Source organism: Mercenaria mercenaria, chromosome 9 (genome assembly GCF_021730395.1).
Source record: "Mercenaria mercenaria strain notata chromosome 9, MADL_Memer_1, whole genome shotgun sequence".
Classification (NCBI taxonomy): Eukaryota; Metazoa; Mollusca; class Bivalvia; order Venerida; family Veneridae; genus Mercenaria; species Mercenaria mercenaria.
This window is the reverse complement of record NC_069369.1, coordinates 65,997,649-66,141,827: the sequence shown is the minus strand read 5'-3', so window position 1 is coordinate 66,141,827 and position 144,179 is coordinate 65,997,649. Positions and strand designations below refer to the sequence as shown.

Sequence of the window (144,179 nt, the reverse complement as noted above, 5' to 3'; positions counted from 1 at the left end):
ATCTCACAAACGATAATGTTTTAAACATTTGCCCTCGGTAGAATTTTAGATAATTAGATTCAAGCAATTATTATGTAGCCCCAACGTATTCTGTGATGCCCGGAGCTCATACACCAAGGTATATAAAATGTTCGCTTTCTTTCCCGATCGGGAAATTTTTCAATAAATATTTCCCGATCGGGAAAGTGAAAAGGGGAATCCCCAACTTTCCCGAACGGGAAAGTTCCCCCGACTGATACACAAAGGTCAAAATACCGTCTGTGAACTATAGTGTAAGTTTATTTGAATAAAAAGTCATGGAAATGGAACCTGCGTCTTTGTCTCATGTACATTTATAGTGAATTATGATTTTTTGTGAAAAGTATTAAAATATTTTCTTTTGTGTTTCCTTCTTAGCAGTAAATGCAATGGACCACACTCTGTCGATAAGCCAAATCTCTCTGGGAATTGTAATTATGGATCTAACAGGCAGGCTGTGTCCCTGGAATCCTTAGCTGACCTCTTTATTGCTAAGTTGAACTTTTTATAGCAGTTCGTTGGAGGACACTGCAGATAACCAAGGTCATCTCCTGAGCACAGTCCACGAGTCCAGCCCACGAGCCCAGCCCCAACAAGGTACATGGAAACCCGCAACTGTGTACACAAACACAATGATTGTTTGTACACAGTACAAACACCAGAAGGTGCTGAGTATTGTAGAAAACAGACGCCATTTGCTTAAAACCAATGAACCTCCATATCCCAAAACTCAAAGTCTCCCTGATTTTTCTCACTCCTGAAACACCAGCTATACCAGAACCTACAACAAACGAAACCCCATGTGAATCCCAGCCACTCCAAAATGGAAGAAGTTCACCCAATTCCCAGCTACAACTAGACTGGCTCCTGTCCCTATGTTTGTTCTTATTAGCCCACCATCATCAGATGGTGGGCTATTCAAATCGCTCTGCGTCCGTGGTCCGTCGTCCTTCCGTCCGTCCGTCCGTCCGTCCGTCCGTCATTCCGTCCGTCCTTCCGTTAACAATTTCTCGTTATCGCATCTCCTCAGAAACTACCAGGGGGATTTTGACCAAACTTTGTCAGAATGATGTATTGGTACCCTAGTTGTGTCCCCCTGAAAATCAGACTGGTTCAACAAATTTTTAGTAAGTTATGGCCCTTTGTTTATTTCTATAATTTACATAGATTTATATAGGGAAAAACTTTGAAAATCTTCTTGCCCCAAACCACAGAGCCTAGGGCTTTGATATTTGGTATGAAGCATCATCTAGTGGTCTTCTACCAATATGATTCAAATTATTTCCCTGGGGTGTAATATGGCCCCGCCCCGGGGGTCACATGGTTTATATAGACTTGTCTAGGGAAAAACTTTGAAAAACCTCTTGTCCAAAACCTCAGGGCCTAGGGCTTTGATATTTTGTATGTGACATCATCTAGTGGTCTTCAACTAAGATTGTTCAAATTATCCCCCTAGGGTCAAATATGGCCCCGCCCGGGGGTCACATGGTTTACATAGACTTATATAGGGAAAAACTTTGAAAATCTTCTTGTCCAAACCACAAAGCCTAGGGCTTTGATATTTGTAATGTAGCATCGTCTAGTGGTTCTCTACCAAGTTTGTTAAAATTATCCCCCTAGGGTCAAATATGGCCCCGCCCTTGGGGTCACATGGTTCATATAGACTTATATAGGGAAAAGCTTATAAAAACTTCTTGTCAATAACCTACAAAATTCAGATTTGGACCACATGTATGGTTTTAAGTGGCAAGATGAACCTCGACATGAGTTGACCTTGATTTTGACCTATTGACCTACTTTCACATTTCTGTAGCTACAACCTTCAAATTTGGACCACATGCATAGTTTTGTGCACTGAAATAAACTTTGACCTTGACATTGACCTAGTGACCTACTTTCACATTTTTGAAGGTACATGCTTCAAATTTTGGACCACATGCATGATGTCGTGTTCCGAAATGAAATTTGACCTTGATTTTGACCCAGTGACCTACTTTCACATTTCTCAAGCTACAGCCTTCAAATTTGGACGCCCCGGCATGGTAATTGTACTGAAACAAACTTTGACCTTTACATCGACCTAGTGACCTACTTTCACATTTTTGAAGGTACAGGCTTCAAATTTGGACCACATGCATAGTTCTGTATTCCGAAATAAAATTTGACCTTGATTTTGACCTAGTGACCTACTTTCACATTTCTCAAGCTACAGCCTTCAAATTTGGACCACATGCATGGTTTTGTGTACCGAAATGAACTTTGACCTTTACATTGACCTAGTGACCTACTTTCACATTTTTGAAGGTACAGGCTTCAAATTTGGACCACATGCATAGTTTTGTATTTCGAAATAAAATTTGACCTTGATTTTGACCTAGTGACCTACTTTCACATTTCTCAAGCTACAGCCTTCAAATTTGGACCACTTGCATAGTTTTGTGTACCGAAATGAACTTTAACCTTAAGATTGACCTAGTGACCTACTTTCAGATTTCTGTAGCTATAGGCTTCAAATTTAGACCACATGAATAGGATTGTGTACCGAAACAAACTTTGACCTTGATATTGTCCTAGTGACCTACTTTCACATTTTTGAAGGAACAGGCTTCAAATTTGGACCACATGCATAGATTTGTGTTGTGAAGAGAAATTTGACCTTGATTTTGACCTAGTGACCTACTTTCTCATTTCTCAAGCTACAGCCTTCAAATTTGGACCACTTGCATAGTTTTGTGTACCGAAATAAACTTTAACCTTAAGATTGACCTAGTGACCTACTTTCAAATTTCTCAAACTACAGTCTTCAAAATTGATGCACATGCATAGTTTTGTGTACAAAGAACTTTGTCCTTGAAATTGATCTAGTGACCTACTTTCACATTTCTCAAGTTACAGCTTTCGAATTTAGACCTTATGCACAGTGTTGTGTACGGAAATGAAATTTGACCTTGAGCTAGTCAGTAAGTCTTGAAATTTGGAACACACAAAAATGACACATTGTTGGGCGCCAAGATCACTCTGTGATCTCTTGTTTACATATATATGTTTATTAGCCCACCATCATCAGATGGTGGGCTATTAAAATCACTCTGCGTCCGTGGTCCGTCCGTCCGTCCGTCCGTCCGTCCATCCGTCCGTTAACAATTACTCGTTATCGCATCTCCTTAGAAACTACTGGGGGATTTTGACCAAACTTTGTCAGAATGATGTATTGGTACCCTAGTTGTGTCCCTCTGAAAATCAGACTGGTTCAACAATTTATGAGTGAGTTATGGCCCTTTTTTATTTCTATATTTTACATAGATTTATATAGGGAAAAACTTTGAAAACCTTCTTGTCCAAAACCACAGAGCCTAGGGCTTTGATATTTGGTTTGAAGCATCATCTAGTGGTCCTCTACCAAGATGATTCAAATTATTTCTCTGGGGTCAAATATGGCCCCGCCCTGGGGGTCACATGGTTTATATAGACTTATATAGGGAAAAACTTTGAATAACCTCTTGTCCAAAACCACAGGGCCTAGGGCTTTGATATTTTGTATGTGACATCATCTAGTGGTCTTCAACTAAGATTGTTCAAATTATACCCCTAGGGTCAAATATAACCCCGCCCTGGGGGTCATATGGTTTACATAGACTTATATAGGGAAAAACTTTGAAAATCTTCTTGTCCAAACCACAAAGCCTAAGGCTTTGATACTGGTAATGTAGCATCATCTAGTGGTTCTCTACCAAGTTGTTCAAATTATCCCCCTAGGGTCAAAACTGGCCCCGCCCCGGGGGTCACATGGTTCATTATAGACTTATATAGGGAAAAGCTTTTAAAATGTTCTTGTCAATAACTACAACATTCAAATTTGGACCACATATGTATTTTTGAGTGGCAAGATGAACCTTGACATGAGTTGACCTTGATTTTGACCTAGTGACCTACTTTCACATTTCTGTAGCTACAGCCTTCAAATTTGGACCACATGTATATTTTTGAGTGGCAAGATGAACCTTGACATGAGTTGACCTTGATTTTGACCAAGTGACCTACTTTCACATTTCTGTAGCTACAGCCTTCAAATTTGGACCACCTGCATAGTTTTGTGCACTGGAAAAAACTTTGACCTTGATTTTGACCTAGTGAACTACTTTCACATTTTTGAAGGTACAGGCGTCAGATTTGGACCATATGCATAGTTCCGTGTTTCAAAATGAAATTTGATATTGATTTTGACCTAGTGACCTACTTTCACATTTCTCAAGCTACAGCCTTCAAATTTGGACCACATGCATAGTTTTGTGTACCAAAAAAAACTTTGACCTTCACATTGACCTAGTGACCTACTATCACATTTTTGAAGGTACAGGCTTAAAATTTGGACCACATGTATAGTTTTGTATTCCGAAATAAAATTTGACCTTGATTTTTACCCAGTGACCTACTTTTACATTTCTCAAGCTACAGCCTTCAAATTTGGACCACATGCATATTTTTGTGTACTGAAATGAACTTTGACCTTTACATTGACCTAGTGACCTACTTTCACATTTTTAAGGTACAGGCTTCAAATTTGGACCAAATGCATAGTTTTGTATTCCGAAATAAAATTTGACCTTGATTTTGACCTAGTGACCTACTTTCACATTTCTCAAGCTATAGCCTTCAAATTTGGACCACATGCATAATTTTGTGTACCGAAATGAACTTTGACCTTTACATTGACCTAGTGACCTGCTTTCACATTTTTGAAGGTACAGGCTTCAAATTTGGACCACATGCATAGTTTTGTATTCTGAAATAAAATTTGACATTCATTTTGACCTAGTGACCTACTTTCACATTTCTCAAGCTACAGCTTTCGAATTCGGACCACATGCACAGTGTTGTGTACTGAAATGAAATTTGACCTTGAGCTAGTCAATAAGTCTTGAAATTTGGAACATTCAAAAATGGCACATTGGTGGGCGCCAAGATCACTCTGTGATCTCTTGTTTAACGAAACTACATTTCATTTTAAAACTTCAAGCACATTTTTATTCAATTCTGAAAGGCTTTTCAGAAAGTCACCTAATGCTTGTTTCCGGTCTGTAGTAGACCTTATTTCTTTTTGAAGGTGTAGAGATAACCGTTTCTGATAATCTCACGTATTGTTTGTGCTGATTGCTATCTCATTTTGAAGAAGAGTTTGTGTCTTTTTGACTTCTGATGTTAATATGTCTAGCTTTGTTTCTATTGAAATAAGTCTGTCTTCCAGAGAGAAGTTTTATTGGTAAGATCCTGCACCTTTTGCATTTTTGTTGGCTGCGGCAAGTCTTCATCATCACTCAAGTTTTCGTAAGGAATTATATCATTGCCTGGTTCTACTGATGAAGATAGAACTGGGTCCACACCACTTGATACAGGAATTATGTTCTCCGGTGCATATGGCGTAGTATATGCAATAACTGTACTAGGCGTAGTATTACACGTAGTTGATGTTGGTGAAGAATAACTGGATACAACAGTTTGACTTAGATGTTGATTAGATGGTGTGACAGCACTCACTTGGTTGAAGACAAATTCAGCTGCCTCATCGCGTAGACTGTTGAGAAGGCGGAATGCCTTTTCCCTGTCATCGCAGCGGCATGCACTAGCTAAAGGCGCAAACTGGCGAATAAATGCAACATAAGATGTTTTCCGATCAAACAAGGCTTGTTCTGGGAGTTGTACGTTATATTGCGGAGCTCGCCTTGGGTTGCATTCTTGCATAGTAATGTCCTGCAAACGCCTTAACTCAATGTCCCGTAATTCCAGATTATTTCGCAGTTCACGCACTTCAGCACTTAATTTATGAATATGTAACTCTTTTTGCCTGCGTCCTTTGAAACTCTCTTCTGATATTTTCTTTTTCCTGCTGATACTGTTCAGCCTCACTTTGAACAATTTCTTGCAGACCAGATTTTTCAATTTCCAAGATTTTGACAGTTTCTTGAAGTCTTTCAATGTTTTCTAAAGCCTCGGTCAAACTACCTTGTAAATACTCATTATCTCCCATTATTCTTTCCTAATTTTTTCCTAAGGTCAATATTTTCTGGTTTAAGTTCTTCTTCACGTGATGCTGATGCAGACCTTGCAGATTTTTTGGTCCCATATTACTGTCTTTCTTCTAAAACTTGTGTATCGTCATCTAAAATTGCTGCGCGTAATTTCGCATTGTATGATTTCAGTTTTCTTCTTGCATTATCATATGCTTAGATAAATTTGATATTTCTAAGCGAACTAATGATGAAGCATGCTGAAGTTGTTCCAAGTCCTTTTCCATTTTTGTGAAGTTACTTCGAAAACATGTTAAAGTTGTTATCCTGACGCAGCACAGTGTTGCATTATTTCTCTCGTATAACGTGAATTTTACTATGTTGGTCAAACAAAACTGAAACACAGAGTATAGTAGCAAAAGCAGTTATTTATTTTGCAGCACAGCATTTTTAGTTATACAAAATCATATTTGAAACTTCTCAATATCATTCAGTCAGAACATCTTTTCTATAAATCTGGCATTATTATTGTCCTTCAATTCCCTTCTCAACTAATTCATTCATTTTTCCATTACCTAAAATAAAACATTCTAAGCTTTTATAACCTTATTCTTGCGCATTAGGGTAGTGTGCAAAAATGTGATAGGATGGTGTGCAAAATAGTTGCGCTGCGCGACCTTTGTACTAGGCAACCATTGTGCGGCACGACCACTGCGCTGCGCAACATTTACAACAATAACTCTTGCGCGACCTCTGCGCAGCTAAAGCTCCCCAGTCTCTGCGCAACATTCATTCTAAACATATTTGCGCAAGAACCTAGTGTGCGCGACCCAGTTGCGCAAACAGTGTCTAAATTGCACTTAAAAGATTGAGTAAGCATATTCTATTGCATATTGACTAGAAAAACAACTAAAAGTATATGGTTTTATACTAATTAGTGCATTACACTAAATACAATAGACTAGTAGGTATATTTGCTATATACTTCAATATAAACCTAACATAGAATACATAAATGATATGCAGACTATATAAAATAATAAAGGGGTAAAAGAAATAGCTTTCTGACACTTGAACATTCTACTCTGGATGTAGAGGGCCAAACATAGACCAAACACTGAACCAAGTAACCTGAGGATATTTGAAAACAATCTTACGACTGATTACTATGGCATTTCATTCATGAAATCTGATAGCTTGTCCTAGTTTTTGCAGACCAAGCAATGCTGGATGCTGGAAAAAAAAATAGAACTAAGACCTCAAATGACTTGCGCGACATAACCCTGCGCGACCCTTCCCGCGCGACCTGTCCATATTTGGTTGTCTATTTTTAGTATACAAAACAATAACAAAAAGCTGAGTCAGTTAATTTCAACCCAGGGGCAATGGCTATTTATAAAATTGTATATAACTCATTAAAAATGATAGCCCAGTATATACCAGCTTAAAAATGCCCTATTTCTTGAAAACTTCCTTTGAATTCTGCAATACTATTGATGTGAAGGCCTCAGGGACAGTGAAGAAAAAAAACATTCTCAAATATGCAGTTGCACCTATATCATGTACTTTCCTTCAGCTACAAGGCCCTTCTTCACAAACAAAGCCGAAGGTTTGTTGTATAGTGTGTCTTTTGCATTTAATGTACCGGACTTGGCTCCAGAGCTGAAATATAAAATTAAAAACGTTTGATCAACCTTTAGAATTGCAGTCATTTCTTTCATTACTAAACCCGAGTATGATAATACAATTTGCATGTGTTTTTTTAGCCCACCATCATCAGATGGTGGGCTATTCAAATCACTCTGCGTCCGTGGTCCGTCGTCCTTCCGTCCGTCCGTCCGTCCTTCGTCCGTTAACAATTTCTCGCTTTCGCATCTACTCAGAAACTACCAGGGGGATTTTGACCAAACTTTGTCAGAATGATGTATTGGTACCCTAGTTGTGTCCCCCTGAAATTCAGACTGGTTCAACAATTTTTAGTAAGTTATGGCCCTTTGTTTATTTTTATAATTTACATAGATTTATATAGGGAAAAACTTTGAAAATCTTCTTGTCCAAAACTTGATATTTGGTATGAAGCATCATCTATTGGTCCTCTACCAAGATGATTCAAATTATTTCCCTGGGGTCTAATATGGCCCCGCCCCGGGGGTCACATGGTTTATATAGTCTTATATAGGGAAAAACTTTGAAAAACCTCTTGTCCAAAACCACAGGGCCTAGGGCTTTGATATTTTTGTATGTGACATCATCTAGTGGTCTTCTACTAAGATTATTCAAATTATCCCCATAGGGTCAAATATGGCCCCGCCCCGGGGTCACATGGTTTACACAGACTTATATAGGAAAAAACTTTGAGAATCTTCTTGTCCAAACCACAAAGCCTAGGGCTTTAATATTTTTAATGTAGCATCATCTAGTGGTTCTCTACCAAGTTTGTTAAAATTATCCCCCTAGGGTCAAATATGGTCCCCGCCCTGGGGGTCACATGGTTCATATAGACTTATATAGGGAAAAGCTTTTAAAAACCTCTTGTCAATAACCTACAGCATTCAAATTCGGGCCACATGTATGGTTTTAAGTGGCAAGATGAACCTTGACATGAGTTGACCTTGATTTTGACCTAGTGACCTACTTTCACATTTCTGTAGCTACAATCTTCAAATTTGGACCACATGCATAGTTTTGTGCAGTGAAAAAAACTTTGACCTTGACATTGACCTACTTTTACATTTTTTAAGGTACAGGCTTCAAATTTAGACCACATGCATAGTTTCGTGTTCCGAAATGAAATTTGACCTTGATTTTGACCCAGTGACCTACTTTCACATTTCTCAAGCTACAGCCTTCAAATTTGGACCACATGCATGGTTTTGTGTACCAAAACAAACTTTGCCCTTTACATTGACCTAGTTTCACATTTTTGAAGGTACAGGCTTCAAATTTGGACCACATGCATATTTCTGTATTCCGAAAGAAAATTTGACCTTGATTTTTACCTAGTGACCTACTTTCACATTTCTCAAGCTACAGCCTTCAAATTTGGACCACTTGCATAGTTTTGTGTACCGAAATGAACTTTGACCTTAAGATTGACCTAGTGACCTACTTTCACATTTCTGTATCTACAGGCTTCAAATTTAGACCTCATGCATAGGATTGTTTACGGAAACAAACTTTGACCTTGACATTGACCTAGTGACCTACTTTCACATTTTTGAAGGTACAGGCTTCAAATTTTGACCACATGCATAGATTTGTTTTCTGAAGTGAAATTTGACCTTGATTTTGACCTAGTGACCTACTTTCACATTTCTCAAGCTACAGCCTTCAAATTTGGACCACTTGCTTAGTTTTGTATACCGAAATAAACTTTGACTAAGATTGACCTAGTGACCTATTTTCAAATTTCTCAAAATACAGCCTTCAAACTTGATGCACTTTACCGAAATGAACTTTGACCTTAAGATTGACCTAGTGACCTACTTTCACATTTCTCAAGCTACAACCTTCAAATTTGGACCACTTGCTTAGTTTTGTATACCGCTATATCACTGGTAGGCTCAACAATATCATATTTATAGAGTTTTGTTTTTCCTTGGTGTAATTACTTGCTTTAGATATTCTTTATAAAACTTTCATGTGACTAAACCGTGTCTGGTTCTTTTACGTCATAAATTTCATGTTGTCGGAAAACTGAAGTATGTCCTATGTGCAATTCAATTTATCAGCAACTGCTAAACAGTCTGCTATGTTTGTATTCCAGTGAACACTTTGTGTACCATTTTTCACTTCTTCAACTAAGACATTATTTGAACATTTTACTCCCGACCCGTATATTACAAATGGTAAGTAATAGTCATTATTTTATACCATATAGAAACGATATACATTTCTAAGTTTATCTATGTCTTTCAAAGCAAAGTCCGCAGGACTCCCTGTACCAGCTGTTAAGTAACAATTTCCATGTGCAGTAACTTTAAAAGTTTCTGCTCATTATCTGAAAAGAGTTGGTCATCATGCAGTTTACAAAAGCCTTAAGTGGCTGCACTTACAGATTACTTTGGATCTTTCTTTAATTTTTGTCATTTTACGGACTTCTTGCATTGTTCTTTCCAAATTTCTTGACAAACTGAAAGCAATGTATTTATTGGCTTCTTATGTGGCTTCTTACTAACATAACAATGCACCTGAACTGCTACGCTAAATATTTCAACACTTGATATTTATAAAAGGGTTTATGTGTCACATGTTATCAAACTGCTTGGAGGAATATGTAAAATAGGATCTTTTACTTCACTACACTCACCTACTTTGTGGCCGTGCAAGGATTTTCTTGACAACGACATCGGCAAACACGGGAAGACCGTGCCATCTTGTAGAACTGATAAGGCTACCAACTTTCCTAGGAAATGAACGTTCGCCGGTGTAATAAAGTAGTTCGACCCCCATAGAATAACGACCCCCCGGTCATTATTCTATAGAAAATGTGACTCCTTTCCAGTAAAATATTGACTCCCCTTATAAAAAACTGACTCCTTTTGAAAACTCTATAGAATAACGACCCCCGGTCATTATTCTATAGAAAAACTGACCCCTCCAAGTAAAATACTGACTCCCTAAAGATGACTCCCTTCGAATCTCATAGAATAACGACCCCGGTTATTATTCTATAGAAAAAGTGACTCCTTCCATGTAAAATACTCACTGCCGAAATTACTACATTCGAACTCTTATACAATATCGATTCCCGGACATTATTCTATTTAAAAAAGTTACTCTTTCCATGTAAAACACCGGCTCCTAAAAAGACTTTCGACGATAATATCTATTAAAAAGTGATCCCCACTAAACCTAACGGACAATTTTACTAGATCTACAACTCTAATACCCTCCATTGCCAATAGTTAACATTTTGATTGTACTACTACTACTGGTGCCGCTACTTCTATTGCTATTACTATATGTACTTCTTCTTCTTCTACTACTACTACTACTACTACTACTTCTACTACTACTACAACTGCTACTACTGATACTACTTAACCTGCTTCCACTAATACGTCTTGTACATCTACCTCTTCTTCTCCTGCTGCTGTTGTTGCTGTCACTTATTCCTCTGCTGCTGCTGCTGCTGCTGCTGCTACTGTAACTGCCACTACCACTGCCACTACTACTACTACTACTACTACTACTTCTACTTTCTATTGTTGCCGCTACCGTACTTTACTGCCACTGCTAAGTATTGCAAACTCTATTAATACTAAGTTCCATGCTAGCAGTTTCTTGTGAAGTTTTCTTCTGAAGAATTACTTTATACCGAAGTTTGCAGGGATTATTGACACTGGTGTGTTTTGTGAACGTATTGTGAATTGTTATTTTCCTGAAAAAAATGTATACACCAAGGTACAGCGTCTAGAAATAGAATCCCTTTTCCCTTTGCGGAATGCTCTGATCTCTGTGTCAAGTGATGGTATCTGGGGCTAATGGTCAAACGGAAGGACGGACGGACAAGGGCAAATCTATATGCCCCCTCCCCCGAGTGGGGGCATAAAATGCAGCAATTATGCCTTAGATACATGAGTTATCACTAAATTTGACCAAATGACCGGGGGTCGTTTTTTATGGGAGTCAATATTCTTCGTGAGGTTCAGTTTACTTCACGTGGGGGAGTCATAGTACTATGATCTGGAGGTCATAATACTATGACCGGGGGTCACTTTTTCTATAGAATAATGACCGGGGGGTCATTATTCTATGGGGGTCGAAATACTTCATTACACCGGCCCCATTCAGCAAAATTCTTCTGGAACGTAAGTCGGTCGGGGTCACCTGAAATATTAAAATCTAAAACATTAAAGGGGAAAAATACTATATATAAACAGTATTCGCATATCAGTTTAAATCGTAGTGTATAAGGAAGACACAGTGATAATTAGTATTAGAAATAGCACAGTTTCCTATCGTATATACGTGTAAAATTAAAAATGATAAAGGTACCTGTAACTAATGAAAAATGACACCCTTGGCGAAGCAACAATGTCAAGTACTCGTGCCGAAAAATGTCTACACTGTCTTCTCCAAGAAAGCGAATGCGTAGTGTACTGTGAAGATCGTCTTAACAGATCAAAACAGACTGACTTTGTACTTGAACACATGACCTCGTCGACGTTCCATCAAAAACGAATCCTTGGACAGACTGGTTATGAAGAAGGTGGCATGCTCCTTGGGTCGCATCAGCGCCGTCTCTGATACAGTGCTTGAACTGAATGATAAAGTATTCAGCAAATGCATCAAGACATTGAAATAATTCTTTTTGTATTTTCTATTAGAAGAAATTAAAGTAATACCTCTACAATACTCTAACATTGGCAAGTGAAATGGTTTCTTTAGTGCGTGCGTGTGTGTGTGTATGTGTCAGAAAACATGTTCTTAAACAAGTACAGTATTGCACTTTTTCATTGTGGATCCCATTCATATTAAATCAGAGTACATTTATACTGTTGATCACAAAGTAATTATTATCCTGAAGTTTTGCCAACCGATCTTTTTACAGATTTTATTAGCCTACCATCATCAGATGGTGGGCTATTCAAATCACTCTGCGTCCGTGGTCCGTCCGTCCGTCATTCCGTCCGTTAACAATTTCTCGTTATCGCATCTTCTCAGAAACTACTGGGGGTATTTTGACCAAACTTTGTCAGAATGATGTATTGGTACCCTAGTTGTGTCCCCCTGAAAATCGGGACTGATTCAACAATTTTTGAGTGAGTTATGGCTCTTTGTTTATTTTTATAATTTACATAGATTTATATAGGGAAAAACTTTGAAAATCTTCTTGTCCAAAACCACAGGGTCTAGGGCTTTGATATTTGGAATGAAGCATCATCTAGTGGTCCTCTACTAAGATTTTTCAAATTATCTCCCTGGGGTCAAATATGGCTCCGCCCGGAGGGTTACATGGTTTATATAGACTTATATAGGGAAAAATTTGAAAATCTTTTTGTCCAAAACCACAGAGCCTAGGGCTTTTATATTTTGTATTTGACATCATCTAGTGATCCTCTACTAAGATTGTTCAAATTATTCCCCTATGGTCAAATATGGCACCCGCCCTTGGGGACACATGGTTTACATAGACTTATTTAGGGAAAAACTTTGAAAATCTTCTTGTCCAAAACAACAAAGACTCTAGGGCTTTGATATTTGTAATGTAGCATCTTCTGGTGGTCCTCTACCAAGTTTGTTCAAATTATCCTCCAGGGTCAAATATGGCCCCGCCCCGGGGGTCACATGGTTTATAAAGACTTATATAGGGAAAACCTTTAAAAATCTTCTTGCCCATTCAAATTCAAATTTGGACCACATGTATAGTTTTGAGTGGCTAGGTGAACCTTGACATGAGTTGACCTTGATCTTGATCTAGTGACCTACTTTCACATTTATCAAGCTACAGCCTTCAAGTTTGGACCACATGCATAGGTTGGTGTACCGAAGTAAACTTTGACCTTGACATTGACCTAGTGACCTTCTTTCATATTTTTGAAGGTACAGGCTTCAAACTCAGACCACTAGTATAGTTTTATGTTCCGAAATGAAATTGGACCTTGATTTTGACCTAATGACCTACTTTAAAATTTTTCTACAGTCTTCAAATTTGGTCTACATGCATAGTTTTGTGTTCTGAATTGAAATTTGACCTTGGATTTTAGCTAGTACCTACTTTCACATTTCTCAAGCTACATCCTTGAAATTTGAAGCACATGCAAAGTCTTGTGTACCGAAATGAACTTTGACCTTGAAATTGATCTAGTCACCTACTTTCACATTTCTCAAGCTACATCTTCTAAATTTGGACCACATGCATAGGCCATATGCACCACTAGTATAGTTTTATGTTCCGAAATGAAATTGGACCTTGATTTTGACCTAATGACCTACTTTAAAATTTTTCTACAGTCTTCAAATTTGGTCTACATGCATAGTTTTGTGTACCGAAATGAACTTTGACCTTGATTTTGACCTCGAGGTAGTCTTTAAATTTTTAACATTCAAAAATGGCTCAATGGAGGGCGCCTTGATCACTCTGTTTTTCTTCAAACAAACCTTGTTCTAGGAGTGGTGCATTATATTGCAGTACTCTCATTCCTTCATGGCAATGTCATGCAAACGCCTTAATTCAGTGTCCCTTAACTCTTAATTACTTTACAATTCAAGAACTTCATCACCTAAAATATGAATATGCAAGTCGTTCTTTACCAGAATCCTTGAAATTCCCTTTGTTTAGACTTGTCACGCTGTTTCAGCTTTACATTCAACGATTTCTTGTAGTAAAAAGATTTCAGTTTGGAAAATGCTCACAGTTTCTTAGAGTTTTTTTTTCAGTGTTTTAAAGCCTCTGTCAAACTGGCTTGTAAGTTCTAATAGTGATAGTGATGTGCAAAATTTGTTATATGAAGGAAACATATTTTTGTAACCCCCCCCCCCCCACACACTTCCCATGAGTGGTGGGGGCATATAGATTTGGTCTTGTCTGTGCGTGCGTGCATCCATCCGTCTTTATCATGATATGAACTTGCGCACCTTCTATTTTTCATCTGGCTCCACCCCCTATTTCCAGAGTTATGGCCCCTGAAATAATAAAAAAGCACATTTTCACCTTGTGACAGGCCTACCTCAAAACGTATTTGATATAGATTCATGAAACCTTGCCTGAGTCTTAGTCATGAGATGAAATTGCGTTCCCCCTATTTTTCATCTGGCTCCGTCCCTTATTTCCAGAGTTATGGCCCCTTAAATAGTAAAAAATACACATTTTCACCTTGTGACGCACCTAGCTCAAAAAGTATTCAATATAAATAGATTAAACCTTGCATGAGTCTTTATCATGATATGAACTTGCACACCTCCTATTTTTCATCTGGGTCCGCCCCCTATTTCCAAAGTTATGGCCTCCGAAATAGTCAAAAACGCACATTTTCACCTTGTGACGTGCCTAGCTCAAAAAGTATATGATATAAATTGATAATCCTTGCATGAGTCTTTATCATGATATGAACTTGCGCACCTCCTACTTTTTGACTGCCTCCGCCCCCTATTTCCAGAGTTATTGCCCCTGAAATGGTCAGAAATGCACAGTTTCACCTTGTGACGCAGCTAGCTCAAAAGTATACTATATAAATGGATGAAAACTTGCACGAGTCTTTACCATGATATAAACTTGCGCATCTTTTATTTTGTGGCTGGCTCCACCCCCTATTTTTAAAGTTATGGCCCCTGAAATAGTCAAAAATGCACATTTTCACCTAATAATGTGCCTAGCTCAAAAAGTATTTGATGTAAATTCATGAAACCTTGCTTGAGTCTTTATCATGATGTGACCTTGCAGACTTGGCATTCTTCTTGGGAATCTTAGCGCTTATTACAGAGTTTTGGCCCTTGAAATAGCCAAAATAGTGGATTTTTTGTTTGTGATGCAGATAGCTCAAAAAGTATATGACCTAGAATAATAGACCCTTCGTTTAAAATGTTTGTTGCGGCTATACCCCCTTAAGACTGCAAACATTTGAATTTTAGCCCCTTATTTGTGACAAATGTACCAGTGGAGGCACACCCTGTGTCCTACAGACACATTCTAGTTGTATTAGTAATCTAAAAGATATAGATACTTTATTAGTCCCCTACTGGTTGAAAACCAGTTTCGGGGACTATAGGAATGCACTTTTCCGTCATTCCGTCCGTCCGTCCGTCTGTCCGTCCGTCCGTCCGTCTGTCCGTCCGTCCGTCCTTCCGTCCGTCCGCAATTTCGTGTCCGGTCCATAACTCTGTCATCCATGAAGGGATTTTAATATTACTTGGCACAAATGTTCCCCATGATGAGACGACGTGTCATGCGCAAAACCCGGACCCCTAGCTCAAAGGTCAAGGTCACAATTGGAGGTCAAAGGTCAACAGAGTTTTTTTCCTGTCCCGTCCATAACTGTGCCATCCATGAAGGGATTTTAATATTACTTGGCACAAATGTTTCCCATGATGAGACGACGTGTCATGCGCAACACCCAGTACCCTAGCTTAAAGGTCAAGGTCACACTTTGAGATCAAAGGTCAAGAGGATTTTTTTCCTGTCCGGTCTATAACTTTGTCATGCAAAGCAGGATTTAGATATCAGTTGGCACAAATATTCCCCTGGATGAGACAACATGTCATGCGCAAGAACCAGGTCCCTAGGTCTAAGGTCAAGGTCATATTTAGAGGTCAAAGGTCAAATTCAAGAATGACTTTGTACGGAACATTTCTTCTTCATGCATGGAGGGATTTTGATGTAACTTGGAACAAATGTTCACCACCATGAGGCACCCTTGTTTTTAGAATTACGTCCCTTTGTTGTTACTATAAATAGATTTTATTGTAACTTTTTTATTACTGGCGGTAGAGAAAAATCGAGACCACTTTTCTGTGGTACAGCATGCATGTTACATCCAATTTTTAGGTGTATTTTGACCTATCTCTACCTGGTAAAGGGTTTCTTGTGGACTTATATTATATAGATTTTTTTTTTTTTTAAAGATTAATTTCCCTTTGTTGTTACTATAAATAACTTACATGATAACATTTGTATAATCAGCCAAAAAAAATCAATATGAAAACAACTGTGGGTTTTTATATATGCACATTTTAATCCAAGTGTGTTGTTATAACATATTGTATATGTAGTACAATATTGTTTATACATCATTGACAGATATCAGTTCATTATGTTAAACTGCAGTAGAGAAAATTAGGTGCCTTCCAGTAGGGGACTTTGTATTGCATGGCAATACTTCATTCACTTGTTTACTTTCATTTGCGAATGTATCTAAATGAGATGTCAAAATCAAGGTGACAGTATACTTAACTTAGTCTCCTGTGAGGGACCATCATGTGGGACATATGTGCTTTACAAACAGTTGTTGTTAAAACTGTGTTGATTAGTTATAGTTGCATAAAAGTTCTTACATAATTTTGGTCATTTCCCTTACTGTTTTCAAAATAAAATAAAACGAAATAAAATAAACGGAAAGAAACTTGTATTTAAATGTCTTTGTGATATGGATGGATATTGCATATGAATTACATATACCTTTCTGTTTAAAGGAAGTGATGTGGGGAGACATTTTACTATTTTACTTATCATAAAAACCACATTCGCTGTTTGGAGGTGTTGCTGCCTTCCATACAACCTGTCAGTTTAGCCGAAGTTTTAGAAATAGCTTGAGAGATTGAGTACGTACCAGCAGGGCAGTATGCTGTAGCAGACGATTCATAAAAAAAGAGGTGTGAATGATCTTACATTTCACGAGCAAACAGCGTTAATCCAATTCATCCATATTAAATCTTTATTATATTTTAGTTGTCCTCTTTTTCACATTAACTTTGTGTGTTTGCAAAGGGTTTTTTTGTGTGTGGAATTTCACCAGTTTTCGCATTTATAGGTGTTGGGGCATTCAGATTTGCGCTTGTTCGTACTTTCGTTCATCCATCCGTCCGTCCGTTTGTCCGTCTGAATTCTTGTCGCGAATATCTCATAATGTATTTTACCCAGAGACATCAAACCTCACAAGATTGTCATTCAGCATGTGAAGTTGTACACCTGATGTTTATTTTGGATTTCACTCAATCAGACCAGGGTCATGGCCCTTGACTTAGTCTAAGATATTCATAAAAGGACCTAAAATTCTGTCGCACGTATCTCAAAAAGTAATTGACCTAGGACTATGAAACATTACAGGAATATTATTCAGCATGTGAAATTGTACACCAGATGTTTTCTTAGAGATGTCGATGGTGGGCGCCAAAGTAATTGCCGTTGACTTCAAAATATTGCATGAAAGAGCAGTTCAATTTTTGTCGCATGTATCTTGAAACGTATTTACCATAGGGTCATGAAACATTGTAGGAATTTTATTCAGCATATAAAGTTGTGCACCTGGGGTATTGTTTGGGATTTCTGCTGGTCTGACTAGAGTTATGACCCTTGATTAAGTCCAAAATATGCATTGAGGGTATGCAAGTTGTGTCGCTTGTATCTCAATTATATATATATATATATATATATATATATATATATATATATATATATATTATATATATATATATATATATATATAATATATATATATATATATATATCTCTCAAATAAAACTTAGAGCCATAAAACTTTAAGGGATTGCTGTATAGCATAAATGATAAATTGTGCACCTATTAGGGATTTCACCAAGCCAGACCAGAGTAATGGTCCTTGACTTAGTGAAAAGTACATATAGGTTCTTAAAAGTTTGTGCTGCATATATCTCAAAACATATTTGACTTGGAGTCATGAAACCATGTATGAATATTATCCAGCATGTGAATTGAGTTTTTATTATGCCCCCACTTTGTGGGGTGTGGAGGGGGGGAGGGAGCATATAGATTTGCCCTTGTCCGTCCATCCGTCCGTCCTTCCGAGAATGTTGTGTCGCGCCTAGCTCCAAAGTATTTGACGTAGAGTCACAAAACTTTACAGGAATGTTAGTCAGCATGTGTAGTTGTGCACCTGGGGTTTCGCGTCCGGATTCATTCAGTCGTGTAGGAGTTAAGGCCCCTGACTGAGTAAAAAAATGGTCATTTTAATGTTGTGTGGCGCGTAGCTCCAAAAGTATTTAACCTAGAATCACCAAAGTTTACAGGAATGTTGGTCAGCATGTGCAGTTGTGCACTTAGGGTTTCACGTCCGGATTCCTTTCAGTCGTGTAGGAGTTATGGCCCCTGGCTTAGTTAAAAATTGGTCATTTTAATGTTACGTCGCGCGTAGCTCCAAAAGTATTTGACCTAGAGTCACTAAAGTTTACAGGAATGTTGGTCAGCAAGTGCAGTTGTGCACCTGGGGTTTCGCGTCCGGATTCATTTAGTCGTGTAGGTGTTTAAATAGCAACATATTGTTTTCCCAAAGTTGATCTGTGTCTTTTGTCATGTAGTGGAGGCATCTGTGTCCCATGGACACGCTTCTAGTTTGTCTCTGCAAGACCAGAGTTAAGGCCCTCGACTTAGTTAAAAATATGCATTAAGGGTATAAAAGTGTGTGTACGATGTATCTCAAAATGTACTTGACATAGACTCATAATACTTTAGAGGATTGTTATATAGCATGTGAAGTTGTGCACCTGATGGTATTCTCTTTGGCATTTCAGTCAGCTGAACCATTTTTATTGTCCTTTGCTTAGGGAAAAATACACATTGATAGCGATTGAGAATTTGTGTTGCATACTGTGAAATCATTTAAATTCGCTGGCATGTAATTTCGCGCAAACGTGAAAAAGGACTGTTTCGCGCGGGCTTAAATTCTCGCATTTTCAATTTTAGAAACGAAGAAATAAAATAAAAAAATAAAAATAGCGCGGAGTTAAATTCGCGCATCGGTCCTAGCGCGAGATACGCGAAAATTCGTCCTATGCGAATAGAAATGATTTCACAGTATGTATTTAACATGACGTGCTTTAAAGTTTTTGTTACATGCGTCTTAAAATACTTCACCTAGTGTCATGAAACCATGTACAGTGAAAGGAAGTGGAGGGACCTGTCTCCTTTCTGTGGAGATGTATCGGCTTTTCCGATATAATTTTCAGAAATTCGGTAACACCCCAAGCTCAAATTACTTTAAATACATCCAAAAATTAATTGAAATATACTAGGGTGTTTAATTTCAAAACCCTAGACGCTCTCGAAAACCTCCCTGACGTCTTTCAAAATCGACTACATACAACGATTTTTAACAAGGATGGTACTTTCATTATGTCTCCCACCACACAGTGGTGTGGGAGACATATTGATTTACTCCAGTCTGTATGTGTGTCTGTCTGTCACAAAGCTTGTCCGCACTCTAAGTCGAACATTTCTCATCCGATTTTCACCAAACTTAAACAAAATGTGTTTGACCATAAGACCTCAACCAAGTTTGATAACTAGCTAAATCGGCCAAGACACTTCGGAATTATGGCCCTTGACAATAATTTATGAATCACATAGATGCATAAATATGCTGAAGACTTCATTCTCAAACATGCACCAAAAACCATTCATCTTGTCCGCACTCTAAGTCGAACATTTCTCATCCGATTTTCACCAAACTTGAACAAAATGTGTTTGACCATAAGATCTCGGCCAAGTTCGATAACTAGCTAAATCGGCCAAAACACTTCGGAATTATTGCCCTTGACAATAATTTATGAATCACCTAGATGCATAAAAATGCTGAAGTCTTCATTCTCAAACATGCACCAAAAACCATTCATCTTGTCTGCACTCTAAGTCAAACATTTCGTATCCGATCTTCACCAAACTCGAACAAAATGTGTTTGCAAATAAGACCTTGGCCAAGTTCGATAACTAGCCAAATCGGTTAAGACACTTCGGAATTATGGCCCTTGACAATAACTAATGAATCACCTAGACTCATAAAAATGCTGAAGTCTTCATTCTCAAACATGCACCAAAAACCATTCATCTTGTCCGCACTCCAAGTCAAACATTTTTTATCCGATCTTCACCAAACTTAAAATGTGTATGACCATAATTCCTCTCCCAGGTTCGATAACTAGCAAAATTGGTATAGGCACTTCAGAATTATGGCCCTTGAATTACTGAAAATCAGGCATTTTACTCTTCAAAGGTATATTTGTTGTGACTAAACAGTATAAAAACACTAACTTAGTGTTTAGATGATTAGGCAGTTGTGGGAGACATGCGCTTTTCTCAAAAGAAGCTCTAGTTTTCTTTACTTCCGGTAAAAGCAACGATTTTTAACTAGACCAATACCATTTAACCACATACAATAGTCGGTAGTCTCAAACAACGATTTTCGAATTCCCCATAAAATGATGTTGGATAGCCTTCTCCGTCTTCTCAAACAAGTGTAAAAATTGTTTTGAGGGTAAAGCTGTAATCTTTCACAGTAGCAATGCACCTGAAGTCTGTGAAAACTATGTTCAAAACTGTGACATAATAATGTTGGCACTCTAAAGTAAAGTCTTTCTAACAGTTTCCAAACAGTTGTTACCTAGATGCATGGTTGGTGGTTGATGCATGGCTTTTAGATGAGGCTTCATGCCACCACCTGGAGTGAAGGGTAATATCATTTCAAGTAATGACTTACCCAGTAAAAGGTAACAAGTAATATTTACAACCTGATACAGATACTCTAAAGAGCATCTTTCGCCTTTTTCAAGACACAGAAATGTATATATATAAGTATAATCAAATAGGGCATTCAACAAAACACTTAATATTATGCTCAAAATGTCACTGAATACACAAACTATATTCAGTGTAGTAGCCATTGACTTGACATGATTAAATTCATTTTGTAAAACGTATGTCATGTCATTGTTTATATAGCACCTTTGAATACAGTAAATCAATTGTAAGCTCATGGTAGTGTCCATCACCATTGTCAAAACAACCCACATTTTGCACTGGGAGTATTTCTCGTTCTTGAAGAGCACTGACTAGAAGTTCCCAAATGTCTATTACAAATATATATGTCTTTTTCTTATGTCGTTTTTTCTCCAAATGGTGGTGGTATGCTTGTTCGGAGGAGTTTCTAGATGTAAAGGGTCTACCAACGTGTTCGTTCCAGGTCCGAACTGCTAAATTCATCCGCAAGGGATACATTAGGTCTTTATAGTGTATTCTATTTTGGGGATATATAAGTACTGAATTGTTAAAATGTATCAGGTACGCCAGTGTTTGGAAAGTTATGACAAACCTAGGAGCTTGGAAAGATTCAAGACATCTAGCGGTAAAGACTGCTCGAGCAAATGGATGTGAATGAGCAGCACAAACGCGAAGTAATGCCTAGCTGCTACCCGCATAAACTAAGAACGCTATATCCGAAGGACAGCCCCTATACGGAAGCTGATCCGAAGAACAGCCCCTATACGGACCACAAATGGTAGTGACTTGATAACGACATGGAAACAGTAATAAACCTACGTTGTTGTAATTTATTTTGTGTAACAAAAAGTTGCATTATTTCATTTTTAGCTCACCTGTATTACCCCTAGGCAGCAAAAAATTAAAGGCAAAAGCATGATTTCGGCGTGTCGCTGAAAAAGTAAAAAAAAAAACAAAAATAGGTTAGCGGTATGCGCAAGATGTCATGTAAGAAACAATTCCCATTCATTGTAAACCAATCAACCAATCAACCAATCAAGTAAATTTTATGTAACCCAGCCCACAATAACTTAAAACGTGTTAATAGTGATGGAACAACAGGAGCGTGACTGTTAGGGGTAGAGATAGAAAAGAAAAGATTTTTAAATGATATACTTAGGAATTAAATCCTGCAAGATCCATTTCTATGTAAGGGACAGGGTCGACCGTTGTCGAGTTCCACAGGCTAAGGTCTCTCTGCAGGAGGATCGGGGCTCGGAGGAATTCGGGGAGCCGGCTTATCTCACGTCTGAAAGTCAAAGGATCGACCCTAACCCCATAGGACTTGACATGATTAAATTCATTTTGTAAAACGTATGTCATGTCATTGTTTATATAGCACCTTTGAATACAGTAAATCAATTGTAAGCTCATGGTAGTGTCCATCACCATTGTCAAAACAACCCACATTTTGCACTGGGAGTATTTCTCGTTCTTGAAGAGCACTGACTAGAAGTTCCCAAATGTCTATTACAAATATATATGTCTTTTTCTTATGTCGTTTTTTTCTCCAAATAGTGTTGGTGTGCCTGTTCGGAGGAACTTCTGGATGTAAAGGGCCTACCAACGTGTTCGTTCCAGTTCCGAACTGCTAAATTCATCCGCAAGCGATACATTGGGTCTTTATAGTGTATTCTATTTTGGGGATATATAAGTACTGAATTGTTAAAATGTATCAGGTACGCCAGTGTTTGGAAAGTTATGACAAACCTAGGAGCTTGGAAAGATTCAAGACATCTAGCGGTAAAGACTGCTCGAGCAAATGGATGTGAATGAGCAGCACAAACGCGAAGTAATGCCTAGCTGCTACCCGCATAAACTAAGAACGCTATATCCGAAGGACAGCCCCTATACGGAAGCTGATCCGAAGAACAGCCCCTATACGGACCACAAATGACAGTGACTTGATAACGACATTGAAACAGTAATAAACTTACACTGTTGTAGTTTATTTTGTGTTATAAAATAGTTGCATTATTTCATTTTTAGCTCACCTGTATTACCCCTAGGCAGCAAAAAATTAAAGGCAAAAGCATGATTTCGGCGTGTCGCTGAAAAAGTAAAAAAAACAAAAATAGGTTAGCGGTATGCGCAAGATGTCATGTAAGAAACAATTCCCATTCATTGTAAACCAATCAACCAATCAACCAATCAAGTAAATTTTATGTAACCCAGCCCACAATAACTTAAAACGTGTTAATAGTGATGGAACAACAGGAGCGTGACTGTTAGGGGTAGAGATAGAAAAGAAAAGATTTTTAAATGATATACTTAGGAATTAAATCCTGCAAGATCCATTTCTATGTAAGGGACAGGGTCGACCGTTGTCGAGTTCCACAGGCTAAGGTCTCTCTGCAGGAGGATCGGGGCTCGGAGGAATTCGGGGAGCCGGCTTATCTCACGTCTGAAAGTCAAAGGATCGACCCTAACCCCATAGGACGTGACTCCGTGTGGCCAATCACGAAGGACGTCCTGCGCAATACTCAGTAGGGTAAGGCGATTCCCAGGGCGGATTGTATCCTCGACATAGCCGAAAACCCGAGCTGCAGCTGAAGCTCGTCCATGGCCTGAACAAGGTGGTGAGCAGAAACCCCGCGGAAGTTTCTACAAATAAGCCTGCCCAGACCATGTGCCAGTCCATCCTCCAAGATGTCGTAGGCCGTAGAATCTGGCAAGGTTACGTCTTGCAGGGCGACACGCCTTAGCAGAGAGAGAGCAGTTCTCACCCGTAACGGGCAGTTTCTTGTGAAATTGAGAAAGGCGGTCTCATCAAAATATTGTCGCAGCCATCATGAATTTAATCCTGAAGAATAAAATTAAACTACATAGTGAGAACATCTCTGAATGAAATATGGTTTCATTTATTTTATCTTATAATTTTATAAAAAAAAACAAATTATAACTTAATATCAATGATCATTTTCTCATCGTCATCTTCTGGCGCAGTTTGCATATCTGAATCGAAATCTGTGGAGGTGTTTAATTGAGTTAGGTGTGGCTGATTAACTGGATGTTGTTGTTCCTGGAGTTGTTTGTTCCTAAGATGTTTTTGTAGTTCTGATAGGGGAATGTCATCCTCACTATCAGCAGAATCTTCCGGTGCATGCGCACCCGTTTTGTTATAGGTGGTAACCCGGTAGCTGGAGCAGAGTTATCCTCTGAATCAGAGCTGCTGTTTTCAGGGTAGACAACATAGTTCGTTTTTCTTAAGGGTCGATCTGAGTTTGGTTTGGGGACAGGACATTCATCAATGTTGGCATGTCTAATTTGTTCGGCATGAACTTTCACAACAGTGTTATCTAATTGGTTTTTTATGATACAGGTTAGGGGGGATTTTTGTTCTATTATTCTGTAGTAGGGACGCCATTTTGGTTCAAGTTTGTTCTGGCGTTGGAAATTTTTATAATAAACAGGGTCGTTTTTACTGAACTTGACATCTTGTGCACTTTTATTTGCATATTTAGCATGTCTACGTTTAGACAATTTCAGTTCAAGGCGGGCTTTTAGGAAAGTCCGATGCTGTTCAAGTAAAATGATCTTATGAAAACATTCACCGTGGTACTTCCTTCTAGGGCGTAATAGGTTATCTATGGGTAAAATAGGGTCACGGTTAAAAAGGAGGAAGTAGGGCGTGGTTTTGGAACATTCAGAAGTGGAAAATCGCATCGCAGCCAGTGCCAGATTAAGGTACATATCAGAGGATTTGACATTTTCTTGAGCCTGTTTGGAAAGGATATTATTTGTAGTGGCATGTGACCTTTCATTCATACCATTTGCGGCCGGATGATAAGTAGTAGTTTTAATATGTTCAATGTTCAATTTATATAGGGCATCTTCGAAAGCCGAACTCGTACATTCACTGCCGTTGTCAGTGATGATTCTCAGGGGACAAGAGTAGCGAGGGTATATTTCATTAAGTAGCAAATGAATTAAAGTATCGGAGCTCTTGTCAGGCGCAGGAAAAGCTTTTATGAAACCAGAGTAATTTTCCATAAAGTAGAGATGGTACCTAAAAATTCAAATTGCATCTGGTATTATTTTCTGTTGAAAACGTAATACCGGAGTGCCTCAATTATATAATAGTTTAACTTTCATACTACATTTTTCATGCTGAAAGGCAATATTTAATCCGAAAAATTTGATCCTCCTTGAAAAAGTGAAGCCAGTGACAGATAACTCTTCTAGGACAATTTAGTTATGTGCACAGATTCGGATGTGTTTCCCAAAACTATAGTTTACTTCAAAATCTAAGAATAATCCTTCAAACAAAAACGTTGAGCATTATCTTTCATTTTTGAAAGAAATAATTCAAAGACAATGCTTTTTATTCATTACTGTCGATAATTTACAGCTACTGTATGATCATAGGAAAGAAAACATTATTCGTGAGAAAAAAAATATAAATAGGCTATAAGAATTTTACGACCTCGAATCCCTCAACATTTTACAAAATTCGTTTGCCAAGAATAATCAAGGCCTCAAAATGTATGAGTTAAAAACAGAGCGATATAAACATGTATATTCTATCCGATGGTCACACCAAAACCATACCAAAAACTGTGCCGAAAGAAGTTACTTCATTTTTTATGGCACGCAACTTGTGTTTACAAATGTACCTAATTTGTATATTGACCGAGGCGTGCGGAATCGCATTTACCTTGCTAAATTTGCCGTTACAGAAACTTCTGTTGATATAATGTAGACGGTCATTAGTATAAATAAAATGGTTGTGTTAGTTAAAAAGAATTGATAATCACCTTTCTTTAGCTAATCCATCAAAATAACAAAGCCGGTTTCGCTGTCAAAAGTTCCCGTATTTACTGAACGGTGCTATGGTAAAATATTGCTAGCGTGAGATAAGCGATATGCGCTTCAGTTTGCACTTGATTTGTTGTTGTTGTCGTTGAATACGTGACCTTAGGTACCATCTCTACATAAAGCAGATTATATACTTATTTCCCGACATTGTTTTTGGATAGAGTCCGCAAACGTCAAGTGATATAACCGAGAATGGAAAAGGCGGGCAGTCCGTTCCTGGATTTATGGGGGATATAATCTTTGACAGGTTTCTACTTTGACAAAGAACACATTTTGCAACATTGTTGTTGTTTAAACATGTTTGGCCAATAATATTTTTAGCCCACCATCATCAGCCTTCAAATTTGGACCACATGCATAGTTTTGTGCACTGAAAAAAAACTTTGATATTTGGTATGTGGCATCATCTAGTTGTCCTCTACTAAGATGATTCAAATTATTTCCCTGGGGTCTAATATGGCCCCGCCCCGGGGGTCACATGGTTTATATAGACTTATATAGTGAAAAACTTTGAAAAACCTCTTGTCCAAAACCATAGGGCCTAGGACTTTGATATTTTGTATGTGACGTCATCAGGTGGTCTAAGATTGTTCAAATTATCCCCCTAGGGTCAAATATGGCCCCGCCCCGGGGGTCACATGGTTTACATAGACTTATATAGGGAAAGTCTTTGAAAATCTTCTTTTGCAAACCACAAAGCCTAGGGCTTTGATATTTGTAATGTAGCATCATCTAGTGGTTCTCTACCAAGTTTGTTAAAATTATCCCCCTAGGGTCAAATATGGCCCCGCCCTGGGGGTCACATGGTTCATATAGACTTTTATAGGGAAAAGCTTTTAAAATCTTCTTGTCAATAACCTACAACATTCAAATTTGGACCACATGTATGGTTTTGAGTGGCAAGATGAACCTTGACATGAATTGACCTTGATTTTGACCTAGTGACCTACTTTCACATTTCTGTAGCTACAGCCTTCAAATTTGGACCACATGCATAGTTTTGTGCACTGAAAAAAACTTTGATATTTGTATGTGGCATCATGTAGTGGTCCTCTACCAATATGATTCAAATTATTTTCCTGGGGTGTAATATGGCCCAGCCCCGGGGGTCACACAAAACCACAGGGTTTAGGACTTTGATATTTGGTATGTAGCATCATCTAGCGGTCCTCTACCAAGACTTTCCAAATTATTTCCCTAGGGTCAAATGTGGCCCCGCCCCGGGGGTCACATGGTTTATATAAACTTATATAGGGAAAAACTTTAAAAATCTTCTTGTCATAACATACAACATTCAAATTTCGACCTTATGTATAGTTTTGAGTGGCTAGATGAACCTTGACATGAGTTGATATTGATCTTGACCTAGTGACCTACTTCAACATTTCTGTAGCTACAGCCTTCAAATTTGGACCACATGCATAGGTTTTTGTACCGAAATAAACTTTGACCTTGACATTGACATAGTGACTGACCTACTTTCACATTTAATTTGCACCACATGCATAGTTTTGTTTTCAGAAATAAAATTTGACCTTGATTTTGACCTAATGACCTACTTTCACATTTCTCAAGCTACAGCATTCAAATTTGGACCACGTGGATAGTTTTGTGTACCGAAATGAACTCTGACCTTGAGATTGACCTACTGACCTACTTTTGCATTTCTGTAGCTACAGCCTTCAAATTTGGACCACATGCATAGGTTTGTGTACAGAAATGAATTCTGACTTTGGGATTGACCTAGTGACCTACTTCCATATTTCTCAAGCTACAGCCTTCAAATTCGGACCACATGCATAGCTTTGTGTTTTGAAATGAAATTTGACCGTGAGTTTTACCTAGTGACCTACTTTCACATTTCTCAAGCTACAGGCTTCAGATTTGAAGCACATGCATAGTTTTGTGTTTTGAATTTAAATTTGACCTCGAGTTTTACCTGGTACCTACTTCTTAAGCTACAGCTTCAAATTTTGCATGGACCACATGCACCGTTTTGTGTATGTGTACCGAAATAAACTTTGACTTTGATTTTTACCTTGATTTAGTCTTGAAATTTGGAACATTTAAAAATGGCTCAATGGTGGGCGCCAAGATCTCTCTGTGATCTCTTGTTATACGTTTATGGGTTTCATTGCATGAGGAATAACAGATTGCTTCAAGACAAAGATACAATGGTTGTATTACTAAAAATGTATTTTGAATGAAATTCTTAGGAAATTTAACACACTTGGAATTCAAGTACAGCATATGAACCCTATATGAAAGTTAAACAGATGAATCTGTATTACTATTAGAAAGAAACAATTGGCAGTCCATATTGGAGTTACAGTAAGACATAGTTTAAAGGTCGGATGTAACAATTACAAGGAGCATTTATTTCACCAAGAAAGTTATCTTTCCGATGAAATTGGCCTTTATTGTACCCCCCGACAACAAAGTTTTAAGGGGGGTATACTGGTTTCAGGTTGTCTGTCTGTCTGTCTGTCCGTCTGTCTGTCTGTCCGTCTGGTCGTCTGTCCGTCTGTCCGTAGACGCAATCTTGTGCGCACCATCTCTCCTTATCCCCTTGACAGAATTTAATGAAACTTCACACAAGTGATCAGTACCAACAGTAGTTGTGCATGGGGCATGTTAGGTTCTTTTAGAAAAAGAATTTGCAGAGTTATGGGAATTTGTTTTTTTGTTACTATACTATATACATAGACACAATCTTGTGCGCACCATCTCTCCTCATTCCCTGGACACAATTTAATGAAACTTCACACAAGTGATCAGTACCAACAGTAGTTGTGCATGGGGCATGTTAGGTTCTTTTAGAAAAAAAAATTGCAGAGTTATGGAACTTTGTTTTTTTGTTACTATAATATATACATAGACACAATCTTGTGCGCACCATCTCTCCTCATCCCCTTGACACAATTCAATGAAACTTCACACAAGTGATCAGTAACAACAGTAGTTGTGCATGGGGCATGTTAGGTTCTTTCAGAAAAAAAAATTCCAGAGTTATGGGACTTTGTTTTTTTGTTACTATACTATAGACATAGACACAATCTTGTGCGCACCATCTCTCCTCATCCCCTTGACACAATTCAATGAAACTTCACACAACTGATCAATAACAACAGTAGTTGTGCATGGGGCATTTTAGGTTCTTTCAGCGACAAAAATTGCAGAGTTATGGGACTTTGTTTCTTGTTAACATACTATGTACATACAGTCTTCATATGCAATCTTGTGCGTGCCTAATCTACCAAACCCTTGCACACAATTTAATGAAACTTCAGACAAGTGATCAGTACCAACCCTAGTTGTGCATGGGGCATATTACATTCTTTTAGATAAATATTCTGCATAGTTATGGGACTTTGTTTTTTGTTACTATACTGTATACATACAGTCTATATACATACAGGCACATAATTATGCAGTCTCGTGTGTGTCAAATTGCAATGTACTGTGTCAGTGCATGCGGGGGGTACATTCATCACCTTTAGTGATAGCTCTAGTTTCCTCAGAAAATAATCCTAGTGTTGCTTTTTAAGTTGAAATTATACAACAGAAATATAGCACAGTATAGTTCCAGTGATATTGGCAAAAAGAGAGAAATGTCTTTTATTAACTGTTTTTCGTGAAGAAACGTCTAAAATGTCACAGAAAGATATTTGGTAACATGTTTAGAGTAAAATAAAACATAGATTTATAACTAAAATATCCCGCAGCACCTTGACCTTTGACCTAGTGACCCCAAAGTCAATAGGGGTCGTGTACTGAATAAGTACTATCAGCATGTGAAGTTTGAAGGTACTGGGTGCAGTGGTTCGCGAGTAAAGTGCCTTCATGCAAAAAGGTAACATTGGCCCCTGTGACCTTGACCTTTGACCTGGTGACCCTAAAGTCAGTAGGGGTCGTGTACTCAATAAGTACTATCGGCATGTGAAGTTTGAAGGTCCTGGGTGCAGTGGTTCGCGAGAAAAATGCCTTCATGCAAAAAGTTAACATTGGCCCCTGTGACCTTGACCTTTGACCTGGTGATCCCAAAGTCAGTAGTGGTCGTATACTCAATAAGTGCTATCAGCCTGTGAAGTTTTAAGGTCCTGGGTGCAGTGGTTCGCGAGTAAAATGCCTTTATGCAAAAAGTTAACGTTGTGACGAACTAACGAACGGATGGACAGTTGAAAACTAATATGCCTCCCTTTGGGGGCATAAAGAACATATTTGTACATAACAAACTAACAAATTGGTAGAATTTCATTAAACTACTTTCATTTTTTTTCCATGAACATTTACTAGTAGTTATCTTGTACGTCTACAAACCTGCCCTTTCAGAAACAATTGCATCTTCTTTTTGAATAGACAATAAGCCGTGGTACTGAAATAGAATATATAAAAGCCAAGTTAATTATTGAAAAAATGGCGGAGTTTTTATGAAAAGATAGTGAAGAAATTACTCTGAAACCTGTAACTGAGAACTAAACACTTAAGACTGGGAAAGATATATTTTTAATCAGCGTAGTTATTTAAACGTAAACTAGATCTTGGGAATTGGTCGTTGACACCGCGGCGAATATTTAATTTAGATACAATATGGATGTCAAATATTTATTTTGATGACTCCAAACATACTTTGGGTAAACCTTTTGCCAACGGACAACTGTAAAATTTAACTGTTAGTCACCAATAATAGCAAAACAATAAATCTGTTTAAGAGATATGCTACTACAAAATATAATCTGGCAATCGAAGGTTTATGGAACATCTGAATGATACACTTTTCGACAATTTACTGGTTATGTACTTTATCTCAGTTATCACTATTTACTTATTATGTGTTTTAACTGAGTTATACATTTTACATAAAAATTAATATAGTGCACCATGCTCTAGCTTGTTGCTGCTATTGTCCTGTGAAGCTTTGCCATATTACAAGTTGAACTGACTGACTTCCATCTGGTTAAATGCTTTGATACTGAGTCAGACGGATATGTAATTGTTTCCTTGACGGACATCAACCTGATCTCCAATCTCAGTATCATATAATACTTTGAGTGCCGACCGGTAGTCATCTGGTAGGAGTAAAGACGCCAACTTTCGGGATTTGCTCTGTTGATGAGCGCTATCTCTATCAGGTCTTCTATTTTGTGCTTCTGTCCTGTCCAGTTTTCATTATCGGCGTCATTCAACTGTTCTAGCAGAAGACAAGGTGGTCCCCCTCCTCTTCTGGCATTGCATAATGTTAGTCTAGAGACAACCAAGTTTCAAAGAAATCCATAATACATTTTAGTGCCGACCAGCAGTCATCGGGTAGGAGTAAAGACGCCAACTTTCGGGGTTTGCTCTGTTGATGAGCGCTATCTCTATCAGGTCTTTAATTTTGTGTTTCTGTCCTGTCCAATTTTCATTATCGGCGTCATTCAACTGTTCTAGCAGAAGACAAGTTGGTTCCCCTCCTCTTCTTGCATTGAATAATGTTAGTCTAGAGACAACCAAATCTCGAAGAAATCCAAAATACTTTTAAGTGCCGACCAGCAGTCATCGGGTAGGAGTAAAGACGCCAACTTTTTGGGTTTGATCTGTTGATGAGCGCTCTTTTATTTTGTGTGTTTGTCCTGTCCAGTTTTCATTATCGGCGTCATTCAACTTGAAAGACAGGATGGTTCCCCTCTTCCTATGGCATTGAATAATGTTAGTATAGAGACAACAAAATCACGAAGAAATCAATATACTTTTAAGTGCCGACCAGCAGTCATCGGGTAGGAGTAAAGACGCCAACTTTCGGGGTTTGCTCTCCCGATGAGCGCTATCTCTATCAGGTCATTTGTTTTGTGTTTCTCTCTGCTTTTGTTATATACGTCATTCCACTGTTTTTGCAGGAAGACAAGATGGTTCCCCTCCTCTTCTGGCATTGAATAATGTTAGTATAGAGACGACCAATGAATGAATGAATGAGTTGGGTTTTACGGCGAATCGACACAAAAAGGTCATATAACGCATAGAAAATGTTAAATGGATTACGTTAATTGCAAAGCATAAATAAAACCATTGAAGTAAAAGCGTAAATACAAAAATAGTGTAAAAAAATCAAATACAAACATTAAAAAGTTTTAAAGCGGTGAATAAAACTCAAATAAGTTTCAGATTTTATGATATATACCTATTTCTTTCAAAAACTGCAAAATTTTGTCAGCTGAGACTTGCTCGTACAGCTCTTTTAGAGATTCAACATTATAGTATGAGTTGCGCTGTGGATCGAAGTCTATACAGTCGATTAAAATATGTTTAATAGTAAGTGGTGTTTGACATGGTATACATTCAGGTTGATCTTCATTGTTCAGCAAATACGAATGAGTCAACCGTGTATGACCTATTCGACAACGAGAAAGAACAACTTCCTCCCTGCGAACAGATCTATTTCCTTGGTGCCATTCACCTTAAGTAGGTTTAATTTCACGAAGTTTATTGAACGAAGCATTGTTCCATGAGGACTGCCATTCAGTTAAAATGTATTTGTTGATATTTGACCTAAAATCAGTATATGGTAATTTCAATTTAGATTGATTTAATGAAAGTGATTTCTTTGCTGCAGTATCAGCATCTTCATTTCCATAAATACCAACATGACTAGGAATCCAACAGAATATGATGGACTTTTTAAAAGATAGTTCATGAACCCTGAGAAGAATGTTTTGAATGAGAGGATTTTCTGTATTACGGTTGTGTATTGATTGTAATACAGAAAGTGAGTCGGAAAAGATGATAATATTTTCTTCATTATATTCTGAAATAAAATTAAGGGCCAAATCAATAGCTTTTGCTTCTGCTGAAAAAATTGTAGCTTTATTTGGTAAACGTAATTTTGATTGATGCAGATGGCTAACGACGGCATATCCAACCTTTGAATCATCTTTTGAACCATCTGTATAAATAGGAAAATGATCTTTGTAAGCCGACTTGATTTCGTTATATTTGGACTTGAATATTTCAGGGTTTGTTTCAGCCTTTTTCAATGCGGTTTTCATATCAAAAAGAACTGTTGGAGAATTAAGAATCCATGGTGGTGTATTCAGAACTAAATTATCTTTTACATCATCAAATTCAAAATCTGTTTCCTTCATAGAATTATCAATGCGAAATCCAAAAGGTTTAATTTGTTTTGGTTTTCTGTCATACGAATCGTGGTATTTGGGTTTAAATATGATTTTATGAGCAGGGTTGGATTTGTTGGCAGCTACCCTCAGAGCATATTGCAATGACAGTTTTTCACGTCTCGTATAAAGGGAGGGTTCGTTTGCTTCAACATACAAGCTTTCAACAGGCGATGTTCTAAATGCGCCAAGAGCAATACGAAGACCTTGATTATGAATAGTATCCAGCATCTGTAAATACAATTTTCTGGCTGAACCATAAACAACACAACCGTAATCTAGAGACGACCAAGTCTCGAAGAAATCCATACTCGTTCAAAGCTACAAATTAGCTTTTATTGCCTGTCTGGTCATCTACTTTCGCTAATGCAACTACTTTAGCTTCCCGAAGAATAAGCATCCGTCCGTCCCACAATTCTTGTTATTAAGTAGAGCCTATTCTTAAATACACATTTTAGAACTGTGTCATGTGATATACCATGGAACATTTCCACCTGACAGGTAAAGGTCCATATAAGCCATCAGCTTTAAATCCTATCCTAAGCGTATTTCTTAATTTGTTAGATTGTATATAATTTGTAAACTATGTATTTCGCTAATAAAATATGTTTAAACCAACATTTCCACCTATGCACAGTGTTGTTGTCATCTCCATACACTGTTCCAAACAACGAGCATTGATGTAATGGTATAAATATCCATTTTTCCTTTTGCTTTCTGAAGAACGACATAAACTGCATTCTTAAATCTGTTTTCATCATTTCTTGTCCAGTACTTGCTTATAGCTAGTAAATCTATGTATATTGCATCTATATCTGCTGATGTCACGTAACAGACTGCATTATATCCACCATTTCTGACTGTAAGTGTACTAACCAGTCACATACCGCCATTTCAGTTTCACCTTTCTTCTGTTTCATTTATCCACTGTGGTTACTGCTTTACTTTCCTTGTCGTTAGATAAAACAAGGTCAGAATCAAATATCCGTGCTATTTAGGAGTCAGTTATAAAAATTGTATCATTTAAAACATGTGAAATAAAATTGCCATACCCTTTTACGTAGTTCAATTTTTTTTCCATTTTGTGAAATGGAATTCAACTAGTATTGATCTGTGAGATCTGCACAATTCGAATATTTGTCTATTTGTCTATTATATCGTCTTTCATTTTGTCCACCCTGTTTATCACACTATCCGTACAAGTTCAGTTCTCGTATCGCCAGTCCTATCATCCATGCTGTCTGCGATATCCTCCGTTCTATCGTCCACCCTGTCTATAATGACAAAAGATTATTTAAAGAACATTACCAGTGAATACAGATTCAACAGCTGCTATTTCGCTTTGGTCCATACCGCACATGAAAGATTTTGGTGTCCACAAAGCATTCCATTGACCAATGACAGCTAAAGCCTCTTTAATTTGGGCTTTTGTTTCTTTCTCCAAGATAAACGTAGCTACTACAAAGTAGCCAAGATTGCTAAGAACACATAAAAAACAGGGGGAAGGCTGTATTTCTAAGTTTTGTTCTTTAATCCCATTTGCAATTGTAACTGCAAATTGTTTTTCTGATTTAGCAGTGTGACATTTTCATCTGCCAACACCTAATTAAGATATTGCCATATAATTTAATTGTTCGTTTTCCCCGATTCTTCTGGAATGCGCTGATAATTGTTAACTTTGAAGAGAAAGACTGGACTATATAAACCACAAGATGGCGCTTGTGCAGGTTTTCAAATATTTTAAACATATTGCAGATCAGGGACTCCTTTTTGAAATTGTCAGAAAAATTCTCAACTGTTTCATTTGAAACTTTCCACAAAAGCAGATGCCCTATGAACAGTTTCATAAAATATCTTTTCTGCAAATTCCTTCATTAAGTGAGTTTCAGAAAATAATACATCTGTCAATTTGATTTGAATTTGAATTTCCCGGGAGGTTGGTCATTCGCTGATAAACTCTCGTAGCTATGATAAACATAGCTACGTGGTAATGTTTATATTTGAGAACAGCTACATGCTTTATAACAAGAGAAACAGTTCACTAACCTTGATAAATTTTAATTCCACATGATGAAAACCTTACTCACAATAGTAAGACAATTTATTATGTTCCATTTCCAGAAATTACTTTCCCAGAAATAAGTAGTTTAGTATAATAAATTTGTAAGTTATAAATCTGTACTAAATATGAACACTAAACACTTTAAAAATTCATAATGTAGTTACCAAAAATGACCCATATATGGAACACTTTTAGGATTTTGGTATAAATTCTTCACTTGTTCAAGTACACAACAAGGCATACGTCCTATATGTGCCTCTTGCATCAGACTATTTTTCCCTCAAGATATGTAATGTTACTCCAAAGCCCCCTTCTGTCTAACATAGTCCAGTACTTCCTATATGTTTTTTTTTCGGATGGTGTTACTTCCTGGTTGAGGCGGCCTTCCAGTTCCAAGCCAATCCTGTGGGTTTGCTTTTGCTTGCCATGAGTACCTCTAAATGAACAAGATTCGATCATTTAATAGTTTTAATTCTTTTCCGACAAAATGCGGTTGGATTGACTCTCACATCGCTTTGAGCCACATATCTTGCAAAACAAATAATCATCATCATTGTAGGCTTTGCACAATTCACAAATCTGAGTTCCTTTAATGGGAAGATTGGTACACTTGGTCATCTGTATACAATTCTGAAAGCAGAGAACATAATACCACTACCAAAATACACTCCCTGATATCGAATTATCATAAAGTAACAGAATTTCAATATCTGCAAAATACGTATAAATGCCTAAACATTAGACGGCTAACAGTACACGAGATCATGCACGTGAAAAAAATACTGGATACTATCAAATTTGATAATTGAAACAATATTTAGCGGAGCAACAAAAATTGTTGTCAACCTTAAAATTGGCGAATTATTCAATAGACTGCCCTAAAATAATTTCATAACGACAACTCTGAAATCAGGAGTGTACCTTTTATCGCATAACCGCTTTTTGTTTCAAGTCACGTGTACAAATAACGAAAAGGAAACTGTTCATTTCACTTCTGATTTTATTTATACGCTTAGCAGCCTGCAGAAAATCTGCCTAATAAACTAACTAAAACTAAACATGGTAAATAGAAATAAGATATACTAGATCGGCAAACATCATATTATTCAGGAACATCAAATAAATGTTGTTTGTTCAATAACAAATATATATAGAGAATGTTTTTTACTTCAAAACACTATTGACTATTTCTAATAATTTGTCCACAAACTTTGATTCACCCCTCACATTGAAATGTACCATGTCTCTGAGTTCACAGATACCAGAATCCGAATCCGAATTATCCATGTATGTCCAATTGTATCTGTCACAAAGCTGTCTTATATATGTAATTGCAACTCTTGCCCTGGCATTAATAAAACCATCCTTTGTGCGCACAATTGATGATAAAATAATATTAACCCCAGCACATTGTTCTCTCAAAAACGCTACTAATTCATCATATTCTTTATATGCCACATGCATTTGCATGTATTCATTTTGGTATAAGTGACACTTAGACATATTATTCACACCAACATGAATAAATAGAAAATTTTGCGGGTATTTGGCTAACATTTTTTTTCAAATCATGATGCACTTGTGAAACCAGACCCCCTGATATAGCATGTATATAAATCATTGGGTTCATAAAATGTTTACATTTCTGTAAAAACCTAATCATGGAATCTCCCAGGCAGATAAAATGAAAAACTGGGCCTATCATAGGATTCTTCATCAACGTGCCATACGGTACCTTGCCTTCGTGCTGAATATCTGAGGGACCAATTCTTATTACCCACAAATTTTTCGAAAGTCCCCTCTTATCGAGAACAAAAAACCCTTTGCCCTTTGTGACCCAGCAAGAAACTGTCCAGAATTTGAGAAAAAATGATGGGAGCCAAATGGGGGTAACGTTTAACATTGGTAAAATGACCGTGCATGTTAGGCCCAGCTCAATAATAAACTTTATAACTGGGGTCACAAGAGAAAATGCAGGGAAAACATAGGAATATTTCATCGGACTAACATCTTGTTCAAATATGTTGACCCCAGCTGATAACGGCGAGGGCCAAGGAGTATAATGTTCCATAATTTTCCCTTCATTTGTAAGCATACAATTTGAATCAAGAGCCATTAAATCAATGGAATGTCCATCTTTCCCACCAAATACTTTCTGAACTAGTTTCCAAGATTTTTGTGATAAACATAGTCAGTTTTCTTTAAGTCCCTCGAAGGCCCATCTGCGATATTATCTTTTGATGGCACATAGTGAAGATTCAGTATTATATCATAGTCTTATATAAATGAAAACATTTTCTTAATCAGTACATTCATGTCACTTGATTTACAACCCTCATTTTCCCAAGCGCTGATCAACACCATGTTATCTACGTAAGCATCGATTCTTTTCCCGACAATTCTTGAAGCAACAGAGTTTAAAACACTTAATAATGCATAACCTTCAAGAACCATTATATGATTTTCCCTTGCATTTTCATCCCAAAACTCAGAAATACTTTCCTGTCCCTCTGGCAAATAAACCACACCTCCAGATTTATAATTGGAACTATCAGTAAACAATTCAATGGTTATATGCTTCTCCTTTTTCCAAGATAATTTTTCCTGACCAATTAACGATAAATCGCCAGCTCAACAATTCAGCATATAGGTCAGCGTACATTTTTACAGATTTGTTAGAAACAGTTCCGTTTGTTATCGCTAGATTTATCTCCCTTGTATATCATTTTGCCGCCGGAATAGCAGTCATTAGAGAAATAACCTTTTCGGCATATTTTTGAAGCTCATGACAGAAAAGTGAAGATTTCTTTAACAACTTCTCATGAAAGCTAACAAACTTTTCCCTTTTATCTTCGGTAACTCGAAAACAGCCACCGACGGAATCTATAATAAAACGCAAGTGAATAAGCTTTTGCGTGACCTGGAAACATGACTTATCTAAATTGATAAAATAACCCAACCTTATCAAAACTTCACATGCCAAATAATTGGCTGACAACGTCCTTTTCTCGCCGGGCAAATTAACATTTCCAACTTCTTCAATCAGTCTGTCATCAGTATAAATAAAAACTACTACAGAAAAAGTATGTCTAATGTATGAAGCAACCTGCAGATTTACGTATGGTATATATAACTAGATAATTCAAATCCAAATGGGAGGGTTTTAAAACAGAAGTAGTATCCACTCCATTGAAAACCTACTAAATCATAAGAATCGGAGTGCAAAGTAACATTATCAAAACCCGACTTGTCATCAAGGGAAGTGACAAATGCACCATCTTTGATCAGTCCTGGGATATCCTTTTAATGTATCTAACGTAAAATGAATATCTTTCATCCAGTTGTTTAGATACATTAAATTTAAACATAGGCGCGGTTTTGATGGTTCTACGGTTAAAGGAGAAACTATTTGCAGCGGGTCACATTCACCTACTCTCCCTTTGCAATATATGGAACCATTTTGTACACGCTCCAGAATAGTTTTGTTAATAAAATCTATGTGATTTTTTACACTTGTTTGCATTCGGAAATTGCCGAGCTACAGGAAAACTCTTACATGATTGAACCCAGAATGACCCATCAAAATGTGTCATAAAATCTTGAATTCTTACACCCTGTTCAAGCCAGTTCATACACATATTCCCTTCTTCGTTACGCAAAATGTGTTTCCATTCCGACAACTTAGAATGAACGGATCCTGATATGAAGTCAGGGTTTTAAACTCGAAATATCAAACTGCAAATTATTGTCTGATGCTGCGCTGTTATATACTTCTTCTGCCGATATTAAAAGTGACAAAATTCACTTCCGGTAACAAATGGTTTTCCCTGTTATGATACGTAAGAAATATCCCTTTTTCTTATTGTTTTTGGCCTGAATGGTAACACAGATTGTCTCTCCAAATTACTCACTTTCAAATCGTTCTGAAATAAAGTTTATATACACCCTAGACACTAAGCTAACATATATAAAATAATGATGACAACATGCCTGAACTTAAGATATAAAAAAAGACTGTCGTTAGCTTACTTCAAATAAACGCTAAATTGCTCCAGTTACCGCCATGAACAATTCCGTGTAGGATAAACAAACCCAACCACTGCCTACTGTGACAAATTCCTAGACAAATAATGAATAGCAACTTCACTTTCATGGAAAATTAATGTTTTTGTCATATAGCTAAAATACCCTCGAATTACTGTGAAACATTAATTGTTTGATATTGGTCAAAGAATCCCTCATTTTTAGCCCACCATCATCATCAGATGGTGGGCTAGTCAAATCACTCTGCCTCCGTGGTTCGTCATTCCGTCCGTCCGTCCGTTAACAATTTCTCGTTATCGCATCTCCTCAGAAACTACTTGGCGGATTTTGACCAAACTTTGTCAGAATGATGTATTGGTACCCTAGTTGTGTCCCCCTAAAATCAGACTGGTTCAACAATTTTTTAATGAGTTGTGGCATTTGTTTATTTTGATTTCTAATATAATTAATATCCAGTGGCCCTCCAAGTAGTTAATTGTTTTTATGGCCTTACCTGTAGAAGGGTCATAAAGTCTGCAGACACTAATGAGATAAGTATTCAAGTTGCCCATTATTTTCCTATCACAACTCAGCAGTGAATGGACTACCTTAGTAGATTGATGATTAATTATACCCCCACCAAACATGTTTGGAGAGGGGTATAAAGGAGTCAGTTTTGTCGCGTCGCGTCCCGTCCCGTCCCGTCCCGAAATCTATTATCTCATTTATTACTAAATGGATTTGATTCAAACTTAAAATAGATGTTCCACCTTATCACCCACATCATGTGACACAAGGTGCATAACCATAACTCTGACACCAAGTTTTCATGAATTATGTCCCTTTTACTTAGAATTTTAAGGTTAATTTTGTTGTATTTGCACTATATCTCAGTTATTACTAAATGGATTTGATTCAAACTTAAAATAGTTGTTCCACCTCATCACCCACATCATGTGACATAAGGTGCTTAACTCTGACATCAATTTTTTATGAATTATGTCCCCTTTTTACTGATTTTGATGTATTTTCACTATATCTCAGTTATTACAGAATGGATTTGATTCAAACTTAAAATAGATGTTCCACCTCATCACCCACATCATGTGACACAAGATGCATAACTCTGACACCAATTTTTCATGAATTATGCCCCTTTTTACTTAGAATTTAAGTTTAATTTAGATGTATATTCACTGCATCTCAGTTACTACTAAATGGATTTGATTTAAACTTAAAATAGATGTTCCACCTCATCACCCACATCATGTGACACAAGGTGCATAACTCTGACACCAATTATTCTTGAATTATGTCCCCTTTTACTTAGAATTTAAGGTTAATTTTGATTGATGTATTTTCACTATATCTCATCTCATTCTGACTGGCTTAGAGCCAAAGGGAAGTAACATTTTTTTTAACTTTTGTACTGAGTTTCTTCCCCTTAAACTCCAACTTTTTTTATTATCAGTCCTATGTAAAAAGTAAATACATTTTTCTGTGGTTACATGGGTCGGTAAGACACTTTTTTGTATTCACTTTTAGTGTATCTCTAATATTATAGATTTTTTATATTTACCTCATCCCTCATCCAGGGCACATAATTATACTAGTATTACTTATATGTGGAAGCCCATGACGAAGTACCAAAGATGAGTAAACTTCTTTTTAAGTATTAAGCTTTTTTGACATTTTTATATTATTCTAAGTATTTTTAAGATTACTTATGGTTGCCATTCTTCTGTGACAAGACCGTATGGTGGGGGTATGAGTCACTCCTGTGACAGTTCTAGTTTGTTTAGTACTGAAATTTCTGGGTTTAATTATTATAATATAAGTAATTTTATGTGCATTCTTTGTTTCCATAATAAGAAAAAAATAATAATTGCATATAAGTCATTAATGATGTCATCTCTCTTGTTTATTTAGGGTATGGGTTTAATTATTAGTTATAAATTAAGTAATTATATGTGCATTTTCTGTTTCTGTCGTAAGAAAAAAATGCATATAACTCATTAATGGTGTCATCTCTCTTGTTAACTTGTACTGAGTTACGTCCTCTTAAATTCCAAGCATTAGTCTATTTATAAAATTTCTATTTTTAGATTTTCAATATTTTAGGTATTTTTCTAACTTTCTTATTATTAGTCCTATATAAAACGTAAATATATTTTTCTGTGGTAACATGTGTTGGTAAGACACATTTTCGTATTAATTTTAGTGTATCTCTAATATTAGAGATTTTTATATTAGTCTTGAAATTTGGAACATTAAAAAATGGCTCAATGGTGGGCGCCAGGATCACTCTGTGATCTCTTGTTTAAAATCACGGGATAGTGTAGGACAATCTCTCATCATGTGCCCTTCTTTACGAGAGTGGAAACAAATAATTACATTACGAGGAGGCCCCCTTGGTCTGGGTCTAACCATGGGTTCTCCTCTGGGGCTGTAGGGATATTGAGGCAAAAAACCAAATCCTCCATGTATGGTATAGGATTTCCGAAATTCCGGTCTAACCCCATGTATGGCACTAGACTTCCACATATTTTATCCCAACTAAACGAAGACTGATCCACCTTTTCCCCAATCATGCCAATTTTTTAGCATTTTTTGCTCATTTTCTAATATAGACTCCTCTATCTTGGTGCATAATGTTTTTAACACCAGGGCTGCCACAAAGGATGGCTTACTTTTGTGAATATGAAATCTTGATATCATCATTGTATATTTTTTAAGCTCTTTGTGATTGATTTTTCTCGCACATTTCTACAAAAGTACCAGCTTCTGGACAAGACATCAACATTTACCTTTTTCTGGACGCCTCTAATTTTGCCTCGGCCCTAGCCCAGTCCAAGTCTCCTTTAAACGATTCCGTTTCCTTCCCCTTCAGTTGTTTCTTCAACTCCCGCATTTCCTCTTTCAATGCCTCCATCTATAACGTTAACAAATTAAGACCTTAGCAACTCAACTGTAATACAGCAACTGATATATTTTGATTCCTGAATGCAATTAAGAATCCTGTTATTAGATATATAAAATGAACAATCAAGTTCTTGATCAATCCAATCCACCAAAACCTCATTACATTTAGTGCCAAATGTAGATAGCATAAATCGTATTAAACATCTGAAAAATCAATATTGCACGTTAAATATTAAAACATACTTTTCTTTTACACCCAACTTAGATAACTTAATAACTGTCCCAGTTATATACTTATGATATATACAGAAGGTTTGGAATCTTTTCAACCTTCCAGAATGCACACAGAACATTACATCGTGCTAACAAATAACCCTTGTCACACAATGGTTCCTTTCACCCCACGATTCCTGCCTCCGCTTATAATTGATATTGAAATCCAGCTGTCATTGCCTATTAACGAAAACACCATCACATTTTACCCTTGTATGGACGGTTAATTCCTTAATACTCTAATTAATGAAATGCATTCATGCCCTCAATTTTTTAATAAATCACCCATATATTCCTATTCTTATTAAATTTCTATTTATTGGAAGTCTATCTATAAATCAACTCGATATCCTAATCAATTAAAAACTTTTCCATACACTTCGTTCAAACTATTTTTATATTATATAAATTACCTTTCCACAACTCTAATTACTTATTGTAAAGAAACACATTATCATAATAGATATTTCATCAGTCGAAAAACAGGTCATCCCCGAGGTACCGAAAATGCTTTAGAACCGCATTTTTCACTCTGTCGGATCCCTGTTTACATTAAATATATATCTAATAAAAAATCTTTTATTCAGAAACAATCCATGTTCTCAATCATTCAACAATCTAACCGTTAAATCAACCTCTTTAAAACTCTTTACGCTTATTTTACTGTCCTTGTATTAATATGATAATAAGATCATTTTACCACTTTGCCCTTGCAACCAAATGTACAACTTCCCTAACAACGCAACGCATAAACCCTAAAACATATCTCTTGTACACACACTAACAAAATTGCCTTTAAATTAATCTGGAATGTAGCAAATTCCCGTAAGCTTATATTTTAATACCAAGTCCAAAGACAACATTCAGAACAGTGATACATGTACAAATACCCATGTGATTTAATTTATTCAACGCAGTATTGTAAACTTAAATAACCTATACGAGTATTACAAAACCATTTAAACCAAAATACTTTATCACACAACACTCTCACAAATATTACATAAATAAACATACCGAGCTATCCACCTGCTTCTTCTTTTTTTTGTCTGACCTCCCCCCTGTTCCTGGTCTGAATGACGTTTTGTCCCTTCCTTGGCAATTGATATGATATAACGCACTAAAGGCACTAAATTTTCTTGTTTTGGGTCTATGTTTCCCAATCTGCATAGCCCTAAAATGTCTACTTCCCGTCTTCTGGCCAACTCTATAAGTTCCTCCTTCTTGAATGTAGAGATGGGTTTCCCATCAGTTTTTATAATTTTCTCTGGCAGTTATTATCTCTAAACCTCTTTAATGTTTCTAACTCCATTGTATCTTACAGCTGAAATATTTTATGTTAAAACTTAAAACAAAAAACAGCGCCACAAAAACCTGTCTTCAAATTACTCTTAAAAAAATCTGTACAAGACTAAACACTTCACTTGCTTAGATATAAAATCCTCAATGATCAGGGCCAACCCTTTACTGCTGCATGTAAAAAAAAATAAACATTTCCATTGCCCTGCACCAGAAACCTGACCCTGGGATAATTTATCTCCTATTTCAAGGCACAACAACTTAGAGGCACCCAACAGGGGTTAAAGCCTTCCCGGAACACTCGGCCAGTGTATCAGATTTATTTATAAACATCCGCAATAACACTATAACTACCAAATAGACCATCCGATTGATAAACACTTATCATAATAATTGTACTAAACCCAAAACATAAAGTATGCTGCAAACAAAATTAACCATGCATCTTCAAATTATGCACTCTGTAAAACTAAAAACATGCATAATAATGTTTTCATACATATTCTTGAAAGGTTGTAAGGCTACCATCATCTATCTACGCCACATTATCCATTATACCATCCAAATCACAGAATCACAAAAAATGTTAATTTAAAAAAGCACACACAAAACATCAATACATAATTATACTTCATCAAAATAGCTTCTATTCGTTATGAATATATTACATGTCAAAACAAGTATAAACATTAAAATGAATTTGCTGCCCAACTTAAACATAAACTCCCACAGAACTCTGCTATGGTGTGCGTTCAGGAACAGACTGGTCACTTGCTTTCACACTGTATCTGATACATCGTGTCAAGAGAGATTACTGTTGATAGTTATTCTACAAAGCATGAGAAACAGTAATGTAAAACGATCATTTAATTAAAATAAAGATAAACGCCTGTCTCGCTCAACCTGCTTACATCGCTAAAACTATAAATATCTATTGAAAATTGTTTTAAATCGGAACAAAAATAACTGCAAGTGATTTATTTTCGTTTTTTGTTCAATGAATTGCATAACTTAGGACGGCCGGCACATATTTATGCAATCTCGCCAGGCATATGTATGTTTTTGACAACACAGAAAATGACGTCACTTGACATTCAGCTATTTCCGGAAGTAAATAAAATGAAAGTAGAAATGCTAAACTTTAAAACGAAAGCCGCATTTTGATTCGTAGATAGTCAGGGGTCACGCGCAGGGGTCACCCCGTCTAAATGTATGCGCGTGGATTTTTTTAGTCCCCTACTGGTTGAAAACCAGTTTTAGGGACTATAGGAATGCACTTTTCCGTCATTCCGTCCGTCCGTCCGTCCGTCCGTCCGCAATTTCGTGTCCGGTCCATAACTCTGTCATCCATGAAGGGATTTTAATATTACTTGGCACAAATGTTCCCCATGATGAGACGACGTGTCATGCGCAAAACCCGGACCCCTAGCTCAAAGGTCAAGGTCACTATTGGAGGTCAAAGGTCTACAGGGCTTTTTTCCTGTCCGGTCCACAACTCTCCCATCCTTGAAGGGATTTTAGTATTACTTGGCACAAATGTTCCCCATGATGAGATGACGTGTCGTGCGCAAATCCCGGACCCCTAGCTCAAAGGTCAAGGTCACAGTTGGAGGTCAAAGGTCAACAGGGCTTTTTTCCTGTCCGGTCCATAACTCTCCCATCCATGAAGAGATTTTAATATTACTTGGCACAAATGTTTCCAATGAGGAGACGACGTGTCATGCGCAAAACCTGGACCCCTAGCTTAAAGGTCAAGGTCACAATTGGAGGTCAAAGGTCAACAACGCTTTTTTCCTGTCCGGTCCATAACTCTCCCATCCATGAAGGGATTTTAATATTACTTGGCACAAATGTACCTCATAATAAGACGATGTGTCATGCACAATTTTCAGACCCCTAGCTCAAAGGTCAAGGTCACACTTAGCAGTCAAATGTTAACATAGCATGAACAGGGTCTGTTTCGTGTCCGGTCCATAACTCTGACATTCATTAAGGGATTTTAATATCACTTAGCACAAGTGTTCCCCATGATGAGACGACGTGTCATGCGCAAATCCCGGACCCCTAGCTCAAAGGTTAAGGTCACAATTGGGGGTCAAAGGTCAACAGAGTTTTTTCCTGTCCCGTCCATAACTCTGCCAGCCATGAAGGGATTTTAATATTGCTTGGCATAAATGTTCCCCATGATGAGATGACATGTCATGCGCAACACCCAGTACCCTAGCTTAGAGGTCAAGGTCACACTTTGAGATCAAAGGTCAAGAGGATTTTTTTCCTGTCCGGTCTATAACTTTGTCATGCAAAGCAGGATTTAGATATCAGTTGGCACAAATATTCCCCTGGATGAGACAACATGTCATGCGCAAGAACCAGGTCCCTAGGTCTAAGGTCAAGGTCATATTTAGAGGTCAAAGGTCAAATTCAAGAATGACTTTGTACGGAACATTTCTTCTTCATGCATGGAGGGATTTTGATGTAACTTGGATCAAATGTTCACCACCATAAGGCACCCTTGTTTTTGGAATTTTGTTACTATAAATAGATTTTATTGTAACTTTTTTGTTACTGGCGGTAGAGAAAAATCGAGACCACTTTTCTGTGGTACAGCATGCATGTTACATCCAATTTCTAGGTGTACAGTCGAGTCCACTTAATACGAACTCGTTTGATACGAATTTTCGGCAATAACGAACAAAATCCGGATTCCCCGGCCGAGTCCTTTTATTTTCTTTGTAAAATTATTTCGGTAATAGCGAACTTGCTTCTTACGAATTTTCGGGAGATACGAACACATTTTGGAAGTCCCAATGAGCTAAAATGTTATAAGTTTCCATTTTTTGATACGAACTAATTTTAGAAGTCGACGGCCATTTCGCCCTTGCTACGCTTGATTTTTTAATAGTTTGAATCTGTACAGTGCTTCGATATTTATTCGAAGTGATTATCACCTGTAATCGATAAATACATAATAAAGAGATTAACACTATGTTTGCAGTTATTTTATTTATTACAATCGAGTCCCAGTAAAAATGTTTTTAGCAGTTGAGCGATAATCACTTTCATTTGTATACCTGTCCATGAAAATATATTTTCATTGTACGTATGAGGGCCATGTAGTGTAGTTTATGTATCAAAAATGGCTATGCCTAAGTCTGGCATAAAAAAGCAATTTCTTTGGACAAAACTGAGATAATAAATGCTGTTGATGCTGGAATTTTAACAAAAGCTAGAATCGCTGAGAAATTTGACATTTCCTGAAAAACCAGTGTCTGATTTTTTTTATCAGTAGATAGCATTAGGAAGTTTCTGGAAGAAAAAGGCTCAAATGAAAAATTATTCAAATATTGTTCAGAACTCAAGGAATTTGGCATTCAAGAATTAAATAATAGTAAAATTCAGCCAAAAATTACAAGTTTCTTCAAGTAAAAGTTTGAAATGCCATGTGTAAGGTAGGCCTACCTGTTGCAAAAATGCATCGACGTATACCGTATACACGTTACTGTATTTCCATGTATCTATGCTATAAACACTTGATGGTTAATAAAGTTTAAATACATTTGCACATTAAAATTTATTTTTCATACATTTTTACGTGTTTTGCGTGTTTTAGTATGACTTTTGTTGAGTTATTTCATTGTAATCTAAATAAATAATTAACTTAATCAGTTTAAACTACCAATGAACATCTATTCACTACTGTATTTTCATTTAATGGAAGCTGTTCACCGGCGATACCGGTGATACTGCCAAACTTGCTCAGGCAAATTATCCAAAAGTCATACATTCGTTAATACGAATTTCGTTTGATAAGAACATATTTCTCAGGTCCCGAAGAGTTCGTATAAAGCGAGTTTGACTGTATTTTGACCTATCTCTACCTGGTAAAGAGTTTCTTGTGGACTTATATTATATAGATTTTTTTTTTTTTTTTTTAAGATTAATTTCCCTTTGTTGTTACTATAAATAACTTACATGATAACATTTTTATAATCAGCCAAAAAAAAAAAATCAATATGAAAACAACTGTGGGTTTTTATATATGCACATTTTAATCCAAGTGTGTTGTTATAACATATTGTATATGTAGTACAATATTGATTATACATCATTGACAGATATCAGTTCATTATGTTATACTGCAGTAGAGAAAATTAGGTGCCTTCCAGTAGGGGACTTTGTATTGCATGGCAATACTTCATTCACTTGTTTTTTTGTTTTTTTTTTTGCTATTGGGGAGCCATTTTCGGCACTTTATTACGAATTGAAATTACCTGGGCTTTAGTACATCATGTCAGCTTTTAATCTATGAAAAACTATTTGAGCTCTGGATAAAGGGTACAGGGAATAAAGGGATAATTTTGGAACTTCATCAAATCGCTCAAAATGTCATTTTTGATGTTGTCTGAGAGTGTCAGTATATGCCTCAGATGTAAGATATAACCGTCTTTGAGAGCTGCAGACCTAGACATTTCAGAAATATTTTCAAAATAAGTTTCGTGTAATTAATGTTGTTTCTACGGAAGCGCGAAAGGGCCATCAGACGCTAATACGTTTTAGTACGTTAAGGCTGCGGAAAGGATATCTTGAACAAAAGTAGCAAATTTCTTTTTTCTTCAAAGACTGTAATGATTCAGTAACGTTCAGTGCCTATAATGACATTCTAATAGAAACGCGTCACCGCTGTATTGGGAAATACAAATGTCTTTTTGTCCAAGACATGTGTTTTATCAATAATAATAATAATAATAATAATGAAATAAAAAGGTCTCCTCTAGATATTTTTGTTCGAACCAACTGGTGTATATTTTTACAATTTTGAGTTCAAGCGATGTAAACCGGTCTAGTGAGACATACTTTAGTAATAAACTACTGATAGAAACAGTTTATACTGCGAAATGAATTGTACATATCGTATATATGTAAGTGCAGTAAAGTTATTACATTCTAACGTGAGATATGAAAGGAGATCTGCACCATTGCTTTATGTTGAAAATAATACTTATTGCACTAGAATAATTCTAGCAGAAGGAAAAACCTATAAAACAAATTGATTATAGCAATCCTTTCCTTAACTGTTCGAAGATTTGAGACCTTGTAATAGTTAAAGATAACTATGTTCAGACATAGTAATAGATCTTTTGAGCGCCAGTCAAACTTTCATAGTTAAAGACTAAATGGATTATGAATCAATGAAACAAGTCTAATCCAAGTAATTGCACAAAATAGTTACGAATTATCTGTACATATTAATTACCCCACCCCCCACCCCCAATTTTAGCCCACCATCATCAGATGGTGGGCTATTCAAATCACTCTGCGTCCGTGGTCCGTCGTCCTTCCGTTAACAATTTCTCGTTATCGCATCTCCTCAGAAACTACCAGGGGGATTTTGACCAAACTTTGTCAGAATGATGTATTTGTACCCTAGTTATGTCCCTCTGAAAATCAGACTGGTTCAACAATTTTTAGTGAGTTATGGCCCTTCGTTTATTTCTATAATTTTATATAGGGAAAAACTTCAAAAATCTTCTTGTCCAAAACCACAGAGCCTAGGGCTTTGATATTTGGTATGAAGCATCATCTAGTGGTCCCCTACCAAGATGATTGAAATTATTCCCCTGGGGTCTAATATGGCCCCACCCCGGGGGTCACATGGTTTATATAGACTTATATAGGGAAAAACTTTGAAAAACCTCTTGTTCAAAACCACAGGGCCTAGGGCTTTGATATTTTGTATGTGACATCATCTAGTGGTCTTCAACTAAGGTTGTTCAAATTATCCCCTTAGGGTCAAATATGGCTCCGCCCCTGGGGTCACATGGTTTACATAGAGTTATTAGGGAAAAACTTTGAAAATCTTGTCCAAACCACAAAGCCTAGGGCTTTGGCATTTGTAATGGTGCATCATCTAGTGGTTCTCTACCAAGTTTGTTCAAATTATCCCCTTAGGGTCAAATATGGCCCCGCCCTAGGGGTCACATGGTTCATATAGACTTATATAGGGAAAAGCTTTTAAAATCTTCTTGTCAATAACCTACAACATTCAAATTTGGACCACATGTATGGTTTTGAGTGGCAAGATGAACCTTGACATGAGTTGACCTTGATTTTGACCTTGTGACCTACTTTCACATTTCTGTAGCTACAGCCTTCAAATTTGGACCACATGCATAGTTTTGAGCACTGAAAAAAACTTTGACCTTGACATCGTCCTAGTGACCTACTTTCACATTTTTGAAGGTACAGGCTTCAAAATGCATAGTTTCGTGTTCTGAAATGAAATTTGACCTTGATTTTGACATAGCGACCTACTTTCACATTTCTCAAGCTACAGTCTTCAAATTTGGACCACATGCATAGTTTTGTGTACCGAAACAAACTTTGACCTTTACATTGACCTAGTGATCTACTTTCACTTTTTAAAGGTACAGGCTTCAAATTTGGACCACACGCATAGTTCTGTGTTCCGAAATAAGATTTGACCTTGAGTTTGACCTAGTGACTTCTTCCACAATTCTCGAGCTACAACCTTCAAATTTGGACCACTTGCATAGTTTTGTGTACCGAAATGAACTTTGACCTTAAGATTGACCTAGTGACCTAGGTTCACATTTCTGTAGCTACAGCCTTCAAATTTTGACCACATGCATAAGATTGTGTACCGAAACAAACTTTGACCTTGACAGTGACCTAGTTACCTAATTTTACATTTTTGAAAGTACAGGCTTTAAATTTGGACCACATGCATAGATTTGTGTTTTGAAGTGATTTTGACTTAGTGACCTACTTTCACTTTTCTCAAGCTTCAGCCTTCAAATTTGGACCACTTGCATAGTTTTGTGTACCAAAATAAACTTTGACCTTAAGACTAACATAGTGACCTACTTTCAAATTTCACAAACTAGAACCTTCAAACTTGATGCACATGCATAGTTTTGTGTACAAAGAACTTTGTCATTGAAATTGATCTAGTGACCTACTTTCACATTTCTCAAGCTACAGCTTTCGAATTTTGAACATGCACAGTGTTGTGTACGGAAATGAAATTTGACCTTGAGCTAGTCAATAAGACTTGAAATTTGGAAGACTCAAAAATGGCACATTGGTGGGCGCCAAGATCACTGTGATCTCTTGTTTCTAAGATACTTTCTTTAACGCCACGCGTTTCTTCTTTCAAGCATTGACCAAAACTTTTAATATCTGATTTTTTAGCCCACCATCATCAGATGGTGGGCTATTCAAATCAGTCTGCGTCCGTGGTCCGTCCGTCCGTCCGTCATTCCGTCCGTCCTTCCGTCTTTTAACAATTTCTCGTAATCGCATCTCCTCAGAAACTACTTGGGGAATTTTGACCAAACTTTGTCAGAATGATGTATTGGTACCCTAGTTGTGTCCCCCTGAAACTCAGACTAGATCAACAATTTTTGAGTGAGTTATGGCCCTTTGTTTATTTCTATAATTTAGATAGATTTATATAGGGAAAAACTTTGACAATCTTCTTGTCCAAAACCACAGAGCCTAGGGCTTTGATATTTGGTATGAAGCATCATCTAGTGGTCCTCTACCAAGATGTTTCAAATTATTTCCTTAGGGTCAAATATGGCTCCGCCCTGGGGGTCACATAGTTTATATAGACTTATATAGGGAAAAACTTTGAAAAACCTTTTGTCCAAAACCACATGGCCTAGGGCTTTGATATTTTGTATGTGACATCATCTCCATATTTTTGTGTTCTGAGTTGAAATTTGATATTGATTTTTACCTAGTACCTACTTTAACATTTCTCAAGCTGCAGCCTCCAGATTTGAAGCACATGCATAGTTTTGAATACCGAAATGAACTTTGACCTTGAAATTAATTTGGGGACCTACTTCACATTTCTCAGGCTACAGCTTTCAAACTTGGACCACATGCACAGTGTTGTGTACTGAAATGAAATTCGATTTCGACCTTGAGCTAGTCTTGAAATTTGGAACATTCAAAAATGGCTCAATGGTGGGCGCCAAGATCATTCTGTGATCTCTTGTCTTGAAACATGATTAGTAGGTTTTGGTCTTGACCCCTTTCCCAGGACTGCTCATTTGCACTTACACATGGAGAACAAAGCAGTATTCACATGAACAATCATCTGTTGAATCAGAATCACTACTTTCATTTGATATTAAATTTCCAGTAGCAGCTGATCTATCAGCTACAACATTTTTGTAGCCAGTTTCCTGTGTCACATTGTGGACATTGTCACTGACCTCATTTTCCCAATCTTGTGTTGGTGGCACAATTATAAAATCCCAATAATTGTGATTGAAAAGAGCTTCAATGGTAAGTTTCTGCTCTTCATTGACCTGTAATGACAAAACAAACTTATCCACTACATTTAATTAACACAATACACAAATAAAACAGCTTTCCTAAAATTATGCCAAGCAACAAAAAAAAAATCCCTCCTAAAATGATTTCAGACTAAGGTCATCTAAATATAGTGCAAGCAAATATGTAAGGGTAAGTAACATATGCAGCCGCATATTGTTATACTTGATAATATTTTAAACTGACTTAATGGAATTAAATTAAATGAAAAACTGAATTTCTTTCATTATTTGTTTCAGAAAATTTGCACTAATTTAATAAATAAATTATTAGACACAAGAAAATACCAAACTTGCTAGTTCTGTCACACCTCTGTATTGTATTGCAGTGTGCCAATTAAAACAGAAATGTGATATTTTGTTTTATCAATAATTTGAGAACACTGAGCATGGCAATACACTTTCTAATTGAGCCACATGTGGTATATATGAATATATACATTATTGCAATATTAGGATAAGCGAATAAACTTTTCTGAAAAAGCAGGTTCAGAGCTAACATTGCAGCCTTTGATTGGAATGAAAATGTAATCGGAGAAAGACATAAGTGACCCTTTTACTTCAAGGAGAAAAATTAAAACCACAGTTCTGAAATGGAAAACATGAAACTGGTGGACTTAAATTTGTCTTAACTTTGTTGACTCTGAGAGAAGTGCAGTAATTACAGTTATTTTTTTTTTCAAATTGACCTGACGACATGCAGAAATAAAGGTAGAAACCCATCGTCTGCTTTAGCTATTTATAGATCCAGTACAATTAAGGCCCATCTAGACGGTACTCCTTGCTGTATAAACCTGAGGTGTACATTTTCTAAGGAGTACACCTTGTACATCTACACGGCAAATCATGGTTTATGCAACTCATTATCCTTTATTTAATTTCCCTCCAACATTCCTTCTGCACAATGGAAACGCTTGAAGAAGACCTTTTGTTGTGTGTTGGTTTAGTAATAATTTGTGTTACTGTTAAGAAAATTAGAAGGGATAATTTGATAGGAAAACAATGGGTGAGGTCATGGATAGCCAGGAGGGATAAATTTGGTGCATATAATGCACTGTTACATGAACTTGATGCAGAAGATCCGACAGCATTTAAAAACTTTATACGCATGAACAGACCTTCATTTCTTGAACAGTTGGAATAAGTCACATCCCTTATCAAAAGTGCTCTTTTTCTGCAGTCTTTCTTAGAATAATTAGGATTTCTTATATTCCATAATTCTTCTTCCCCTTGATAATATTCAATTAATTTTTGTCTGCGATGCTCCAACTAGCCGACAGTTTTGTATATAATCACAAATAAATTCATAAATTTTACACTTGTATACTCTCAGTACTTCTGGAATGTCGTACAACAACACTTTAATTCGCTTTAATTCGATGTAATTGGTAAAATAAACAAAATCGACACAGCCAAGGTTTACAGAAATAGAACATGCTCTATCCTAAAAACTTGCTGTATACTCCCAGAGAGGTTTATAAAACAGTGTAGTCGACCCCATCTACACAGTAAACTTTGATGTATAGATCAAAGTTTATACAGCAAGGAGTACCGTCTAGATGGGCCTCTAGTCAGCATTTGCTTGCTGCCTATCACTGATAAAACCAGCTTCTCTCTGTACAGAAACATAGCTCATTTGCATCCGATAGTTCCATCGGATGTTGTGTGTTTTTAACGTAGTACTGCTTCCTGTTGTAATGCTGTCCTTTGTGCTGTCGATTTCTGATTTTATCTTTTTGGATCTCAGAGTTTTATACATGTGTCCAATGGATGTCAAACTTTTTGACCATAATGATTCGAACTCTATACGCCCTCTTCTTCTTTTCCCGTAAACTTGTTTCAGTGCCCCTAAAAGCGAAACAAACAGAGGTAGAAATGTCAGCGTACAATTTGTCGAATAAAACCTCCCAAAATCGATTTAATACCATTCTGATCATAAGTCTGACACCAATTTTAGCTCACCTGAGCCAAAGGCTCATGGTGAGCTTTTGTGACCGCTCGATGTCCGTCGTTAGTCGTCCGTCGTGCGACGTGCGTCGTCCGTCCGTCAACATTTTCTAAAAAAAATCTTCTTCTTGAAAACCACTGGGCAGAATTACACCAAATTTCACTGGAATGATCCTTATATGGCCCCCTTTCAAAATTGTTCAAAGAATTGAATTCCATGCAGAACTCTGGTTGCCATGGCAACCGAAAGGAAAAACTTTAAAAATCTTCTTATCCAAAACCACAGGGCCTAGGGCTTTGATATCTGGTGTGTAGCATCATCTTTCCAAGTCCGGTGTTCTCAAAAGGTATTTTCACATTAACAGTGATGTTTCTCACAAGGTCACTAATTGCTTGCACAAGAGATTTTTTAGTGATTAATGTGTCCTACAAGATTTTCTTGCACTATGTAGACGGGGCATAAAACCTATCGTCTGTTGAGCCTTGAGGGCTATACTGCAAGAAAATATTGTGGGCCCATTAATCACTCAATAATTTAGCTCTTGTACAAGCAGTTAGTGCTTTGCAATATTGCTTGAAATTGGAAGACACATTAATCTTAAATAGAGGGAAAGCATGACAGGTAAATAAAGAAAATGACCCAACTGATACATAGTGTTTATAAGTATCAGATATTTGGACATTTAAATAATGAATCATAAGTGAAACTATTAATTGAGAGCAACTCTAGTTATAGTGATATATATCCAATTGAAGAACAAGAAATTGTATTGTATAAACATGGCTTTTGAGCATATGATTCAATTTAAACATCTATTTGTTCTGCTGTCTACACTGCCATGTTTATTTTTCAGTAAGTCCAGCATAAAATGGTGGTTGTTTTAGATAATAAAAATATGTAAACAAAATACCATATTGGACAGGTGTCCTTAATTAGAGCATTTGACAGCACAACATTGCAAGAAAAACAGGATCTTGTAGCCGAAAATTATCTGAAAGTTGCCACTCAAAAAAGACACTAAGGGGGACACAGTGTACTGTCTACACTATACAAATTGCCATGATTTATGTCTTGTGCAAGTTTTATTGAACAATGTAGATTCCACATAAAGTGTAAATCTAATCTAAATATAACCTTTATGTGTTTCCCGATTGGAAAGTTACGTTTCCTAATCGGAAATCTTTGAAATTCAGAAATATAAAAGTTTAATAAAAACATTCTTAAGACAGTAAAAATACCTGAACGGTAGAAATTTAGATAAATCATCAAAGTTTAACTTCGCATATTTCTTTTAATGACGTGCTGTATACTCTTTTGCATCAAGCCTTTTGATGGAAACAAATCAAAAAATGGTGATTTTGGTAACAAGTTTATCGTTCGGGAAGTAGGGAAAAACCATAATTTGATTTCCCCTACTGTTTGTGTTGGTTCTGGTTTTGTCTTTCAAGCTGTGGTATGTTTCCGAGATTTTTCAAGCATCAAGCTGTTTTAGGATCTCGCTTTGTAAAGGTACTGAAGGAAATCTGTACAAACTGAATACACAGATAGCAGACATAAAGAACCATTAATTGGGCTGCCCCATGAGAAAACCAACTTAGTGGCTTTGCGACCAGCATGGATCCAGACCAGCCTGCATATCCGCACAGTCTTGTCAGGATCCATGCTGTTTACTTTCAAAGCCTATTGCCATTTTACAACAATTAGCAGACAGCATGGATCCTGACCAGACTGCACGGAGGCACAAGCTGGTCTGGATCCATTCTGGTAGCAAACGCACTATGCTGGTTTTCTCATTGTGTGGCTCAATTTACATTGTTAGGATGTGCATTGTACAAGGACCATAATTCTACTGTGCTTACTTTTTGAATTCTCTCCCATTATTTAATTAAGTTGTCCGGCCATTTCTTCAAAAGAGCCAAACAGAATTCTCTGGAACTGCATACAAACATTAAGGGCATTAAGGGAAACTGTATAAGAATCGCTTACTTATTGAATTAACTCCCTGTCTTAAATTAAGTCATCAGGATATAATTTTAAAACTGATGTCCATAATTTGTTAAAGCTGTATACAAAGACAGATTACATTAAAGGACACTGAAGTGTACAGGAATGATAACTCTAGTACCAGTACCATTTGTTTATTTTACAAAATTACAATATGTATTTTAATCAATCTTTATACGTTTGCTTAAATTTAGTTATCCTGTTTTACAGGAAAGGTGCCCTGAAAAGTAAGACAATGCAAGAAACTGCAAAATCCATGAAATTGCAGTCCAAGTGCTCAGGTAGGTTTTTTCTTACTTTTAAACGAAGGCCTACTTGGCCGAGTGGTCAAGATTGCTGACATTGAAATGCTTGCCTCTCACCAATGTGAGTTTTAGCCTCACTCGGGCATTTGATTCTTCATGTAGGGAAGCCTTGTAGTTGGTGTATGGAAGGTCGGTGATTCTATCCAGGTGCCCACCTGTGATGAAATAATGTACAGAGGGGCACCTTGGGCCTCCTCCACCATCAAAGCTAGAAAGTGGACCTGTGAGCTATAAATGTGTTGATGCGACATTAAACCCAACAAAAATACCTTTAAACAGTGTTTAAAATGAGTTACTCTGGTTTAACAGTATCAGAGCTTGCTAGTACTGAGAATTTGTCTTGGGTTATCACCTTTGCCCCTTGTATGACACAGTAACTTCCTTTTTTAGCTCCACTAATCATATAACAGGGGTGGCATTTTATTCTCCCCGGCATCAGCATGAGCTTACTTGGTTAAATTTTTTTGGTAACCTTTGTTTTGTTTTATTACTGTTGTTTATATCTTACTGTAACTTCACATTAACATTGTGGAAACAAAATATGTGCAGGGGCAGGACCCATTATACCCAAGGTCAAAGTCACCAAGGTGTTATGCTTAGGTTATTTTTAAAGTTAAAGTTTTTTGGCAACCTTTGCTTTTCTGTCATATCTTTGTTACTATTGCTTATATCTTACTGTAACTTCACATAAACATTGTCCAGCATACAAACAAAGTATGTGCAGGGGCTTGGCCTGTTGTATGTCCAAGGTCAATGTCACCAAATTGTTATACTTGGAATTATTTTCATTTTAAATTTTTTCGAAAGCTTCGTTTATAGACAATCTGTTGGTACTTTAAAAGGTAATGACTTGAAACTTAAAAAAAAAAAACTTTACAATTATCATCTGCATGTATGGTTACAATACCCATAACTCTAGTTGTATTTTTACAGAATTATGCCCCTTTCGTACTTAGCCTTTTGGCAATCTTCGCTTTTTGGATACAACTTCAGTGCAATATAAGATAATGACTTGAAACTTAAAATGTATCTAGTTCTTCTAGAGATAGGATCTGCATGAATTTTAAAGATATTTTTATACATGTAATGTCAATTTCATGACTAAAATGTATTTTCCCTGTGCAGAGATCTGGCAAACAATTTTTTAAAAATCTTTACATGGAAATGTTGATTTCCAGAGAGTTTCATAACAATCCTGGCAATCACAGATAAAGCCAAGGCTGAAGTTTACTATGAAAGAGAATTTTTGTCTTTTCAGAAATTTCACGACAGTGTGAGCTACAAGAGGACATACTATCTTCCAAAAACTCTGAAATAAAAACTCTTGAAAAGAAGTTACAAGAACAGCAAAATTTATACAAGAAAGAATTAACTGAAGCAGAAATTGAAAAGAAACAACAGAGATACATTGCTAAAATGATGGAAGAACAAGAGAGGAAAAATTCACGTGGAACACATCAGGCTGTGCCAAAAACAAAGTCCTTTAGAAGATGACGTATGAGGGACTGAAAAATAATGCGATAAAGCTAAGCAGTTGTGAAGATAACAAATTATATAGAAGTTAGTTTGGTTGAATCACAATGTGATAAGTAAAAAGACTGTGATAAGACTAGTATTACGTAGAGTTACCTCTGTTACCAAATGGTTTTTCTCTGTATGTCAGTAAACCATTCTATCACATAGTAATGCATGCTACATGCATGTGTGAGTGTGCTCATATTGTTTGGTATACTTTATATAGGACTGAGTCTCGATTCGTGGTCAGTATTATAAACAGATATTTTTCTTCAAAAAAATGAAGTATTTAAACTCGTTCTGACTAAGAGTTCGGGCCCAGCCATTCTGTTCTCTATAATCATGTGTTGTTTGTACAGAATGATACAGTAAAAGCATTCCAGTAGTGAACTGTGACTTTATTGCAAAAATATGATTCTAGAGTAAATAATTACATGAGCCGTGCCATGAGAAAACCAACTTAGTGGGTATGCGACCAGCAAGGATCCAGACCAGCCTGCACATCCGCGCAGTCTGGTCAGGATCCATGCTGTTCGCTTTCAAAGCCTATTACAATTAGAGAAACCGTTAGTGAACAGCATGGATCCTGACCAGGCTGCGCGGATACTTGCTGGTCGCAAAGCCACTATGTTGGTTTTCTCATGGCGCGGCTCATATATTGATATTATAATGATAACTAGCTTATTGGTGTTGTTTAACATTTTGATAGTTTTTTTCTTCTCTTGTGGGCAATATCAGTTTATTAGTACAGGTTCGTTGTTCAATATCCTGTATAGAATTTGCATCAACCAAGATATTATCCATTGTTTTTGCATGACAGTTTAAGGTTTTGAAACAATATGAGCTAAAGTATAAGTGGACCAATTTACCTCTGGGTTACATTTTATGTAAAACGTTATTTTTATTCACATATGACTGAATATTGTAATGTCTATTAAAATTTAAAACACACGGAATTTTCAAGCAGCATTCAAATGTGTTACAAGCCTGTTTCTGTTGTCTTTTCAATCAGCAGGCAAATTATTGTGGTTATCCAATCCAATTTTTTATCAATATCAAATTCATTATGTTTACATTATACATGTGGAAAATTTATGTTGACAATAATGTCTAGTTAAAAGATATAATCTTCTTCTGATGAATCCAAATCTCTACTGTCCAAGTCTTGTGGATCATAGTATGAACTGTCCATGTCGAGCAATTCTTGGCTGTCCCGATCCGACAAGTCTCTATCCGGGTTTTCCAAGTATTGATCGGTTTGTTCTAGGTCTAACATATCCCTTTCCGAGTTTTCAAAGTGCCACAAGTCTATTTCGGAAGAGTCGGTGTCTGTATCGTATGGCAAATCTAATTCAGACATTCTAATCTTAAGTTTATCCAGAAGTGTGCGAACATTTGGCGTTTTCGAGTTTGACATTTCCCTTCTTTCAGCCGAACAGTTATTATTCTTCGCATATTCACAAGGTTGACTTGAAGGATTGTTGATGCCTGAAGAGAGAAAAAACATAGTTGCTTATATAGGCAAATATAAGTAGTCTGAATACAGGGAGAATATAGGTCCTTTATTTTTTCAGCTTATCTATGAAGAAGAGCTGTTAAACTCCACTAACTTGATGTGTTATTTTCAGTCCCAAGTATGTTATGGCATTAACCTTTACCCTGCAATATTTCTAAAATGGATTTGTCTATATATCATTCAATTTTGGCAGTACCTCTTATTATTTAAAGGGGTGTTCACTGAAAATTTACTGATTGAATAGCGAACAGTGCAGACATGATCAGACTGCACGGATGTGCAGGCAGATCTTGGTCTGCACTGGTCACAAAGGCAAAATTACTTGCCGCTAGCAGGCTAAAGGTTAAACTGTGACCAAATGACCCCCTGACCAATAAGGTTATGAAATTTAATGGCCTAAGGCATAAACATTCTGTGTCAATTGACAAAAAATATTTTTTAGTTTCCATGTCGCCATTACCTTGACCTTAGAACTACTGATCCCACATTTAGTGACCACTCAGTCATCATGTGAAGTTTGACTGCTGCAGACCCAGCAGATCTCCAGTAAATAATTCAGTCTAAGGGTGACGTTGACCTTGACTTTTGACCTACTGGCGCTCAAAACCATAGGGATCATCTACTGATTTGACAGTCATGGTACGAAATTTGACAATCTTATGCCAAAGGATTTTACAGTTACTGAATGGAAACCGTTTTCACTCTCTGTGTCACTATGGACCTTTGACCTACTGACCCCTAAAATATGAAAAATCATTTACTGTTCACAGTCAACTTCCCATGAAATTTGACAATTCTAGATAGAAGTGTTCTGTATGTGTCCTTGGCCCACTGATCCCACAAGGGGCCTCCGTGGCCGAGTGGTTAAGGTAGCTGGCATCAAATCTCTTGATCCTCACCGATATGGGTTGGAGCCTCACTCGGGGCGTTGAATCCTTCATGTGAGGAAGCCATCCAGCTGGCTTACGGAGGGTCGGTGGTTATACACAGGTGCCAGCTGGTGATGAAATAATGCATGGAGGGTCACCTGGGGTCTTCCTCCACCATCAATGCTGGAAAGTGGCCATATGACCTATACTTATGTCGGTGCGGCGTTAAACCCAATGAAAAAAACAACAACACTGATCCCTCGATACAAAAGCCGTCATCTACTGACCACACACAATCAACCTATGAAATTTGGCTTTTGTAGACCAATTTCTACAATCACTGATCTGAAAAGCGTTTTCAGTTTCCATATCATTTTGATCTTTGACCTACTGACCCCAAAAGCAACAAGTCTTGGGATCATCTGCTGAACACAGGCATTCATAACAGCATTCTTTAGTAATTGTTTGGAAACTATTTTCAGTCTGACCTTAACCTACTGCCACCTAAAGCAATAGGAAACTATTATGTGTCTGTTTCAAAATTTTAATACGTAGTTAAACACCTCATTATTTATGACTACACTGAACAGCATATGGTATCTTGTCAAAATATCATGCTTTTGCTCTATCGATTCATTAAGATAGGTAAGAGTGATAAATCATTTTCCTTACCGGTACATTAGTGTTTGTTTGACGATATTCCTGCGTGGAGGTTGCCAAAAACCTTAGACCGATTAATAGTGTAAACTTGATAGTTTTCTTATAATCATTGTAATACTTTGTTGTTTTTTTTGTTTGGAGAGTATCATTGCAACAGTTAAAATTCCTAGATACCTCTATATCTAAGTTGTACGGCCTCCGCGTCGGGTGCGGGGAAAGGGGGCGGGGGTGGGGCGTCGCGGGTTTGTTTCCAGGCCCCGTCACGTGTGAAAAATGCCAAATTAGTAGTGGCTACCTCGCTTGATGCTTTATGCTCCTTATTAAAAGAAAAGATCTAGGACTGGTTAGTCCATATCAGTATAATATGACTGGGCTGGATATCATGTTACGTGTCAACAAATGGAACGACGCACCGTCCACTTTAAATGACTCAAAGAAATATTGAAAACGACGCTAAGCGCGAATACAAGAACACAATAGATTGGATCATTTATATAATCAAATAGTAAAATATACCCCGTTGTTCTTCATTTCCGTCAGTATCTCCCCCATATTCTTCTGGCATATCATCTTGTGCATTCTCTCCTAACATGCCCGCCATTAGGCTTATCAAAGGGAACGCTGGTCGTTCTTTAGAACCTGGACAAAGTTGACCAAAGTCATCCATGTCAATAGTCCACACCGCGGCTCCACCAAATCCTTTCTTTTTTATATATGTAAGCTATAAAACGGAAGAAAACAATACAACACTTAAAATCATGATTCAGGGGAGATTAATGTTACATGTATATGTGTAGGTTAAAACGAGTTCTGTATATTGTTTCATACCTGCTGTAATTTACATTAAATTTCAAGAGGACACAAAATTTACAATACATAGAAATGGGGCAAAAGATTTACATTGAAATTAACAAGAATTTCATTAAATATAAAGGAAGTACACGGTTTAAATTGATGTTAAAGATGTTATAAGGTTACCTTGAATCTAAAGATGACAAAAGAGATGACAAACGATTGCCTTGAATCTAAAGATGTCAAAAGATTGCCTTGAATCTAAAGATGTCAAAAGATTGCCTGTAATCTAAAGATGACAAAAGAGATGACAAACGATTGCCTTAATCTAAAGATGACAAAATATTGCCTTGAATCTAAAGATGACAAAAGATTGCCTGGAATCTGAAGATGACAAAAGATTACCTCGAATCTAAAGATGACAAAAGATTACCTTGAATTCAAAGCTCTCTTCATCGTCGTATCCTATCCAGTGGTCCATGTGTATCAGATACGGGACTTTCTGCGTCGTTTCAAACACTCTCTTGCCGTCACCTAACAACTTGCACACCTAGTCGTTTATTATGAGTATCAGTTACTGTATAGTTACAGTTTCATAAGACTTTTATGTTTTAAACACAGATGAAACAGCTGTGCAAGTAGATGTTATGTATTATTACATAGTTAGAAAAGCTCTACTTTCAATAATGCACATGAACTTACACAATATGAGCATCAAAAACAAAAGATTCAGTGAAACTTCAAACGATGTTAAAATATCTAAACCTTAGACAAGTATTAGGAAAACAATTATCGAAACTTGAATTTCACAAATAACTATTTTGTGTTTATAACAAAAAAAAATAGCCACATTGTAAAAAAGGCATAATGGGCCTTTAAGTATGACACACACCACGAATTACACGTGAAAGAAAGCCCTTCAAGTGAAACATGTGTCGCAGTTGTTTTAGAAGTCAGAAAAATCTTTTTTCTTTTGTTAAACTGGAAAAAAAATATCTATGTTCTAAAACATCTACTCCATCTAAACATATGAGATGGAAGTATTGCAAACTTTTCGGGCTATTTTTGTATACTTTTCAGCTAAATGTTAAACAAATACTACTCGATTCCAGATTTATTATACAGAATATTCTAAGATACAAGAGTTGGTTAAAGGCACACCTCGTAAAAAGCCAGAAAGCCTGGTTCCTTTGTATAACGACCTTTCGTGCCAGCACGTTTGATAGGAGCGCTAATATTATAGTTGGACTTATCGGAGAGCTTATAGTGGCGGCCATAAGTAGGTAAACCTATTATTAACTTTTCTTTCGGAATCCCTTTCTCTATGAAATACGTAGCTGCCCAGTCCTGCAATGATAAGAGAAATATTATCACAGAGGATAGAGAGTTAAGAACTTTATACATAATGTATGTGGACAAACTGGAAACAACCTCAGAAACAATCTAGATGATAGGGTTAACTTTGCATCGCCATGTAACAATGCGGCTGATAAAATTTCAGTGTTTTATTTAGAGTTACACAAAAATGTAACCACAGAAACGTTACCATATTAAGCCATAATGGTATGTTCTATACCACCAGTTTAAAAAAATGTCTGAGACAGTTAGCAGTTTACTGATCTTTACAGAGAATGTCTCAACAATTGAAAAGAAATAAACTGTATATTTTGTAGGCATCCCCAGCTTTTATTATATTTGACTGGCTTATCATAGTAGGTTGTCCCCCTTGAAAATTATCCGAGAATCAATATTGGTTTCCCTATTGATATTACTTTGAGCAATAGATTAAATAGGAAATTTATTTTTAATGATTAATTTCAAATATGTCTCTTGGCTTGTGAATATTTTATCAGATATGACAGTAAACTTCAATTTCTTCTCTTTAATTTGATGTGAAAATATTTATTCTAAGTAAACATCTTCTTGCTTCCACCTTTGTTTAAAAAGTATCACCGTCGCTTATATTGAACATACAGTGAAAAACAGTAAACTTTTCAATTTCTCTTACTTTAGAGGCAAATTAATCATATTTTCCAAAGCATGACAATTTATTATTACATATGTAGGTATTCTTGACTTTATAAACAATACAATAATATAACTTTAAGTGTAATAGGGTAAAGGCTTCTTGCTTCCATTTCACTTCAAAGTATATGGATTTCTTAAAGTTCTGATGTAACTTAAACCGTGTTAATTTACGGAACTGCATATACCAACAAGTGACGTACGATTCAATATAGTCTTTTGAAATAATAACGTTCATAATTGTCTAATTAGTCGAAAAAAAAAAGAACAGAATAGAACAGAGCTTTGATTTTTCACAAAACTGTTTACGAGAACAATACGAATCAATATAAATTACATAAGTTCCGACTAAAAGCTAAATACCTTTCAAAAATTGAAATATTGAAACATTCGACGACAGGACAAAAACTACTTCAAAGAATAATTTTCTAATGAAATAGTGGTGGCCTCCGTAGCCGAGCGGTTAAGGTCGCTGACTTCTAATCACTTGCCCCTCATCGATGTGGGTTCGAGCCTCACTCGGGGCGTTGAATTCTCCATCCAGCTGGCTTCCGGAAGGCCGGTGGTTCTACCCAGGTGCCCGCTCGTGATGAAATAATGCACGGAGGGGCACCTGGGGTCTTCCTCCACCATTAAAGCTGGAAAGTCGCCATATGACCTATCATGTGTCGGTGCGACGTTAAATCCAACAAAAAATGAAATAGTGTAATTTGCAAGTTAGGCGCTAACTGAAAGCTGGTAAGAGGGGGAGGGGGAGGATGTGTACATTTAGAGTCATTTTACCTATGCTCGACCAGCCAAGTGCTCGACCACTATTTATAAATGTACATGTTTATTGAAATAAACCTTTGAACTCTCGGTTTTGTTCATTTATTTCCTTCCCAGCATCCTTGTATGACATCATACATATTTGATCTAGATCTTTAAGGGGCTTGTTTGTTTACAGACGACAGCTTCTTTGCATCTGTGAAAATACTTACCGTGAATCTCCTCTTGAAAATGATGCGTATTTCCCGAATTATTTAAGAAGAGTACTGGAACAACGTATTCTATAGTCTTCTAACCTTTATTGATAATTTGACATAAGATTATATCTGTAAACTATCGACTTGAAAGTAAAATTTAAGATGTAAACAAACACGCCCACCTCTCGAAAGGTCAAAACAAAAATGGCGCATTCATTAGTTGCGTCATGTAGACGCTTGAGATAAAAAGATTCACCGCGCCATAAGACAAGTTGGATAAAATAATTATGGTCATTTGACTTTTTGAAGTTTTTAGGTTTGTTTGATTGTTAAAACAGTTCGATTTCTTGTTAAATTACTTGATGGATACTGCAGACACACCATTTACCAATGTTCCTTTTGCCCGCTTTTCAGGTAGGTGTTTCTATCTCTTGTTTGAAAGTCTGAAACTTATTGATTTTAAAATCTGAAAACAGAACTAGAAAATATGAAGTTTTGACTATAAAAATATTTGTTTGTTTGATTTTATAATTACCTCTGAAAAAAGAAATCGGTCTGGTCGAGCATAGGAAAATGTCACTTTAAAATTTAGTGTTTTACACCCTATAGTATGAACCGCGCGATATTTTATCCTGATCAACGTCAGCCAAACGCTTGGGTGGAAATTTACCAATAAAAGTAGGTCAATTCAGAAACTAAACGTTTTCCACAACCTTGTCAGTTTTTAATTTGTTCCGAGAAAAATACTTGTAAATCTGGTCGAGCATAGGTAAAACGAGTCTATATAAACAAAAGACAGACACAGCATAGTTTCCACGATGTGCAAAGAAAGGGTGAAATTAACAGACGCGCAATATCATGTCTATTTTAGAAATGAAATCCAAGCTTGAAAAAAAAATTGACATGCTTTCCATGAGTTTGCACGCACGGCAGGATTATCTCTTTAGTACGACCTACATTTTTTGTCACGGTTTTGTTCGTGGAAAGCATGAAAAACAGCCACCTTTACAGCTAAAGACTTTAGTTTACACGATAAATTTAATTTCATGATAAATTGTATAGTATGTATGTACAAAGTATGTAGACAGGATGAATCAAAGCTAACTGTTTAACAAAATGAGTTAGGATCTCTATAAAATACATACACCAATGCTGATCCGAAAAAATCAGAAACTTGATTCATAATACAATACATTCTTTCTGTCTTTGATTTCTATGGAAACCCTTGGATCAAGACCAGTTAATAAAACATGTGTTTGCGTGTTTCAGTAACGTGTATGTTTTTTAAGTTTGTCAAATTGCTCGGGTTTTTCTTTGCCATTGCCTGTCAAATACAGTATTGCTTAGTTTATTACTTTATGTTATCATGTTTTAAAGAGTAAACTTCTAGTCATGTTAAACAAAAGTACCGTTATATGGACAAGAAAAATCAGTCAAAATGGGAATACATGTATCATCACAAAAGTTTCGTTTTTCTCGAGGAAAACTATTATGTATACATGTGTTTGTGGGAAAGCTCGTTTATGAAATAATTTTTAGATTTCAATGTTTGGCGGGATTCAAAATTTCAAAAGAAAAGAAAATTATTTACATGTTTTCATTTGCTTTTACATGACAACACGAATTTCGCAATATCAGAAGCTAACATAATGATGTTTTTTTATAGAAACGTTTCATATCTTTACATGTATAATACTTCTATATGAATCTATAAAACAACATGATCTATATCAAAAACTGGCTACATGTTTTGTTGCTTTCTATGGAGTAACATGCGACCTTAATTTCCGTGTATTACGGTTACTTAAAGCAAAATATTAGATCAATGCAAAATCCATAACAAAGAATTATTGACTTAGGTCATGAATGACACGACTTCAGTTAATGTAAGGGAGGCAATCCAGTTTGAAGAGAATTGCTTTCACACAGTCAACAAGTAAGGGAGAGAATTCTTGCAAATTCTCGTTAAAAGCTGACCATGCTTTTAAAAATGTAACTGACATTAGCCGAAATCACTGTCCCTAAATATTTGTTACAGAACAAGTAAACTTGGAGTTTATACAGTACTCTGCTTTTTTACTTACAACATTTTTCCTTCGGTCATCTCCCGTTTCAGAATCTCTCGGATATAAAGGACTATTATGACCCGCTGCATCGTCCCAGTCTCCATTAAAGTCATAGGACATAAGACTGACAAAATCCAGATTTCTAAACGAAAAGTAAAAGGACAATGAATGATGAGAAAATCAACTCGTTTAATAAGTTTAGCTTGTGTCAGAATTATTGTTAGTTTTAGAATTCATTTCAAAATGTTAATACAGAGATTTCTCATTTTGAAATAATTTACTGTCAAAAGCATGTGTTATTTCATTTTTATTTAAAAAAAAATGCTAAATCTCCTATGATTTTTTTTATTTTAAATTTTCTGATATTAATTTAAAGCTGATGACAGGAGCGAGTTCGAATCACAGCAAGTTTCCAGATGCAGTTTCCTCCAACCTTACCTCGTAATTTATACATGTATAAGAGAAACGTTTAATCATTTCAACTAGTGAAATCTCTGTCGTTACCTCTCGGAATTTCATGAAAGGGACAGAGATGCTGCCAGTGATAGAATATATAAAAGTTATACATACTTTGCCATTTTTGCTATGTCATAGCCGGTGTCGATTTGTACTTTCCCGGCAGGCAACGCAGCGGTAAGTAAAAGTTTGTTGTAGTTAGAGGAATCAAACACTTCTCTCAGCTCCTGTATATATAAAATATTGTAAATATTGCATTGAATGTAAATAGATGGCAAGGTAACCATGGTTTCGTGACTGAGACGTGATAAAAATGCAAATATTGCACATGTAGACATCAGAAAATACTTACTCTAACTTCCACTTTCTCTTTACCTAGCAGATCGAGCATATAAAGCTGCATAAAATCATCAGTGAGCCGCGCCATGGGAAAACCAATATAGTGGGTTTGCGACCAGCATGGATCCAGACCAGCCTGCGCATCCGCGCAGTCTGGTCAGGATCCATGCTGTTCGCTTTCATAGCCTATAGTAATTAGAGAAACTGTTAGCGAACAGCATGGATCCTGACCAGACCGATGCGCAGGCTGGTCTGGATCCATGGTGGTCGCAAAGCCACTATGCTGGTTTTCTCATGGCGCGGCTGAATTCTAGAGACATTCCTCTTAAAAGTTAACCGTTAATAAAGCTTATATCTGACTTGAAAATGGACTTTACCAGGCGGGAGAATGGCACTATTATATGATATGGACTGCGGGGGCACATCCGGCAAATTACTACCATCACACTTTTTACAAAGCCCGGTCTTTTTAAAAAGACTACTTATACCACATTACGAAATACACACGAACTTCCCTGTTTCACATATTGTCCTAAATGCAAAGCTAACTGATTGATTTGTAACTATTTCATAGATAATTTGCGATGCTCCTTTAAGCTAAATCAATGTTCTTGCGCACAAATCTAAATTACCTACTCAGTATTCATGTCACTATTATCTTGTTGATATTAGTTTTCTGACATTGTTTGGTAACTATTTAATTGAAAAGTAAGTGATAATAAATATAACTGTTCGGATCAAGATCATTTTACAAAGCGGAATTTGATTCAGCTCCAGTTTTGAATAAGCAAAATCTGAATATAGGAAACAAGAGCCGGCAGAGGACAGCAACGCTCGACTATTCAAAATCCTTGTCACCACAAATGTTGAAATAATGAACTCATAGACAAAAACATGTGCAGAGTGGGCAACAAGTTTTAGTCATAGAACTTGTTTATTGCAATGACAGATTACACAACAAAAATATGTTACTTAACCAAACCGGGACGATGCCGAGTTAGTGATGGGACTTTCACATACAGAAAAATGTCTGCAAATTAGATTTAAATGAACTTCCCACGCCCATGAATTTACATATTTCCTATCATAGGGTCCTAAAATGTATTGGTCTGTGTGCTTACTGCCAATTTTTCATGAGTCCGTTTTGTTTTTTCTAGGTTATCAAGCGAGATAATGTTAAACGACGACTTACGCTGAAATATGTTTAAAGCAAACAGAACTGTCGTACCTTTATCAATGAAATAAAGTTTTTCTTATCTTTCCTCCTTCTTCCCCCTTTTCCACCGGGGAATTCCCAGTTTAGATCGAGTCCATCAAAACCCCAAGTTTTCAAGAAATCAACAGCCGTACGAGCAAACTTGGATCGCTTATAACTACTGGCTGCCATGTCTGAGAACGGTGTACTGCCTTGATTGTATCCACCAACAGCAAGAAGTGTTTTAAGGTCAGGGTTCTGCGCCTTGAGGCCACTCAATACCTTAACCCTATATATTAAAAACATTTATATAAACAGAAAACATACATTCAGTCAGTCATATTATCTTCGACATATATCAACGTAAGTGTCTGAATGAATATCAGCATTATATCTGGACAAGTATCAGCATATATTTGAACGAGTATCAACATATGTTGGATTGAGTGTCAACATATGTTTGAAAGAGTATCAATTCATGTTGGAATGAGTGTCAACATATGTTGGAGCGAGTGTTGACATATGTTGGAATGAGTGTCAGCATATGTTGGAATGGGTGTCAACATATGTTGGAATGAGTGTCGGCATATGTTGGAATGAGTGTCAACATATGTTGGAATATCAGTGTATATCAGAATGAGTATCAACATATGTCCGAATGAGTACCAAAGTATCAACATATGTCCAAATGAGTACCAGCATATATCGGAATAAGTACCAACATATATCCGAATGAGTACCAAACTATCAACATATATCCGAATGAGTACCAAAGTATTAACATATATCCGAATGAGTACCAGCAGATGGGTATAATTATGTCGGAATGAATAATAACTTATAGCCGAATGAATATCCAGATATGCCGGAATTAGTATCAATGTATGTCGGAATGAGTATAAGAACACAGTGCAAATCGGAATGAGTATCAGCGTTTCAGGCAATTTAGTCTACAATATTTCTACAGTAAAATTACTTATTAAACTAATTTATTTCTCAGGTTTGTTGTTACACTATCAGTGTCATAAAGTACATGAATATGATAATATTGAAGTATGAACCTTAGACATTATCTTGTCATTTTTTCTCTTTATATGGATATTAAATTATTTTAGCCTATTATAAACTTACATGTCTCCATCATTCCATTCAGTGAAGCTAAGCTCAGAATTGGAATCTAGTTCGGCGAAAGCATAAATGAGATGGGTGCACAGTTTTGGGTCAATTTTGTCTGGCGTCATCTTTGCAGGCACGGGGCGATATTGTGCCCAGTTGGAGTAATAACATACTCTTAGATAACCTGAAAAATCCATCTGCAGTCTACTGTATCTAACGTGGTATTATTTGATATTTATGAGAAATATTTGATATTAAAGTAGGGCCTAACATACGAGCATAGGTTAGCAAGTCGGACAATAATAAAACAATGCTGTAGCTTCAAGATTAAATGTACATGCTGAATTTGATAAACCTCATTTCAACGTTTTCCTTATTCCAGGCCGTCGATCAGTTATATTTTTTTAGTTTTGCAAATGTTTAAGCGAATGTGACACAATCGAGACACTCTACAATTTTAAGTCAATGTAAGTCTCCCATGGTCGAGCGGTTAAGGTCGCTTACATCAAATCGCTTGCCACTCATTGCTGTAGGTTCAAAACCTCCATTGAGTTACAGAATTCTTCGTATGAGCCGCACCACGAGAAAACCAACATAGTGCATTTGCAACCAGCATGAATCCAGACCAGCCTGCGCATCCACGCAGTCTAGTCAGGATCCATGCTGTTCGCTAATTGTTTCTCTAATTGCAATAGGCTTTGAAAGCGAACAGCATGGATCTTTACCAGACTGCGTGGATGCGCAGGCTGGTCTGGATCCATGCTGGTCGCAAATGCACTATGTTGGTTTTCTCATGGTGCAGCTCAATTATGAGAAAGTTATTCAGCTGCCTCAAGGAAGGTCGGTGGTTCTACCAAGTACCTGTCCGTGCATGAAATAAGGTCTAGGATGGAGGGACATCTGGGGTCGTCCTCCATCACCAAAAACTGAAAAGTCAGCACGTGACTTATGACGATCTATGTCGGTGTGACTTTCATCCCATAAAAAAGATGTCAACAATTTGTGGGAAATTCACAATTTGTTTTTAATGAGATTACAATGTTAAGATAATTGCTAGTGTATAATTGATAATATAAAAAGGAAATACTATAGTACCTTTGGCAGTGACGGCACTAAAAAGTACGGCAACAACTGTTAATTTAAAAAGTGCCATTCCAACACACTTTCTACGGCTTTGAAGTCACTGAAATCATACAAGCATCAAATTTGCATAAGTTCTCATAATGACCGATTAAACCTTGAAGGTGGTTATCAGAGTTTGGCTATGTACGGGGGGGGGGGGGGGGGGGGGGGGGGGGGGGCGCTACTGAGCTCTTAATACATGGTAGATTTTCACTGGCGGTATTTCTTAAATTTGATGTCCCTACCATGGTTATTTCATCATAAGAATAGATTTTGATGCATAAACTTTACCTACGGAATGATATGTATGTAAGAAGAAGTGTATTAGGTTTTTATTATAAATTCTGTAAAAAATACAGAATACAGCTTGTTTACCTTTTGTACTGTATGTTGCCGGCATTACCAACTTTTAGTAACATCTCGAAACCGATAAAGCGGGACAGATCTACCTATCATAAAAATCAATAAAACCAATAATCCAATATCATCGCTACCGGACGGATTCGTTGATTTCCGTACTAATTGTTGTTGTTGTAGTAACACGGTGGAAAAATCGATAATTAACATCTTTGGTCATTATCTGATGCATTTACAGGCGGGCGGTTTGCTAAACGATATACTCGAATTGAATGAAGTTTTGGTAATTATTAAAGTGAAAATCGGAACAAGTCGAAAAATTATACAATACTTTATTAATTGTCAAATAAAAGTAATATTTAAGAATATGAATATGTTATCTAAAATATTTAGAAATCGTTACATTTTATGCATCGAACACGTAGATTTACTTTCTTTTTGATACATGAAACATCATGCTAACGTATATCTATGTACAGAAAACAAAGAAACTGTCTGTAAATAAAATATATATTCAAGAATATGAATGTGTTATCTAAAATATTTAGAAAGCGTATATACATCCTCTATACGCGCTTTCTTTCACATATTATGAACATTAGAATATGAGCTTTTGATTCTAAAATATTTTCAAAATTCTAAACCACTAACGTTTTTCGATTTAGTAAAAACAGCAAATTCTCATGTATTTCCATAACATAAAGTTTGTCAGTAATTAAGTTTGAAGCCTTCATAAGAAATATAGCTTTTTTTTTTCAAGATATCTAAAAAGTATTTTTGTTGTCGAACGATCTGGAGGCCGGTCGCTTTAAAGAAAAAGAAATATAGAAACAAGACTTATACTGTTAAAAGGAAATACTTAACCTTACCATGCTGAACACGATTGGTTCTTCCTTTGCAATCAGTGTAGATCATGATCAGCCTGCACATCCGTGCAGACTGATCATGATCTGCACTGTCTGCCATTCAGCCAGTAACTTTTTAGTATGTACCCTTTTCATAATTAATAGTACTGTCCAAATTGAAAGATAGACAAGTTCATCATTGTAATTTAGCATGGTAAGGATTAAGTTTCTTATTTCGTGCCTAAATAGAAATATTATATTTGCGTGATTTGAATAAGTACTGCTGACAAATACTACTACCATAGTATACTTTATAAATATATTGTTACAGAAAAAAACAACATTAAATAAAAATAACTTCATCAATATCTCAATTTTAGAATAGCAGACTTAACTGAGTAATAACTTAAGATTTTTCGTGATTTGGGCCAGGTTCTTTACTCAGTAAATATTTACGGAACAACTCTGTTTAACGATGTGAATTCTAAATTTGTACTGATTCTTCCTACTGTCATACGATTCATGAAATAAGGGTAAAAATCGTAAAAACAAATTTCATGAAAGAAAAGGAAAAGACTATATAAAGGCAGAAGAAAGTGGAAAACATATATTACAACGCAAAAAAAAATAATAATAAAACAATAAAAAATATCTATCACTTATTAAGTGGGGTAACATATCTTTTATGACCCGCCTTGAAACAACACTGACCGGATATTGTTTACCCCTAGGCAATATTGTAATACACAATAAAAGTCAAAGGGTAATTTTAAGATATCTGTTACAATTTAATCAAATAACTGATATCGCATTTTTTAAAACGAATGATTAAAGAATGTACCAAAAACATGCATTAATTTAAGAATACAGAATAATATAAACAAAGAAGGTTCGGAAAGAAGCAGAATTATCAGATCACCAAGGCTAGCTTTCAAATTAAAGTTTAGTCATATTATAAATAATAGAAAATGATTTTTTTTTCTTTTTTAAAAATCATTAAAAAATCCCATATGAAGAAAAAAAGATGACCGCGTCGGAGATCGGACCCGGACCGCTGCGGCAATAAAAAAAAGTCCCATGATCGTTCGGCAAAAAATAATACAAGTTACAGTTACAAGTTTATTGGCAAAATTCAGCAATATAAAATTGCCTTTGGCCATTTACAAAACATAATACATTATGGCAAAGACAGGTACAAATACAAAAACATTTCATTTGCAATATATACATGTAATAATCACAGAAACAGTTCATTGTTCAAGGGTATTAATACGTATATTCATAGCTTCTTTTATATATTTGGCTATGTTAACTAGTTTTAGTTTTATTATTAGTTGACATCAAAGAATAGTATTTCTGTCTACTAGGCCATGATACATTACCTAGATATTTCTTTCTAATATCATGATATTTTGTACAGCATAACATAAAGTGGTATTCAGATTCAATCATATTCTTATTACACAAAGCACATATTCTATTTTCCCTTGGTTTGTTGTTATATCTACCAGTTTCTATGGCTAAGTTGTGTGAGCTAAGTCTTATACGAGTAAACCATTTTCTAAGTTCATCATTTGATAATTTAACAATATAACTTTCAGAACAAAAAGTAGTTTTTAAAGTTACAATAAGTATCTAGCTTAGCACTTTCATTTACGGATGCATTCCAATCTTGCATGTATTGATCGAATAATCGTGTCTTAAACATATCAAATTTATGTATATCGACTTTAAAATTAACACGTACATTATGATATCCTAAGTGGTCAATTATAGAGTGTATTCGCGATGTCCAACAATTTGAATTAACGTTATTACACAAGTCAATATAAACTGTATGGATAGGTGAGTTTACATTTTTCATGATTTTAAACCAGAATTTCAGTGCTCTGGACTTACATATTATTGACAAAGGAAACCTTCCAAGTTCCCCATATACAGCACTGTTTGGGGTTTGTTTCTTAACACCCAATATATATTTACAAAAGCGCACGTGGAGTTTATCAACATCCTTCAAATTATACACACCCCAAACCTCGGATCCATATGTCAATATTGGAACTACCATAGTGTCGAATAATTGAAGTTTGGTCTTAACATCTAAATTCACTTTATCAAACAATGATAGTAAATTACTATAGGCTCTTAAAGCTTGATCGTGTAGCGCCTTGACAGCTTCGTTCATAGATCCAGTGCGAGTGAATTTCACACCCAGGTATGTAAAGTGCTCAACCCTTTCAATTATTTCATTGTTTATATAAATATCAGCATAATTATTTTGCCTACGTTTCGAAAATACACATAGCTTAGTTTTACTTACGTTAATTTTTAAACCCCACCTCTCAGAATATTGGTATAGACTATCAATTTGCGCTTGTAAACTAGTAGGATCAGTGGTGAACAAAACAATATCATCTGCAAATAGGATTAAATACATTGATAGAAGTTCAAGATCTTCTCAGTCAGTGCATGCATATTTATATTATCAACAATATCATTAACAAAAAGTATAAATAACAAGGGAGATAATGGTTCTCCCTGTTTTAACCCAACAGTTACTTCGAAAAAATCCGAAAGTTTCATAGAGCTACATATTTTGACACAAGATTGGACATTATTATATATACATTTAATCATATTGGTCATTTTACTACTAATCCCTGTTTGAATCAGTTTGTTATCTGGAAATTAATAAATTAATCATCGTTATATTTCTTAAGAATGCTTTGAAACTCAATTACTGACAGACTATATTTTACGGAAAAACATGAGAATTAGTTGCTTTAAGTATATTTTACGATGAAAATTAAAAGCATTTGTATATTTAATGCGAACTGAACACTAAATCCTCCATAGCGTTATTTTAAACAGCGGATCTAGGTTTCGGCGTTTCTGAGTTCAACATTTAATTTGTTTTAAATTTTCTAATTATAATCTTTCTTTTTTTTTGTCAGTGTGAAGTTGCCTACAATTTATAGGCCTTGAGCTATAACGGTTTGTACCGACAAAGTCAGACTAGCAGACGACAATACTTTCCGTAACAGCTTCCGAGTACTTACGGATAACGGCGGAAAATGCCGGAATTTTTTAAGAAATGTTCACTGTACACACTAAAATGCAAAAAGGACCAAACAAACCATTATAAAATTTAAAACAGATTACACATAACGAAAATTGAATATTTTTTCTACATTTTTAGGGGTATCGAATTTTTGATTTTTTGCGGAAAATATCTCATTTTATCTTTTATATTTGAAAAAGTCAATTTTTTTATCCGTTTCCTACAGAGTCTATATGAACTGAGGTGGGTCTATTTAAAGTCAAAAAGGACCAACCAAATATTAAAATATTTTTTAAAAAAAATATTTATAATATCCGGAATAAATTAAACTTTAATTTGTGGGGTATCGAATTTTTGATTTCCAAATAGAACTTTTTCTATTTAAGTTTAAGTACTTTTTTCCTTCTTTGTTTATATAGGCAAATTTATCGATTTTCCAACAGATCGATGTTACTAAAAGTTGGTAATGACTACTTTCATTTAATATGTATGACCAGACACAGTTCTATAGATATCACACACACACACACACGCACGCACGCACGCACGCACGCACGCACACAAAACAACAAATAAAGGTTGAAGTATATAATAAAAGCTAGATATTCGGTTTTCGTGGATTTTGCAAGGTCGGGTCACACTCGGCGCGACACTCGAGCCGAATACAGTATCCCAGATCGAGCTACTATTATAATAACCCTATTATATTGACAATTGTATGTATAGCTGAAATTCATATTGACAATTGTACATTTAGCTGAAATTCATATTGACAATTGTATATTTAACTGAAATTCATTAGAAATGCAAGTTTGTAACATTAGTATTACCTCCCTTTTGCCTAATTTAGTAGCGAAGCCGAGATAGATATGAAATTTATAAATAAATTATATTCAGGTGGGAGGGTAATTACAAAAAATAAAATTAAAAAATAAAAATCGCTTCTTACAGGCATCTTCCGCTATGTAGTGGACCTTTTAATTCCATTTTGCAAATACTAAATGTGATTGACCGCCGTTAAAGAGTTCTACAATTAAGGCTTTATTTCGATGTAAATGAGATGTGAAACTAAAATTTGTAGTCCTGTTTGGCGCCATATAACCTATACTGTGTTGGTGCGCCGTAAAACCCAAATAAATAAATAAATAAATCTACAATTAAGGCACATTCTTGATAGCTCAAAGTCAGATTTTACATCTAATTTTTATATCCGCAAATTTAAATACTGATCAAACTAAACTAGTAGGTAAGTTTGTGATAAAAAGATCTTCATTAATCGAAATTATCGAAAAGTTATGAATTAATATAGATTTTACTTTTTCTATAAGATTAAGAATAAGAATATAACAGAAAAGTAGGAAATAAATAGAAACTTACCAATTTTTATGTCCGAAATGCTTTACACTGATATTTGATTTTTCCCTTTTTCACATTTATTTGCAGCCAGTGTATAAGAAAGAATTCATCTACCTAGATGACAGTGCACATTTAAAAGATGTTATACATTTGCGAGGGTGTGAGAGGGCGTACACAATTCTCTTAGAGTAAATTTCATTTGCTCTGATGGGATGACCAATACCTTTTCAAGCCCGGATTGAATATAAAATTAGGTGAAATTGGATAAAAGTCTCTTCTTTCTTTCGGAAGAAATTCGAAACTAATGTAGAAAGGATTTTGAAAATATTATCTCGTAAGAGATATATCCTGTACGCCTTCGCACGGACAAACGTATGCGTGATTTGTGTCCGTTTTACGGTGTTGAAGTTCTCAAGTTCACTTATTTTGAATAAAACTGATATCTCGTTAGAAATCGTAGACTCAGCCCTGATATACAATGCCCACCATTGTTTGTGAAAATTACACAGTCCAAACCATTCACGCAGACTCCACTTGATACGTTTATGTTAAATCACTCTCAATTAAGTAGATGAAAATTATTGCCACGGATAAATGATAATCCTACTTTTAAACTATCTTGGCTTGTACCTAACACAAAATGAGCCACACCATGAGAAAACCAACATAGTTTACTTCTTACATAAGTGCGCGTATATATGCTTTAGGGTTATTTCTTACATCTTTACAAATAGTGTACGCTCTAAGCTGGCTACATCTTCTCAAATACTGTACACGCTAAGTATATCTCTAATATTTTCCAAGGCACTGTTCTCTTTACGCTAACTTCTTAGATATTACCTTGTAACCTTACCTCTCACACCTTCACAGGTACTTCATGCTCTACGGCTCTGTACGCTCTATTCTTACCTTTTTAAATCTTCTCATTTCTCATGCTTTCAGCTTACTTCTTACTTTTGCATATGCGCACTAAGCTTACTTAAAGTACCGTATATTATACGCTCTAAGTTTTCTTATTATATCTTCCCAGGTACTGCACGTATCGAGCTTACTTCTGACAATCTCTAGGTAGTCTGTACTTTAGAACTTACCCAGTACCGTATGTACTAGGCTTACCTCATACATCTTCCCCAGGTACTGTACTTTCTAAGCTTATCTCTTAGATCTTCCCATGCACAGATTGTACGTTCTAGACTTACTTCTTATAGCTTTCTAGGGACTCGTGGTACGCTCTAAGCTTTCTTTAACCTTCATGCAGATACTGTACTTTTTACACCTTTCTGGGTACTATACAATCTAAGCTCACTTATCACACCTTCCAGGGTAACCTACTGTACAATCGAAGCTCGCGTCATGAAGCTTACAGAGTACTGTATGATCTGAGCTCACTTCTCACACCTTCCAGGGTACTGTACAATCTAAGCTCACTTCTTACACCTTTCAGGGTACTGTACGATCTAAGCTCACATCTTACACCTTTCAGGGTACTATATGATTTAAGCTCACTTCTTACATCTTTTAGGGTACTGTACGATCTAAGCTTACTTCTTACATCTTCTGGGACACTGTGCACTCCGCAGTGCCACTTTTCTCCGGTGAATTATGGAAATACAACATACTAATATATCTTTTTATTTCACAGTGAAAAATATCACAGGCAATTTTCACTTGTTACCCGTGCCAGATAAGTTAAAAACTGATGAAACCCATTAAAAGCACGTGCAAGAGTCTGTTTTACTTGTAAAATCAATAATTCTTTCACTCGTGAACACCTGACAAATTGCATGATGAGTGGCGTATTGTATCTGGTGTTCACTCGGTCAATTCTTGATCTTACACTGGAAAAAAAGACAACAACAAATATCCTCTATTCCGTGAACATTACACAATTTTGTATATATTGCAACTTATTTCTTTAACGTTAAGTTTGGGTGTCTAAAAGATACCTCTGGCTATAGTATCAATCTGACTAAAGTACATCTCCTATAGACCTTTATTACGGACACGGACATGGGAATGTAAATGTAAACGTACACTGTACTTCGTTCAAATTTGGGGGGTTTTCTCAAACATGTTTTAGGAACTTGTGAGAATATGTCTGGTTATAAATTAAAGCGCATTTTATAAAAAGAAATATGTAGAGATTACGGTTTAACCAAGTAAAGTTGCATGTTGTGTAAGCTTACAGAAAACAGTCAAAGGGACTGAGGGTCGGTGTAGAAGTGGTCTAAAGGTCTGGATGTTTGGGAGAATAAAATTCTATTTATTTTGTTGTCTTATGTTTTGGTGGTCTAGGTGTAAGTGTCACTGGGTTGGAGGAGAATGGATACTTAGAAACAAAATGAGCTATAACATGGCCTGTAAACACTGGCTCCATCTACTTTTGGTAGCAAATGAGGTGAGTGGAAGAAAGACCTAATGATACTTCCGAGGTGGCACTAATTTGTAAAGAAAGGCTTCTTTTTGTAACAATTTGTAAACGTATTTCAATTAAACGGGCAATACAATGTTATAGTCATAAATGACTGTAACTTACATATATGTATGAGCGATTTGCATAGATTTACTGTCTTAAGTTAGCACTTTTGACTTGACAAGTTTTGAGAGTAGCGAAATTGAGCCGACTCAAAAAGAAAGTTGAAATAGTTTGGGAAGCATAATTCACTACAAAATAAATTAGGTAGTTTGCTAACTTGTCTATATACATTTTTGAGATACGAGATGAAGCCAGTGCCGCTTGTGTAGGCGTTAAAGTGTTGGAGCCTAGGACCGTAGTGAAGCAGGTATTGAGAAGCTTGACATAAATATTTAACCAACATTATTACAAAATATGAGGTTTGATAATTATAGGGGCGGTTGATAGTGAAGTTTTGAATGTGGCCAACTTTAACAACATCGACACCAACGTTGGTGATAACTATACAACTCTCTTTATTCGCTTAAATTGTTTGAACCACATTACTGTAAATAAGAATGAGATATTACGATAACTCTTTGTTTATAGGTAGTATATAAGATGGAAAGTCCTCGATTTATTGGTAGCTGCAGCTAATTTCAACTTGTTTGTTACTGAAAATAGAGACAAAGGTTTTCGAGTTTTTTTTGTTGTTTTTTTTTTTTTTTGGATTTGGTATGACATTTTTTCACAAAACATGCTTACAAAAACTCTACCTTAAGATTGAATTTCAAGTTGCTTGAATTGGGGTCAATATTATTGTTCCTAAACAAAGAAACAGCTACCGGCAAATGAATTTAGTTCTGATTGAGAAACATTTGCACCAAACTTGGTTATTACTAACGTATATCAGGACTTACCTTAAGAATGTATTTTAGTTTAAACATATTTTATTTCAGTAATACATGAAACATTTACAGAACAATTAATTAAGGAATTGGACAGAAAGCTATATCAGCTTATGGTTGTCCTCTCCTTTAGAATGTATTTTCGGTCGCTAGGATGAAAACAATCAACTGTTTAAAATTTGTTTATACTTACATGGAATTTGTTTCGTACGATGTAGATATATGTGTTCGTCTGTGTTCTCTTTGTAGACAAGATTTATTCCTAGCAGAGAATAACGCTTCCAAGAATTATAAAGATATGCTGTATCTTGATAATAAGATGAAAACATTTGAATTTGATGTCTTAAAAAATAAAACGAATCCCTGCGGTTATGTGTTTCAATTTTTATGTTTTGAGAAATCCCCCAGATTTTGGCCATTATACATAGTACGTCTACATTGTCCGTGTCCGTTGTAAAGGTCTATTATGCTACGCTTAGGATCTGAACACGAGCTATTGATAGCCTCGTTCTGACGACCCTTCCGATGGCCAATCAAAAGCTAACTTACAACATTCCGCAAGCTTAGAAAAAGCCTTGTTTGTTGATATTTACAATTCTTATGTCGTTAGATGCCAGATGGCCGGCTAGCTTAGTCGTTAGGACCTTAGTCGTTAGGACACTTGTTCTGTAAACGAGGGGTCCCGGGTTCGAGCCCTGGACTGACTGCAAATTTTTCTTACTCTTTGACATTCGAACAAGTCGTCTGATTGGTTCAAATAAAAATAGATTTGTGAAAATAAAAATAACAATACTGGAAATCCAAAATATACAGAAGACGTACTTCAGCTTAGTATACATTAAAATGTTTTAAAACATCCCAAGATATTTCTCCTATTTTCCAAACAATGTGTCAATTTTATTAAAGTGTGTATTTAATAGTTATATGCGTCCGGTTTCATTTTAATACTATTATTCAAAAGATTTTACTTCGCAATGTCAAGATTTTTGGACTCAAGTATTGCTATTTTTGTCGTAATGCAGAAAATATTTTGAGAACCTGTTTATTAGTGATCTAATTTGAAAATGACACAACAATTTAACGTTAATCCTAATCACCTTTAGCAACGTCGCACGGAGTGTGTGTGTGTGTGTGTGTGTGTGTGTGTGTGTGTGTGTGTGTGTGTGTGTGCTGGGGGTGGGGGCAGTCTCTTGGTAATTTTCAGCAGTGTTCGCACGACGATTGTACTCGTGTGGGTACGTTTCTCTCACACTGCAGAGCGTGTACGTCGCAGACAAAGACAATACATTGACGGTTGTAGACCATAACTATATTATATACCTTTTAACCTTACTGCATGTGACTGGGTTTAAATATCTGGTCTTTACTATTTTTTATCTCATCGACTGGGTGTATGCGAAAGCTGTAAAACCTTCAGCCTTGCTTAATTTCTACAATGGACTGTTCCATCATTCAATTTGGGCAAAACTATTTATTATTCGAAAGGGTGTTTACTGAAAATTAACTGACTGAATAGCGAACAGTGCAGACCTTGATCAGCCTGCACGGATTGGTCTGCACTGTTCGCAAACTTGCGGGCAAAATCACATGCCAGCTAAGTGCTTTCAACACTTCTGCTGTCTTCCCTCGATATAAGACGTTGTCAAAGCTTAGCTCTTGCATTACGAATTGATTATTTGTTTCAACATAGAGGGCCACTGTAGATTTGTACAAGTTCAGTTATAACTTTCCACTGTGTTCAGTGAAAGACGTGTACATTGTATACACTTAGACTTCTTTTACTCAATCGTGAAACATCGGGTATTTCCGTATTCTCCGGTCTATTGTGTAGCATAAAGGCCGAGGTGATCAGATTGTTCTTTTGCTCTCACCCTTTCAAATTTAACTTTATTTTCATCTTTTGAAGCACATATTACAGAAACTTACTCTTCTCCGCTTGACACTCTTTTCTGATTTAAAAAAAAAATATTGTATTTCATTTCAGAATTGCGTGGGAGAATAAGTATGCTGAATTTGTGGGAGGTAATGCTATACAGTTTGTCAAAATCTAGCTCGTGACACCATTGATTGAGATTGGTTTACTCACGAATATTTTGACACCGGTCAGAAACGAAACCGAATAGTAGAGTAACAGACTGTTATTTGATATTTCAAATTGTACGAGGCCTGTTTATTAGGCCAGTTTACACGAGGACCTCAAAAAGAAAAGAAAATATTACTCAAAATTTATCAAACAAAATATGGCTAAATCTCTGAAAATACATTTTCTCCATAGGCTCATATCAACATTAGAGTCAAATATAAAACATTTATTTTAAGAACAGACTTTATTTCAGAGAGGATAGTAACGACTTGTGCCAGTTTACAGCGTTTTTAAAATCTTTAAATGCTATATTGAACGCTTGCAATGCGTATTAATAATACAGTTACTGATAATTGATTTATTTTTTTTATATCTAATTCTACTGTTTGCTTATGGTCATTCTGTTGTCAAATCATTACCTCAATGTTGTCTCAGATTAGGCATAGAATAAATATATATTGTCTGTAATCTGGCCTTTTTCGAATGTTGATCTGCGATCTAGATTATATTTAATGTTGATCTGCGATTGAAGAATTGGATTTACATTGAATGTCGATCTACGATTGCTGAATTGGATTTACACTGAATGTCGATCTACGACTGCAGAATTGGATTTACACTGAATGTCGATCTACGACTGCAGAACTGGATTTACACTAGATGCCGATCCACGACCTGAGCTTTTTCGAAAAATGCTGAAAAAAGAAATTGCTCTAAAACGAACGCGGAAATCATGCATTTTATTCATGTAACTCAACACTAATGCATGTTCTTTCTTTCACATTGAAATATTAATCACAAAACAGTCACACATTCATATTTGGGATACATGTATCATGGCAGAAATGAAAAAAAACAACATATAAATACTCTCGGCATTAAGTTCCAAACTTTGACAACTTCCATTCAAAATGTGTGACGATGTACTTGTTATTTTTTATAACGTATCCATACCTTTTAAACTGAAATACATTACTATTTTATATATAAATTGTGTGTGTGTATAAAGCACCTCCATGGTCTGTTTGTGTATGGAGCACCTCCATGTTACAATGCACTAAATAGCAGTTCTTCTTTATTCTATATAAAACTGACATATTTCCATTGGTTGCAACACACACCAGGACTCACTTTAAATGTCTGTAACTTACATTTTCTTGAAGAATATTGTCAGTGCTGAATAAAATCAAAAGAAAAGTGGGGTTATGTTTTAAGCAAGAAAAGTTTTTCAGTCAAATACACGAATTGCAAAATCAGCTATTTGAAACCCCAGTTGTCGTGGTGGTGTATGATCCAAGAATCAAAGACAAGTTATTATTTCATTATGAAAATGCTACATACATGTCAAGCATTGAACTGTCATGTGATTTCAACAAAAAGAAAAATGCAATGAAAGTATGGAAAAAAGTCGAAAAAAAATGTCGCACCTTTAACGTTAAATGTCGCAAAAATTTGCCCACCGTTATATGTCGCAACACCAACGCTAAATGTCGCACTTCCTATTTGTCACTATGACTATAAATTCCTTGTGTATATTTACTTTTTTGAGGGAAGAAAAATTAACAGGTTTATGTAACACAAATAATTATCTTAATGTTAAGTGTTGTTACGTATAGCAACAAGCGGGCCTTGTTGGCCCTAGATCGCTCACCTGAGTTCCACACCTTGCTTGAACAGTCACGCAAGAAAAATATTTATTATTTTGTAATAGGGCCAGTGTTTTAGGACAGAAATATTCTGATGTTTCTTCTAACTAAATACGATTTGGTAATGATGTTGTATGTTTGTGGGGGTTGGGTATGGGTGGGGAACGGGGTGAATAACGACACAGAAATCTAAGACACAAACACACAGCACCAAGACAATTAATAGAAAATATAAATATTTACATTTCTGAAGGGGGGTGGGGAGAGAGGGGGTTATGTGTGGGTAGGCGGAAAAGTAGGATAAATTAGGGGAATGAGACTAAACCAAATAATTTTAAGAGACTAAAAGTAAAATACTATCAAAATTCCCGCTTTACCTGAAAAAATGTACAGAGGGCCACATAGGATATTTCTCCGCCATTGAAGCTTGATAGTCACCTTATGACTTTAAATGTAAACCTCCAAACAAAGAAATAGAATCCGTGGCTGATTAATAGAAAACCTTCGTTTTCTACAGCTGGTACAAAACACAGTTAGTCTTCGTGTCGCGTAGTTAAACATCCTGTTGTGTAACAGGCCCGGATCGCGGCCCTAGCCGATCCCCCACCCCCAATCCCACCCTTGTTGGCTTAGTAGTGACTTATACGCATCTAAGTTGCACCCGACTATTTTGGAAATAATATTTTCTCAAAATGTAGACCCAAAACGCCCCAGAGGCGAACATCCATGTTTTCGATTGAGCGGAGACTGTAATGATCATTATGAACAAAATGTAGTAAATCTGAAATGTATATAGGACAATCTCCTCTTTTACTTTTGTACACTAATAATGAAATATGGTATTTGCACCTGTTCTCAAAAGATAGAAGTTTTGAATTTCTTAATACTTCATCAAAGTTGCTACACTTTAATTTTGTAATTATTTTTATAGCGCGTCTCTGCAAAGATGTAATTTTATCAGTGTCCGATTTATGACAAAGTCCCCAGACATTGCAACAATACTCCATGGTTGACATAATAGATGCATTGTAATACAATAGTTTCATCTCATCTGTTAAGAAAAATGCAATTCTTCTAAGTAGAGCAATTTTTGAGTTTAGTTTATTGGCCACGGTACTAACGTGGGATTGCCAAGACAGTGTTTCATCGATATATACACCTAGAACTTTCTGACACTTCACATTTTCAATGACCGAACCGTCTAAAATTAACTCAAGTTTTTAGTATGTTTTATTTTGACTCTAGAGCTCAATACCATACATTTTGTTTTTGAAGGATGAAGTGACATGTTATTTATTTTACACCAATTATGGACACTATTTAGGCTATACTGAAGTTCAGACTGAATTTTTGTAATACTGTCGGCGGATTTATGTAGGGTGGAGTCATCGGCATATAGATCAATGTTGGTATTTGAAATTAACGCCATGTCATTGATATATATCAGGAAAAGAAGGGGACCTAGCATGGATCCTTGCGGGACACCTGATTGTACTGTCATTCTTTTGGAATGTAGCTTCTTTACTTCTAGAGTCTGTGTTCGATTAGCTAAATAAGATTTAAATATATCCAATGTTCTGTCTGTAAAATGGTAAAGTTTCAGTTTATAAATCAGTATTTCATGATCCACCATATCAAAAGCTTTCCTTAAGTCAAGAAAGATAGCCCCTACATACTTCCCATTGTCAATGTCTTTTAGCCACGTTTCTATTAGATATGTTAAAGCAGTCTGACAGGAGTGGTTAGGTCTGAATCCTGAATGATTTTTGTGTATTATATCTGTTCGTTTAAAGAAGTCCTGTAACTGTGTAGCAATGTGACGTTCAAATATTTTAGATATTGTATTAAGTACGGAAATAGGTCTATAGTTTCCTGGGTCTTGTTTGTTACCTGACTTGAATTTAGGAATAACCCTTGCTTCTTTTAATTTATCAGGAAAAGTACCATTGTATATACTATTATTTATAATAGATGCAATTGCAGAAGTAATATGATCTCCACAATATCTCAACAATCTTGGTCCGATACCGTCAAGACCAGTAGATTTTGATAAGTCAAGTTTGTCAATGATATTTTTTACATCTAATGGAGTTATGTATTCAATATTAAACTGTACATGGCGCAATTTCGCATCTAAGTATTTTTGAAGTTTTGTGAAATTTGTATCAACTAAAGGTATTTTTGTAATTATATGGGATACATTTACAAATGGTAATTAAGGGCATTTAATATTTCCAACTCATCAGTTACGACATTATCGTCAATTATGAGTTTATTAGGAATATTAAGTTGTTGGTTTTCTTTGTCATTATTGGTAATATTCTTTAGATTTTTCCACAGATGTTTAGGGGATTTATTATCTTTTACAGCGTTGTTATAAAAAGTTTTCTTACTTTTCCGTATCATAGAAGATAACTTATTTCTAGTTTTCTTGAAATTTTCAAAGTCTTTATGCTTCTAATAGTAATTATTTTTCTCTTTTTTTCTCTCACATAGTCATATCTTGAAAAATTCGGAAAAATATGAGCCGCGCCATGAGAAAACCAACATAGTCGGTTTGCTACCAGCATGGATCCAGACCAGCCTGCGCATCCGCGCATTCTGGTCAGGATCCATGCTGTTCGCTTTTAAAGCCTATTGTAATTAGAGAAACTGTTAGCGAACAGCATGGGTCCTGACCAGACTGCGCGGATGCAAACCCACTATGTTGGTTTTCTCATGGCGCGGCTCATATGATAATCTCGCGAAATGAGGTCTCCTCATTTGTGAATGGGAGTATCCTTCCACGAAAGGATTTTCAGAAACTTTAAAACATGAGTACACAGATAGTTTTTCAGTAATACTTTTGATAAAGTTTATATCAAAGGATGTCCTAGAAGTAATAAGAACAATTACAACTGGCGTCGGTGCTATATGTTTGAATAAAATTTTCATCACATTAGACAATATCTATTAACCTTTAGCCTGCTGGCGGCAAGTGTTTTTGCCTTTGCGACCAGTGCAGACCATGATCAGACTGCACGAATGTCCATTAATTCAGTCAGTATCTTTTTGGTAAGCACCCCGTTTAACAGTTAATGGAACTGTCCAAATTTAAAAAAATAGACAGGTTCATTATAGAAATGTAGCAGTCTAAGGGTTAAAAGATATACTCCTCATCTGAATCACTGTCGTCCGTATCCGTTTCAATGTCTCGGATATCCAAATCCGGGTCAGTCGAGTCCGTGTCTAGATCTTTAAAGTCCGAATACTCCGAATTCGAATTTCGCGAGTCCAGACCTGACAATTTCATATCCAGTTTCCTCAAAAGTGTTTCTAGCGCTGATCTTTCTGGGTCAGAGGCGGCCTTCAATGCTGAAATAAAAAAAAGCTTCTTTAGTCTTAAAGGATTTCCCTAAAGATACTTGCATAGTATAACAGTCTATGAGCTCAAATATGTACCCGCTCTGTTACCGGTGTATGGTTGCTGTAGTCAATCAGTTGAAATGGGCAATCCGAAAAGAAATCAGAAATGATAAAAGACAGAGTTTTTTTAATTCTAAATGAAAAAAAGAAGAAATGTTTGTTTATATTTGTTTCTTTTTTATCAATTAACGAAATAAAATATACACTACTGACAGGGAGACCTGCAAGGTTTTCAGTATACGTTAAAAAAGATAAGGGACGGTACCCTTTACAACTACAATGATTTGTTTAGAACTAACTTTTACATGTTACCACATTTCAACAGTTCTTGAAAAGTTGCTTTTCACAAAACCATAAAAGCTAAAAATAAAATGAACAAAGTAACGCGAGCAAAGACATTATCAAACATGTATGGGGTGCTACAAGTCCATGCACAAAATGTCAATGTAAATTAGAAGCTACTTTCAAAATAATTACTTGGATATATTTCCGAGAAAACAACAAACTTATGTTAATATATCATTTCTCTCTTTTTTTTCATTTCAGACATGCTTTTATTACCCCTTCCCCAAATAAACTAACACAAAACAATGGCTTTTCAAGTATATTTAACCTTTAGCCTGCTGCCGGCATGTGATTCTGCCTTTGCGACCAGTGAAGACCAGCCTGCACATCTGTGTCTGCACTGTTCGCTATTCAGTCTGTAAGTTTTAAGTGAACACCCCTTTGAATAAGAAGTGATATTGCACAAATTGAAAGATGGACCAGTCCATTTTAGAAATTTAGCAGGGTAAGGGTAAATAAAACTGTCTACCTTTCCGTTACATTTCTAGACAAGAGTTTATAGTTATTAATGCAATTTATTTAATAGAATATTCTACATTTGAGGTTTATAGTTTATAATGTATTTCATTTAAGAGAATATTCTACATTTGAAGTTTATAGTTTATAATGTATTTCATTTAATAGAATATTCTACATTTGAGGTTTATAGTTTATAATGTATTTCATTTAATAGAATATTCTACATTTGAGGTTTACAGTTTATAACGTCACATACCGACCCGAGAAACATACTGGAATCGCCTATTTTTTTTTATTGTTTTTTGAATTGGTACTTGTTAAAATATATCGACAATGTTAAGTAGTACTAGTGATAATAATAGTAGCATTTTACCGGCTCGTCCGATGTTTCTCTCGAACTGGTACTCGTTGAAGGATATTCAAGTATAGTACAGGGCAATGCTATGTATACAGTTTATAATACATTTCATTTAATAGAATATTAGCAGAGTATTGACATCTTACGTGCCGTCAGATATGCTAAAAATCATATTTATTATTTGAGCCGCACCATGAGAAAACCAACATAGTGCATTTGCGACCAGCATGGATCCAGACCAGCTCAGGATCCATGCTGTTCGCTAACGGTTTCTCTAACTGCAATAGGCTTTGAAAGCGACCAGCATGGATCCAGACCAGCCTGCGCGGATACGCAGGCTGGTCTGGATACATGCTGGTCGCAAAGCCATTATGTTGGTTTTCTCATGGTGCGGCTCATTTATAATTTGTCTTTAACAGTTAGATTCTTAGTTACAAAGTCGAAGTTTAGTGTAACAAGTTGTAATTGAAACAATACTATAGATATACATATATATGTATGCATGTATGAAGCCGATGAATGGCTCTAATGTAAGTAAGCTAGCAAACCTGGAGAGGCATAACTTTTCGATGCATAGCTAGGAATATGAATAGGAACGACCGTTTGTAACACCCTGTACAAGATCTACTTACTTCTTTTCGTTTGACAGTTAGCCCTCCACGGAAAGTCACAGTTTTTAATTTGCTGATTCCAGTGAGTCCCTGGTGCGCATGGTCGTATAACTGGGCTTCCGTGCAAGCACGTTACAAACTTGGCACAGTTGGAAGGATCGCCATACATGTAACCTGTAGGTTTGATCTTGCACATCTCTGAAAAAATGACAAGTCACTACACGCAATCAATTTTTCAAGACATTTAAAAAAGAAATAGCATCATTACTGTTTTTCTGCAACATACTAGAAGACCATTTTGTACACATTTGCTGATTAGAACAAATATGTGTGTGTTTTTTTAAAACATATTACGAGAATAGAAAGTATTATTAGGTTCAGCCTTAAATTAATTACAATCTCCTAAGTTTAATATTCACGAAAGAGCTTGTAGAAACAAAATTAAACGAATTGCTGTCGTTTATATGAAACGCTTCAGTTTCCCGGAGTGTTATAACACTTTTTGCTATAAATTATTTCTTAAATATGGAACGGCATCCCAAGCATATTTAAACTGTCCCGCCTTCAAATCAAGACTTTTATCTGTGTGTCATCAGGCATTTCATTACTATTAGCATGAAACAACTTTTGATTAATGTTGAAGAGCTTTTGTTCCTCGCGCTCTATTCAACAGTCTCTGTAGCGGAGGCAGGTACCCATGTCGTAGTCGTGAAGCCATGCGGCGGGACTAGTCACGCCCAAACTTTCCTCCCACTTGAATAGCCTTGTGTTTACACTATACAAGCGGCTATGCAATTGTTTGTCGTGCTAATGATATATATGCTTGTTTTCATAATTTAAATACTAGTAATCACTGATTACCATAAGTCGCCAATATATATTTCCACATGTTTACATACCTTCTGGGCTTGTAGCTGATGGAGGCGCAGCTGTCTGCGGAGGTCGTTGTGTCGGTGCTGCGGTCTGAGGCGGGCGTTGTGTTGGTGCTACGGTCTGAGGCGGGCGTTGAGTTGGTGCTGCGGTCTGAGGTTGGGTTGGCCGCGCATCTGCGGGTGGCCATTGTGTCTGAGCAGCAGGATGCTGGTTGTAATCGTCCTGATTATCGTTCCAAGACTGAGAGTTCCCAGGTTTACTCAGTTCTGATTGTATGCGCTTCATCAATGGGTATTTCTCTGAGCATTGCCCATTGAAATCATCCAAGTCGATAGCCCATACCATAGCTCCTCCAAAACCATGATCCTTTATATATTTAAGCTAAAATGCAAACGATAGTTATTATTTTACTGCGCGAAATTTGATAACAGAAAGGTAAAATTATAGTTTTGATCTGGCAAATCAACAATTATTGAATAATCGCAGTTGGTATGAGAGGAATGGATTTAGTGTACCAAATACAAATCCTTTCCAGTAGCCCATCCCTCCCCAAAAGAGAAGTGATAGTTTATTTGTTTTTAATGCTACACAAATGGAAAATTCTGGCTACAACTGAAATTTTCAAATTACTATTACTATGGCAACATCTGAATTACCCATGTTGTGGCATTTCTTTAAGTCTACCAATTATATGACAGATTAATATTTTTCCTATTTGAAAATATTCAGAGCAATTAAATAGTATAGATAACTGATTACTTTCACTCTTTTTTAAGGAAAGAAATCTTGAGTTAACGCGGCGATCCCATGCTGCTAACACACCTGTTTATCTAGCGCGATTTATGGTAAAAGAGACGCAAGAGAATTTCGGCCCTTCAGTGCATAATTAAAATATCTAGCGCGATTTATGGTAAAAGAGACGCAAGCGAATTTCGGCCCTTCAATGCATAATTAAAACAAGTCAAAATAGCATGCGTGTTTATTTCATGATATTGAATCTGCAGAATTCCTATGGATACGTTCATATCTTCACCCAAACAAGTGGACAAGGGCAACAGCCAATCCCCAGTGGATCTGCATAATTAACCCTACATAAACTGTGCAATCTTGTCATGCGTATTATCCTTGCCTTGTGCGAAAAACTCTTTTCGTCGTCATAGCCAATCCATTGATTACCGTCCACCAAATACGGCACTCGATGTTCTCCATTCCACTCGCGTGTGGCTCCATCTTTCAGTATCTGGCAAACCTGAAGAGTTATGCGTTTATTTTTTTTTACTAAATCGTCACTTCAGAAACTTACTTCCAGTTATGACAGGCATGTCTAAATAATACTTTTACGTCCCACCATGTGTGATTTTATACATAGTTTACTTAATATTGAATTTTAAAATATGTATATATTACAACTTTGATAAAACTCCTGCCACCGAATTTATTCACTCCATATGATATTTCTTTCAATGTATGGTAGTATGACAGTAAACAAACAATATGCTTGATTAAAATAATAGTTAGAGCTACTGAAATCATCATGCGCTGGTTGTTTAAAAGTTATTCTTCTTGTAGTGCATCTGGGCTTTTAGTTTTTAAGGAGAGGATAAAAGATATTTCCCGATCATTCAATATCCGTTTGAAAATAAGATTTGTATGTCTGTGTACAAAATGAGTTTTAATGATAATTATCGTTATTATTGACACAATATTTTTGCTAGTTAACTTGTAACTCGGCTGTATAATCAGTACATGTAAACACAAGTAGCTTTAACCGTTACCCTGCTAAATTTCTATAATGAACTTATCCATCTTTTAATTTCAACATTACCATTAACTGTAAAAAGGGGTGTTTACCAAAAAGATACTGACTCAATGGCGAACAGTAAAGATCTTGATCAGATTGCACAGATGTGCAGGCTGATCATGATCTACACTGGTCGCTAAGGCAGAATCAATCGTCTCCAGCATGATAAGGGTAAATACCTCGTAGTATGCCAGAAACCCTGGTTGTCCAGTGAATTCTCCCTTGTCTCCTGGGCCATTAATTTTGGCACCAAAATCATTTTGATTTCGGTCAGCTAATTCATAGTTTCGGCCGTACAATGCTAGACCAATTATCAACTTTTCTGGAGGAGTTCCTTTTTCTACCCAATATCTTGCTGCCCAGTCCTAGAACAAGAAAATATAACATTGTCATTAACTTTGTTCAATTAACGTTTGCTATTTACAACATTGTTGTTGTATTTTATATCTATGAAAAATCTTAAACGTGTATAGCAAAATGTCGATATAAACCATTATTCACGACAGGATTAAGTTTTTAACAGCTCCAGATCTTACAGAACTAAACAAACGTACAACAGCTTGTAAATGAGCGCTGCAGTGTTAAAACCAACGTTAAAACAACGATCATGATTATATGAGCCGCGCCATGAGAAAACCAACATAGTGCATTTGCGACCAGCATGGATTCAGACCAGCTTGTGCATCCGCGCAGTCTGGTCGGGATACATGCTGTTTGCTAATAGTTTCTCTAATTGCAATAGGCATCCGCGCAGTCTCAAATGCACTACTGTTGGTTTTGTCATGGCCCGGCCCAAACAGGTTTCTGCACTTGCATGCAACTGATGAGCGATCAGTATGGATCCCGATCAAACAAAAATCGATCCATACTGTTTGCAAAATCTCTGGCGTTTGTTTTCGCACAGCGGCACCGCCTTCTTTTTTATTCTTCTTAAAATGCTGCGACATCTTCATTTGACTTTTCGCAAATAACATTTATCTATTTATGTCAAAATTTTTACTAACCGTATTAAGTTGTCTTTGATCACCCATTTCATCATGCCTTGCATATAGTGGACTGTTGTGTCCCACCGTCTCGTCCCAGTGCCCGTGTAGGTCGTAAGACATGAGATTTATAAAGTCCAGGTACCTATTACATAGAACCACGAGATTCCGTAATCATTCGTTATGAAGTTCACCAAACCAAAATGCAATGATCGCTTTACATCAGAAATTGTAAAATCGTATTACCTCGATGTTGAATTTAACAATGAGAAACCGTGCTGAGGCTAGCGTATCTTATGTAATGAAGAAGACATTGCACTTCGTAAAAAATTTAACCAACGTGGACGTCGACTCTGACACCGGGGCGTGTGCAATAGCCCTCTTTGTCAAAAAAAACCCCAAAAAAACTTGAAATATTCGGTTGAAAAACTGCATATAAATCTATGTTTGTTAAGATTTATATGCAGTTTTTCAACTACGGTGCCCCTAATGTGACATGTTACACATATTTTTTCCAATAAGGTAATGTGAGACTTTTTTTTATTTCGTCTAAACGAAATCATTTCGTTTAAACGAAATCATTTCGTTTAAACGAAATAACTTATTTCGTTTAAACGAAATCATTTCGTTTAAACGGAATAATCATTTCGTTTAAACGAAATAATCATTTCGTTTAAACGAAATAATCATTTCGTTTAAACGAAATAACTTATTTCGTTTAAACGAAATAACTTATTTCGTTTAAACGAAATCATTTCGTTTAAACGAAATAACTTATTTCGTTTAAACGAAATCATTTCGTTTAAACGAAATCATTTCGTTTAAACGAAATAAAAAAAGTCTCACATTACCTAATTGGAAAAAAAGTGTGTAACATGTCACTTTAGGGGCACCGTAAAACATTGACTTCATTAGTTCACTTTCAAGTGTACATAATGTCTGTCATAGCCGGCTGTTGTCTGTAAAGCAAATCTGAAAAATCTCACTGTTAAATCAATTCAATGTCATGTAAAAGAAATAAGATGATTGCAAGACAAGTTTTGATCTTACCTTGCCATTTGGGGTATATCGTAGGCTGGATCAATGTTGGATTTTCCGGCGGCGACGGCGGCGGTAAGTAGAAGTCGTGGCTGATAAGATTCGGTTGCATCTCTGTCAAACTCGTTACTCAAATCCTGTACAAGTTATAAATAACAGTAAAAGTGTAAGACCTTTGGAAACGCTGTCTTAGTTAGCATTTTTATTGTGTTCAAAAACTCATTTAAGTACAAATATTTAAATAGTGTTACTCAAATCCAAACAAACGGATAATGCACTTATATACAAAAATGAATTTTGATTCTATTTTTTCTGACTGACATAAGGCAACACTCATTAATCTGTGCCGATCAAGATCAGGACTGGCACCAGTCGTTAGAGTCCTTTAAGATAAATATATATGCCATAAAATCCTCTCAAATACCACTTTCTGAAAAAAATAACACTATCTCTTATCTTTGACTCTAACATTAGATGAACCTACAGAGAAAAAGGTTTTCTTAGAAATTTACAGTGTCATTACGAAGAAAGAGATGATCTTTAATTACAGATTACTTGATCTCAACAGACGTTGTAAGTCGATTCAAGATCGGTTATCTAACTTTATCAATTCTGCTATAATTGGAACATATCTAACAAGGTCACGTCATAGTGGCGTCTATTTTACAAAAAAAAAAACAACAACAACAACAACAAAAAAACAAAGTACTATCCTTTTTAAAAAAGGAAACATTACAGAATAAACAGAATTAGAAATATTCTCTTTTCAATAAGAGTAACTATGGAACTTTGTTGTTGCTTTTTCTTTCTTATTTGAAAATTAAGCTCATATTGTTTAATACATGTAAAACTTTGGATTTTATAGTTAAAACTACCTTCAGTAACTCAATAAAATTTTCTCTATCCTCGGGCTTTCCTCCTCTTAGAGCAGGATATTCCCAATCAAGGTCTAGACCATCGAAGCCATAGCCTCTAAGAAATTCCACAGAAGATTTGGCGAATTGTTTCCTTTTGTATTCATCGGATACCATGTCTGAATAAACCTTACTACCCGCATTCCAACCACCAGTAGCGACCAGGGTCTTCAAATTTGGGTTTTGACTTTTTAGTCCATTGAACTCAGCATACCTTTCAATTAAACATTAATTTCATACACAGCGATATCCAAATTACAACAACAATTAATGTATACATGTATGTATTATTTAAAAATACCCAACTGCCTTTAGGTAAACATTATTTTATACTTGCCCATAATGCACATGTTTTAGAAACTGTGCACTACGTTTGTAGATATATTTAAAACGTCAGTCATCGCTTTATATGGAGCGTCTAAAATATTTTTAATATAGTCAATAACTAAAACAAAATATCAATAAAATGACCTATAAATCATTTTTATAAAATCATAGATAGATTTTAATGTTGTTTTATATTAATATATTGTTATCATTAAACTTCAGCTATCTAGATCTATGGCGTTGATAACCTTTGACTTACTAGTATTTCTTAATAAATACCAAAATGTTAGTCTTTGTACTTGTTCAAGTGTAAATTACCATCCAAATCATTTTCATTGCATTTTCTAATGTTTCCCTACGGCACGTGATACTGAAGAACTGTAGACTGGGAGATGGTTTCATTTTTCATTAATATTCGCGAGTGGAGCGACGTGTCTGAACTAAAACACTTGGTTAATATGAATGTCCTTTCTCTCTGCGAAAATTACATAATCTACATTAGTTAAAAGCAGTCAGAAATACTGAACTTATTGAATTTCATTTTTATTTACAAATCCTCAAAATAGAACTTACAAAATGTCCTTGTCACAATATATGAATATGAATTTGGTTTCTATGCGACACATTTCTAGTACATAATTGAGCCGCGCCATGAGAAAATCAACATAGTGGCTTCACGACTAGCATGGATCCAGACCAGCCTGCGCATTCGCGCAGTCTGGTCAGGACCCATAGTGTTCGCTAACGGTTTCTCTTAATTGCAATAGGCTTTGAAAGCGAACAGCATGGATCCTGACCAGACTGTGCGGATGCTGGATCCATGCTTGTCGCAAAGCCACTATGTTGGTTTTCTCATGGCGCGGCTCAATTCATTACGACAATAACTTACAAATCTTCATCATTCCATTCCGTTAAGGCCAACTCATTGTTCTCCAATTTAGCAAAAGAATAGATAAGATGAGTACAAAGATTGGGATCAATGTCTCTTGGAAGATACTTCCCTGGTCCCGGACGGTACTGAGCCCAGTTTGTGAAGTAACACACTGTTTTATACTCTGAAACATAATGGCAGTTTGAATAAAAAAACGACACAATCGATTTCCTGGTTCTGACCATAACAGCTATTTAATGGAAAAAAAATGAATTTGTTGATTTCAATTTTTGTACTTGTATAAATGCATCTAGGATTTCTATTTGTTCACTAAGCTTAAACATCGTATATATATTGTTGCAGCTATACGAAATCTACGAAAATTAGTTCTTAAGAATAATAATGATTTTACAGTAGAACAATGTTTTCGTCAAAGTTTAACCCTTTTACCACTTTTTCATGAAGGCCCTTGTTGTAGAAAAAAATTGGATAACCATTAAAATTCAATCTTGTGATTTCCTTATGTCACCGGGTCAGTCAGATAAGAAAATGGGTTTAACTTTTAGCGTGCTGGTGGCAAGTGGTTCTGCCATTGCGACAGTGCAGACCATGATCAGCCCTTTCGAATAATAAATGGTACTGCCCAAAACGTCACGCCGACACAATTAAAGGTCATATGGTGACTTTCCAGATTTCCGTGGTAGAGAAAGACCAATGTGCCTCTGCGTGCATCTTTTAAGCCACGGGTGGGCACCTTGGTAGACCCATCGGCTTTCTGGTAACCAGCTGAATGGCTTCCTCACATGAAATTATTTTAATAGAGGTTTCGAACCAGCAACAGAGGAGGAAAGTAATTCGGAGCCGGCGATCATGGACCTCCATAGCCCCATTAAAATGAACGAGATCATTATTTCAAAACCTTTACCGTTGCAAATATAACCTTATATTTTCACTTTTTTTCGTTGCCTGTCTTCACAATGAAAATGTGGATCTAACTCTTTTTTTACATTTACCCATATTATTCTGTTCTTCAGAATCTTGGTTCCAGTCTTCGTCTGAATCTTGATTCCAATCGTCTGCCGCTGTGGTAGTAGTTTCTATGTAGTAGTCTTCTGGCATATAATCTGGTATATACTCTCCTAATTTTTCAGCCATAAGGCTAACCAAAGGGAAACGGCGTTCCGGATAAGAACGGCGATTCGAATACGAATACGGACAGAGGTTATCGAAGTCATCCAAATCCAGACTCCAAACCATAGCTCCACCATAGCCCTCTGCTTTGATAAATTCAAGCTAAAAAGGAAAAGAAAAAAAGAACCGTATGTATTAATGAAACGCAAGTGCCGCTTGTATTTTGTTTCGATGATTAGTCTGCCTATTTAAGACGAGAAGGGAAGAAGCCACTTTTTCATTTTGATGAATAAGGGGTCGAACATGAATCAGCGTTGAAGTGCACACATTTAAATATAAGAAACTGGTCGGAACGATTTCATATACATGTAGTGTCTGTAATCAAACATTGTATACAAATGACTTTTTATTGCAACGGAACCAGAATCTAACTGGATACCCGTATAAAATGATGTTTGCAGTAATGAAAATCAACAGGAAAAATGAAACTGAATCAGTTTTGCGGGCTATAAAAAAAGTTCCCCTTACTTTATCTCAAAATTGTTAATATTTCAAATCTATTGGTACCATGGGGTCAATCCCTTATAAAAGAGTTCCGCTTAAGTCGTTTTTTCGGTTCGGTGACATGAGAGGCGATCCATATGGTATTACCTCTCATAAACAGACGCAGTCAAATCAACTCTGATATTATTTTGTTTAACTGAGTCGTATACTTCCAGGTTTGATTCTTTCAAGCCGATTATGAGACTTAGCTGCAGCAATGCAACCGCTTTATGACCGACACCTTTGAACTATTTTTCCTTTAACACCTACCCTGCTAAATTGCTATAATGAATTTGTCCAACTTTCAATTTGGACAGTACCATTAACTGTTAAAAGGGGTACATAACAAAAAGATACTTGCTGAATGGCGAACATGGCAGATCATGATCAGACTACACGGATGTGCAGGCTGGTCATGATCTACACTGGTCGCAAAGGCAGAATCAATCGTGTCCAGCAAATTTTTAAGTATGAAAGAGTTAAGATTACCTTCTTGGTAAAGCTTTTTTCATCATCATAACCTATCCAATGGTCCTCGTGTAGCAAGTGCGGCACTTCTTGATCCGTTTCAACTACTATCTCACCCGAGTCCATCAGCTCGCACACCTTAACAAGTAATAGGAATGCAAAGAATTATTGTTTGTACATGTCCAATGGTATTTATAACCGTTACCTCTTACCTGTATGAAACACTTCTCAAGAAGTATTTTTTACATTTTAAGGTCCAGTCGGTGGTGCGCAAAACAGGATCCCCTCAAGTCACAGAAGTGTCCCTCCATTTCTTTGAAATGACAACAGAAAAAACAGTCACGGCTCCAGTTAACCCTTAACCTGCTAAATTTCTATAATGAACTTGTCCGTCTTTCAATTTGGACAGTACCATTAACTGTTAAAAGAGGTACATAAAAAAAGATACTGACTGAATGGCGAACATTGAGATCATGATCAGACTGCACGGATGTGCAGGCTGATCATGGTCTACACTGGTCGCAAAAGGTGAAACAATCGTGTTCAGCATGATAAGGGTTAAAATCACCTCCGAAAAATATTTTGTAATTTACAGACACCTTCTTAAATGTCTAGAGCAAGTTATTTCAATAATAATATATTAACCTGAAGGCATATGTGTAATCAGCTTACATAAATGCACAAGGGGGTGATGATTAAGGACTCTCAAACAATATGACTATATACTAGTATCCTACTAATATTTAAAGCGTGTTCAAAGGTTCTCTCTATAGTCTAAAAAAGCGTCCATTGAGCATACCTCATAAAACGCCATAAACCCGTATTCTTTTGTATATGGACCTTTCTCGCCAGCTTTTTTGATAGGCGAACCAACATCGTTGATATTTTTCTTTTTTAGTTTGTAGTGCCGGCCGTATGTTGGGAGACCAATTATTAACAGTTCCTTCGGTGTCCCTTGCTGTACCCAATACCTCGCCGCCCATTCCTGTTAAATTATCAAAGAACGGCTTTATCAGCTATCACGTTTTACTTACATACATTCTCAATGCCTTTGTAAGAGGTAGTCTGGTTTATTTTTTCAATTGGCATAGGTAACCTCTACCAAATTAATAAAAGTAGGCCTAAAGAAAAGAAAAAAGAAACGAATTAATAAAATTGTTATAATGTTAATGAGACGGGTTTTACGAAAGGGGAATTTAAAGACTGCTATTAATTAAAACATCTGAATGATATACAGAAAACACAATCATAAGTCATCATGATATTACAAAATGTAGACGATCGTGAAAGTTCAAGATATAATGAATACTGAGGATAACTTTTATGGCGTGTTCAACTGTTTTGTTTTTAGAAACTAAAGGTGGTGACAGATTAAATGTTTAAACGTACCACATTTTTTCTCCTATCGATTCCCATTTCATCTGGTCGTGGGTGAAGTGGGCTGTTGTGCTCCGCGGTTTTTTCCCAATCACCGTGTAAATCATAAGACATCAGATTGATGAAATCTAAATACCTGATGTTAGAAACATGAGTGTTAAAGCAAATCAGATTGACGATCGATATCTAAACATCTAAAGTAAGAAACATGAAGTTAAAGCGAAACAGAATGACGACATATAAACACCTTGAATTAGACACGAGAAAAATAAAGAGCATCTGAATATCGACATCTAAACAAATTTAGTTAGACACGTGAAAGTTGAAGCAAATCAGATTGACGATTGAACACCTAAAGTAAGAAACATAAAAGTTAAAGCGCATCAGAATGACAACATCTAAACACAATAAGTTAGACACGTGAAAGTTTTTAATGACATCCAACTATCTAAATTATATCAGAAACGTGCAAGTTAAAGCATACCGGATTAACGACATCTAAACACATAAAGTAAGAAAGGTCCAAGATAATGCAATCCTAACTACATTAAATAAGAAAGGTCTAAGATAAATCATACAGACTGACGACATCTGAATTCATAAAGTATTATTATTATTATTATACCAGACTTATATAGCGCCCTTTTCATGATAAACACGTTCAATGGTGCTTTACATATAGCAAACGCAGCCACTCAGGGCGCGAAATCCTCTACTAGTACAGACACAGAGCGATCTGACCAGAGGGACAGAGTGAGATTAAGTCCCTAGAATCCTTTTTAGATACATCTTGTCCGGCTAACTTAGCCTAGCTCTTCGCGAATAGACAGTCTGGTTCTTTAACGTGCCCGGTGTATAGCACCAATACACGCGAAGTCATCTTTCCTTGGAAGAACCAGTACAGGCCTCTAAGTTAGGTGGGGGACACTCAAGAGCATCTCAGAAATTTCCAGTGCCTGGACCAGGATTCGAACCCCGGACCTCTTGATTGGCAGTCAAGCGTGTTACCACTAGACCACCGGCCCAACCGGTAAATAAGAAAGGTCCGAGATACAGTACACAAATATGACGACATATGAATACATAAAGTAAAAAATGTCCACGATAATGCACATCAGATTGACCATATATCTCGCTAAAGTAGGAGTGTCGTTGTTCTTGTGTTTACTACTATTGAAATGTACAGGGACGTGTACTTACGCCACCATGCCTGGAATGTCGTAACTCTTGTCAATCTGGCTTTTCTCAGCAGATACTGCAGCCGTCAGTAGAAATCGGGCATCTTCTTTAGCAAACTCTTGTCTCAGGTCCTGAAATGGTATATCTTTAATTATCATGCGATAAAGAACAACACAAAACGTGATCGGTTTTGGTCTAATTTGCTGATAGTTTATATATTTAATATGTATACACAGTTGGTTCTTAAATGGTACATGTATAGTGACTAACTTAAACTTAGATCCGTCGGTCCACTATCAAAATCATTAGACCTATTGGTCAACAAGTATTTTTGCCCGTTACTTACTTTTAAAAGCGAAATAAAGTTTTGCTTGTCCACTTTCTTTCCTCTTTCTTTTCCTATTCCCGTGGGGAATTCCCAGTCCAGATCGAGGCCGTTGAAACCCCACTTTTTAATGAAGTCTACGGCTGTCCGAGCAAACTTTTTTCGCAGGTTTCTATTGGCTGTCATGACAGACATGGGTTTGCTCCCTTGATTGTAACCACCAATAGCAAGAAGCGTTCTGAGTTCTGGATTCTTTTTCTTGAGATTGTTGAATTCCTTAACCCTGTAATTTCACACAAAAGCACTAAGTAATAAAAGAGGATATACGCCTGGCTCTTAATAACGTTTTAATTAACATACATATATTGTGTGAAACAAAAACGGTAATCTTCAGTTATGTCTTAATTTGCGTATAAAATAGAGGTTTAGAAGTGAAAACGTATATATATACTTACATGTCTCCGTCATTAAATTCTGTGAAGCTAAGTTCAGAATTGGAATCTAGTTTGGCGAAAGCATAAATGAGATGGGTGCACAGGTTTGGGTCAATTTTGTCAGGCATCATCCGTGCAGGCACGGGGCGATATTGTGCCCAGTTTGCATAGTAACATACTCGTTTATAACCTGAAAAGTCAAGCATTCCCAAGAAGTAGTAGATTGGGTAATATTCGCGGGGAGTCGTGAAACAGACACTAACATTACGTGGAACAGACATTAATATTACCCAGCATTATATCCATAAATGTGACCCAATCATATCACCTCAGCCATTATGCTACATATTGTACGGACGATACGGAAATACCCAATGTTTCATTATTTCAATATGACAAAATGAAAGTCGCAAATTCTTTACAGCGTCAAAAAGGCTACTAAAATTAAATCGTTGCAAAACAGAGGGAATCTACTGTAGAAATTGTACAATCAGTAAACAAGTGATATTCTGGCATAATGTCAAAATCATATATTCCTTGAGAAAATCCTACTAAACCTTATTGTCGTGTAGAGGTAGATAGTCCATTGCAATAACCTAAGTAATTAATGTAATTAATATATTTAATAGTTAAACATACCTTCTGCATTGGCCACTACAGCACACGCTAAAAGAACCACTAACTTTAGCATTACCGTATTCTCAAAACACATCCGTTCTTGTGATTACGGATTGGAAGAATGTTAGGTGTAGGCCTACAGTAGAAAATTTGCACGTATTGTTTCTATAAGACATATCATTTCTTCGAAAATATACAAAGGACATTTTACTACAAATTTGAAATAAGTGACTTCGAACGGGGGACTAAATTTGTAATGTATTTGAAGTATTTAAAAATGTGACCCTTCATTGTAAAGGAAATGTTGGTAAACGCACATAATTATATTATTATTATTATACCAGATTTATATAGCGCCCTTTTCATGATCAATTTCACGTTCAAAGGCGCTTTACATAGTTCAAATGCAGCCACACAGGGCGCATAATTCATCCTCTACTAGTACAGACACAGAGCGATCTGACCAGAGGGACAGAGTGAGACAAAGCCCCCACGACAGAGAGATCAGAAATCAGATACAGGCTAGTCCGGCTAACTTAGCCTAGCTCGTTGCGAATAGACAGCCTGGTTCTTTAACGTGCCCAGTGTATAGCACTGATACACGCAAGGATTGCCTGGGTTCCTGACCAGTACACCTCTAGTTGGGTGGGAAACACTGAAAAGCGTTTCTGAAAATTCCCGAGTAGCTGCCGGGGATCGAACCCCCGACCTCAGGATTGGAAGGCCAGTGTGCAAACCACTGAGCTATCCGTCCACCACATGTAGATAGCCAAATGGCGAAAATCAGTACGCCGCTGTATTTGCCCTGTAGTGCTTTTTTTACTTTAAATTCATTGCAATATTGAAATCAAATGGCAGGTTTATATTTGACATTTTGGTAAAGTAACTGCACTGTAGAACTATTTATGACACTTTTAACTGAGTTTTCTCAGTGAATCAAACATGACACCACTTTTCTTTTAATTTTTATTTAGAACTTAGCATTTCTCTATCTATATATGGTACAGATGAGGCGAATCTCTTTTAGATGGACTCCCAAGTTATATGTAACAAACTCAATATTACATGTAAACATGTGTAATCACAAAAATTGAAAGATACAATCGAATTGAATATTACCGGAAACACTGGAACTGGAAAATTATTGTAGTTTTAAAAACGGATCAATAAAATTGTCCATTACATTTCGTATATTTGAGCCATTTCTAGGTTTGACACTTATTGAATTAATATCGGAGATTCTACTACCAGCACTATTCAAGCACATCTCTCTAAACGTTCTGACATTTCAGTGCTTTGATTCACACTACATCGTTGTTATAACTTATATGTGTGCATAATTGCATTTTTAATAACATTTTTGTTTATACTGTTAACACGCAAATATAGGCATGAATACTAGTAAAAGCAGCATTTTCCCTCTGAGGAAAATTTAAACTGATCATAAGAAAAATGCAAGTTCTTACTGCTTTAAAAAAGAATGAAAAAAAAGTAAAATAAAAGACGTATTTAGGCACCTTAATTGGGTGCAAACTATTTTTAATTTAATGTATAAAAGTACTTGCTTTATTTCCAAAGACTGTGATGAAATCAAAGACTGTGCTGAAATGAAATGGCAGCCTGAATGGAAAGAAAATCCCTAAACACCTAAAAATGTTGATTTTTTAATTGCTTCTTTTAAACAGTAAAAACTGAGGTTAGCCGAACAAAAAGTAACTTGTCAGTTTTAAGAATATTTTGTTATCAATATTATTAAAACTAAAGTAAATAAACAAATAAATAAAAAGAAATAAAAACGAACCAAATGAATAGTTTAATCCGTTAGCTTCAATTTCCACTTCTTTCACGATGTCATCTACACTAAATACAAAGTGTTACTCTGCAATTTTCATTTTCCGCAACCTTCTGACAGCGAAGGGGTATATATTTCACGAAGAGGAGGCAGTTTTTCCCCTGATCCTACGATGACAAGCAAATTTTTTTTTCAATCTCAAATTCCTTTAACCGGTATCATGTTACATTTAATTTCGGATAAAAATTCCGTGACCATATACACATCTATATTCTGTTTGAAAGTGTATCTAAAATTTGGAACGCCCGCGCATAATACTTTTGCGTGTTTCAGGCCCATTCAATTATGCGAAAGTTCCCAACTCATGAACCTTGAATAAAATTGATATCTAATTTGAAATAGTAAACTCACGTGTGATATACAATGCTTACTACTGTGTGTTAAATTTGAAATATCGTCACATCCACGCAGTCTCTGTTGGACACTTTTCAAAACTGATTAGTTGATTTAGCTCATTAGAGGTCTACGTGTGGTTGATAAATGTCGTTGGTGTCATACTAAAACGTTATAAAAACGGAGGTTCATGTCGAACAGGCATGTCCAGAAATGAGACCGTGTTTTGAAGAGTATTGTCCCTTGATTATTAAGCCCGTTATATTATATTATATTATTATTATAGTATATTAAAAGAAAGTGCAAATACTGCAGATTACTTCAATAACTTAATAAATATTGTCAGATAATGATGTCATTTTTCAATAGGCGTAAATTGACTGATAACGGCTAACAAGCTGTTTTCAAAGGAGACAATTTCGCCAATAAGCCAGCAAATTGGCTTAGATTTCTGGCTATGGGATGAAAATCTGAAATCCTTTTGAAAAATAAAGGAACGTTATATTTCACATCTACTAGGCCTATCTGAATTAAAATCAAGTAGCTGGCTCGATATTCAGTGCCAGCTCGAAACTGAGCTTTGTTTTAGTATTTTCCACGAGCTAAAACTTGGCATTTTACAGTTTGATTTTTCGATCTCAGAGCAGCCCTTTATTTTAACTTTTAGTCTTCTGGAGGCAAGTGATTCTGCCTTTGCGACCAGTGCAGACCAAGATCAGCCTGCACATCTGGCGTGCAGGCTGGTCATGGTCTGCACTGTTCGCTATTCAGTCAGTAAATTTTTAGTAAACACCCCTTCGAATAATAAATGGTACTGCCCAAATTGAATGATGAACCAGTCCATTTTAGAAATTTAGCAGGGTAAGGGTTAAATCTATTGTTTGATCCACCAGATCCGTTACAGGGATTTTCAAAAATTACGACTTTATTCTTCAAGATCTAGACAAAAACGCTTATTTTATGCTAGTTGGTGAACTACTGAAAATTATCAGCGAGATATTTCTCTACCTCACTCACTGTGCCGAACTTCATAAAAAGATATCTCCCTTGAAATTTATTCTTTAATTATCTTCCCTTGTTTTTAGAATTACTGGTACCCTATGGTTATCCTAAAAGTCAAGCCATACAGGAATCTTGTACAGCCAGAAAATCCTGTATAGAACAAGCTATACTAAGGTTTTCAAAAGAAATAATAGTGTAACCTTCAGCCTACTGGCGGCAAGTGATTCTGTCTTTGCGGCCAGTGCAGACCATTATCAGTCTGCACGAATCATGGTCTGCACTGTTCGCTATTCAGTGAGTAAACTTTCAGTGAACAACCCTTAAAATAATGAATGGTATTGCCCAAATTGAATGATGGACCAGTCTATTTTAGAAATTTAACATGGTAAGGGTTAAAGAGGAATCAAGGAAAAACCTTATGACAGAAAATGTAGATCAAACAGCAGCATGAAATTCGAATTTTCATGATGCCGAATTTTATTACAAGAAATTGCACAAATCAATGCTATCTTAAAATTCAGTCATTTTTGATGAATTCGCCGAATTACCTGGAGTTTCCACCTTTGCGTGGAACTATAAAACGTCTCGAGGTGTGTTCTGAAGTTTTTTACATGATTTTCACATGGTTGAACGAAACCGGCAAATTAAAATCACTCACGGGTCTCTTCCCGGAAGATGTGAAATAATTTGAATTCAAGCTTGTGCTTATAAACGGCGACCACTTTGCTCGAAAGACCCGTGAAAATTCAAGCATCCACAGTGTGTTTAAACCTGCGGATTAAGACTATATGCAAATGAAGACCCGGTTGAATCTCCGCGCAAACTTTGTTGGCTATGAAATATAAAAGGTTATTTCAATATTTGACACTGCAACCGGACTCTTCATTGCGTAGGCTAGAATATATAATTTTATACGTATTACCATGCGCTATTTTTTACGGTCATTTTCTTGATTCTGTTATAGAATTTCATTTTATAAATTAAATTGCCTAAATGATGTAAGACGATACTTTTGTTGTAGGTATTGGGAATTTTAATTTTGTCTTTGTGGGATGTTATTATAATAATGTGTAGGTGGCAAGGCAGCAAAGTTTGATCATCAGACTATAAGGGAGACAGTATTATCATTAATTTTAATTAAAGGGACTGGACTACAGTATTTGGCTTAAATTATCTTTCTTTAAAATGCAAGTTTGGTCATGTTAAGAACATTAGAATATGAGATTTTGTTTTAAACTATTTTTTAAAAATGCTAAATTAGAAAAATCGGAAATCGAACGTAGGCTGCCTCGGCAATAGACTAGCCACTAGACTGATAATAAAGAATTTGTCATGAAATTCAATCTTTTGTTATTTTTCTTTTTATTCTATGTAATAGTGGCTAATGCCAGTCTATTTTAGAGATTTTCTCAGAGAACTGAGTGTAATATTATAAGATATTGGACATAGGGTATAGACTAGATACATTCACAATTTTAAAAACAAAAATTAAAACAACCAATATATCATAGTCTAGGAGCTAGTCTACCTCGGCAATAATACTTTCCTACCATCTTGACCAATTAGTACTTATTAACCGTTTATACAAAGCTTTATGATTAAAGACTGTTGTTTTAGTAATAAGTTCAGTAATTCTGTCGAAAATGTGCTTCCATGGTGTAGTCGAAAGAAGTCCAAGGTAAACAGATCCTTATTTCCCCATTTTATTGCATAAATTGGTGTAGAACGAGCACCTTAATGACACTTCTTCACTGCTAGAATACATTCTGAATGAAATGAGACGGTTTTCATGTTTATTTTCGCAGTTCGAAACCGACAGTATGGGTTTATTGTGCGGACAATAGCAAAAGTGCCATTTTTACGGTAGCAGACCACCACTGACTAGCATTTCATTAGGAACTATTCAACACGCCCTATTTTCTTTTCATTTTTTTTTTTCGTTATTTTGTGATAGAACTTTCATAAAGATAGGTGTAGGAAAAGTGATGTTCTATAAAGATACGTAAATACGACCTGAAATTGTCGTTTTTTATATAAAACAAAGAACGATTTGAATTACTGACCTTTAACCTATTAAATTGTTGCAGTTTAGGCTACACAAGAAAGCGCGAACAAATGTTGGCTCGTCCATAATCAAGATTATCCTATATTTTAGTGCTTCATTAAAAATAATTGATGCTAATATATCCAACATCTCTTTCATACCGTTTCGGAAGTAAATGCGTAGATTGGTGGCCATTTCGTAAAGTTACATCAGTGAAACGTACGACCGTGTGAATAACGTACGTATCTTAAATATGTAAAATGTTTATATCTTCTTCCAATTCACCGACAAAATTCTACCTGAATGAAAGTATCACTTATGTGTTTGTATTTAAACTTTTTATGTAAGTAGCCGACACCAGTAACTCAAATGGGCTGCACTTACAGAAGACAGAAAGCATGATAACGCAATGTACAGAAAATGCTGCAATTTCAAGATCCTCCCTGGTTGATTAGCTTGTCATATGGAAAATATCCATACACTGTAGTCTTATTTGAATGTTAATAGTTTTAGTTGGAGGAGTGCGGACTCGCACTCACGGTCCCTGGTTTCGTAGGCAGTGTTGATCTGTAGATTACAGTTATATATTAATTATACTTGCACACCTCCATGTCTCAGAAATAAGGGATGGTCTTTCATACAGAAAAACGGACACGCCATAACATAATTTACACACCGTTTTAAACAGGCGTAAAAGACAATTTCTCAGCTGTTTTAAAGGAAAAGAAAAGACTCCTAAATACAAGAGATAATTTAATTTTAACAACCTTGGATACAATTTAACATGTTAGACCTTGGATAACAAAGACATTCTTTAAGCAAAACATAAATAAAATGAACAAAAACAAATATAAAAACGGAAACTACAATGTTTCACTCAGACATTTATAATTATAGTAGCATAGACTGAAAATAACGTAGATTCAAATGATAACATGATGAGAATATGTTAGAAAAAGCAACAATAATTTTATTAATTTTGTCAAAACGTTTATAAATAAGATGTCCGCTTTACCAGCGTTCGTACGAGGAATAGATAGCTCTGTGTGGCCACATAACGCCCCCCTCAAGGCACCCCGGGAGTCTATATGTATATTCATCCCGCATTAAGCTCCCAACTTGGAAAAAATCAGACAGAAATAAAAGTAATAGACTAGTAATAATGATAATAATTATAATGAAAATAATACTCCGCTTAAGACCAGGCTTAAATCCCAGCTTGCACAAGAACAAGAAATAAATAGAATTATAACAATAATTGGCAAAATCATCAACTACATCGAAATCAGCGTCAGCAATCTTCTTCTATTTCTTTACATGTCAAGGTACAGTATGGGTATATATCACGGTTATTAGGGGCTCGAACTCTATGTAGGTCAAAAACCTTTGTGAAATATTCGAAGTTGTAATATGTCTAGAAGTCAATTTAATGCCCTTTAGACTTTTAAGATCATGACAGCTGACCGGCAAGCGTGAATTTACATATTTGTGTTCAATTTGTATGGCATGTAATCATAAAAGGCGATACGAAATGAGCGACGGTACGATACGACGCACGGCGGTACGGTTTGTACAACGAACGCATGTCGCGTCATACAGTCGCGCGCTGCATGCTTCAAAAGCCCTTACAGGATTCCAAAGAAATTCTTGTTTATGCGGCAACGAGGACGACACAGACACTGGTATAAAGTAACATTTTGATCTGTTATAAAATGACCCACGTGATATTTCAAACGTTGAAAAAAGACACCAGGAAATTTGACTCTCTGTATTTTTTGTCGTCAAAAATGATTCCTGGTGGATCATATGCAATAGGGCCAAACCAGTAAACCAATTTACCAATATATTTGATAAGATTTGTGACAATGTTTAAACGTGTCAGAAAATGACTATAACGAAGGTGATGACAATGATGACATCGATGACGATGATATTTTGCATGAGTTTAATATGATGTTGATCATGATCGAGATAAGGATCTATAAGAGTAACGTTTATGGGAATGTACACGTTATGGGGAACAAGGTACGGAAAACACTCCTTGGGAGCTTTATGTGGATGTGAGATATGTAGGCCTATAACACCATTTGGGAAGCATTATCCGCAGGGAGCTCTCATGATAGGCCTCACACAGCTCTCTGTGCCGTTTCACATACTACATAATCAAATTAAATGAATAGATATAAATTTATTTCTGTCCTCTTTTAAATCCTTTGAAACATTTCACGTTCATTGGCCAATCACAGACGCCGATTGATGGATTAAATCGCAGAAATTTTCCACAGCTGCCCGGATGTTTCCCGCCATTTTCACACCGGAAGAATCCGTGACAATTTCTTTGGTCTGGATAAAGTCCGTCATCCAGGTCTGCGCATTCATTTCCAAGGCTGATATAAGCTGAAATAGGAAAGTCAGGGTTTTTGCTAAAGGGTTCTAATTTAACTGATATAGTAACAGTTGTTTGTAGATAGATACGAAAGACATGCCAGTAATTTTTGACGCTGTGCATTTTTCTGACATCACATAAATATGGCTGTCTCATTCTTTAGAAAAGTTATAATAAACCGGCATTTAAAACATTTATCCATTGAAAAGCGTCAGATAAAACGGATGTTATAAAGCGTAAACCAAAACACTTTTCTTTTAAGATTACTTGCATATCTATTTTACACTTAGCCTTGTATAATATTAACATGGTATAATTCATCTAATTCAACAATAATGTCTGATGTCATAAAAGGCGTTTAATTGTATGTTTAAAACAGAGAAATCAGCTGTCCAAATAAATAAATTCATAATGACATAGTTAGAAAAGCACTAGTTTCAATATGACTTTTCGCGGTCTGAACCATAAAATGGATTTAAAAAAAACTTCTAACTTATTCAAGCAAACACATAAACTTCTGACAAATATGTGAGAAAGCAAGCATTAATTGAGGGTAACATTCTGATCAGATTCCACTAAGATTTGGCCACAATTGTGACCTCTAGAGTGTTGACAGTCAAATTTTTGACGACGGACGTCGGACACAGGGTGATCACAATAACTCACTTTGAGCATTTATTGCTCAGGTGAGCTAAAATCAGAAACCTGTCCGGTAAAGTCCTACCTACAATACATGAAACATGAAAGTCAAAGAAATGGAAGAACGAAGGCATGAAGGTAGTGATACGCCGGATATGCCTCCGTGGTCCACTCGAATGTAGTCCATATCAATATATAGTGCAATTTCCCCCTCTAGTAAAGGCCATTTTCATGCCAGATATAAGCTTTATCGATGCTTGATTGCAAAGAGGAATGTCTGCGGATGATTTTGAGCTACGTTATATGCTTCAAAAATTGAGTCGAAGCTACTTGGTAAAATGAAAGTGAAAATAGGTATTTCAGGATGTCTAGCTATACCCAATATTAGCGTTTTCATCACGTGTCTCAGTCACGTGATCATAGTTTCGCTGAATTATAGCCAATTCTATATTTTTTTCTGGTATTTTTTGATTGCATAAAGACAGACCTTCAAGACAAGGGTAGTTTCGTAGAAAGTAAAAGGCTACAAATGCTGAAAAAATATATTATAAATTATTATTTTTACATAGAAAATAGTAGCGGAGGCATTTAACCCCTTCTAACCGTTAAAGAAAATGTTTCATGCATCCACGTTTGGGATTCAGCATAACTCAGTTCCAGGTCCAGACTTTCGGTTATATTTCCCCTAAAGACATTCTTAGTGTCCATGTTAAATAAATGTTTTCTAAATTGTACTGGCATAAATTTAGCATAGATATTTTGAAAATAAAAAACTTAAAGAGGACTGAGGGGTGGGGGGCGAATTTTGATCCACAAAGACAGATTTAGAGGTCATATAGCGACTTTCAAGCTTTAGGTGGTGAAAGAACGTCACAGGTGTCCCAGGACATTATTTGAGACGGGATTTGGGATCATTTTTCTGTTGCATGTCCAAGACTGCATGCATTAATATTAATTATAAAACTATTCATTTATATTACATGCAATTTAAAGAAATAAATGCTTGAATGTCTATATGTTGTATAACAGGTGAAAACCAAATGAACTGAAATATGCATGTATGTTTCCTTTCCTATTTGAGACATACTATGAATGCTAAACTATTTGTTACACATAGCACACCCTTCTAGGAAATGATATTGGGGAAACAACTCCAACTCCATCAAACCATGCTATGTAAAATAGTGTTTACCTCGTCATATTAAGCTACAATTAAAACAAACAAGTCATGAATTACATACAAAACATATGTATTAGCCATAGTACCAAGATAAATCCTTGGCCAGTGCTAAAGACAATCGCATCCAGATTTAGGTTCAGGTAACACATTTTTCTAAAAAATGTGGATACATCTGGAAACGACTGTCATCATAAAAGAAACATGTCTAATAAATTTATTTGCTATACTGTTCAATTTATTCTATCTTTTATTTTTGGTTGAATTTAAAGTCACATCGACACAATTATAGGTCATATGGCGACTTCTCAGCTTTCATGGTAGAGGAAGACCCAAGAAGCCCCTCTTAGCATTATTTCAAGCACGGGCAGGCAGCTGAATAGAACCACCGAACTTCCACATCATCACAATTATAGGTCATACTGCGATGTTTCAGCTTTCATGGTAGAGGAAGACCCCAGGAGCCCCTCTTAGAATTATTTCAGGCACGGGCAGGCAGCTGAATAGAACCACCGAACTTCCACATCATCACAATTATAGGTCATACTGAGATGTTTCAGCTTTCATGGTAGAGGAAGACCCCAGGAGCCCCTCTTAGAATTATTTCAGGCACGAGCAGCAGGCAGCTGGGTAGAGGCAACGACCTTCCGCAAGCCAGCCGGACGGCTTTCCCGACACGGAAGAATTTACACCTCGAGCGAGGTTTCGAAGTCACAGTGGTGAGAGATTTAAAGTCAGCGGTCTTAACCACTCTGCAACGGGAACACCGCTAATTTACCTCGATACTATTTGCTTAACGAGATATGTTATACATTTCAATACCTCATAAATGAATTTTGTTAAAGATACATAACTACAATAAAATTGCGTATTTTGATATTGATATCTAGTCTTTAACGTGCGTGAGCGCATTGTTTCAATTCGCTACTTAGTTATTTTTACTATTTTGCTACAATAGTTGTTTACTGTAATGGATTTACTGGAAAGTGAAGTTGATTTATTACCTGGAGGAACCGGGCGAGCTCCACAGTCCACGTTGGCTGCCCAGTCACAGTTATTTATAGAGGGGTTCCAGTACAAGCCCGCGCTACAACTCTTCACATAGGTCATGTAGCTGCCACAGTGGTAGTACTTCCTACAGTCCTCAGGATAGGTGTACATGCCATCGGCCTTGTTGGCACAAAACTCTAAAAATTCATTGCAGTTTGTTGTTACTGGATCTGTTTAATTGTGAAGAAAAATTCAAAATTCCAAAGAGAGAAAGAAACACAGAACCATACAAAAGCTTTTCAACCAACTTCGTGCTCTGACGGGATAGGTGATTCAAGTAAAGATTATCAAGAAGATAGTACAAGAATTATTTGTCCATGCAGTCAACCGCATGCTATTGAAGATCGGAACTGTCAGTAAACATTTAAACATATAATGATATGAATGACGACACACATCATTCTTGTTTTAATTCTAAACAGAAAGACACTTAGACATCGTTAATGTAGCCTACCTGTACTGACACTCGACAATTTCCGTACGATTACGTTTTCCCGATATCCTACTTCGGCATTCTTCGGCATTCTTTGGCGGTCAAAATAACACACGGAGATTCATAATCAAACGGAAATTGCCAATAATAGATCATTATTTAAAGATACGAGATCCATGTGATTTTGATCACTGGACATGCAACAATTTCTTGAATTAAACACATTATAAAAATAAGTATACATTATCATTTTTGTATTAAAAGACTAATATACAGGTATGTACAAAGTTGAAAAGTGATTTAAACCCCCAATCACCATACCAAACATACCCGTTTTATCCCCTTCTTCATCACAATCAACGTTTCTTGCCCAATCACAATTCTTCGTTGCTGCATTGAACAACGTGCCATCGGCGCACGTGTATACGTTCGTTAGTCCGTGCGCACAATTATAATATGATTGGCAGTCATCTTTCTTCTTGTAAAGGCCGTTTGCTTTGTTCTTGCAAAAGTCTGAGTATCAATAATAGATAAGCATGCACAACAAGGGTAAAACAATTAATAGACTAGAAATGTGTCACAGACACGGATGCCCCCGCAACATAAGAAAGGTCACAGGCATGCTTCTGCTCTCAAGCTAAAAGAAGGACCCTTGGCCGCCTATTTATTTACAAAAGAAAAATATTGTAGGAAAGCCAGAAAATTTAGTATTCTGTATATGTAGTGAAAATTGGCCAAGTTCAACCAAGGACTGTGACCATGATCTTTGAGCTAGTGAAATGGTTGTTGCGCAGGACACATTGTCTATCCATGCTTATCATTTGTGTCAAATTATTTTGAAATCGGACCATGTAAGTCAAAGTTATGGCCCGGACACGAACACAACCCTTTTCCCGAACAAACAAACAAACAAACACACGGACAGGGGTAACACTATATGCCCCCCCCCCTCCCACCTCCCCCAATTTTATGGCGGGGGCATAAAAACAAACACAAAATTAAAATTCAACTGAAATCATGCTCAAGCCATTCGACGTGAAAACTTCTGTAGACATTTAAAGTGACATTATGCGCGTCTTACTGCACATAGTGTGTTTTTGGTGAATGTTTTATAAAAGCAATTTTCGGTTGCTGTGCATTTAAATGTGTTAAATTTACGATAATGCTGTACAAGTATTTGAAGTTGATGCTATAGAAATAAAGAAATCGTACTAATAAAATAATCGTTCTTTTCTTCAATCTCCTACGCAGTGATCTCCCTTACCTTTTAGATAGAGAGTTCTGAAATTGAAGGGAAGCAACCCCTGTGTGCGGTTTGACGTTTCTTAAAAAAACTGCCCCAGTCAAAATAAGGAAATTCATATTTGGAAAGTTATTATTTCGTTTTGGTAACAGGAAGAGTTTGGTATATTGGATTAAAAGCTATAATTTCCTCCACCCTTTTTACACACACATCTATTTTAGTTGGATTTTAACTTGAAAAATGCGCATAATTCCACTTTAAATAAATGAACATGCAAATAAAACTACTGTAGTCTATCACATCTACCCTGTGCTAAAATGTAATGGAGGATTAACAAAAATGCAGATTAATTAATTGTCAATAATGTGCTAACTGTAATTGCTAGTTCGTATCTATAACTGCTTCAATCATCATTTTGTATTTTGCAGTTTTTAGCAAATAACACTTTTAATATTTTCATTTTATTTTAACGCAAACGTAGATTTCGGACTTCGATCATAACTACAACAGACGGACTACGTTAATACATTAAAATATGTAATATAAATTATGTAAGTATACCTGCAGGTTTCTCTGTTGCGGGTGGATTCGTGGGTTGTTCAGTGGGTGGATCTGTTGGCGGATTCGTGGGTGGATTTGTAGGTTCTTGTGTGGTAGGTGGATTAGTTGGCGCCTCTGTGGTACTCGTTACTAATCTATTAATTATAAAGGTGTTAATTTGAGTGTAAAAATGGCAATCAACCTTATGTCTAGTGTGAATTAACATCTTTCATATTTCAAGTTATCTAACAAATCATTAATAACATATTTTATGCAGGAAATCGAAACGGGACTTATTAAATACACAATTGAAAAGAGCAACAGGACGAACCAACCAATTTTCAGTCTGCTGTATTTTTAGGACTGTTTCCTGAATTTTTTGAATACGAATATTTACCACTTGCAACAATTCGTAGCAGCCAGAAAACATATTTTCTCCAATTTACTAACGGTATCTTTGAGCTCTTTAAATACTGCCCTGACTGCGACCTTATTCCTTAGTTTACTTACTGACAATCCACGTTGTAATGAAAGTCACAGTATTTTCCGGCTTGATTCCACAACAAGTCATTTCCACATACTGTTCTATACTTGATACCAGACCAACATTGATAATATGCTGAACAGTCAGTCGGGTCAGGGTAAAAGCCATCAGGCCGCCCATTGCACGAGAACTCTATGAAATTAATAATAAAATTTTCATTCCAGCCAATGGTAATATTTACAAATATTGATAATGCTTACGTTATAGTATAGTTATAGTAGCTCTAAATTGATAGTGTGCGTTCGTGCGTGCGTGCGTGCGTGCGTGCGTGCGTTATGTATGTCTACATGTAAGCTTATTCATAACCGCCACAGGTAACCCATATGCGTGGCACCTCCTGAAGACTTTAGTTGGAAGGTAGTGCAACACCCTCCAATTCAAGAATCTTCTCTCGTTCTAAACAGGAATCTTATCCCATTGTTAGTATTTTTAGTTGGAGCAGCATGGGCTCAAACGCATGACTCATGATTTCCTATTCAATGTTGCGTCCCGTCTTAACTGTTTAAGCGTAAGCGACAAGCAGACCCGGAATGACACTCGGCAATGTCCGTGCGATTACGTTACATTATATTAGGCACTTCGGCATACTTCGGACGTAAATGTAGATCAATGCGCACACCGCTTTCAATAAAAATCCGGCGAATGCCGAAATATGTAATTTGCCAATTGTCACATTTAAGTCAAATACAGAAAACCCTGATTTTCTAAAAGATTGTTCTAAGAAAATTTGACGGTGTACTTCTTTCAAAGTGTACTAGTTTAATTTAAGTGTTTTAGACTGAAGCAGGTGTTACTGGTCCAACATGTAAGTTTTGAAAACATTACGTAAATAAATGCATCATGTTTTTGTGGTCCAACATAAGTTTTGAAGGCGTTATGTAAATAACTGTCTAAGCATGGTAATGCAGATCAACATAAATTTTGTAAATAAATAAAAGATAATTTGATGTATTCTGCAGAATTTTACAATTCCAATATTGCCGTCTGCTGAAAAAGCGGTGCCACAATTAATACATTCTATGCCATTACCTCCCGGAGGTTTAGTTGAGCCAGTCACAATCGGAGTTTCTGTACGGTCAGTACCCTTTGTTGGTCCCTGTGTTGTAATCGTGGACCCCTTCGTTGGTCTCTCTGTTGATGGTGGGGTGTACCCTCCGAGTACTTCCGCCATGAGGCTCATTAAGGGGTAAGGGCGTTTGGAAAGGGAACATTGTTTATTGAAATCATCGAGGTCAATGTTCCACACCATGGCACCACCATATCCCTTCTCCTTTATATACATTAACTACAACAGAACATACTTAAAATCATGAAAAAAATACGCTTCTATTTAATACAGTTAGATACTGATAAAGGTAGAAGACCAAGGCTCGGTTGTTCGAAACTTTTACCGGCTGTTAAACTAACCGCCTGTAAAATTTTGATTCAAAATATCATTCTTGGTGGAACACACTAGCTAGTATTATTTTTTGATTTAACTGTAAAAACGTTTTAGTGTTCATAATCCTTAGCTCATGTGTTTGTTTTTCTAAGTATTCTAAAATGTCGAAAAATAACTCTAAAAGTTGACCGAACGTTCCGGTATTATTCGGTCATCCATTTTCCATCCCTGTCTTGAATAACCGAAATCGCCTAAGGAGAATACGGAATCAAAACGCATTTACCATTTCTCATCACGGGCTTACTACCTTAAGTAAAACCTTTCAAGGTCTATATAGGCAATTTCTTGCATGCCGGACAGGATTTTCCCGTGCTTTTCCGGTGCTAGAAAAACTCATCTTACACCCAGGGGTGTAAGATGACTCACGTGCTATAATTTATTAATGGATGCATAAATTCATACCCTAATATAACAAAATAGCGCCTTAAAGAAACACCTTCGTTTTTCTTTGTATCATCTACGAATTGAAGAGTAAGGCATGCAAGAAAAAGAATCAATCACTGGCAGCGGGTAAAGATGGGAATATCCGGCATTCGGGTAACTATTTATAACTCGGCAGGAGCCTAATTACCGCCTAAACAGTTACCCTCATACTGGATATTCCCATATTTACCCGCAACCGATGAAAGAGGTCCTGGTGGTTCTGATATTAAAGCTTAATTTGTGACAGACCATTATTAAATTTTAAAAGTAAATGCTGAAGTAACACAATGACTATAACCTTTATTTCAATACTTTCTTCATCGTCGTACCCCACCCATTGGTCTCCACTGACAAGGTACGGAACCATTTGTTCTGGTTCCCAATAGCGCTTGGCGCCTTTAGAAAGCATGTCACAGATCTGAAACATATCAAAGTTTTTTATGTGAAAGATGTTAAATATATAATCGTAGAGATATTACCATATACGTTTTCAAGCATTAGAATCTGCACATATATCAAGTTTTGCGCGCGCACATTATTGCTTGTTCCCTTACCCGAACGCACAAACACATACGTACGCACGCATGCTTACATACATACAGAAATATACAAGTACGCAATAAAATTGAAAAATAATATAATTGCCTTCATTATCATATTAATGAATATCAATCAAAGGCGGGACTTCATTTTCTCCCCTCCCACTACTGGGGTTTAAACTACATTTACCTCATAGTATGCGAGGAAGCCTTTCTCCCTGGTGTAAAGCCCTGCTGTACCACCATCTGCTGCTGGTGCTCCGACTTGGAAATTACTCGGGTTCGACAGCCTGAAATGGCGGCCGTATGTTGCCAGACCAATTATTAACTTTTCCTTCGGGGTTCCTTGTTGTACCCAGTATTTTGCGGCCCAGTCCTGTTCAGTTATGAAAACATTACTTATTATATACAAAGAAAACTCATTGATTAAGAGTTCACAAAGGTTTTGAGTGGAACCACAATGGAAATAAGAGCCGGGCCGGATGGGACATGTCAAATGCCATTTACCAATAGCTATTTGTTGTATGCTATTTTCCATTTGTGAATTGTCATTTACCAATTGCTAATAAGTATACTATATGATTGCGCACTGAGACATGCCATTTGCTAAATGCTATATGGCAACGGGCATGTCCTAAGCCGCATTCCATACCAAATTTAAACCAACATGCCCGGAGGATTTATCTCTCATCTATAGTCTCCTGAATGGGAAATTGGAGAAGAGTTGTAGGGGGAGATTAATTACGGAAAAGATACATTTAAGAAACCGTAAAATGACAAAATGTTCCAACAGTATCATGATGCTTTAATTCTTTTGACTTCGCATGAAAATTGGTTTTAAACTTTTTACCAATCATTGAAAAGGGACACTCATATTTACAGAATAAAAACCGTGACTTTTTACAATCCTTCTCTATTAAATTAATGAACAAAAATGAATAGCCTTACCACATTTAGAGTCTTCTGGTCGCCGTTTTCAGAGGATCTTGCATACAAAGGACTATTGAAGCCAGTATAATCATTCCATGCGCCATTAAGGTCATACGACATAAGGTTTATAAAATCCAAATATCTATAATACATGATAACAGATGCAGTAAAACTTATCTTAACGATACATCTTAAGAGCATATTTCTATCCAAAAAGAAGGCCGATATTATTCTTCTTAATAGATCAATCTCTTCAAAGGGATGACCGCTTTACAACGTCGCAGTTTTGTCTCACCCACTGAGTTCACTCCAGAAACTGCACTGTATACACCGTGTAATCATCCAAAAACTGTTCATGTAACGAGAATATTACTATCCGTGGCTTCTGATATCGGTGGAACCGTGATGGTACCGTTCAACATTATTTAAGACAGCTGACCCGAACGGTAGGCCTACGTCATACTTCTGGGCATTGGTTCACGAGAGGACGAGCAAAAGTAAAGGGTGCATTTATATCTTTTCCTGTCAGTTTATTGAACCTGTAATAGCGCTTGGCAAGTTCCATTTGATCATTTCCCGGCTGCATTAACGGCTGAGGAATACCGAAACAGGACACGGAAACTACGTAATCGGACGGACATTACCGAGCGGCATTACGGGTCTTACTTTAAAAATAAAACAACATAGAATAATACACAGCCTGGCGAATTGACGGAGGAAAAGCTAATAGGCTATATAACATACTAATTTTTCTCTTTATTAAATCAAACAATTAAAGCATACTTTGCCATTTCGGGAATGTTGTAGGCAGCGTCGACGTTTGATTTTCCGGCAGCGACAGCAGCTGTAAGCAAAAGTCTGGATTTCCCTGGATTCTGACTTTGGTCTTTATCTATCTCTTTCTCCAAATCCTTGACGAAAAAAAGGAAGGTACAAAATTGAAACATATTTTAATGTTTAATGGGGTTGCTAAAAGTATTTCGCTTGTGCTTTAAGCACAGTTGGTATAGAAAAAAAAGACAAAAAAAAAAAGACGGAAGTCGGAAGTTCACTCCTCGGGTAAGGCGTCGTCCCCACCTAACTTATATTGAAAAGTTGTCAGACGCATTTGTAAAACAAATAATTACTGCTATTGACGCTAGAATCATTAACTAAGTTAACTAACCGCCGTTGCATTAAAGAAAAACTTAAGTGATGCAAAGTTTGCTGAACCCGTGTCAAAAAGTAAAAATTTACCCCAGTACTTGATGTTAACATCTTTCTCACGAATTTCCGTTAAAACAAGTCGTAGTTACGAACTGTATATATAATATTAATGATTTTGTTTCAGAAACTCTAAGAAATAGTATTCAAAAATTCGACGATTGACTAGTAAACAAGTTCCAACTTTAAATATATATAGTCACAGATGAAAAATGTCTGTCACCTTCAGCAGTTCTATGAAGTTCTGTTTATCTTCTGGGCGCCCGCCTCTCAGTGCTGGATATTCCCAGTCCATATCTAGACCATCAAAGCCCCATTTTCTAACGAACTGCACGGACGTACGTGCGAACTTTTCCCTCAGAGTGACGTCAGTGACCATGTCCGAATACACCTTGCTGCCGGCGTTCCATCCTCCAGTTGCAAGCAGCGTTTTAAGGTTTGGATTTTTGGATTTTAAGCCATTGAATTGGGCATATCTGTAAATAAGATAACGTACGGATTTTCATTTGAATATCTAAAAAAAAAAATTCTTGTGTGTACTGAGGTAAAATACCCGGTTATTACTTATGATAGTTATCAATATGAAACATAATTACTCAATGACCGTCTGTGCTGCAACAACGGAAATTTCCAGACGTTAAAGATTTACTGTCTGGGCCCAGTTGTTCAAAACTTTAACAGGCAGTTAAGCTAACAGTGATTACCTTTTAGAGTTACATGTATATTTCGACATTTTAGAAAACTTTGAAAAACAAATGTATGAGCTAATGATTATGAACACCAAAACTTCTTTACAGTAAAGCTATAACATCGTACTAGTGTTTCCTACCAAGACTAGTATTTTGAATCAAAATTTAACAGGCGGTTAGTTTAACAGCTCGTTAAAGTTTCGAACAACTGGACCCAGAACGCTTTACGCTACACTACGTATAAAACTGAGAGCGCAGTTTCTATAGAGTCTGCTCTCCAAGATCACTACAGCTAAACAGTCACTAGAGAAAACGATCATTTTAAAGTGGAATTATGCACATTTTAAAAATCCAACTAAAATAGACGTGTGTGTAAAAAGGGTGGAGGAAATTATAGCTTTTAATCCAATATACCAAACTCTTCCTGTTACCAATACGAAATAATAACTTTCCAAACATGAATTTCCTTATTTTGAAGGGCAGTCTTTTTAATAAACGTCAAACCGCACACAGGGGTTGCTTCCCCTCAACTTCAGAACTCTCTATCTAAAAGGTAAGGGAGATCACTGCGTAGGAGATTGAAGAAAAGAACGATTATTTTATTAGTCCGATTTCTTTATTTCTATTGCACCAACTTCAAATACTTATACAGCATTTTCGTAAATTTAACACATTTAAATGCACAGCAACCGAAAATTGCTTTTATAAAACATTCACCAAAAACACACTATGTGCAGTAAGACGCGCATAATGTCACTTTAAATAAAATAAAATCTATATGAAGATCGTTTGGAAGCATAGATTGCATGCAGAGTCAGTTTGTTGAGCAGTAACGAAATGTGCAACACGCCCCACGCTTTCCATGTTCTTTGCTCATATACAATCTGCTCTCCTGTCAGATCGTCTGTATATCAGAATGGGCGAGGAAAGACTATACAGTTGGGAAAAAGTTCTTGAAAAAGCGTAATGTACTTACAATTTATCGTCATTCCATTCAAAGAACGTGAGTTCAGACTTGTAGTCAAGTTTGGCAAACGAGTAGATTAAATGGGTACAGAGGAACGGATCTATGTCACTTGGGAGGAACTTGCCGGTTCCGGGACGGTACTGGGACCAGTTGGAGTAGTAGCAAACCCTCATACGATCTGAAAGATTTAACTTGAGACAATGTACGTCCAATAGAATCCTGGTTAAGAAAGGACCCGGGTTTCACTTACTGATTATCGTGTTTCACCAGTGGGACAATTATAACGGCAGTATTTTGTAAGCTGGTATAACTTAATAATGGCAGTAGGACGCTTCCAGATAACACACCAAAAATAAATTTGTGCAGCTAAGTGGAGCTGAGGTCTATATATATCATTTGTAACATGGATAGAAGTTTCATGTGTTATTTTTTCATGATTATTACACCGAATTAACATATATAATGGGATCATTATAACAGTGTGCGCCGAGTGAGATCCGACCCAGGAAAATGCACGATAGCCGAATACAATATGATCATGCTGCTGTTATAATTACCCTTTTATTATATACCTCCAGGTTTGTGTTTATTTGTTTAGCAAACGATTACTAAATATTCTTGTGAAATAAATAGATATTTATCTAGCTAAACCGTACTCGGACAGGAATATATTTTTATCCGTCGGGTCTTCTTTTTTAAAAGAATATAATAAATAAAAACATCTTACCATTTGCTAGAGTTGTCACAGCGAGCGACGCCAAGAGTGCTAAGCCAAGAGCAGCCATTGTGAAAAATGTCTTTGCCGTTGTTGCTAAAAAGATAGTATGCAAAAAAGATGATGTAAAGTCAACAAATATTTGATAACTTTTTTTTTTCCCGTGAACTAATGGCAACATGTGATCATACTCACGTAAGCTTATGAAACAAGGAAAATAGATACGTCTGCGGTTCCATATTGCGACACTTCAGTCAATTTCGAAAATATTTTATCACATTTTTACCTTCCCTATTTCTAAACACTTCATAATTTTAAACTATAGATGATATGTTTTACTGCAATAAAAACACATTTTAGTAAATCCCCTCTCTAAATTCCTAGATTTCATTTTCAAGAAAACAGTTTGTAAATTTCCGCTAAGAACTGAATGCACCTGGTATGATTCATGTGTGCCGAATTCAGCAGAGTCTTTTTTATTTTTATTTGCGAAATTAGGAGAATAAGTATCTTTCAAATGATATTATTTTCGGATATTTTTTTTAAGAATAACTAAGAAATATTCATTTTATTTCTATAAAAATATCCAGAGGATAGTTTGATGAAAAGTAAAATCTAACAAGCGAATGGAATTCATTACAACATGAACAAACAGTAAACTTATACAAACCGATGAAAATCTCAAGGGCGAATAAAACAGTAATCTGAGAAAAATGTGCAAAATCAAATTTATATAGATTGGACGTTGTTAGTTGTTATTACGCCCCATGAAACATTACACCTGATTTCATTTTAAAAAGAAATTAATGAAATAACTGTTCAGTTTTAGCCGTAATTTGATATCATTTAAAATAATATAAAACAAACAACTGCGCAATTTCTCATGCACTTTCACATACGTTAACAGTGAAAGTTAACACCCACCTTTAAAGGTGGTCAGTCTGATAGATTTTTTTTTCGAAACTTATGACTGATCATTTACACTTATTCATATTCAGCGAGCTCTTGAAAATATTTTCTAACCCGGTTGCTTAACCAAGGAGAGTTTTAGCGTTCATCACATGAGGAATGCTATATATACGTGTCCGGAAGACAATATTGTGTCATCCTCCATCCCTCCCCACACCCCCTCCCCCAACAATCCCCTCGACACTTAAACTTTCGGATATTACTGTTAAGTAAACATTCTTACTACTTTCAGTTGGGGTGTCATGGAGGTGGGGAAGGGGCGGAGAGAGGGGTATGGATACTACAAACATCATCATCATCAAGAGATACCAAAAGATAAAAGAAACTGAAAGAATAAAAAATATTTTTCAGGTGACGGGGGTGGGGTGGGGGCGAGGGAAGAGTAAGTCCCGAATAAGCCCTATGTTCACAATTTCACATGCTGGACAACATGTCTAGGACTTTTCATAAACTTTTTAGCCCCTACTTCACTAAGTCAATGACCATAACTCTTCCTGAGTGAAATCCCAAACAAACCCTCAGATGGACAACCTTACATGCTTAATAAATATCCTATGATGTCCGAGGACTCTAGAAAGATATGCACGGTGGACATATGGACAAGGTGCCCCCAACACCCTTCTTGAACAATAGGGGGAGGGGAAAATAACCATCTGAATACATTTGTTAAAACCGTGAATGGAATATTATATATACACCAGAAATCTCCCATTTGTTTATGACTGTATGTAAATTAATCATAAAACTAAAATAAAAGAATTAAGTGTGCTCAAGTAGTTACCGTTTGATTTTAGAGTACGTTGTATACTAGTCTGTGTAACCTTTAGCCTGTCGGTAGCAAGTGATTTTTCCTTTGCGACCAGGCTGCTAGGCCGGTCATGGTCTGCACTGTTCCCTATTCGGCCAACAAATTGTCAGTGAACACCCATTCGAATTATAAATGAATAAAGGAGTATTCCATTTTAGAAATTTAGCAGGGTAAAGGTGAAAGTCTGTAACGCTTGATAGGACAGACAACCTTTTATAAACGCATCAAATTGCGTGCTTCATGGTTCACAGCTTTTTCCTTGTACGCAATATAGGCTGATCACTACCAAATAGAATGTAAGCCTCATGTAAGCCTCCGCAGGTCTAGTCACAAGTAGTCCAAATATAAATAGTACTAATCTTTTTTCCTTTCCTAGTGCATTTTCTCGGCAGCAACGTGCTTACTTTTACCCTACCGCGTTTTAGTATGTATCACTTTGCATTCTAATGAAATCGGCATGTTCCTATCGCATGCTAGATAAAAATGGCGGCGTAAGAATTTAATGTCACGAAAAGAGAAATTGAAAGAAGCGAAAAGTAGTAAATTCAGCGGGTTGTATTTAACGAACTGTAGTTTTCTTATATAAAAGTTAACACCCCCTTTTCTTTTTGTTTTTCTAAAGTAGCGATCTAGGTCTTTATGGGAATATAAGTGTCTGAAAATCTGATATGCTAGAAAATGTCGAAACACCGTTATGAAGTGAGTGGATTTTATATGAAATAAAGAACAGCTGGATTTAGTGGTGTTCAGCCTATACAACCGTTCTGTCTAGGTCTAGAAACTTCCTGAAAGCTGGCAACACCAAATTGCATTCGCAGAATCAAAATATAAATCATAGATCATCCTGAAAGTCTTGAAATGTTTTAAGTGCCGACGGTATATTGAGTTATCTCAAGCTATGCTTGAATTCAACTTGTCTAATTTATGGATGTTTTACAGACAAATCTGTAAATTTTTCAATGTTCCGTCTTTAAACATTACAGTGTCGCTGCATGAAATCCTTTTCAAAATACAATTCATCTCAAAACTGCAGTTTAAAATCATGATTTACAGATTGCAAGCATAAATGCAGGTGATTTATGATTTTCATATTAGATGACTGAATATTTTCGAAGATTTGAAAAACTTGAAGTGATCCGAAATGATTGAATTTCTCCTATCAGTTCTATCTAAATGTTTATTTTAACCTGTGGTTTTGAGATAAACTGTAATTTCAACAAAGTTCAAACATAAGGTCTGCAACCTCAAACACTAAAAATGATTTTTTTTTCTTTAAAGCAGGCATAATAGTTCTCTGCTTAATATCATCAATTCAGAATATGTTTTTTGAATATATTCACTTTCCCAAAGTTATTACAAACACACCTTTTTGCTCATACTGCTACTAAAAAGCAATTCAAAATAATTTACCTGTGATATGATATCTTGCCTCTATATGCCCAAGGATTTATATGAATATAGTAAAGCAATATCCGGGTACTCTTTTATACCGGCTGGCCAGAGTAGATGTTTGCGTGGTATAACAGGAACCGTTACTTATAATTATATTAATTAGATATTGATGCAATCTCAGTTTTATGCAAATTGTTCTTTTTATCATACAGTGGTACTAATTAGCCGCTAATTAAAATGGCGAAAATGCAAACGGAAAACAAAATCATCACATAGCCGAAGGAAAACTTGATGTTTTAGTGCAACACAACATATTAAAAACAAAATCATACTCCTATGGTGGCTGATTTCTGCCAGTGTCGTTCTGGCGCCCCCGCCATAACGAAAGAACGACGTTTTCCTCTTTTGGCGTTGTTTCGTTCCCTCGTTCTGGCGGCCCCGCCAAAACGATATAACGAAGAATGCAACGCGACAGAACGAAAGAACGACAGTTATAAACGGCGCCCTACTAACGTCGTTCTGTCGTTCTGGCGCCCCCGCCACAACGACGGAACGAAACAACGCCAAATGTGAAAATATCCATGCTGGTCGCAAAGCCACTATGTTGGTTTTCTCATGGCGCGGCTCAGTTTTTGAGTATTTAGCTTACAATCAAGAAAACAAAAACGGTTATTGCTTTGTTTAACGTGTGTAATTGAGGCCCTTTTCTATCAAATAACTCTATTTCTTTTCATAGTTGTTTTATGAACGACATTGTTGAAAATTTCTAACTGAATATGTTTTACAATTGCCACCCATACTCAGCTCGTTTTAAATGCTAAAAGCTATTGACCAACAGTTGGCAGGGGATGGGGGCGTTGGAATGGGTCCTGACCACGAGTGTCTGTGCACAGGATTTTATGGACTTGGTGTGCAGCATTTTTGACTGTTAAATAACTGCTAGAATATCAAGTTTTCGTTTGAATTTTACTCATTTTATTTCTTTCTTTTTTTCCCCAACTGTCAGTTTGCAGTACAAAGCGTTCTCTGTGCACCGTACTGGAATGTGCAGCCTTCTCAAATTTACACCTGCATTTTTCCCCCGAGGCTGTGCCTCTGTTTATGATATTAACTTATCACATCTCCATAAAACCGGCAGATTTTATGATAATGTTCTAAAAATTGTTAACATTATGTAGAAAGTTAAATGTTAAAGATAGTCATCTTTCTTTAACATATATGAATTAGGTTACCGATTGCATGACCAACGTTATATTAGCACGTTACGTAATAAAACATTTAAAGTGTCTACACATACTTCGATTTAAGAGAATTTCGCTAATAAGCGATATTTTATGACTTAGTCTAATTAAGTGATTTTAGGCAGTCATTTTCAACACACCGTTTGTGTGATTGAAATTCTGTTTTAATAACAGTCGCCAAAGTAACGTGGTTCAGTAGAATTGTGCTATGAACCGAGAATTTTCTTCCGAAATAATAAGACTGACTCGGTCATAGTATGGAAGCGAATGTATGACTGGACATATTTCAGTAATCATATTGAACCGGCGAAGTGAATTATTTTCCGTGAGCTTATTCTGAAAGGAAACGGGTTTGTGCCCAGACTGGTCTACATACGGTACTGGCCCATATTTATATTCACGGATTGGCTCGAAACGTAGAACTTTGTTTTTACAATTGGGCAAATATAGTATCAAGTAGCATGGCGACAATGAAATTTTACCAATTTCGAAGACGAAACAACGATATTAGGATATGATAGCGATGGTAGGATGTCATGATTACAGGATAATATGACGATAGGATGGCAATAATATCATCCTATCATCCCTTCAATGCCATCCTACCATACTACTTCCTCTATCCTTCTATCCTTTCATCGCCGTCGTACTATCGTACCATCATACTGCCCTACAATCGCCATCGTACTATCCTACCATCATACTGCCCTACCATCGCCATCGTACTATCCTTCCATCATACTGCCCTACCATCGCCATCGTACTATCCCACCATTATATTGCCCTACCATCGCTATCTTACCACACACCATCATACTGCCCTTTCATCGCCATCGTACTATCCCACCATCATACTGCCCTACCATCGCTATCTTACCACACACCATCATACAGCTCTACCATCGCCATCGTACTATCCCACCATTATACTGCCCTACAATCGCTATCTTACCACACACCATCACACTACCCTTTCATCGCCATCGTACTATTCCACCATCATACTGCCCTACCAGCGTTATCTTACCACACACCATCATACTGTCCTTTCATCGCCATCGTACTATCCCGCCATCGTACTGCCCTACCATCGCCATCGTACTATCCTACCATCATACTGCCCTACCATCACCATCGTACTATCCTACCATCATACTGACCTACCATCGCCATCGTACTATGCGATCATCATACTGCTTTACCATCGCCATCGTACTATCCTACCATCATACTGCCCTACCAACGCCATCGTACTATCCCCACATATACTGCCCTACCATCGCTCATTCCAAACCATCATACTGCCCTTCATCGCCATCTTACTATCCGATCATCATACTGCCCTACCATCGCTATCTTACCTCACACCATCATACTGTCCTTTCATCGCCATCGTACTATCCCACCATCATACTGCCCTACCCTCGCCACCGAACTATCCCACAATCATACTGCCCTACCATCGCCACCGTACTATTCTACCATCATACTGCCTTACCATCGCCATCGTACTATCCTACCATCATACTGACCTACCGTCGCCATCGTACTATCCTACCATCATACTGACCTACCGTCGCCATCGTACTACCCCATCATCAAACTACCCCACCATCATACTGACCTACCATCGCCATCGTACTATCCTACCATCATACTGACCTACCGTCGCCATCGTACTACCCCACCATCATACTGACCTACCATCGCCCTCGTACAATCCTACCATCATACTGACTACCATAGCCATCGTACTATCCCACCATAATTATGCCCTACCATAGCTATCTTACCACACATCATCATACTTACCTACCATCATTCTGCCCTATCATCTCGCTCCGATGAACAAAACAGTATTCCGTAGAAAACCATGTACGCATTTGTCTTTAAAATTATTCCAGTTTACCCGTGGTATCCTTATACTATGGATACACTGAATAATTTTAAAGGCAAATGTTGATTTCAAATGAGTTTTAGTGAAACCTATCAAAATGGTCCAAAAGATGGGGTTAAGGAAAACGGTGGCACCCAATCTGAAAATGTAGGAGCTGCCCTATGCCCACTTCAACTCCTATGATCCAGACTTCCGAACATTTGTCATGGATACAACTTTCATTGTGAAGAAAAAAAATCCCCTCACCTTAATTTCTTACAGTTACCATCAGCAGTATGACTATCTTTTAATTTTTAATCCAAAACATAATCAAGAATTACACATTCCGTCTTGTGTACATATCACATACTTAACTGCCAGGTCAATTGCACATAAAGATTTTGATCGCTGATTTTTAGGACAGTTTTGTTGTTTCAAAGCACGTTGATGTCGGACAGATCAAGCGCAACATTTGCTTCGGGACACATCATACACGGTCAGTTTGATTTTAATCAGTTGCACATTCAGTGTGCACCAATACTGCAGCTCGAAATCTGACAATTTATATGCTACAACATAACATTAGATATTATCAGTCTGCTTTAAAAAAAGAAGAAAAAAAAGTAAAGTTTTTCTTTAGCCAAAGTAGTTTTTAAATAAAAATATTTTGATTTGTTCATGTGCCTTTAGGTGACTTTTTAAAACAAAAAACGTTGTAACTGGAATTTATTGGTCCTTAATCATTGACATACCAAAGCTTTCTACAAGAAATCGGTTAAATATATTTTGGCGACAGAGGAGAAAGATGTATGCAGATTTACGGGCCTGATCCCAGTGTCTAGACACAACGAAATCGTATTTACATAAAGAAGTTAATTCATAGGAAAAGCTGCTCATATTTCAGGCACCAAATGTTGATAGTGACGAAAATTCACATATTGTTGAGCCCGGAAGAGTTAATGTCAAGAAAAATAATTGAAGCAAGAAACATTCAAAATATCGAGTACGCGCACACCGGTCCGATATCCGGTCCACAAATAAGCAAATTCTATATATCAGTGCTATTAAAATATATCGAATAGTGATGCTTGGTAAGTTCATAAAATGTTGGTATCATATGAAAGTGTACTGTCTACTGAAAAAGAAAATATAAACTACATGACAAAACTATGTTATAGAAGCTTTATTTTTTTACTTTATAGTTTTCAGTGATACATCAACAGAATTTCAGTTATTACAGCGTAAGTTTTATCATTTCACAGTCAAAAATCATGTCTGAAATGATTCTGAAGTAAAGTTATCACTAATAAATGGTCAAACACCAAAATAAAATTTGTTTTCCAAGATATGCCAGGATAAAGAAGTTATTTTGTTTTTGTCATGATTTTCGACTTCTAGACATTTTTCTTTATTTTTGTGACTTTTTAAAATGTGGTTGAGGCAATAGAATAAATAAAATGATGCCATAGCGTCTCTAGATTTTGTTGAAATCTGAATACGCTATTTACAACATATAGTTCGAAATGTGTGAATAATTTCAAATATGTACTATTAGTGATATGAAATATTTTGTCAAAGATATCGAGGGGGAGGGGAGGTGAAGAGGCGTAATCATATCACTCCCCTTGCGAATTAAGCAGTTGTAGTTTATTTCTTTTCTTGTTTTTCATCAATTAAGCAGAAGATGAAAAAGAAAATTCAAAGTGAGGCAATTTTCATATTTGTACGAGATTGTGATAATATAGAATTGTATTATTTTGCAATTAGTCTTTTTTTTACCCTCGTTCTGAAGTTGGTGACCAGACGAACTTCTGATGATAACTGCTTATGTTTAATATGAATATTTTAGTTCCGTTTTATTTTCATAATTTGTTTTCATAATAATCTTATTCTAAATATTTTGTACTGTGTTTCTGAATCACGTAAAACTGTCGTGCAGGGTCTCAGAAATGTAATCAGTTCACTTATCGATTTCTAAATTAAAAACATTTTTGTAAGTGCGCAAGTGTTATGTTCTATGTGTTCCTTAGTTTTTATGCATCCTTGAAGGAAGTTCTGCACGTTCGGATCAAATCTTTTTTTCTACAATGTAGGATTTGATTAAACTTCAGAGTATAGTTAGAAAATTCGGCCAGTAAAAAAGATCGGGCGTGTGCTTGACTTTTTGCTAGACTGATTTGAAAATTTGGACGCCACAAAAGTTTTCACTATGTGCGTCTATGGGAAAATTACAATTTTGATAACATTTTCGCGAAACGATTTTTTTTCTACTGTGAGATTTTAAGAAAACTTCTCACAGTTGTAAATAAATACATTGTCTATCATATGATAAAGTAAAAGGTAGAGGTTCGAGTGCTTGTTTTTACATATTTTCCAATAATCAAAGAGATTTAGCTGATTTTGAGATGTTATTTAGATTTTTTAACGTATACATAACACATTTTAATGTCATATTATAGTTTAGTATGATAAAAACGTTGCCGTTTTTTGCAAATTTACTCACGCTTTCCATTAATTAATAAAATGATTTTGTTTCCGTATGGTGTGTCCAGGCATTTTTCAATGTTTTACGGATAAATTACGTTACACCATCACTTCCGGTGTTTCAAACCTGCAGAACTACCTTAACTGACATGCGTCTTACCGTGTGAGTAGATAAATGTATATGTGATGGATAACCCATACTTCTTATTTATCAGAACAATGTATATTTATCATTTGTCGGGTAAGCGTAAAATCAGAATCACAATTTACTTAAAGCAAGCTCATTCAGTCACACACATGTATAACTACCCTCAGGGAAATATGTCACGTGCACAACCACTCCTCATTCATTCATTCACATACTCACTAACTCATATATTCACATTCGTTTTACACTTGCACTTGCAGACCATCCGAAGACTTCAACCTTCAACATTTTTAATGGATTTAACATTTCTTAGCCGAAAGTTGTATTTGTAGAGAAGTTATGTGCATGTATAGTTTCATATAGCTCGTTAATGTGTGACTTCAATGTACGATGTTTTGCATGTGCCTCATGACTAAAGATAAAAGGCGTTATTGGCATGAGAATTTCAACATTTGACAACTATTTCAGATAAACGACCCGCTATACTTTTTGTATAAACAATATTAGAATTTCATTTTCTTGCATACCAGACGGGGAGCCTCGTTTCGGCCTTAAACAGTTTCCCTCGAGGCCGGATATTCCCACCTGCAACTACAACCAATGAAAGAATCTTATAATACGCCGCCTTGGATGGTTTTAAAGACCTGCTCCAGTCCTACCTTTTAACCTTAAATTGTCACTGAAAAAGCATGAAAATCCTGCCTATGAACAGTGACGCCTGTCAAAATAGAGTCTATTTTATATAAAATTCTATATAAAATACCTGTGGTTTTGCGTGCTAAAGTGTGGCGCGTGGCCGTTAACTGTTACCTATTGTAATCATGGGTTGCATACACACAATAAAATTTGAATAGCCGCGGAGCAGGGTTTTAAGTGTCAGTAGGTCAAATGTCAAGGCATGGCGGAAATAAGACTGAAATCAGTTTCCGCTCAATAAGTAAAGAACGCCTTGGCCTACTCGTCAAACTAAACAGGATAATTGTTTGTGGTCAGTGGATGACCTGTATCTGGTCAGTGAATCAAAGGTGAACGACACAGTGATCTAAAGGCTTTAAATGGTTTCCGCTCAATAACTTACTGTTTTGGGGGTTAATAGGTCAAAGGTCACAGTGGCCTTTAAATGGAAATAATTTCTGATCAATTTAAGGAGTATGTATGGGCCTGTAACCTTAAAACTTTATACAACGACTGTCTGTAGACATAAAATGACCACTGCTTTAAGCATTTGGTCAAAGGCCAAGGTCACATGAAAACAATTACATAGACAGCTGCCTCCAACAAACCATCATGGGATGGAATTTGTTCTTTACAAAAAGCTCTTGTATTTTGTTTAACATTAATGGTGAAACAAGTTCTTCTAATTCACAATTGTTTATGCAACAAACATTTATCTCTATGTGGCCCCAAAAATCTATTTTTTTCACCTGTGTCATTTACAGCTCAGAATTATGTCTGAACATAAGATAAATTGCCATGATTTTTCCGTGGTGGCATAACACGATTGTTAAAACATGGTGAATAGAAGTCTTTTAAGCATGACGACATCAAACTTGGCCTATATTTCATTACAAATATTTTGTATTCATGGACGCTTAACCCTTACCCTGCTAAATTTCTATAATGAACGTGTCTATCTTTCCATTTGTACAGTACCATTAACTGTAAAAGGGATGTTTACCAAAAAGATATTGACTGAATGGCGAACAGTGCAGATCTTGATCAGACTGCACAGATGTGCAGGCTGATCAAGATCCGCACTGGCCGCAAAGGCAGAATCAGTCGTGTCCAGCATAATTAGGGTTAAGAATGGCAAATATTCAAGTTGTCTATAGCAAATGTCTGCTCGGGTATCCTTAGCTGAAGAATTAAGATGCTCACAAAGCTTCCCTGTAATCTATGCATATTGGCACTGACAGAGCAAATATATATATAGCATTTTAAAGTCAAAGTATTGATGAAAACGGTCCAGGTTACATGTAGATCCGGTAGAAACTGTTGAGATTGTCCCAAGTTTTATATATTTTGGCAACAAAAGTAAGAACGCAAAATTACTCAAAATTCTGGATTTATGCTGAGTTCACATTTATAATGATACTCTCGCCGTTTGGCGTTAAAACAACGTGTGGCAACGTTAAATGTCGCAACGCCGCTAAATGTCGCAACCACCGTTAAATGTCGCAAGTTTGACGTTAAATGTCGCAACCACCGCTATATGTCGCAAAATCGTCTGCCGCTAAATGTCGCACCTTTAACGTGAAATGTCGCAAAAATTTCCCCACCGTTATATGTCGCAACACCAACGCTAAATGTCGCAATTCCTATTTGACACTATAACTATCAATTCCTTGTGTATATTTACTTTTTTGAGGGAAGAAAAATTAGCAAGTTTATGTAATACAAATAATTATCCTAATGATAAGTGCTGTTACGTATAGCAACAAGAGGGCTATTGGCCCCAGATCGCTCACCTGAGTTCCACACCTTGCTTGAACAGTCACGCAAGAAAAATATTTGTGAAAATATTTTGTAATAGGGCCAGTATTTTAGGACAGAAATATTCTGAGGTTTCTTCTAACTAAATACGATTTGGTAATAGTGTTGTATGTTTGTGGGGGTTGGGTATGGGTTGGGAACGGGGTGAATAACGACACAGAATCTAAGACACAATCACACAGCACCAAGACATTTGATAGAAAATATAAATATTTACATGTTTGAAGGGGTGGTGGTGGGGAGAGGGGGTTATGTGTGGGTAGGCGGAAAAGTAGGATAATGAGGGGAATGAGACTAAAGCAAACAATTTTAAGAGACTAAAAGTAAAATATATCAAAATCACCCGCTTTAGTTGAAAGAATGTACAGAGGGCCACATAGGATCTTTCTCCGCTATTGAAGCTTGATAGTCACCTTATGGCTTTAAATGTAACCCTCCAAACAAAGAAATAGAACCCATGGCTGATTAATAGAAAAATATTCGTTTTCTACAGCTGGTACAAAACACAGTCTTCGTGTCGCATAGTTGAACATCCTATTGTGTAACCGGTCTGGATTGTTGCCCGAGCCGGTTCCTCCACCCAAACCCCACCTTTGTTGGCTTACTAGTGACTTATACTCATCAAAGTTGCACCCAACTATTTTGGAAATGATATCTTCTCAAAATGTAGACCCAAAACGCCCCAGAGGAGAGCATTTTATACTTATATTTCAAAATTCCCCAGGAGGAAGAACCCTTGACCCCTTAAAATGGGGGGAGTACCCCTCCAGTACCTTAAAATTAAGAAAAAAAATGCACCAGAGGCAACCAGTTTATACCTGTTTTTCAAACTTTCCCGGGGAGAGACCCTGAGCCCTCGAAAATGACAGGGATAACCCCTCCCATACACCGAAATTTTGAACAAAAAATGCAATAAAGTCCAGCATTCCATACCTGTATTTCAAATTGTCAATGGGAAAAGACCCTAACCACCTAAAATAAGGGGAGTACCCCACTAGTACGTACCTAAACAATAGACAAAAATGCACCACAGGCCAAAATTTCATACCTGTATATAAAAAACTTTCCCACAGATACGGACAGAGGAACCCCGTACCTACCGCACGTCGCCGGTGACGCTTTAGTTTTAAACTTGTGCCCCCCCCCCCCCCCCCCCCCCACATCCTCAATCAACAAGTCTGGCCCCCGGCTTGTTGTGGAACGAAATTCAGGTCGACTAAAGACATGCGATACAACGCGTGACAATACGGAGCGCGAGCGAGCTTAATGTCTCATCAGCTAAACAGGACTCCATAGAATTACATAGTTCAGACCTGAAGTAAATCTAGTACTGTGGCGAGTACCACGTTAGTGTTCAAACCATTAGATATTAAATATATAACGTATGTATGGTGCAGAACTACTGAAAAGCAAACGTGCAGATTAGAGTGAAAGGTCAATTCAGCCCCAGTCTTATCTCTAAGTTATAAAGACTGTTTAACTTACCTTATTTTGCTGTGCGACATTTAGCGTTGGCGTTGCGACATATAACGGTGGGCAAATTTTTGCGACATTTAACATTAAAGGTGCGACATTTAGCGGCAGACGATTTTGCGACATTTAGCGGTGGTTGCGACATTTAACGTCAACCTTGCGACATTTAACGGTGGTTGCGACATTTAGCGGCGTTGCGACATTTAACGTTGCCACACAACGAACGTTGACTGGAAGAACAAGGTAAAAATCTTCAATTACTGACAGTGTTGCAAATTAGAGACAAATAGAGGTATGGCTTTGGTCTTGTTCCAAGATGAAACTGTAAAAAGGTTTTTATTTGTAAGATATAAAGTTTGTTATACGCATTTTATACTCCGACTTTATTACCTTAGTAACTTATATGCGGGAAATTGTATATTTGCTTTTTTTGTACTTTATATAACGTATCTTACAAGTCCACGGATAGTACTTTGTTGAAATTCCATCAACAATAGGAACAGATTCTGTGAACTAAATTATTTATGTTAATGTTGTGAAAAATCGAGGTATGAGATATCACATTACAATATTTTTATTTTTTCCTGTACATAGATACAGGAAAATGTGACGGGCGGATATTCTCATGTTTATATCTCGGTACAGACACCGGACATTTCTGAGATGCTCTTGAGTTTCTCCCACCAACTAAGAGGTCTATACTAGTTCTCCACAGGAAAGACGGCTTCGCGTGTATCGGGGCTAAACACCGGGCACGTTAAAGGACCTGACTGTCTATTCGCCACGAGCTAGGCTAAGTTAGCCGGACAGGGCTGTATCTAAAAAGGATTTCGGGGGGCTTTATCTCACTCTGTTCCTCCGGTCAGATCACTCTGTGTCTGTACAGTAGAGGGTGAATTTCGCGCCCTGTGTGGCTGCGTTTGCTATATCTAAAGCGCATTTGAACGTGTTTATCATGAAAAGGGCGCTATATAAATCTGGTTTAATAAAATAACAATAAAATAATATAAAAGCAACTCGGGTCTGAGCCTTACGCATGCAATGAACATGTTAAATAGTGGAATTATGAGTTCCGATATCGCCAAACATTATAACGCATCTCCACCTGTATTGTAGGTTCAAATATTACCGGACAATTAATGACTGTACATAAAAACCAGCTTTATTATCATCAGCAGCTGAAATCGTCTGTCTGTTGTTGCAGTGTTTACATGTGTGAACACATGAAGTTTTCCTGCTTTTAAAAAAAAACTAAGCTAGGCATATTGGTTAAAACTATTTTATTCTATCTTTATAATTATTTATATAAAGTGGATAATATATCTGGGCTATAGCTAGCCTGACTTATGGTCCTCAAAACGTATTCTTGCATAAAAAACTTTTTTCACTGGATCCGCCTATGTATTAACGGGAGAAAAATTGTGTCTAAACAAGGCAATTCACGCACTGTAGTACATTATTCTTATTTTTGAAATGTTTTGTAGTGCCGAATATTTATGCTTGCGTCGTCGGTCTTGTTGAAAACAGTTCGTACTCAAAATATCTCGTATGTGGAAGTATTCCAGTTTACCGAATTTTGAGTGATTTGCAAAAATATGGTTAATATCATATAAGTAATAATGAAAAAAAAGTCGTTTAAAAAACATGAAAACATACATTTGGTACTGTATACGGTATCGAAATCGTGAAGTTATCACCTATGAAAACAATACAATACATTTAGCCTTTGTGTCATATTTTTTATGCAAGAATAGCGACAATATACGTTCGTTTTGTGTATTAACATCTGCAGAAGCCCTTCGGATATATTGGTGACCTATCATATGGGAAAATTAGACCCATCGATTTTTTCACACGAGTGAAAATATTTTATATAGAGCAAGAAGGGCCCTTTACTTTATTTAAATTTATGGAAAAAGTATTATAGGTATTTTAGCTTTGCAAACGATGTGATAATATTCAATGCATTGTCTTTCTTATGAATATTTTATTTTAAGAATGAATTTAAAAGAAAATTGTCTTTTTTGCGTATACTTTATGTCTGTCTATCTACAATTAGAAATATAGTAAAATATGGATAATTTGCTGAAATTTCTTCTGTTTAACAAAGAATAAATAGAGTCTTATAGACCTTTGCAAATGACTTAGTAATCTATATTCATTTAGCTATTGTTTCATACTAATTTCAGTTTTCTAGGTGAAGAAGAAAATGGTCTTTTTTAAGCATTTTGCAGATGAGTATAGGTTTTTTTCCTTATCGGAAAGACTCGAACATTCTCGTATGTTTCCGTGAATTCCGACGGAATTTAAGCTCCTTAACGGTAAAGACTGATATCTTCTCACCCGCTAAACAGCACACATGTACGGATTTATAAATTAATGGACGCTTCATAATATGACGGATTTGTTTACAGCCAATAGTCAATTTTAAACAGCTTTAGGATCGAAGTTCAAAATTTAAAAAAGAAACGTTGAAATTTTAGGCGGCATTTTTGGGCAAGTTAGAAGTAGAGAATCAAAATTCAAATTTTGAAAGGATGATGTTGAATTTCGCTTACATTGAATTTCGCACAGACTAGGAAATCGAAATTAAAATAAAAGAATTCGTCCAATTTCGAGGCAGAATTGAAATTAGATCCAGCAGGATGACCAAAATTCAAATATTTTGAGGGGGAGCGGTCGTCCAGTGAATAATGTGTCGGCCGCTCAACCCAGGGGTCGTGGGTTAGTGCATCCGTGAAAGGGGTCATGACCATGGCTTCTCATATGACACCAGTACTGGGTTTTCCTGGAAGCTGGCTGTTTAAAAGATAGTTTCACATTCAATACCAGTTTTAAATTCGGTTGCTTTAAAAATTCGAGCATGCTTGAAATATAATACCGAGAATAATCTATTTAGATTTTTAACAAGGAGCTGTGTTCAATAAACGCTTGATGCCCCCGGGGCATCCTTGTCGATACAAAGCAACCTAAGTCCAAAACGAGGTCAAGTTCAAGGTCAAGGTCAAACTGAAGTCAGGTGATGTCTGAAGATGAGGAATGGTCACAGGTTACATCTGCATTAGTATCAAGTCATTCTAGTAAGGGGTATTGATGCTAGACGAAACGGTCCCATTTGGTTAACCTCGTACGGATGGACGGACGGACGGACGGACGGACGAACTAACGGACGGACAGGACAATCACTATATGCCTCCCGCATCAGTAGATGCCGGGGGCATAAAAACTTGAATTTCGATATATCCAATATTGCACGATTTTTAATCTTTGAATCTTGAGCAGATCGCAGTTTCAGTATTATACTGAAATTCAGCTTTTCAAAATTTGAAGTACGATTTTCGACATGGCTCGACACTAACTGCTTGCTCGATATTTGACTTTTTCATTTCAATATCAATCTTGGAACAGGCTGTTCATTCAATACGAGATCGAAATTTGGTTTTTGGAATATTATAAATTTCGATCATTGAGCTGTCCCGAAATTAAAAGCTATTTTGCAATTTGACGTTTTTCAATCTTCAGGTGTAGCTTAGGATCAAAATTCGATAAGTTATGAAGTTGAATTTCGATCTTCGAGCTGGCATAAAATTCTAAGCTAGTTGGACACCGCTCACGACATAATAATAAATGTGCAGTTATTTGATTACATAAAAAAACTACTTAAACTCTTTATTTCATAATCATGAACATCAAAGAAAGTGCTATAAATAGTGAGTAGGTTATAGGAAAAAGATGTTTCCTTTTGTGAAGAAAGCACCAAACTTCATATGTAACTGTTTTGAAGTATGCTGAATCCAAAAAAAGGAGGAGACACGCATTTCGCTAGCCTCAGTTAGCTTAAAATGAGGCCCCAAAAAGGGACCTATATTTTATTTATTTTAATCATATATTTTTGAAAGCAATGTCTAAAAGGTTAATTTTATAACCTAAATAAGTAAATATTATAGACATAATATTTATTTACTTAAATTTTATACACATTTAGTATATAGGACACTGGCAAATGACATAGATGAGGCCCTAAAAGGGGGAAATTGTTTAACAATTTCATTTACAGGATGACTTTATTTTTAATTGTGAATATTATATCAATCAGATAAACAAAACTAAATTTAGTATCTAATTATATCAAAATATTATTTAAACATTCTTTACATTTTGAGGTTCATTAAGGGTATTTTATAAAACAAGTTCACATATACGTACATACTGTAATTCATATAATCGATTACTGTACATGGGGTACCGATAGTTCGATTTCCCTATGAATATTATTATTAAGCATTCAAAAGAGCAGCTAAAGAAGGAGTTATTTTGTGTTTTTTCTTGTCTTTCAATATTTAATTTAAATTCATGTAAAACGTATTACATAAAACATAATTTATGTTTTTCAAGACAATTAATGACTTCAAGCTAAAGCATACGATCATCCTAATGCTTTCTTTACAACAAGAAAATGGAATGTGAACTAAATGTATTGTTGTATTTATTATTGCTAATTTATACTTTATTCAATGATATTAATTTATTTGAATTTGATTAAAATTTCAAGTTTTAGAATCAGTCTAAATTCCGCTTTCTTGAAAAGAGCACTGGTATTGTACGATAGATTAACCTTTGTACGGTTTGAACCAACGACCTTCCTATTGATCTGAGACCTTTACCACTAGACGGTCTCTCTCACTGTACCCATCTACAGAGCTTATAACTATAAACATTTCTAAAGTGCTGGGATTTACTGCAGACACCCCAAAAACGCAAATAGTTACATATCAAATTTTGTTTAAGATGAAAATATGACACAGAAATAAAGAAAGTCGTACCAAATAGAGTTAGATGTAAATTTTTGAAGGTAAAGATAAATCGATTAGTTTATAAACACTGTCTCCTTAAAATATACTGAGCTAGAGTTACTTTGCATATTAAGCCTTTGACAAACAACGAAATAGTGTATTTTCTGTCTTAGGTTCCAACTCGGCCTATATAATGATATCATGTATCTGATAAAGAAATGATAATTCAGAACTGTACTTGTGGGTCAGAGTTCAGTATACTCTGCATCTCGGTACAGCCAATGGAGCTCATTCAGCACTGCAGGCCATCCTAGTTATAATCATAGCTGATATGTGCTCTCTGTCCAATACCTCTCAGTAGCGCAATTATAAGTCCTAGAATAATTGCTTGTTTAGTGCAATGCCCCAAGCATTTTTCGAAAACTTACAAACGAAAGAAAAGTTACGATCAGGTTACCCTAAACAAACAGCTTTTAATTTTAGGCGTAACAACCCTTTTAATATTTAACAAAAACTGTAATAGATTTGCCAGTATTTCACTCTCTGGCACACAGTCATGTCTTCAACATGTCTAAGTACACAGAATTGGCTTAATACAATTATATCTGCCTTTTTATGTATTCTTGCTGTTATATCGATGCGTTTCCTCCAACTTATAGCAGCTAATTATGAAGCATATTACATAATTAAAGCCAAGTACCTGTTCTCTTGACCATTTCCAGTTGACAGGATTAGAAATGTCAATGTGTGCTATAAATGCCTGTCTACAACCTGCTAAATACAATGGTATTTGCTACATACGTGAACATCTCTTATGGGCTTGCTTTCAATGCGTCTAATTGCTTAAGAAAAATATTCTCTGGTTTCATTTTGATATTTCTTTGCACGATAGAACAATCTATCCTTCCAGTTGTCATGTGCGCTTCTTGAATCTTTTAACACGGCATAACCATAAGTAAAGATATCCTATGCCTTTCAAACGTATTGAGACATAATCACAACCAGATAATGCATTATAAAGAATGTTAGCTTTAAGTCAAAGTCTACTCTTTCTGATGTGTCTTTTCCAGTTGGATTTTTGTCCTTGTTTCTATGCCAAAAAGACGGCTTACTACGGAATTAGTCAGCATGTACCAGAACTGTTTTGAACGGCCAAATGTAGCTACAGCTAACAACTAGCAAACTATTTTACTATAGAAAATAACAGTGTGTATCAGTGCTGGTTGCTTGTAACATTATCCCTTTGTGGTTTTGTTTTTATGCATCTGCGGCAAACAAATGTGTACCATGTCACATACCAGTTAGTGCACCACATGTTGTGACTTCAAACTTTTGGAACAATACATGGTCATGTTATAAACAAAAGTATCAAGCTGTAAGTCAGTAAATGGTGCCAGATAAAATTCTAGTTCCTAAAGGAAATAGACAGCATGAAAACATCTAAACTACCTGATGTTCACATTTCTAATATTTATATAAGCAGCCATGTTTGGGGAGAGATATTAAGGTATGAACATACTTAATAGCTGGCCTTCTTTATTCTAGATAAAACAAGTGAATGAAGTATTGCCATGCAATACAAAGTCCCCTACTGGAAGGCACCTAATATTCTCTACTGCAGTATAACATAATAAACTGATATCTGTCAATGATGTATAAACAATATTGTACTATATATATAATATAATATAACAAAGCACTTGGATTAAAATTTGCATAATTATATAAAAACGTACAGTTGTTTTCGTTTGGAATTTTTTGAACTATTATACAAAAAGTTATCATAAAAGTTATTTATAGTAACAACAAAGTGAAATTAATCCTAAAAAAAAAAAAACTATAAAATGTAAGTCCACAAGAAAATCTTTACCAGGTAGAGATTGATCAAAATACACCTAAATATTGGATGTAACATGCATGTTGTACCACAGAAAAGTGGTCTCGATTTTTCCCTACGGCCAGTAATTAAAAAGTTACAATGTAATCTATTTATAGTAACAACAAAGGGACGTAATTCTAAAAAAGTGTGCCTCGTGGTGAACATTTGTGCCAAGTCACATCAAAATCTCTCCATGCATGAAGAAGAAATGCTCTGGACAAAGTCATTCTTGAATTTGACCTTTGACCTCTAAGTATGACCTTGACCTTAGACCTAGCGACCTGGTTCTGGTGCAAGACAATTTGTCTCATGATGGTGAACATTTGTGCCAAGTTACATTAAAATCCCTCCATGCATAAAGAAGAAATGCTCCAGACAAAGTCATTCTTGAATTAGACCTTTGACCTCTAAGTATGACCTTGACCTTTGAGCAAGGGCTCCGGGATTTGCGCATGACACGTTGTCTCATCATGGAGAATATCTGTGCCAAGTAATATTGAAATCCCTTAATGAATGACAGAGTTATGGACCGGACACTTAACAGACCCTGTCCATGCCATGTTAACATCTGACTACTAAGTGTGACCTTGACCTTTGAGCTAGGGTCTGAAAGTTGTGCATGACACATTGTCTTATTATGACGTAAAATTTTGCCAATTGATATCAAAATCCCTTCATGGATGAGAGAGTTATGGACCGGACAGGAAAAAAAGCCCTGTTGACCTTTGACCTCCAATTGTGACCTTGACCTTTGAGTTAGGGGTGCGGGTTTTGTGCATTACATGTCGTCACATCATGGGGAACATTTGTTTCAAGTAATAATAAAATCCCTTCATGGATGAAAGAGTTATGGACCGGACACGAAACACACACTGTTCATGCCATGTTAACATTTGACTACTAAGTGTGACCTTGACCTTTGAGCTAGGGGTCTGAAAGTTGTGCATGACACATCGTCTTATTATGAGGTACAATTGTGCCAAGTGATTAAAATCCCTTCATGGATGGGAGAGTTATGGACCGGACAGGAAAAAAGCCCTGCTGACCTTTGACCTCCAATTGTGACCTTGACCTTTAAGCTAGGGGTCCGGGTTTTGCACATGACACGTAGTCTCATCATGGGGAACATTTGTGCCAAGTAATAATAAAATCCCTTCATGGATAAAAGAGTTATGGACAGGACACCAAATTGCGGACGGAAGGAATGACGGAATGACAGAATGACGGAAAAGTGCATTTATGTAGTCCCCAAAACTGGTTTTCAACCAGTAGGAGACTAATTAACAGATTTCAAATGGCTACAGCACAAAGCAGGACCCATTTTAAATGTCTGTAGCTTACATTTTTAAGAAAAATGTAAAATAGGAAGGAATAAAGCTCTACAGAACAAAGAAGGAGAACCTTTTGAATGCGCCATTTTGCGACTATCATATTTTTTTTGTCTGTATACCTTATTATGACCCTTGCATTGCTTAATTCTGTTGAATCAGGTAGACCAGTAATGACATTTGACTTTCATTACTATGTACACTTCATAGAAGCAAGTAAATGCCAGTGCAATAACACATTCATGTATAAGAAATATAATTTTGTCAAACAAATGTATTAGAGAAGTACTGGGAAACCTATTAGAATTCTTAGATATCTACTGAAAGGGACTCAAAGGGTGTAAATATCAGTTTCTTTTATTTTATTGGTCTTTTGATGAGTCATTTGCTTTGAAAACATGATTATGTCATAAACTGTTATGTAATATACAAAAATGATCCATTGAAGGGCCTCTCTTTTTTATGTATAAATCTAATGTCCTGATAAATACAGGTATACAGGTTACCTCATGGACCTAAACATGTGAATATTTTTTACTTTTTGATATTTTATACATAAGATCCATGAATTCTGTTTCTTTACTTATGTTTAGTTCAGTAATATGATATTTTAACGATTGAAATAAATTAATTTGCCCTTAAAATGTGATATGTAACAATTTCCCCTTTAAGGGCCTCATATTATTTTTCCTGAATCAAGTATATTGAATGTGTATAAAATGCAATTGAATAAAGTTTGTGTCAAGAGTTCTAACTGGTCAAGGTAATGAATTAACATTTTTGAAATTGTTCCAGATATATTTAATTGAAATAATTAAAAGGTAGATCCCCTTTGGCCTCATGTTTTGGTCTATTCAAGCCAACAAATCGTATATGTAGTCCATTTCTGATCCAGTATAATTATAATACTTAAATACAAACTTTCATTCTTTCTTCATAAGAAACATCTTTTCACACGCAGTTTTGAAATTAAACATTACTGTAAGATCTGATTACCTCCCTTTTTAGTATGTATCTTAAGAAATAAGAGTATTTTGTAGTAAACTTCGTATATTTGTCAATACCAACTGGTTGTTTGTCTATGATAGTGATATGTTATCCATGTTTAGATCATATGAAACATTATTTTATAGATGAATTTTAATTTAAAGAAAAAATTACTTTTTACAAGACCTTTTTACCTCCCTTTTTAAATTGAGTTAAAAGGAGGTTCCAGGGCAGATATAGCGTGTCTCCTCTTCTTGTAGGATTTGGGATACCTTAAAGTAGTTTCATGCAAAATTTGGTGCTTTCTTCACAAACGGGAACATCTTTGCAATTTTTTGTTCTATATCTTACTCGCTAATATAGCTCTTTAATGTGTGACTGCAATGTACAATGT

General features: G+C 36.2%; 3 protein-coding genes across 3 annotated transcripts; 1 reads left to right on the top strand and 2 right to left on the bottom strand.

Moving 5' to 3' along the window:
* Positions 1-56,251: 56,251 nt before the first annotated feature.
* LOC128559704 (spermatogenesis-associated protein 24-like) lies at positions 56,252-58,322 on the top strand. Its single transcript, XM_053552068.1, has 2 exons — positions 56,252-56,393; positions 57,676-58,322. Exons 1-2 carry the CDS (start codon positions 56,267-56,269, stop codon positions 57,909-57,911), a joined length of 363 nt encoding a protein of 120 aa, XP_053408043.1. The 5' UTR covers positions 56,252-56,266; the 3' UTR covers positions 57,912-58,322.
* A 579-nt stretch (positions 58,323-58,901) lies between these two features.
* Positions 58,902-76,809, bottom strand: LOC128559556 (chitinase-3-like protein 1). The gene is made up of 10 exons (XM_053551608.1): positions 76,694-76,809; positions 71,027-71,114; positions 69,947-70,115; positions 68,849-69,104; positions 67,396-67,508; positions 66,844-66,967; positions 62,931-63,116; positions 62,203-62,319; positions 61,494-61,698; positions 58,902-59,420 (listed from the first exon to the last, which is right to left on the bottom strand). Exons 2-10 carry the CDS (start codon positions 71,082-71,084, stop codon positions 59,047-59,049), a joined length of 1,602 nt encoding a protein of 533 aa, XP_053407583.1. The 5' UTR covers positions 71,085-71,114; positions 76,694-76,809; the 3' UTR covers positions 58,902-59,046.
* A 9,721-nt stretch (positions 76,810-86,530) lies between these two features.
* LOC123546274 (probable chitinase 10) lies at positions 86,531-122,157 on the bottom strand. Its single transcript, XM_053550621.1, has 29 exons — positions 121,927-122,157; positions 121,209-121,377; positions 119,767-120,019; positions 119,124-119,251; positions 118,359-118,482; positions 117,601-117,786; positions 117,170-117,289; positions 116,037-116,292; positions 114,974-115,139; positions 114,485-114,618; positions 113,011-113,193; positions 112,202-112,417; positions 109,186-109,392; positions 101,168-101,336; positions 100,734-100,995; positions 100,409-100,518; positions 99,221-99,344; positions 98,631-98,816; positions 97,853-97,969; positions 96,703-96,982; positions 95,708-95,873; positions 94,453-94,705; positions 93,590-93,714; positions 92,561-92,684; positions 91,736-91,921; positions 90,885-91,004; positions 89,782-90,136; positions 88,904-89,080; positions 86,531-87,058 (listed from the first exon to the last, which is right to left on the bottom strand). Exons 1-29 carry the CDS (start codon positions 122,093-122,095, stop codon positions 86,844-86,846), a joined length of 5,280 nt encoding a protein of 1,759 aa, XP_053406596.1. The 5' UTR covers positions 122,096-122,157; the 3' UTR covers positions 86,531-86,843.
* Between the last annotated feature and the right edge of the window lie 22,022 nt (positions 122,158-144,179).

Bases quoted from the DNA above. Each gene is read 5' to 3' on its own strand.
- LOC128559556 (XM_053551608.1), bottom strand. From the start codon at position 71,084: ATGGCACTTTTTAAATTAACAGTTGTTGCCGTACTTTTTAGTGCCGTC. The intron at 70,116-71,026 runs GTACTATAGTAT...TGGATTTTTCAG, and splicing joins TAGTGCCGTCACTGCCAAAG to GTTATCTAAGAGTATGTTAT. The intron at 59,421-61,493 runs GTATATTTTACT...TTCTCTCTTCAG, and splicing joins CGGAAATGAAGAACAACGGG to GCATCAACAATCCTTCAAGT.
- LOC123546274 (XM_053550621.1), bottom strand. From the start codon at position 122,095: ATGTTGCCATTAGTTCACGGGAAAAAAAAAAGTTATCAAATATTTGTT. The intron at 120,020-121,208 runs GTAAGTACATTA...TCTTATTTACAG, and splicing joins GAATGGAATGACGATAAATT to ATATGCCCAATTCAATGGCT. The intron at 87,059-88,903 runs GTAAGTAGATCT...TTTTTATTTCAG, and splicing joins TAACTGTCAAACGAAAAGAA to CATTGAAGGCCGCCTCTGAC.
- LOC128559704 (XM_053552068.1), top strand. From the start codon at position 56,267: ATGTATTTTAATCAATCTTTATACGTTTGCTTAAATTTAGTTATCCTG. The intron at 56,394-57,675 runs GTAGGTTTTTTC...TTGTCTTTTCAG, and splicing joins ATTGCAGTCCAAGTGCTCAG to AAATTTCACGACAGTGTGAG.